Genomic DNA, 101,239 nt, shown 5'->3' on the forward strand with positions numbered 1-101,239 from the left:
GGGAAGGGGCAATACTGGACCTGGTATTAGGGAATGAACCCGGCCAGGTGGTCGAAGTTTCAGTCGGGGAGCATTTCGGGAAAAGTGACCATAATTCAGTAAGTTTCAAGGTACTGGTGGATAAGGAAAACAGGAGTCCTCGGGTTAAGGTGCTTAATTGGGGGAAGGCTAATTATAACAATATTAGGCAGGAACTGAGGAATCTAGACTGGAGGCAGATGTTTGAGGGCAAATCAACAACTGACATGTGGGGGGCTTTCAAACGTCAGTTGATAAGAATTCAGTTCCTGCTAGGATGAAGGATAAGTATGGCAAGTTTCAGGAACCTTGGATAACAGAGGATATTGTGAGATTAGTCAAAAAGAAAAGGGAAGCATTCATAAGGGCTAGAAGGCTGGGAACAGATGAAGCCCGTGGAGAATATAAAGAAAGTAGGAAGAAACTTAAGCAAGGAGTCAGGAGGGCCAAAAGGGGTCATGAAAAGTCACTGGCAACCAGGATTAAGGAAAATCCCAAGGCCTTTTATACATATCTAAAAAGCAAGAGGGTACCCAGGGATAGGGTAGACCCACTCAGGGACAGAGGTGGGAATCTGTGTGTGGAGCCGGAAGAAATGGGAGAGATGCTAAATGAATACTTCTCATCAGTATTCACCAAAGAGAAGGACTCAGCGGTCGATTTGTCTAGGGAAGAGTGTGTAGATAGCCTGGATCATGTTGAGGTCAGAAAAGAGGAGGTGTTGGGCGTCTTGAAGAATATTAAGGTGGATAAGTCCCCAGGGCCAGATGGGATCTACCCCAGAGTACTGAGGGAGGCAAGGGAGGAGATTGCTGGGGCCTTGACAGAAATCTTTGTATCCTCACTGGCTACGGGTGAGGTCCCAGAGGACTGGAGAATGGCCAATGTTGCTCCATTGTTTGAGAAGGGTAGCAGGAATAATCCAGGAAATTACAGGCCGGTGAGCCTTACGTCAGTGGGAGGGAAATTATTGGAGAAGATTCTTCGTGACAGGATTTACTACCATTTGGAAGCAAATGGGCGTGTTAGTGAGAGGCAGCATGGTTTTGTGAAGGGGAGGTCGTGTCTCACTAAGCTGATCGAGTTTTTCGAGGAAGAGACAAAGATGATCGACGATGGAAGGGCAGTGGATGTTATCTACATGGATTTCAGTAAGGCCTTTGACAAGGTCCCTCATGGTAGACTGGTACAGAAGGTAAAGTCGCACGGGATCAGAGGTGAGCTGACAAGATGGATACAGAATTGGCTTGGTCATAGAAGACAGAGGGTAGCAGTGGAAGGGTGCTTTTCTGAATGGAGAGCTGTGACCAGTGGAGTTCCGCAGGGATCAGTGCTGAGACCTTTGCTGTTTGTAGTATACATAAATGATTTGGAGGAAAATGTAACTGGGCTAATTGGTAAGTTTGCAGACGACACCAAGGTTGGAGGAGTTGCAGATAGTGAAGAGGATTGTCAAAGGATACAACGGGATATAGATCAGTTGGAGACTTGGGCGGAGAAATGGCAGATGGAGTTTAATCCGGACAAATGCGAGGTAATGCATTTTGGAAGGTCTAATACAGGCAGGAATTACACAGTAAATGGCAGAACCCTTAAGTGCATCGACGGGCAGAGGGATCTGGGTGTACAGGTCCACAGGTCACTGAAAGTGGCAACGCAGGTGGATGAGGTAGTCAGGAAGGCATATGGCATGCTTGCCTTCATCGGCAGGGGTATTGAGTATAAAAGTTGGGAAGTCATGCTGCAGCTGTATAGAACCTTGGTTAGGCCACACTTGGAATACTGCGTGCAATTCTGGTCGCCACATTTACCAGAAGGATATGGAGGCGTTGGAGAGGGCGCAGAGGAGGTTCACCAGGATGCTGCCTGGTCTGGAAGTTATTAGCTATGAGGAGAGGTTGGAGAAACTCGGATTGTTCCCACTAGAGCGACGGAGATTGAGGGGCGACTTGATAGAAGTTGACAAAATTATGAGTGGCTTGGACCGAGTAGATAGTCAGAAGCTTTTTCCCAGGGTGGAAGAGTTAATTTACTAGGGGACATAGATTTAAGGTGAGAGGAGAAAACTATAGAGGAGATGTGCGGGGCAAGTTTTTTACGCAGAGGGTAGTAAGTGTCTGGAATTCGCTACCAGAGGAGGTGGTGGAAGCAGGTACGATAGTGGTGTTTAAGAGGCAGCTTGACAAATACGTGAATAGGATGGGAATAGAGGGATACGGACCCCGGAAGTGCAAAATGTTTTAGTTGACGGGCAATGTGATCGGCGCAGGCTTGGAGGGGCCGAAGGGCCTGTTCCTGTGCTGTACTTTTCTTTGTTCTGAGAGTGCGGTAGGGTTAGAGCGAGCTAGCAGGTCCGGGGGGTGGTGGAGGGGTCTCTGCACCTCGAGTTCCTCTTCGCTGGTTAAGGAAGCACGCGGTGAGCTCTCGCTGGACTCCGAGACTTCCCAATCTCAACGGGGGGGTGGGGTAGGGAGGGAGGGAGGGAGACCGCTGGAGTTAAAGCAATGCAGCTGGCAGGAGCACCGTCCGTTGACAGTGGTGGAGAAAGGGGGAGGCCATTCGACCCATCACACCCATCCTGGCTCTTTGGAATTATACGTCTGATGGCGACCACGAAACCATTGTCCATTGTTGTAAAAACCCATCTGGTTCACTCATTCCCCCACCCCCCCCCAATCCCTTTAGGGGAGGGAAATCTGCTGTCCTTACCTGGCCTGGGCCTACACGTGACTCCAGACCCACAGCAACGTGGTTGACTCTTGAATGCCCCTCTGAACAAGGGCAATTAGGGATGGGTACTAAATGCAGGGCCCAGCCAGCGATGCCCATGTGAACAAATAAAGAAATTAGTCCCCCCCACTCCTTTCTCCACCTCCACCCCAATTCGTTTCTCCCCACGTCCCCGCATATTTTTCTCCTTCAAATGTTAATCCCAGTTCCCCATTTCGAGTGTCCTGATTGAATCCGTTTCCACCGGCCTTTCAGGCAGCATCTTCCGGATCGTAGAAATCATGTCCTCATGTTCAAGTCCCTCATGATCCTCATCCACTCCCTATCTCTGTAACCTCCTCCAGCCCCTACAACCCTTCCTCTCTCTGTAACCTCCTCCAGCCCCTACAACCCTCCCTCTCTCTGTAACCTTCTCCAGCCCCTACCACCCCCCCTATCTCTCTAACCTCCTTCAGCCCCTGCAACCCTCCCTATCTCTGTAACCTCCTCCAATCCCTACAACCCTCCCTATCTCTGTAACCTCCTCCAACCCCTACCACCCCCCCTATCTCTGTAACCTCCTCCAGCCCCTACCACCCCCCCATCTCTGTAACCTCCTCCAGCCCCTACAACCCTCCTTATCTCTGTAACCTCCTCCAGCCCCTACAACCCTCCCTATCTCTGTAACCTCCCGCAACCCTCCGAGTTCTCTCCGTTCCTCCAATTCTGGCCTCTTGACCATCCCCCCAATTCCCATCGCTCCACTATTGCTGGACATGTCTTCAGCTGCCTGGCGTCCTGAGCTGTGGAATTCCCTCCCTCAACCTCTGCTTCTCTCTCTCTCTCTCCCTCCTCCTTTAAGATGCTAAATCTTACCTGATCACAGTTTTAATTGTAAGGTTCCCTTATGTGACGCCAGATGAAAATTCTGCCTGATCATTGCTGGTGTCCAGATCCTTGGAATGCTTGGCTTGGTTAGATGTTAAATGGAGTACTAATTGTGTTTATTTTTAAAATTTACAACAATATCGTTTTGTCAGGATGAAGGGGAAAGTTTCGAGCGGAGTTGGGCAAGGGCGGATGTAATTGTGCCTTTTTACGTTCTGCAGTGAGAGAGTTTTACCGTGAGAACAGGCTAAAAGTAGCTCTAATCAAATTTCTTTTAAGTATATAGAATTATAAAGATTCTCGTAGGATTGCCCCCAGAGCCAAGTACTTCTGAGCAGTACTCCTCGCTAGGGCCGCTGTTGCTCAGTTTGATGGACTCTTTTCTCCTTTCTCCCTGTTTTCTCTACCCTCTCCCACCACCGCCCCCAGGAAAAGAGATTGAGGCGTGAGGAAAACTTAAGGCGGAAACTGGAGAACGAGAGGAAGTCGGAGGTCGTCCAAGTGGTGAGTTCGATTGGACGATTGTCTGTTTTGTTGTTAGCTCTTGTAGAGCAGGCTAAGAAGAACTTCAATCGAATTTCTCTCAAGTATAAAATTGCAAAGATTGTTATCCCTCGGGTCTGTGGACCTACTGTACATGAACGACTTTCTGGTCCCTCCCCTCCTGCAGATCAAAAACCCTCTGAAGATCAAGCGGTTGAAAAAGAAGCAACTGCGTAAGATCGAGAAGCGGGACACACTGAAGATCCTGCAGAAGAGCCAGCCCCAGAGGCAACGGGAGGGAGCGAAGGGAGCGGACAAGTGAAGAAAGAGAGAGAGAGAGAATGAAAGAAACGGGGAAAGCGTCGGTGACATGGAGACGGGGTGTGCGGGAGTCGGTGTGAGGGGAGGGAGAGTGTCAGGGCAGCATACAGGCAGTGAGAAATATGAACAAGGAGGTGTTTGCACCTAAATATCTTGGGTCATGTTATCCGATGTCTAAGCTGAGATGTGGAACTTTTTGAAGTAACTGGGCCTGTGATACTGTCTACGTTTTCTCGTGTGTGTATTCGCGCAAAGACCACTCTGTGTATGTGTTCCGATGTTCTGATACACGCTCGTACATCAACACTGATTAATTTTCTGTGCACAGAGGAAATATTAAAGTTTGTTTTTATTTTGTGATAAGCTCAGATATTTTGTGTCACTTTTTCAGTATCTGCCCTCACTCTTCCTTCCATTCCAACAAAATTGAAGGGTTCTGTGGTCACTGGACAGTGATCGGGAGCAGGAACCCTGGCTGATTTCCCCCCCCCCCTCTCTCTCTCTAACCCAGGGGTCACTGGACAGTGATCAGGAGCAGGAACCCTGGCTGATTTCCCACCCCCCTCTCTCTAACCCAGGGTTCACTGGACAGTGATCAGGAGCAGGAACCCTGGCTGATTTCTCCTCCCTCTGTCTCTAACCCAGGGATCACTGGACAGTGATCAGGAGCAGGAACCCTGGCTGATTTCCCCTCTCTCTCTCTAACCCAGGGTTCACTGGACAGTGATCAGGAGCAGGAACCCTGGCTGATTTCCCCCCCCTCTCTCTCTCTCTAACCCAGGGATCACTGGACAGTGATCGGGAGCAGGAACCCTGGCTGATTTCCCCCCTTTCTCTCTAACCCAGGGATCACTGGACAGTGATCAGGAGCAGGAACCCTGGCTGATTTCCTCTCTCTCTCTCTAACCCAGGGATCACTGGACAGTGATCAGGAGCAGGAACCCTGGCTGATTTCCTCTCTCTCTCTCTAACCCAGGGTTCACTGGACAGTGATCAGGAGCAGGAACCCTGGCTGATTTCTCCTCCCTCTGTCTCTAACCCAGGGATCACTGGACAGTGATCAGGAGCAGGAACCCTGGCTGATTTCTCCTCTCTCTCTCTCTCTCTCTCTAACCCAGGGGTCACTGGACAGTGATCAGGAGCAGGAACCCTGGCTGATTTCCCCTCTCTCTCTCTAATCCAGGGTTCACTGGACAGTGATCAGGAGCAGGAACCCTGGCTGATTTCCCCTCTTGCTGTCTAACCCAGGGATCACTGGACAGTGATCAGGAGCAGGAACCCTGGCTGATTTCCCCTCTCTCTCTCTAACCCAGGGTTCACTGGACAGTGATCAGGAGCAGGAACCCTGGCTGATTTCCCCCCCCTCTCTCTCTCTCTAACCCAGGGATCACTGGACAGTGATCAGGAGCAGGAACCCTGGCTGATTTCCCCTCTCTCTCTCTAACCCAGGGATCACTGGACAGTGATCAGGAGCAGGAACCCTGGCTGATTTCTCCTCCCTCTGTCTCTAACCCAGGGATCACTGGACAGTGATCAGGAGCAGGAACCCTGGCTGATTTCCCCTCTCTCTCTAACCCAGGGATCACTGGACAGTGATCAGGAGCAGGAACCCTGGCTGATTTCCCCTCTCTCTCTCTAACCCAGGGATCACTGGACAGTGATCAGGAGCAGGAACCCTGGCTGATTTCCCCTCTCTCTCTCTAACCCAGGGATCACTGGACAGTGATCAGGAGCAGGAACCCTGGCTGATTTCCCTGCCCTCTCTCTAACCCAGGGATCACTGGACAGTGATCAGGAGCAGGAACCCTGGCTGATTTCCCCCCTCCCTCTCTCTAACCCACGGATCACTGGGCAGTGATCAGGTGCAGGAAAACAAAAACAAAAACACCTGGAAAAACTCAGCAAGTCTGACAGCATCTGCGGAGAGGAACACAGTTAACGTTTCGAGTCCGTATGACTCTTCAACAGAACTAAGTAAAAATAGAACAGAGGTGAAATATAAGCTGGTTTAAGGTGGGGTGGGACAAGTAGAGCTGAATAGAGGGCCAGTGATAGGTGGAGATAACCAAAAGATGTCCTAGACAAAAGGACAAAGAAGTGTTGAAGCTGGTGATATTATCTAAGGAATGTGATAATAAGGGTACAGATAGCCCTAGTGGGGGTGGGGTGGGGTGGGGTGAAGGAATCGAAAAAGGCAAAAATAAAACCATGGATGGAAATACATTTAAAAATTATGGAAATAGGTGGGAAAAGGAAAATCTATATAAAATATTGGAAAAAGGGGGGATCGGAAAGGGGGTGGGGATTGAGGAGAGAGTTCATGATCTAAAGTTGTTGAACTCAATATTCAGTCCGGAAGGCTGTAAAGTGCCTAGTCGGAAGATGAGGTGCTGTTCCTCCAGTTTGCGTTGAGCTCCACTGGAACAATGCAGCAGGCCAAGGACGGACATGTGGGCATGACAGCAGGGTGGAGTGTTGGAATGGCAAGCGACAGGGAGGTCTGGGTGATGCTTGCGGACAGGCCGAAGGTGTTCCGCAAAGCGGTCACCCAGTCTGCGTTTGGTCTCTCCAATGTAGAGGAAACCGCATTGGGAGCAGCGAATGCAGTAGACTAAATTGAGGGAAGTGCAAGTGAAGTGCTGCTTCACTTGAAAGGAGTGTTTGGGCCCTTGGACGGTGAGGAGAGAGGAAGTGAAGGGGCAGGTGTTGCACCTTCTGCGGTTGCATGGGAAGGTGCCATAGGTGGGGGTTGAGGTGTAGGGGGTGATGGAGGAGTGGACCAGGGTGTCCCGGAGGGAACGATCCCTGTGGAATGCCGCCAGAGGGGGTGAAGGGAAGATGTGTTTGGTGGTGGCATCATGCTGGAGTTGGCGGAAATGGCGGAGGATGATCCTTTGAACGCGGAGGCTGGTGGGGTGATAAGTGAGGACAAGGGGGACCCAATCATGTTTCTGGGAGGGAGAGGAAGGTGTGAGGGCGGAGGAGCGGGAGATGGGCCGGACACGGTTGAGGGCCCTGTCAACCACCGTGGGTGGAAAACCTCGGTTAAGGAAGAAGGAAGACATGTCAGAGGAACTGTTTTTGAAAGTGGCATCATCAGAACATTTTTAAATGTATTTCCATCCATTGTTTTATCTTTGCCTTTTAGCTTATTTCGATCCCTTCCCCCCCACCCCACCACCAGTAGGGCTATCTGTCCCTTGCTTGTCCTGCTTTCTACCCGTAATGTCACCTATTAGTACATTACTTAGATAATATCACCAGCTTCAACACCTCTTTGTCCTTTTGTCTGTGACATCTTTTGGTTATCTCCACCTATCACTGGCCCTCTATCCAGCTCTACCTGTCCCACCCCTCCTTAAACCAGCTTATATTTCACCTCTCTTCGATTTTTCCTCAGTTCTGTTGAAGGGTCATTCGGACTCGAAACGTTAACTGTGTTCCTCTCCGCAGATGCTGTCAGACCTGCTGAGTTTTTCCAGGATTTTTGTTTTTGTTTTGGATTTCCAGCATCCGCAGTTTTTTTGCTTTTAGCAGGAGCAGGAACCCTGGCTTATTTCCCCCCCTCTCTCTCTCTAACCCAGGGATCACCGGACAGTGATCAGGAGCAGGAACCCTGGCTGATTTCCCCTCTCTGTCTCTAACCCAGGGATCACTGGACAGTGATCGGGAGCAGGAACCCTGGCTGATTTCCCCCCCCTCTCTCTCTCTCTCTCTAACCCAGGGATCACCGGACAGTGACCAGGAGCACTGTGACTTTGCACTTGACCTATATCCCCCCCCCTCCCTTTGTGAGATTGTGTGACATCACACTGTCACCTGATCCTCTGTCTCCCGAACTTGCTCAGTTTGATTTCGACGCCGTGATTTTGGACCCTTTCAAAGCGTTTATTTATTGAACAGCACGGGTTTGAGTGGCGTAACCGACTGAGGGATGGAGAATTTACCGTGTGGTTATGAAGAGAGTAGAAGTGAGTGATTGCCGCCTCTCACCTTTGAGTTGAACCGTCTTTTTAAATTGGCATGCGGCTCCGCAGACCCTTTGGGAAGGCTTAACAGTGAGCGCAGACCCCTGTTAAATCGCTGGGCAGTGCCTGCCTGGCGTGTAGAAGGGATTGTGCCGTGACAGAGCAGAGGGAGCCCCTGCTGCCTGCCTGTCGATCGATCCCCTCTGTCGCCTGACCCCCTCGCTCGCTGTCCGCAGCTCTGAAAGCTGACTTTCCCACGAGCGCCAGCCCAATCTGCTTTTCAAATCATTCACACTCTCCACTCCCAACCCCCTTCCCGTAAGCAGTGGGCTCCAGGTCGTTACGGCTCACTACCTATTCTTCCTCACACTCCCCAACCTCTCCCCATTCAGCCCCCCCTCCTCGAGCCTGTTACACAGGAACAGGAGGAGGCCCCCATTCAGCCCCCCCTCCTCAAGCCTGTTACACAGGAACAGGAGGAGGCCATTCAGCCCCTCACGCCTGTTCTCCCCCCTTCAATGAGATCAGAGCTGAACTGCGTCGTGATTCCAGACACCCGACTGAGCCCCCATGTCCATTCACACCTTCCGACAGGAAAAATCTCTCAATCTCCAACTGAAAATTAACTTTGAGGGGTAACTGACAGTGCGGCGCTCCCTCAGTACTGACCCTCCGACAGTGCGGCACTCCCTCAGTACTGACCCTCCGACAGTGCGGCACTCCCTCAGTACTGACCCTCCGACAGTGCGGCGCTCCCTCAGTACTGACCCTCTGACAGTGCAGCACTCCCTCAGTACTGACCCTCCGACAGTGCAGCTCTCCCTCAGTACTGACCCTCCGACAGCGCAGCGCTCCCTCAGTACTGACCCTCCGACAGCGCGGCGCTCCCTCAGTACTGACCCTCAGACAGTGCGGCGCTCACTCAGTACTGACCCTCCGACTGTGCGGCGCTCCCTCAGCACTGACACTCCGACAGTGCACCTCTCCCTCAGCAATGACCCTCCGACAGTGCGGCACTCCCTCAGTACTGACCCTTCGACAGTGCGGCACTCCCTCAGTACTGACCCTCCGACAGTGCAGCTCTCCCTCAGTACTGACCCTCCGACAGCGCGGCGCTCCCTCAGTACTGACCCTCCGACAGCGCGGCGCTCCCTCAGTACTGACCCTCCGACAGCTCGGCGCTCACTCAGTACTGACCCTCCGACTGTGCGGCGCTCCCTCAGCACTGACACTCCGACAGTGCACCTCTCCCTCAGCACTGACACTCCGACAGTGCACCTCTCCCTCAGCAATGACCCTCCGACAGTGCAGCACTCCCTCAGTACTGACCCTCCGACAGTGCGGCACTCCCTCAGTTCTGACCCTCCGACAGTGCTGCACTCCCTCAGTACTGACCCTCCGACAGTGCAGCTCTCCCTCAGCACTGACCCTCCGACAGTGCGACACTCCCTCAGTACTGACCCTCCGACAGTGCGGCACTCCCTCGGTACTGACCTTCCGACAATGCGGCAGTCCCTCAGTACTGACCCTCCGACAGTGCAGCACTCCCTCAGTACTGACCCTCCAACAGTGCGGCGCTCCCTCAGTACTGACCCTCCGACAGTGCAGCACTCCCTCAGTACTGACCCTCCGATAGTGCGGCACTCCCTCAGTTCTGACCCTCAGACAGTGCAGCACTCCCTCAGTACTGACCCTCCGACTGTGCGGCGCTCCCTCAGTACTGACCCTCCGACAGTGCACATCTCCCTCAGCAATGACCCCCCGACAGTGCGGCACACCCTCAGTTCTGAGTTCTGACCCTCCGACAGTGCGGCACTTCCTCAGTACTGACCCTCCAACAGTGCAGCTCACCCTCAGTACTGACCCTCCCACAGTGCAGCGCTCCCTCAGCACTGACCCTCCGACAGTGCAGCACTCCCTCAGTACTGATCCTCCGACAGCGCGGCTCTCCCTCAGTACTGACCCTCCAACAGTGCGGCGTTCCCTCAGTACTGACCCTCCGACAGTACGGCGTTCCCTCAGTACTGACCCTCCGACAGTGCAGCACTCCCTCAGTACTGACCCTCCGACAGTACGGCACTCCCTCAGTACTGACCCTCCGACAGTGCAGCACTCCCTCAGTACTGACCCTCCGACAGTGCGGCTCTCCCTCAGTACTGACCCTCCGACAGTGCGGCTCTCCCTCAGTACTGACCCTCCGACAGTGCGGCGCTCCCTCAGTACTGACCCTCCGACAGTGCGGCACTCCCTCAGTACTGACCCTCCGACAGTGCGGCTCTCCCTCAGTACTGACCCTCCGACAGTGCGGCTCTCCCTCAGGACTGACCCTCCGACAGTGCGGCGCTCCCTCAGTACTGACCCTCCGACAGTGCAGCGCTCCCTCAGTACCGACCCTCCGACAGTGCGGCACTCCCTCAGTACTGACCCTCCGACAGTGCGGCGCTCCCTCAGTACTGACCCTCCGACAGTGCTGCACTCCCTCAGTACTGACCCTCCGACAGTGCGGCACTCCCTCAGTACTGACCCTCCGACAGTGCTGCACTCCCTCAGTACTGACCCTCCGACAGTGCGGCGCTCCCTCAGTACTGACCCTCCGACAGTGCGGCACTCCCTCAGTACTGACCCTCCGACAGTGCGGCACTCCCTCAGTACTGACCCTCCGACAGTGCGGTGCTCCCTCAGTACTGACCCTCCGACAGTGCAGCACTCCCTCAGTACTGACCCTCCGACAGTGCTGCGCTCCCTCGGCGCTGACCCTCCGACAGTGCAGCACTCCCTCGGCGCTGACCCTCCGACAGTGCGGCACTCCCTCAGTACTGACCCTCCGACAGTGCGGCACTCCCTCAGTACTGACCCTCCGACAGTGCGGCTCTCCCTCAGTACTGACCCTCCGACAGTGCGGCGCTCCCTCGGCGCTGACCCTCCGCCAGGCCCGGCCTAACGGAGACTTGGCCTATTCTCTTCGCAGGTCCGAGTGAGACGGGGCCAGAGACTCCGGAGGAGCCGGTCAGCAGCAGCAGCGGCGGGAGGAGGAGGAGGAGGGGGAGGGGGAGGAGGAGGAGGCGCCGCTGCCTGTGCAGCACCCCCTTCGAGCGGAACGGGGAGCCCGAGGTGGCTGGAAGGGGCCTGATCCCGACCCAGCAGGGAGGGGAGGAGGCGATGGCGGAGGAGGAGGAGGAGGAGGCCGGCCCTGCTCCCGGGGAAGCCTGGGTCTCGCGGCCGGTGGACGGGACCCTGTGGAAGGAGAGGGAGGAAGCCAAAGCTCAGGCCCGCGTGGGGCGGCAGATGGCAGCCCTGGTGAATGGCCTCGGGCGCAACGTGCTGGCCGAGCGAGAAGAGGGGTCAGTCCGGACCCTCTGCTCCCGGCCCCCGAGGAAGAGGACGGCCAAGACCAGACATTAGAGCCCGGAGGCTAACCCACCCCCACCCCGCCAAACCCTCCTAGCCCTGCAACAGGCCCGACTTGATTCCTGAAACCTTTCTCTCGCTGACCTTACTCTGCCTGCAAGATCCTGACTGGTTTGAACAAGGGCAAGAAGGAAATGTGTCCCCCCCCCAACCAACCAACCCCCCGAGAGCTCTGGGGGTGGGGGGAGGGGATCACAGCTTTGAAGGTTCAGGGGAAGGGATGTGAGGAGGAACTTGGCTTACTTGGAGCGAGTGTTCCCGGGGGGGCGGTGAGTGATGAAATCGGACCGGCGCACGAGAGAGGTAAAGATGAGGGGGGTCCCGCGGATATCGAGGAGGTCGGGGGAGTTGGGGGTTAGTGTGGGGTGGGGGCAAGCAGAGCTGACGAGGTGTTGCTCCTTGGGCAGAAAGTCTGGGCTGGAGGGGGTTAGTCTGGACCCCACCCCCCTCCGTGGTGCTGTGGACAGTGCGTGACCACCGCTGGGCTCAGGCAGGGGAAGAAGCGGGCGATTCTCCATCTGTCTGTCCGAGGACCAATGGAGGAGGGATCAGGAGGGGAGGCGAGGGTGGAAGGGGGGAAGGGAGGGCACGGAGAGAGGAGGGGCAGCAAAACTGTGAAGGCGTCAGAGAGAGAGAGAGAGAGGGTGCGGGAAAGATTGACGAGAATGGTTCCAGGGCTGAGGAAGTTCAGTGACGTGGAGAGATTGGAGAAGCCGAGACTGTTCTCCTTGGAGAAGAGAAGGTTGAGAGGAGATTGGATCGAGGTGTTCAAAATCATGAGGGGTCTGGACAGAGTCGATCGGGAGAAACTGTTCCCGTTGGTGGTGGGATCGGGAACCGGGGGACATAGATTTAAGGTGATTGGTGAAAGGAGCAACGGCGACATGAGGAGAAACTTTTTCACACAGCGAGTGGTTAGGGTCTGGAACGCACTGTCTGAGAGTGTGGGGGAGACAGGGTCAATCGAGTGGTTAGGATCTGGAACGCACTGTCTGAGAGTGTGGTAGGGACAGGGACAATCGGGCGGTTAGGATCTGGAATACACTGTGAGTGTGGTGGAGATAGGGTCAATCGAGTGGTTAGGGTCTGGAAAGCACTGTCTGAGAGTGTGGTGGAGACAGGGTCAATCGAGTGTTTAGGATCTGGAACGCACTGTCTGAGAGTGTGGTGGAGACAGGGTCAATCGAGTGGTTAGGGTCTGGAACGCACTGTCTGAGAGTGTGGTGGAGACAGGGTCAATCGAGTGTTTAGGATCTGGAACGCACTGTCTGAGAGTGTGGTGGAGACAGGGTCAATCGAGTGGTTAGGATCTGGAACGCGCTATCTGAGAGTGTGGTGGAGACAGGGTCAATCGAGTGGTTAGGATCTGGAACGCGCTGTCTGAGAGTGTGGTGGAGACAGGATCAATCGAGTGGTTAGGATCTGGAACGCACTGTCTGAGAGTGTGGGGGAGACAGGGTCAATCGAGTGGTTAGGATCTGGAACGCACTGTCTGAGAGTGTGGGGGAGACAGGGTCAATCGAGTGGTTAGGGTCTGGAACGCACTGTCTGAGAGTGTGGTGGAGACAGGGTCAATCGAGTGTTTAGGATCTGGAACGCACTGTCTGAGAGTGTGGGGTAGACAGGATCAATCGAGTGGTTGGGATCTGGAACGCACTGTCTGAGAGTGTGGGGGAGACAGGGTCAATCGAGTGGTTAGGATCTGGAACGCGCTGTCTGAGAGTGTGGTGGAGACAGGGTCAATCGAGTGGTTAGGATCTGGAACGCACTGTCTGAGACTGTGGGGGAGACAGGGTCAATCGAGTGGTTAGGATCTGGAACGCACTGTCGGAGAGTGTGGTGGAGACAGGGTCAATCAAGTGGTTAGGATCTGGAATGCACTGTCTGAGAGTGTGGTGGGGACAGGCACAATCGGGTGGTTAGGATCTGGAATACACTGAGTGTGGTGGAGATAGGGTCAATCGAGTGGTTAGGGTCTGGAACGCACTGTCTGAGAGTGTGGTGGAGACAGGGTCAATCGAGTGTTTAGGATCTGGAACGCACTGTCTGAGAGTGTGGGGGAGACAGGGTCAATCGAGTGGTTAGGGTCTGGAACGCACGGTCTGAGAGTGTGGTGGAGACATGGTCAATCGAGTGTTTAGGATCTGGAACGCACTGTCTGAGAGTGTGGTGGAGACAGGGTCAATCGAGTGGTTAGGGTCTGGAACGCACTGTCTGAGAGTGTGGTGGAGACAGGGTCAATCGAGTGTTTAGAATTTGGAACGCACTGTCTGAGAGTGTGGGGGAGACAGGGTCAATCGAGTGGTTAGGATCTGGAACGCACTGTCTGAGTGTGGGGGAGACAGGGTCAATCGAGCGGTTAGGGTCTGGAACGCACTGTCTGAGAGTGTGGTGGAGACAGGGTCAATCGAGTGTTTAGGATCTGGAACGCACTGTCTGAGAGTGTGGGGGAGACAGGGTCAATCGAGTGGTTAGGGTCTGGAAAGCACTGTCTGAGAGTGTGGTGGAGACAGGGTCAATTGAGTGTTTAGGATCTGGAACGCACTGTCTGAGAGTGTGGTGGAGACAGGGTCAATCGAGTGGTTAGGGTCTGGAACGCACTGTCTGAGAGTGTGGTGGAGACGGTCAATCGAGTGTTTAGGATCTGGAACGCACTGTCTGAGAGTGTGGGGGAGACAGGGTCAATCGAGTGGTTAGGATCTGGAATGCACTGTCTGCGAGTGTGGGGGAGACAGGGTCAATCGAGTGGTTAGGATCTGGAACGCGCTGTCTGAGAGTGTGGTGGAGACAGGGTCAATCGAGTGGTTAGGATCTGGAACGCGCTGTCTGAGAGTGTGGTGGAGACAGGGTCAATCGAGTGGTTAGGATCTGGAACGCACTGTCTGAGAGTGTGGGGGAGACAGGGTCAATCGAGTGGTTAGGATCTGGAACGCACTGTCTGAGAGTGTGGGGGAGACAGGGTCAATCGAGTGGTTAGGGTCTGGAACGCACTGTCTGAGAGTGTGGTGGAGACAGGGTCAATCGAGTGTTTAGGATCTGGAACGCACTGTCTGAGAGTGTGGGGGAGACAGGGTCAATCGAGTTGTTAGGATCTGGAATGTACTGTCTGAGAGTGTGGTGGAGACAGGGTCAATCGAGTGGTTAGGATCTGGAATGTAATGTCTGAGAGTGTGGGGGAGACAGGGTCAATCGAGTGGTTAGGATCTGTAACGCACTGTCTGAGAGTGTGGGGGAGACAGGGTCAATCGAGTGGTTAGGATCTGGAACGCGCTGTCTGAGAGTGTGGGGGAGACAGGGTCAATCGAGTGGTTAGGATCTGGAACGCACTGTCTGACAGTGTGGGGGAGACAGGGTCAATCGAGTGGTTAGGATCTGGAATGCACTGTCTGAGAGTGTGGTGGGGACAGGGTCAATCGAGTGGTTAGGATCTGGAACGCGCTGTCTGAGTGTGGTGGAGACAGGGTCAATCGAGTGGTTAGGATCTGGAACGTACTGTCTGAGAGTGTGGGGGAGACAGGGTCAATCGAGTGGTTAGGATCTGGAACGTACTGTCTGAGAGTGTGGGGGAGACAGGGTCAATCGAGTGGTTAGGATCTGGAACGCACTGTCTGAGATCGTGGGGGAGACAGGGTCAATCGAGTGGTTAGGATCTGGAACGCACTGTCTGAGAGTGTGGTGGAGACAGGGTCAATCGTGTGGTTAGGTTCTGGAACGCACTGTCTGAGAGTGTGGGGGAGACAGGGTCAATCGAGTGGTTAGGATCTGGAACGCACTGTCTGAGAGTGTGGGGTAGACAGGATCAATCGAGTGGTTAGGATCTGGAACGCACTGTCTGAGAGTGTGGGGGAGACAGGGTCAATCGAGTGGTTAGGATCTGGAACGCACTGTCTGAGAGTGTGGTGGAGACAGGGTCAATCGAGTGGTTAGGATCTGGAACGCACTGTCTGAGAGTGTGGGGTAGACAGGATCAATCGAGTGGTTAGGATCTGGAACGCACTGTCTGAGAGTGTGGGGGAGACAGGGTCAATCGAGTGGTTAGGATCTGGAATGCACTGTCTGAGAGTGTGGTGGAGACAGGGTGAATCGAGTGGTTAGGATCTGGAACGCACTGTCTGAGAGTGTGGGGGAGACAGGGTCAATCAAGTGGTTAGGATCTGGAACGCACTGTCTGAGATCGTGGGGGAGACAGGGTCAATCGAGTGGTTAGGATCTGGAACGCACTGTCTGAGAATGTGGTGGAGACAGGGTCAATCGAGTGGTTAGGATCTGGAACGCACTGTCTGAGATCGTGGGGGAGACAGGGTCAATCGTGTGGTTAGGTTCTGGAACGCACTGTCTGAGAGTGTGGGGGAGACAGGGTCAATCGAGTGGTTAGGATCTGGAACGCACTGTCTGAGATCGTGGGGGAGACAGGGTCAATCGTGTGGTTAGGTTCTGGAACGCACTGTCTGAGAATGTGGGGGAGACTGGGTCAATCGAGTGTTTAGGATCTGGAACGCACTGTCTGAGAGTGTGGGGTAGACAGGATCAATCGAGTGGTTAGGATCTGGAATGCACTGTCTGAGAGTGTGGGGGAGACAGGGTCAGTCGAGTGGTTAGGATCTGGAACGCGCTGTCTGAGAGTGTGGTGGAGACAGGGTCAATCGAGTGGTTAGGATCTGGAACGCACTGTCTGAGAGTGTGGGGGAGACAGGGTCAATCAAGTGGTTAGGATCTGGAACGCACTGTCGGAGAGTGTGGTGGAGACAGGGTCAATCAAGTGGTTAGGATCTGGAATGCACTGTCTGAGAGTGTGGGGGAGACAGGGACAATCGGGTGGTTAGGATCTGGAATACACTGTGAGTGTGGTGGAGATAGGGTCAATCGAGTGGTTAGGGTCTGGAATGCACTGTCTGAGAGTGTGGGGGAGACAGGGTCAATCGAGTGGTTAGGGTCTGGAACGCACTGTCTGAGAGTGTGGTGGAGACATGGTCAATCGAGTGTTTAGGATCTGGAACGCACTGTCTGAGAGTGTGGTGGAGACAGGGTCAATTAAGTGGTTAGGGTCTGGAACGCACTGTCTGAGAGTGTGGTGGAGACAGGGTCAATCGAGTGTTTAGAATCTGGAACGCACTGTCTGAGAGTGTGGGGGAGACAGGGTCAATCGAGTGGTTAGGATCTGGAACGCGCTGTCTGAGAGTGTGGGGGAGACAGGGTCAATCGAGTGGTTAGGATCTGGAACGCACTGTCTGCGAGTGTGGGGGAGACAGGGTCAATCGAGTGGTTAGGATCTGGAACGCGTTGTCTGAGAGTGTGGTGGAGACAGGGTCAATCGAGTGGTTAGGATCTGGAACGCACTGTCTGAGAGTGTGGGGGAGACAGGGTCAATCGAGTGGTTAGGATCTGGAACGCACTGTCTGAGAGTGTGGGGGAGACAGGGTCAATCGAGTGGTTAGGGTCTGGAACGCATTGTCTGAGAGTGTGGTGGAGACAGGGTCAATCGAGTGTTTAGGATCTGGAACGCACTGTCTGAGAGTGTGGGGGAGACAGGGTCAATCGAGTTGTTAGGATCTGGAATGTACTGTCTGAGAGTGTGGTGGAGACAGGGTCAATCGAGTGGTTAGGATCTGGAATGCACTGTCTGAGAGTGTGGGGGAGACAGGGTCAATCGAGTGGTTAGGATCTGTAATGCACTGTCTGAGAGTGTGGGGGAGACAGGGTCAATCGAGTGGTTTGGATCTGGAACACGCTGTCTGAGTGTGGTGGAGACAGGGTCAATCGAGTGGTTAGGATCTGGAACGCACTGTCTGAGATCGTGGGGGAGACAGGGTCAATCGTGTGGTTAGGTTCTGGAACGCACTGTCTGAGTGTGGTGGAGAAAGGGTCAATCGAGTGGTTAGGATCTGGAACGCACTGTCTGAGAGTGTGGTGGAGACAGGGTCAATCGAGTGTTTAGGATCTGGAACGCACTGTCTGAGAGTGTGGGGTAGACAGGATCAATCGAGTGGTTAGGATCTGGAACGCACTGTCTGAGAGTGTGGGGGAGACAGGGTCAATCGAGTGGTTAGGATCTGGAACGCACTGTCTGAGAGTGTGGTGGAGACAGCGTCAATCGAGTGGTTAGGATCTGGAACGCACTGTCTGAGAGTGTGGGGGAGACAGGGTCAAACGAGTGGTTGGGATCTGGAACGCACTGTCTGAGAGTGTGGGGGAGACAGGGTCAATCGAGTGGTTAGGGTCTGGAACGCACTGTCTGAGAGTGTGGTGGAGACAGGGTCAATCGAGTGTTTAGGATCTGGAACGCACTGTCTGACAGTGTGGGGGAGACAGGGTCAATCGAGTGGTTAGGATCTGGAACGCACTGTCTGAGAGTGTGGTGGAGACAGGGTCAATCAAGTGTTTAGGATCTGGAACGCACTGTCTGACAGTGTGGGGGAGACAGGGTCAATCGAGTGGTTAGGATCTGGAACGCACTGTCTGAGAGTGTGGGGGAGACAGGGTCAATCGAGTGGTTAGGATCTGGAACGCACTGTCTGAGAGTGTGGGGGAGACAGGGTCAATCGAGTGGTTAGGATCTGGAATGCACTGTCTGAGAGTGTGGTGGGGACAGGGTCAATCGAGTGGTTAGGATCTGGAACGCGCTGTCTGAGTGTGGTGGAGACAGGGTCAATCGAGTGGTTAGGATCTGGAACGTACTGTCTGAGAGTGTGGGGGAGACAGGGTCAATCGAGTGGTTAGGATCTGGAACGTACTGTCTGAGAGTGTGGGGGAGACAGGGTCAATCGAGTGGTTAGGATCTGGAACGCACTGTCTGAGATCGTGGGGGAGACAGGGTCAATCGAGTGGTTAGGATCTGGAACGCACTGTCTGAGAGTGTGGTGGAGACAGGGTCAATCGTGTGGTTAGGTTCTGGAACGCACTGTCTGAGAGTGTGGGGGAGACAGGGTCAATCGAGTGGTTAGGATCTGGAACGCACTGTCTGAGAGTGTGGGGTAGACAGGATCAATCGAGTGGTTAGGATCTGGAACGCACTGTCTGAGAGTGTGGGGGAGACAGGGTCAATCGAGTGGTTAGGATCTGGAACGCACTGTCTGAGAGTGTGGTGGAGACAGGGTCAATCGAGTGGTTAGGATCTGGAACGCACTGTCTGAGAGTGTGGGGTAGACAGGATCAATCGAGTGGTTAGGATCTGGAACGCACTGTCTGAGAGTGTGGGGGAGACAGGGTCAATCGAGTGGTTAGGATCTGGAATGCACTGTCTGAGAGTGTGGTGGAGACAGGGTGAATCGAGTGGTTAGGATCTGGAACGCACTGTCTGAGAGTGTGGGGGAGACAGGGTCAATCAAGTGGTTAGGATCTGGAACGCACTGTCTGAGATCGTGGGGGAGACAGGGTCAATCGAGTGGTTAGGATCTGGAACGCACTGTCTGAGAATGTGGTGGAGACAGGGTCAATCGAGTGGTTAGGATCTGGAACGCACTGTCTGAGATCGTGGGGGAGACAGGGTCAATCGTGTGGTTAGGTTCTGGAACGCACTGTCTGAGAGTGTGGGGGAGACAGGGTCAATCGAGTGGTTAGGATCTGGAACGCACTGTCTGAGATCGTGGGGGAGACAGGGTCAATCGTGTGGTTAGGTTCTGGAACGCACTGTCTGAGAATGTGGGGGAGACTGGGTCAATCGAGTGTTTAGGATCTGGAACGCACTGTCTGAGAGTGTGGGGTAGACAGGATCAATCGAGTGGTTAGGATCTGGAATGCACTGTCTGAGAGTGTGGGGGAGACAGGGTCAGTCGAGTGGTTAGGATCTGGAACGCGCTGTCTGAGAGTGTGGTGGAGACAGGGTCAATCGAGTGGTTAGGATCTGGAACGCACTGTCTGAGAGTGTGGGGGAGACAGGGTCAATCAAGTGGTTAGGATCTGGAACGCACTGTCGGAGAGTGTGGTGGAGACAGGGTCAATCAAGTGGTTAGGATCTGGAATGCACTGTCTGAGAGTGTGGGGGAGACAGGGACAATCGGGTGGTTAGGATCTGGAATACACTGTGAGTGTGGTGGAGATAGGGTCAATCGAGTGGTTAGGGTCTGGAATGCACTGTCTGAGAGTGTGGGGGAGACAGGGTCAATCGAGTGGTTAGGGTCTGGAACGCACTGTCTGAGAGTGTGGTGGAGACATGGTCAATCGAGTGTTTAGGATCTGGAACGCACTGTCTGAGAGTGTGGTGGAGACAGGGTCAATTAAGTGGTTAGGGTCTGGAACGCACTGTCTGAGAGTGTGGTGGAGACAGGGTCAATCGAGTGTTTAGAATCTGGAACGCACTGTCTGAGAGTGTGGGGGAGACAGGGTCAATCGAGTGGTTAGGATCTGGAACGCGCTGTCTGAGAGTGTGGGGGAGACAGGGTCAATCGAGTGGTTAGGATCTGGAACGCACTGTCTGCGAGTGTGGGGGAGACAGGGTCAATCGAGTGGTTAGGATCTGGAACGCGTTGTCTGAGAGTGTGGTGGAGACAGGGTCAATCGAGTGGTTAGGATCTGGAACGCACTGTCTGAGAGTGTGGGGGAGACAGGGTCAATCGAGTGGTTAGGATCTGGAACGCACTGTCTGAGAGTGTGGGGGAGACAGGGTCAATCGAGTGGTTAGGGTCTGGAACGCATTGTCTGAGAGTGTGGTGGAGACAGGGTCAATCGAGTGTTTAGGATCTGGAACGCACTGTCTGAGAGTGTGGGGGAGACAGGGTCAATCGAGTTGTTAGGATCTGGAATGTACTGTCTGAGAGTGTGGTGGAGACAGGGTCAATCGAGTGGTTAGGATCTGGAATGCACTGTCTGAGAGTGTGGGGGAGACAGGGTCAATCGAGTGGTTAGGATCTGTAATGCACTGTCTGAGAGTGTGGGGGAGACAGGGTCAATCGAGTGGTTTGGATCTGGAACACGCTGTCTGAGTGTGGTGGAGACAGGGTCAATCGAGTGGTTAGGATCTGGAACGCACTGTCTGAGATCGTGGGGGAGACAGGGTCAATCGTGTGGTTAGGTTCTGGAACGCACTGTCTGAGTGTGGTGGAGAAAGGGTCAATCGAGTGGTTAGGATCTGGAACGCACTGTCTGAGAGTGTGGTGGAGACAGGGTCAATCGAGTGTTTAGGATCTGGAACGCACTGTCTGAGAGTGTGGGGTAGACAGGATCAATCGAGTGGTTAGGATCTGGAACGCACTGTCTGAGAGTGTGGGGGAGACAGGGTCAATCGAGTGGTTAGGATCTGGAACGCACTGTCTGAGAGTGTGGTGGAGACAGCGTCAATCGAGTGGTTAGGATCTGGAACGCACTGTCTGAGAGTGTGGGGGAGACAGGGTCAAACGAGTGGTTGGGATCTGGAACGCACTGTCTGAGAGTGTGGGGGAGACAGGGTCAATCGAGTGGTTAGGGTCTGGAACGCACTGTCTGAGAGTGTGGTGGAGACAGGGTCAATCGAGTGTTTAGGATCTGGAACGCACTGTCTGACAGTGTGGGGGAGACAGGGTCAATCGAGTGGTTAGGATCTGGAACGCACTGTCTGAGAGTGTGGTGGAGACAGGGTCAATCAAGTGTTTAGGATCTGGAACGCACTGTCTGACAGTGTGGGGGAGACAGGGTCAATCGAGTGGTTAGGGTCTGGAACGCACTGTCTGAGAGTGTGGGGGAGACAGGGTCAATCGAGTGGTTAGGATCTGGAACGCACTGTCTGAGAGTGTGGGGGAGACGGGGTCAATCGAGTGGTTAGGATCTGGAATGCACTGTCTGAGAGTGTGGGGGAGACAGGGTCAATCGAGTGGTTAGGATCTGGAACGCACTGTCCGAGAGTGTGGGGGAGACAGGGTCAATTGAGTGGTTAGGATCTGGAATGCACTGTCGGAGAGTGGTGGAGACAGGGTCAATCAAGTGGTTAGGATCTGGAACACACTGTCTGAGAGTGTGGGGGAGACAGGGTCAATCGAGTGGTTAGGATCTGGAATGCACTGTCTGAGAGTGTGGTGGGGACAGGGACAATCGGGTGGTTAGGATCTGGAATACACTGTGAGTGTGGTGGAGATAGGGTCAATCGAGTGGTTAGGATCTGGAACGCACTGAGAGTGTGGTGGAGACAGGGTCAATCGAGTGGTTAGGATCTGGAACACACTGTCTGAGAGTGTGGTGGAGACAGGGTCAATCGAGTGGTTAGGATCTGGAACACACTGTCTGAGAGTGTGGGGGAGACAGGATCAATCGAGTGGTTGGGATCTGGAACGCACTGTCTGAGATTGTGGTGGAGACAGGGTCAATCGAGTGGTTAGGATCTGGAACGCGCTGTCTGAGAGTGTGGTGGAGACAGGGTCAATCGACTGGTTAGGATCTGGAACGCACTGTCTGACAGTGTGGGGGAGACAGGGTCAATCGAGTGGTTAGGATCTGGAACGCACTATCTGAGATCGTGGGGGAGACAGGGTCAATCGTGTGGTTAGGTTCTGGAACGCACAGTCTGAGTGTGGTGGAGACAGGGTCAATCGAGTGGTTAGGATATGGAACGCACTGTCTGAGAGTGTGGTGGGGACAGGGTCAATCGAGGCTTTGGGAAGGGAATTGGATCCTGATCTGAAAAAGGAGAATGTGCGGGGTTACAGGGAGAAGACTGGGAGGGGGTGTGGGGGCGGATGAATTTATCTTGTAGAGAACCAGCAGAGATGAGCCAAATGGCCTCCTTGTGCTGTATCCATAACAGCACCCCCATCACTCTCAAAGAGACGAATCAAAGAGGGGATGGGTAAGGCTGCAGAGGGTGACGGGATGGTGAGAGGTCGGTGACGGGAGGGGAGAGGGGGAGTGGGTGATGATATAGAGAGGTGTGGGTGAGGCATGGGAGAGAGTGTGACCAGGTCAGAATTTAACGATTGGGTCTTCATATGAAACTCATGGGACACTGTACACAGTTCCTGTCTCTGTATCCTTCGGTTAGACCACACTCGGAGCACTGTACACAGTTCCGGTCCCCGTATCCCTCAGTTAGACCACACTCGGAGCACTATGCATAATTCTGGTCTCCGTATCCCTCGGTTAGACCACCATTGGAGCACTGTGCACAGTTCCGGTCTCCGTATCCCTTGGTTAGACCACACTCGGAGCACTGTGCACAGATCCTGTCTCCATATCCCTCGGTTAGACCACACTCGGAGCACTGTGCACCGTTCCGGTCTCCATATCCCTCGGTTAGACCACACTCGGAGCACTGTGCACAGTTCCGGTCTCCATATCCCTCGGTTAGACCACACTCGGAGCACTGTGTACAGTTCCGGTCTCCATATCCCTCGATAAGACCACACTCAGAGCACTGTGCACAGTTCCGGTCTCCATATCCCTTGGTTAGACCACACTTGGAGCACTGTGCACAGTTCCGGTCTCCGTATCCCTCGGTTAGACCACACTCGGAGCACTGTGCACAGTTCCGGTCTCCATATCCCTCGGTTAGACCACACTCGGAGCACCGTGCACAGTTCCGGTCTCCATATCCCTCGGTTAGACCACACTCGGAGCACCGTGCACAGTTCCGGTCTCCGTATCCCTCGGTTAGACCGCACTGGGAGCACTGGGCACATTTTATAAAAAAGATATACAGTCTTTAGAGCAGGTGCTAAAAGCATCAACAAGGATGGTCCCAGACCTGAGAGGTGAAAGGTATCAGGAAGGATTGAACAGCCCTGGGGCTCTGTGCTCTGGAAAAGAGAAGGCTGAGGGGGTGACCTGATCGAGGTCTGTAAGACTCTGAGAGGGTTTGGATGGGGTCGATGTAGAGACGATGTTTCCGGGTGTGTGTGGGGGTGGGTGGGGAGGGGGGTGGAGAGACCAGAACGAGGGGGCCGTCAGTGTAAGACAGTCACTCATAAATCTAATGGGGAATTCAGGAGAAAGTTCCTTTACCCAGAGAGAGAGAGAGGGGGTGGCGGAGCGGGGGGAGAATGTGGAACTCGCCCCCACAGGGAGTGGACGAGGGGAATTGTTTGGGGGTGGGGGGAGGAAGCTGGATAAACACACGAGGGGGACGGGGGAGAAGGATATGAGGGAGGGAGGGAGGGGGAGGCGGTGAGACCACACGCAGACTGACTCATCACAACCCAAGACTTTATTCAACTGCGGCTCGGAAACACAAACACTTGCCGTGTGAGAGAGAGGGAGAGAGAGAGATTGAGAGAGGGAGAGAGGGAGAGAGAGAGAGAGAGAGAGTGGGGGGCGAGTGGGGTGGGATTGCGGGTGGGGTGTGAGATCAGACTGTCCCTCACGAGTGCCGACGGCGGACGAAACCCGTTGGGCCCGGGGTCTCCTCTCAGCCACCATCACAGCATCACCTTCAGGTCAGCCCTGCTCGCCTGCTCGGACAGCAGCGCTTGTTTGCTCTCCGCGCTCAGCGGGTTTCTCCCTAGCCTGAAGGGAGACAGAGAGGAAGAGGACGAGTCAGCTCTGACCGCAGTCACAGTGGCGCCACGTCATTCTCGTCCCCCCATCCCTCCCTCCTTGCCAAGAATAGAGAGGCACGTTGGTCCCCCACACCCCCACCACAACCCCCCCACCACCACCCTGGGCTTTCCTGCTTGCACACTCACCAGGGCGAAGGCAAAGAATGCCAAACTATCACAACAATTCACACCGCAGGAGAAGAGAGTGCCGACCGCTTGGCTCTGGTTTGGCTGTGAAGCGTTGCCGCGCCTGAAGGACAACGCGCGCTGTCTCCGAGTGGGCACGGACCAGCCCCATTACCAGCTCGCCCGGGTTTTCGGCAAGCGGCCGCCGTTCGCGGCAGCGATCGGCGCACGCTCGGGGTTGCTCGGCAAGTGCTGTCCGATCGCACCCAGCGGGCAGACGTTTGGGTTTTTTTTTGCCAGCGCCGCCTGCTTTGAGCAGCGGTCTGTAACTCAGCCGATTAGGAACAGCCAGATGGGAATGTGCTGCTTGATTCGAGCGGCCGGTCGCTGGGGCGTAGGGGTCCACACACCCGGCACCGGAATTCACACGCACGCGCGAAGCCGCTCGATTGGGTGGGAGACGGGACATCTTTCGGGCCGATCGACTGCAAATGGAAGGCCTCGGCAACATGCCACCCGGCAGTGACATTCCCGAGCTAGCGTACTAAGGGGTTATTAGAACCCCATTTCCTCTGTAACAGCTCCCCAGTTGCTCTTTGCAAACTTTCACTGTCTCAGGAAAAAAGAACCTCCATTTTGGACGGCACCTGGAATAAAATTTCCACCCGGAGGTTTGCCAGCGGAATTCAACCACAACAGGTCTCGAGCGATGGGGAGGTGGTGGGGAGATACTTGACCAGGTGGCCTAAAGTTCGGTCGAAGAGCATGATTTTAGGTGCATCTTAAATGAGAGAGAGAGAGAGAGAGAGAGAGCGCGGGGGCGGGGGGATTGGAGAGGTATACTGAGGGAATTCCAGGCAGCTGAAGGCTCGGACGCCGATGGTGGAGCGATGGGGAATCGGGGGGATGGTCAAGAGGCTGGAATTGGAGGAGCGCAGAGATCTCGGAGGGTCGTAGGCGTGTTACAGAGATAGGGTGGGTTGTAGGGGGCTGGAGGAGGTTACAGAGATAGGGAGGGTTGTAGGGGCTGGAGGAGGTTACAGAGATAGGGAGGGTTGTAGGGGCTGGAGGAGGTTACAGAGATAGGGAGGGTTGTAGGGGGCTGGAGGAGGTTACAGAGATAGGGAGGGTTGTAGGGGCTGGAGGAGGTTACAGAGATAGGGAGGGTTGTAGGGGGCTGGAGGAGGTTACAGAGATAGGGAGGGGTGTAGGGGCTGGAGGAGGTTACAGAGATAGGGAGGGTTGTAGGGGCTGAGGGGCTGGAGGAGTTTACAGAGATAGGGAGGGTTGTAGGGGCTGGAGGAGGTTACAGAGATAGGGAGGGTTGTAGGGGTTGGAGGAGGTTACAGAGATAGGGAGGGTTGTAGGGGCTGGAGGAGGTTACAGAGGTAGGGAGGGTTGTTGGGGCTGGAGGAGGTTACAGAGACAGGGAGTGTTGTAGGGGCTGGAGGAGGTTACAGAGATAGGAAGGGTTGTAGGGGCTGGAGGAGGTTACAGAGATAGGGAGGGTTGTAGAGACTGGAGGAGGTTGCAGAGATAGGGAGGGTTGTAGGGGCTGGAGGAGGTTACAGAGATAGGGAGGGTTGTAGGGGCTGGAGGAGGTTACAGAGATAGGGAGGGTTGTGGGGGCTGGAGGAGGTTACAGAGATAGGGAGGGTTGTGGGGGCTGGAGGAGGTTACAGAGATAGGGAGGGTTGTAGGGGCTGGAGGAGGTTACAGAGATAGGGAGGGTTGTAGGGGCTGGAGGAGGTTACAGAGATAGGGAGGGTTGTGGGGGCTGGAGGAGGTTACAGAGATAAGGAGAGTTGTAGGGGCTGAGGGGCTGGAGGAGTTTACAGAGATAGGGAGGGTTGTAGGGGGCTGGAGGAGGTTACAGAGATAGGGAGGGGTGTAGGGGCTGGAGGAGGTTACAGAGATAGGGAGGGTTGTAGGGGCTGAGGGGCTGGAGGAGTTTACAGAGATAGGGAGGGTTGTAGGGGCTGGAGGAGGTTACAGAGATAGGGAGGGTTGTAGGGGTTGGAGGAGGTTACAGAGATAGGGAGGGTTGTAGGGGCTGGAGGAGGTTACAGAGGTAGGGAGGGTTGTTGGGGCTGGAGGAGGTTACAGAGACAGGGAGTGTTGTAGGGGCTGGAGGAGGTTACAGAGATAGGAAGGGTTGTAGGGGCTGGAGGAGGTTACAGAGATAGGGAGGGTTGTAGGGGCTGGAGGAGGTTACAGAGATAGGGAGGGTTGTGGGGGCTGGAGGAGGTTACAGAGATAGGGAGGGTTGTGGGGGCTGGAGGAGGTTACAGAGATAGGGAGGGTTGTAGGGGCTGGAGGAGGTTACAGAGATAGGGAGGGTTGTAGGGGCTGGAGGAGGTTACAGAGATAGGGAGGGTTGTGGGGGCTGGAGGAGGTTACAGAGATAAGGAGAGTTGTAGGGGCTGAGGGGCTGGAGGAGTTTACAGAGATAGGGAGGGGCCATGACCATGGAATGGTTTGAAAACAATGACAAAAGTAAGTGGCAAGTAACATTCACGCCACACGAGTGCCAGGGAATGACCATCTCCAACAAGAGAGAATCCAACCCCTGACATTCAATGGCATTACGATCACTGAATTCCCCACTATCAACATCCTGGGGGTTACCATTGACCAGAAACTGAACTGGACCAGCCATATAAATACTGTGGCTACAAGAGCAGGTCAGAGGCTGGGAATCCTGCGATGAGTAACTCACCTCCTGACTCCCCAAAGCCTGTCCACCATCTACAAAGCACAAGTCAGGAGTGTGATGGGATACTCCCCACTTGCCTGGATGAGTGCAGCTCCCACAACACTCAAGAAGCTCGATTCTGTCCAGGACAAAGCAGCCCCGCTTGATTGGCACCCCATCCACAAACATTCACTCCCTCCACCACCGACGCACAGTAGCAGCCGTGTTTGTACCATCTACAAGATGCACTGCAGCAACTCACCAAGGCTCCTTCGACAGCACCTTCCAAACCCACAACCACTACCATCTAGAAGGACAAGGGCAGCAGACACATGGGAAACACCCACCACCTGGAAGTTCCCCTCCAAGTCACTCACCATCCCGACTTGGGAATATATCGGCCGTTCCTTCACTGTCGCTGGGTCAAAATCCTGGAACTCCCTCCCTAACAGCACCGTGGGTGTACCTACACCACACGGGGACTGCAGCGGCTCAAGAAGGCAGCTCACCACCACCTTCTCAAGATGCAATTAGGGATGGGGAATAAATGCTGGGCCCGGCCAGCGAAGCCCACATCCCATGAAGGGCTGGGAGTTACAATTCCATGACGAGTGCCAGAGGCAATAGGAAGGTTAACCATGATATTGGTGACTCTGTGTAAATTCCCACTAGAATAACTTACCAGAGTTTGCGCAGCCGAAGGCAGGTCTGAATGAGGGTGACAAAGCTGGGCACAGATCCCTCTGTGAAATGATTCCCCGTTAGGTAGAGGAACTGGATGGTGCGATTGACACAGAGCGCAGAGATCAGTTCCTCAGCCGCAACGTCAGTGAGGCCATTAAAACCCAGCCTGAGACGGAGAGAGAGAGAGAGAGAGTGAATCAGGTAGGGTTGAATAAGAGGAGTGAATCAGGGAGGGGTGAAGGAGAGAGAGGGAGTGAACCAGGGAGGGGTAGAGAAGAAGTGAATCAGGGCGGGGTAAAGGAGAGGGTGTAAATCGGGGGGAATGAAGGAGAGAGGGAGTGAATCAGGGAGGGGTGGAGGAGAGAGGGTGTGGATCAGGGCGGGGTGATAGAGAGAAGGAATGAATCAGGGAAGGGTGAAGGAGAAAAGAGTGAAACAGGGCGGGAGTGAAGGAGAGACTGAATCAAGGCGGGAATGAAGGAGGGAGGAAGTGAATCAGGGAGGGGTGAAGGAGAAAGGGAGTGAATCAGGGAGGGGTAGAGAAGAAGTGAATCAGGGCGGGGTAAAGGAGAGGGTGTAAATCGGGGGGAATGAAGGAGAGAGGGAGTGAACCAGGGAGGGGTAATGGAGAGGGAGTGAATAAAGCAGGGTGGAGAGAGAGTGAATCAGCAAGTTCAAGGAGAGAGGGAGTGAATAAATCATGGTGGAGAGAGTGAATCAGGGAGGGGTGAAGGAGAGTGGGAGTGAATCAGGGAGGGGTGAAGGAGAGAGGGAGTGAATCAGGGCGGAGTGAAGGAGAGAGAGAGTGAATCAAGGCGGGGTGATGGAGAGAAGGAGTGAATCAGGGCGGGGTGAAGGAGAGAGAGAGTGAATCAGGGAGGGGTGAAGGAGAGAAGGAGTGAATCTCGGCGGGAGTGAAGGAGAGAGGGAGTGAATCAGGGAGAGGTGAAGGAGAGAGGGTGTGAATCAGGGCGGGGTGATGGAGAGAAGGAGTGAATCAGGGCGGGGTGAAGGAGAGAGAGAGTGAATCAGGGAGGGGTGAAGGAGAGAAGGAGTGAATCAGGGCGGGGTGAAGGAGAGAGGGAGTGAACCAGGGAGAGGTGAAGGAGAGAGGGTGTGAATCAGGGCGGGGTGATGGAGAGAGGGAGTGAATCAGGGAGGGGTGAAGGAGAGAGGGAGTGAATCAGGGAGGGGTGAAGGAGAGAGGGTGTGAATCAGGGAGGGGTGATGGAGAGAGGGAGTGAATCAGGGAGGGGTGAAGGAGAGAGGGAGTGAATCAGGGCGGGGTGAAGGAGAGATGGAGTGAACCAGGGAGGGGTGAAGGAGAGAGGGAGTGAACCAGGGTGGGAGTGAAGGAGAGAGGGAGTGAATCAGGGCGGGGTGAAGGATAGAGGGTGTTAATCAGGGCAGGGTGATGGAGAGAGGGAGTGAATCAAAGCAGGGTGGAGAGAGAGTGAATCAGGGCAGGGTGAAGGAGAGAGGGAGTGAATCAAATCAGGGTGGAGAGAGTGAATCAGGGCGGGGTGAAGGAGAGAAGGAGTGAATCAGGGCGGGGTGAAGGAGAGAAGGAGTGAATCAGGGCGGGGTGAAGGAGAGAGGGAGTGAACCAGGGTGGGAGTGAAGGAGAGAGGGGGTGAATCAGGGCGGGGTGAAGGAGAGGAGTGAATCAGGGCAGGGTGATGGAGAGAGGGAGTGAATCAGGGCGGGAGTGAAGGACCGAGGGTGTGAATCAGGGCGGGAGTGAAGGAGAGAGGGAGTGAATCAGGGCGGAGTGAAGGAGAGAGGGAGATAATCAAAGCAGGGTGGAGAGAGAGTGAATCAGAGTAGGGTGAAGGAAAGAGGGAGTGAATCATGGCAGGAGTGAAGGAGAGGAGGAGTGAAACAGGGCGGGAGTGAAGGAGAGTGTGAATCAAGGCGGGAATGAAGGAGGGAGGGAGTGAATCAGAGAGGGGGGAGGGAGTGAATCAGAGAGGGGTGAAGGAGAGAGAGGGTGTGAATCAGGGCGGGGTGAAGGAGAGAGGGAGTAAATCAGGGGTGGATGAAGGAGAGAGGGAGTGAATCAAAGCAGGGTGAAGGAGAGAGGGAGTGAATAAAGGTAGGGTGGAGAGAGAGTGATTCAGAGCAGGGTGAAGGAGAGAGGGAGTGAATCGGAGGGGTGAAGGAGAGAGGGAACAAATCAGGGTGGGAGTGAAGGAGAGGGGACGAATCAGGGTGGGAGTGAAGGAGACAGGGAACGAATCAGGGTGTGAGTGAAGGAGAGAGGTGACGAATCAGGGAGGGGTGAAGGAGAGAGAGAGTGAATCAGGGTGGGAGTGAAGGAGAGGGGGAACGAATCAGGGTGGGAGTGAAGGAGAGAGGGAATGAATCAAGACAGGAGTGAAGGAGAGAGGGAGTGAATCAGGGTGGGAGTGAAGGAGAGAGGGAACGAATCAGGGTGGGAGTGAAGGAGAGAGGGAGTGAATCAAGACAGGAGTGAAGGAGAGCAGGAGTGAATTGAAGGGGTGAAGGAGAATGAGTAAATCAGGGTGGGGAAAGGAGAGAGGGAGTGAATCAGGGCGGGAGTGAAGGAGAGAGGGAGTGAATCAGGGTGGGAGTGAAGGAGAGAGGGAGTGAATCAGGGCGGAAGTGTAGGAGAGAGGGAGTGAATCAGGGTGGGAGTGAAGGAGAGATGGAGTGAATCAAGGCGGAAGTGAAGGAGTGAGGGAGTGGATCAGGGCAGGAGTGAAGGTGAGAGGGTGCGAATTGAAAGGGTGATGGAGAGAGGGAGTGAATCAGAGGGATGAAGGAGAGGGAGTGAATCAGGGAGGGGTGAAGGAGAGAAGAGTGAAACAGGGCGGGAGTGAAGGAGAGAGGGAGTGAATCAGGGAGGTGTGAAGGAGAGAGGGAGTGAATCAGGGAGGGGTGAAGGAGAGAGGGAGTGAATCAGGGAGGGGTAGAGAAGAAGTGAATCAGGGCGGGGTAAAGGAGAGGGTGTAATTCGGGGGGAATGAAGGAGGGAGGGAGTGAATCAAAGCAGGGTGGAGAGAAAGTCAATCAGGGCGGGGTGAAGGAGAGAGGGAGAGAATCAGGGCAGGAGTGAAGGGGAAAGGGAGTGAATCAGGGCAGGGTGAAGGAGAGAGGGGGTGAAGCAGGGCAAGGTGAAGGAGAGAGGGAGTGAATCAGGGTGGGGTGAAGGGGAAAGGGAGTGAATCAGGGCAGGGTGAAGGAGAGAGGGAGTGAATCAAGGCGGGAATGAAGGAGGGAGGGAATGAATCAGGGAGGGGTGAAGGAGAGAGAGGGTGTGAATCAGGGCGGGGTGATGGAGAGAGGGAGTGAATCACGGTGGGATGAAGGAGAGGGAGTGAATCAGAGTGGGAGCGAAGGAGAGAGGGAGTGAATCAGGGACGGGTGAAGGAGAGAGGGAGTAAATCAGGGCTGGATGAAGGAGAGAGGGAGTGAATCAGGGCGGGAGTGAAGGTGAGAGGGAATGAGTCAAAGCAGGGTGAAGGAGAGAGGGAGTGAATAAAGGCAGGGTGGAGAGAGAGTGATTCAGAGCAGGGTGAAGGAAAGAGGGAGTGAATCAGGGGGGGAATGAAGGAGAGAGGGAGATAATCAAAACAGGGTGGAGAGAAAGTGAATCAGGGTAGGGTGAAGGAGAGAGGGAGTGAATCAGGGGGGGAATGAAGGAGAGAGGGAGATAATCAAAACAGGGTGGAGAGAAAGTGAATCAGGGCAGGAGTGAAGGAGAGAGGGAGTGAATCAGGGTGGGAGTGAAGGAGAGAGGGAGTGAATCAGGGAGGGGTGAAGGAGAGAGGGAGTGAATCAGGGCGGGAGTGAAGGAGAGAGGGAGTGAATCAGGGAGGGGTGAAGGAGAGAGGGAGTGAATCAGGGCGGGCGTGAAGGAGAGAGGGAGTAAATTAGCGCTGGACGAGGGAGAGAGGGAGCGAATCAGGGAGGGGTGAAGGAGAGAGGGAGTGAATCAGGGCGTGAATGAAGGAGAGGAGTGAATCAGGGCGGGTTGATGGAGAGAGGGAGTGAATCAGGGAGGGGTGAAGGAGAGAAAGTGAATCAGGGTAGGGTGAAGGAGAGAGGGAGTGAATCAGGGCAGGAGTGAAGGAGAGAGGGAATGAATCAGTGAGGGGTGAAATAGAGAGAGGGAGTGAATCAGGGCGGGAGTGAAGGAGAGAGGGAGTGAATCAGGGCGGGAGTGAAGGAGAGAGGGAGTGAATCAAAGCAGGGTGAAGGAAAGCGGGAGTGAATCAGAGGGGGAATGAAGGAGAGAGGGAGATAATGAAAACAGGGTGGAGAGAAAGTGAATCAGGGTAGGGTGAAGGAGAGAGGGAGTGAATCAGGGCAGGAGTGAAGGAGAGAGGGAGTGAATCAGGGAGGGGTGGAGAGGAAGTGAATCAGTGCGGAAGTGAAGGAGAGAGGGAGTGAATCAGGGAGGGGTGAAGAAGAGAGGGAGTGAATCAGGGTGGGAGTGAAGGAGAGAGGGAGTGAATCAGGGCGGGAGTGAAGGAGAGAGGGAGTGAATCAGGGCGGGAGTGAAGGAGAGAGGGTGTGAATCAGGGTGGGTTGATGGAGAGAGGGAGTGAATCAGGGAGGGGTGAAGGAGAGAAGGATCGAATCAGGGTGGGAGTGAAGGAGAGGGAGTGAATCAAGACAGGAGTGAAGGAGAGAGGGAGTGAATCAGGGAGGGGTGAAGGAGAGAGGGAACGAATCAGGGTGGGAGTGAAGGAGAGAGGGAGTGAATCAAGACAGGAGTGAAGGAGAGCAGGAGTGAATTGAAGGGATGAAGGAGAATGAGTAAATCAGGGTGGGGAAAGGAGAGAGGGAGTGAATCATAGCGGGAGTGAAGGAGAGAGGGAGTGAATCAGGGTGGGAGTGAAGGAGAGAGGGAGTGAATCAGGGCGGAAGTGTAGGAGAGAAGGAGTGAATCAGGGTGGGAGTGAAGGAGAGAGGGAGTGAATCAAGACAGGAGTGAAGGAGAGAGGGAGTGAATCAGCGTGGGAGTGTAGGAGAGATGGAGTGAATCAAGGCGGAAGTGAAGGAGAGAGGGAGTGAATCAGGGCAGGAGTGAAGGTGAGAGGGTGCGAATTGAAAGGGTGATGGAGAGAGGGAGTGAATCAGAGGGATGAAGGAGAGGAAGTGAATCAGGACGGGAGTGAAGGAGAGAGGGAGTGAATCAGGGTGGGAGTGAAGGAGAGAGGAAGTGAATCAGGGCGGGAGTGAAGGAAAGAGGGAACGAATCAGGGTGGGAGTAAATGAGAGAGGGAACGAATCAGGGTGGGAGTGAAGGAGAGCAGGAGTGAATTGAAGGGGTGAAGGAGAAAATCAGGAAGGGGTGAAGGAGAGAGGGAGTGAATCAAGGAGGGGTGATGGAGAGAGGGAGTGAATCAGGGCAGGGTGATGGAGAGAGGGAGTGAATTAGGGCGGGAGTGAAGGAGAGAGGGTGTGAATCAGGGCGGGGTGAAAGAGAGGGAGTGAATCAGGGCAGGGTGAAGGAGAGAGGGAGTGAATCAGGGCGGAGTGAAGGAGAGAGGGAGTGAATCAGGGCAGGAGTGAAGGAGAGAAGGAACGAAACAGGGCGGGAGTGAAGGAGTGAGGGAGTGAATCAGGGAGGGGTGAAGGAGAGAGGGAGTGAATCAGGGAGGGGTGAAGGAGAGAGGGGGTGAATCAGGGCGGGCGTGAAGGAGAGAGGGAGTGAATCAAAACTGGGTGGAGAGAGAGTGAATCAGTAAATTCAAGGAGAGAGGGAGTCAATAAATCAGGGTGGAGAGAGTGAATCAGGGTGGGGTGAAAGAGAGTGGGAGTGAATCAGGGAGAGGTGAAGGAGAGAGGGAGTGAATCAGGGAGGGGTGAAGGAGAGAAGGAGTGAATCAGGGCGGGGTGATGGAGAGAGGGAGTGAATCAGGGAGGGGTGAAGGAGAGAGGGAGTGAACCAGGGAGGGGTGAAGGAGAGAGGGTGTGAATCAGGGCAGGGTGATGGAGAAAGGGAGTGAATCAAATCAGGGTGGATAGAGAGTGAATCAGCAAGTTCAAGGAGAGACGGAGTGAATAAATCAGGGTGGAGAGAGTAAATCAGGGCGGGGTGAAGGAGAGAAGGAGTGAATCAGGGTGGGGTGAAGGAGAGAAGGAGTGAATCAGGGCCGAGTGAAGGAGAGAAGGAGTGAATCAGGGCGGGAGTGAAGGAGAGAGGGAGTGAATCAGGGAGGGGTGAAATAGAGAGAGGGAGTGAATCAGGGCGGGAGTGAAGGAGAGAGGGAGTGAATCAAAGCAGGGTGAAGGAGAGAGGGAGTGAATAAAGGCAGGGTGGAAAGAGAGTGATTCAGAGCAGGGTGAAGGAAAGAGGGAGTGAATCAGAGGGGAAATGAAGGAGAGAGGGAGATAATCAAAACAGGGTGGAGAGAGAGCGAATCAGGGTAGGGTGAAGGAGAGAGGGAGTGAATCAGGGCAGGAGTGAAGGAGAGAGGGAGTGAATCAGGGAGTGGTGAAATAGAGAGAGGGAGTGAATAAGGGCGGGAGTGAAGGAGAGAGGGGACGAATCAGGGTGGTGTGAAGGAGAGAGAGAGTGAATCAGGGCGGGGTGATGGTGAGGGAGTGAATCAGGGAGGGGTGAAGGAGAGAAGAGTGAAACAGAGCGGGAGTGAAGGAGAGAGGGAGTGAATCAGGGAGGTGTGAAGGAGAGAGGGAGTGAATCAGGGAGGGGTGAAGGAGAGAGGGAGTGAATCAGGGAGGGGTAGAGAAGAAGTGAATCAGGGCGGGGTAAAGGAGAGGGTGTAATTCGGGGGGAATGAAGGAGAGAGGGAGTGAATCAAAGCAGGGTGGAGAGAAAGTCAATCAGGGCAGGGTGAAGGAGAGAGGGAGAGAATCAGGGCAGGAGTGAAGGGGATAGGGAGTGAATCAGGGCAGGGTGAAGGAGAGAGGGGGTGAATCAGGGCAAGGTGAAGGAGAGAGGGAGTGAATCAGGGTGGGGTGAAGGGGAAGGGGCGTGAATCAGGGCAGGGTGAAGGAGAGAAGGAATGAAACAGGGCGGGAGTGAAGGAGGGAGGGAGTGAATCAAAGCAGGGTGAAGGAGAGAGGGAGTGAATAAAGGCAGGGTGGAGAGAGAGTGATTCAGAGCAGGGTGAAGGAAAGAGGGAGTGAATCAGGGGGGGAATGAAGGAGAGAGGGAGATAATCAAAACAGGGTGGAGAGAAAGTGAATCAGGGTAGGGTGAAGGAGAGAGGGAGTGAATCAGGGGGGGAATGAAGGAGAGAGGGAGATAATCAAAACAGGGTGGAGAGAAAGTGAATCAGGGCAGGAGCGAAGGAGAGAGGAAGTGAATCAGGGTAGGGTGAGGGAGAGAGGGAGTGAATCAGGGCAGGAGTGAAGGAGAGAGGGAGTGAATCAGGGAGGGGTGAAGGAGAGAGGGAGTGAATAAGGGAGGGGTGGAGAGGAAGTGAATCAGTGGGGAAGTGAAGGAGAGAGGGAGTGAATCAGGGCGGGCGTGAAGGAGAGAGGGAGTAAATCAGCGCTGGACGAAGGAGAGAGGGAGCGAATCAGGGAGGGGTGAAGGAGAGAGGGAGTGAATCAGGGCATGAATGAAGGAGAGGAGTGAATCAGGGCGGGTTGATGGAGAGAGGGAGTGAATCAGGGAGGGGTGAAGGAGAGAAAGTGAATCAGGGTAGGGTGAAGGAGAAAGGGAGTGAATCAGGGCAGGAGTGAAGGAGAGAGGGAATGAATCAGGGAGGGGTGAAATAGAGAGAGGGAGTGAATCAGGGCGGGAGTGAAGGAGAGAGGGAGTGAATCAGGGAGGGAGTGAAGGAGAGAGGGAGTGAATCAAAGCAGGGTGAAGGAGAGAGGGAGTGAATAAAGGCAGGGTGGAAAGAGAGTGATTCAGAGCAGGGTGAAGGAAAGAGGGAGTGAATCAGAGGGGGAATGAAGGAGAGAGGGAGATAATCAAAACAGGGTGGAGAGAGAGCGAATCAGGGTAGGGTGAAGGAGAGAGGGAGTGAATCAGGGCAGGAGTAAAGGAGAGAGGGAGTGAATCAGGGAGGAGTGAAATAGAGAGAGGGAGTGAATCAGGGCGGGAGTGAAGGAGAGAGGGGACGAATCAGGGTGGTGTGAAGGAGAGAGGGAGTGAATCAGGGCAGGAGTGAAGGAGAGAGGGAGTGAATCAGGGAGGGGTGGAGAGGAAGTGAATCAGTGCGGAAGTGAAGGAGATAGGGAGTGAATCAGGGCGGGAGTGAAGGAGAGAGGGAGTGAATCAGGGAGGGGTGAGGAAGAGAGGGAGTGAATCAGGATGGGAGTGAAGGAGAGAGGGAGTGAATCAGGGCGGGAGTGAAGGAGAGAGGGAGTGAATCAGGGCGGGAGTGAAGGAGAGAGGGAGTGAATCAGGGCGGGAGTGAAGGAGAGAGGGTGTGAATCAGGGTGGGTTGATGGAGAGAAAGAGTGAATCAGGGAGGGGTGAAGGAGAGAAGGATCGAATCAGGGCGGGGTGAAGGAGAGAAGGAGTGAATCTCGGTGGGAGTGAAGGAGAGAGGGAGTGAATCAGGGAGGGGTGAAGGAGAGAGGGAGTGAATCAGGGCAGGGTGAAGGAGAGAGGGAATAAACCAGGGAGGGGTGAAGGAGAGAGTGAGTGAATCAGGGTGGGAGTGAAGGAGAGGGGGAACGAATCAGGGTGGGAGTGAAGGAGAGAGGGAGTGAATCAAGACAGGAGTGAAGGAGAGAGGGAGTGAATCAGGGAGGGGTGAAGGAGAGAGGGAACGAATCTGGGTGGGAGTGAAGGAGAGAGGGAGTGAATCAAGACAGGAGTGAAGGAGAGCAGGAGTGAATTGAAGGGGTGAAGGAGAATGAGTAAATCAGGGTGGGGAAAGGAGAGAGGGAGTGAATCAGGGCGGGAGTGAAGGAGAGAGGGAGTGAATCAGGGAGGGGTGAAGGAGAGGAAATGAATCAGGGCGGGAGTGAAGGAGAGAGGGAGTGAATCAGGGCGGGAGTGAAGGAGAGAGGGAGTGAATCAGGGAAGGGTGAAGGAGAGGAAATGAATCAGGGCGGGAGTGAAGGAGAGAGGGAGTGAATCAGGGCGGAAGTGTAGGAGAGAGGGAGTGAATCAGGGTGGGAGTGAAGGAGAGAGGGAGTGAATCAAGACAGGAGTGAAGGAGAGAGGGAGTGAATCAGGGTGGGAGTGAAGGAGAGATGGAGTGAATCAAGGCGGAAGTGAAGGAGAGAGGGCGTGAATGAGGGCAGGAGTGAAGGTGAGAGGGTGCGAATTGAAAGGGTGATGGAGAGAGGGAGTGAATCAGAGGGATGAAGGAGAGGAAGTGAATCAGGACGGGAGTGAAGGAGAGAGGGAGTGAATCAGGGTGGGAGTAAAGGAGAGTGGAAGTGAATCAGGGCGGGAGTGAAGGAGAGAGGAAGTGAATCAGGGCGGGAGTGAAGGAGAGAGGGAACGAATCAGGGTGGGAGTAAAGGAGAGAGGGAACGAATCAGGGTGGGAGTGAAGGAGAGAGGGAGTAAATCAGGGCGGGAGTGAAGGTGAGAGGGTGTGAATCAGGGCGGGGTGAAGGTGAGAGGGAGTGAATCCGGGCAGGGTGATGGAGAGAGGGAGTGAATCAGGGCAGGGTGATGGAGAGAGGGAGTGAATCAGGGCGGGAGTGAAGGAGAGAGGGTGTGAATCAGGGCGGGGTGAAGGAGAGGGAGTGAATCAGGGCAGGGTGAAGGAGAGAGGGAGTGAATCAGGGCGGAGTGAAGGAGAGAGGGAGTGAATCAGGGCGGGAGTGAAGGAGAGAGGGTGTGAATCAGGGCAGAGTGAAGGATGGAGTGAATCAGGGCAGGAGTGAAGGAGAGAAGGAATGAAACAGGGCGGGAGTGAAGGAGGGAGGGAGTGAATCAGGGAGGGGTGAAGGGGGAGGGCGTGAATCAGGGCGGGAGTGAAGGAGAGAGGGAGTGAATCAGGGAGAGGTGGCGAGGAAGTGAATCAGGGAGGAAGTGAAGGAGAGAGGGAGTGAATCAGGGAGGGGTGAAGGAGAGGGAGTGAATCAGAGCAGGGTGAAGGAGAGAGGGAGTGAATCAGGGCGGGCGTGAAGGAGAGAGGGAATGAATCAAAACTGGGTGGAGAGAGAGTGAATCAGCAAATTCAAGGAGAGAAGGAGTGAATAAATCAGGGTGGAGAGAGTGAATCAGGGCGGGGTGAAGGAGAGTGGGAGTGAATCAGGGAGAGGTGAAGGAGAGAGGGAGTGAATCAGGGAGGGGTGAAGGAGAGAGGGAGTGAATCAGGGAGGGGTGAAGGAAGGAGGGAGTGAACCAGGCAGGGGTGAAGGAGAGAGGGTGTGAATCAGGGCAGGGTGATGGAGAGAGGGAGTGAATCAAATCAGGGTGGATAGAGAGTGAATCAGCAAGTTCAAGGAGAGACGGAGTGAATAAATCAGGGTGGAGAGAGTAAATCAGGGCGGCGTGAAGGAGAGAAGGAGTGAATCAGGGCGGGGTGAAGGAAAGAAGGAGTGAATCAGGGCCGGGTGAAGGAGAGAGGGAGTGAACCAGGGTGGGAGTGAAGGAGAGCAGGAGTGAATTGAAGGGGTGAAGGAGAAAGAGTAAATCAGGGAGGGGTGAAGGAGAGGGAGTGAATCAAGGAGGGGTGATGGAGAGAGGGAGTGAATCAGGGCAGGGTGATGCAGAGAGGGAGTGAATCAGGGCGGGAGTGAAGGAGAGGGTGTGAATCAGGGCGGGGTGAAGGAGAAAGAGTAAATCAGGGTGGGGAAAGGAGAGGGAGTGAATCAGGGAGGGGTGAAGGAGAGAGGGAGTGAATCAGGGCGTGAATGAAGGAGAGGAGTGAATCAGGGCGGGTTGATGGAGAGAGGGAGTGAATCAGGGAGGGGTGAAGGAGAGAGGGAGTGAATCAAAGCAGGGTAAAGGAGAGAGGGAGTGAATCAGGGCAGGAGTGAAGGAGAGAGGGAGTGAATCAGGGAGGGGTGAAATAGAGAGAGGGAGTGAATCAGGGCGGGAGTGAAGGAGAGAGGGAGTGAATCAGGGCGGGAGTGAAGGAGAGGGTGTGAATCAGGGCGGGGTGAAGGAGAAAGAGTAAATCAGGGTGGGGAAAGGAGAGGGAGTGAATCAGGGAGGGGTGAAGGAGAGAGGAAGTGAATCAGGGCGTGAATGAAGGAGAGGAGTGAATCAGGGCGGGTTGATGGAGAGAGGGAGTGAATCAGGGAGGGGTGAAGGAGAGAGGGAGTGAATCAAAGCAGGATAAAGGAGAGAGGGAGTGAATCAGGGCAGGAGTGAAGGAGAGAGGGAGTGAATCAGGGAGGGGTGAAATAGAGAGAGGGAGTGAATCAGGGCAGGAGTGAAGGAGAGAGGGAGTGAATCAGGGAGGGGTGAAATAGAGAGAGGGAGTGAATCAGGGCAGGGTGATGGAGAGAGGGAGTGAATCAAATCAGGGTGGATAGAGAGTGAATCAGCAAGTTCAAGGAGAGACGGAGTGAATAAATCAGGGTGGAGAGAGTAAATCAGGGCGGCGTGAAGGAGAGAAGGAGTGAATCAGGGCGGGGTGAAGGAAAGAAGGAGTGAATCAGGGCCGGGTGAAGGAGAGAGGGAGTGAACCAGGGTGGGAGTGAAGGAGAGCAGGAGTGAATTGAAGGGGTGAAGGAGAAAGAGTAAATCAGGGTGGGGAAAGGAGAGGGAGTGAATCAGGGAGGGGTGAAGGAGAGAGGGAGTGAATCAGGGCGTGAATGAAGGAGAGGAGTGAATCAGGGCGGGTTGATGGAGAGAGGGAGTGAATCAGGGAGGGGTGAAGGAGAGAGGGAGTGAATCAAAGCAGGGTAAAGGAGAGAGGGAGTGAATCAGGGCAGGAGTGAAGGAGAGAGGGAGTGAATCAGGGAGGGGTGAAATAGAGAGAGGGAGTGAATCAGGGCGGGAGTGAAGGAGAGAGGGAGTGAATCAGGGCGGGAGTGAAGGAGAGGGTGTGAATCAGGGCGGGGTGAAGGAGAAAGAGTAAATCAGGGTGGGGAAAGGAGAGGGAGTGAATCAGGGAGGGGTGAAGGAGAGAGGAAGTGAATCAGGGCGTGAATGAAGGAGAGGAGTGAATCAGGGCGGGTTGATGGAGAGAGGGAGTGAATCAGGGAGGGGTGAAGGAGAGAGGGAGTGAATCAAAGCAGGGTAAAGGAGAGAGGGAGTGAATCAGGGCAGGAGTGAAGGAGAGAGGGAGTGAATCAGGGAGGGGTGAAATAGAGAGAGGGAGTGAATCAGGGCGGGAGTGAAGGAGAGAGGGAGTGAATCAGGGCGGGAGTGAAGCAGAGAGGGAGTGAATCAGGGCGGGAGTGAAGGAGAGAGGGAGTGAATCAAAGCAGGGTAAAGGAGAGAGGGAGTGAATCAGGGCAGGAGTGAAGGAGAGAGGGAGTGAATCAGGGAGGGGTGAAATAGAGAGAGGGAGTGAATCAGGGCGGGAGTGAAGGAGAGAGGGAGTGAATCAGGGCGGGAGTGAAGGAGAGAGGGAGTGAATCAGGGCGGGAGTGAAGGAGAGAGGGAGTGAATCAGGGCGGGAGTGAAGGAGAGAGGGAGTGAATCAAAGCAGAGTGAAGGAGAGAGGGAGTGAATAAAGGCAGGGTGGAAAGATAGTGATTCAGAGCAGGGTGAAGGAAAGAGGGAGTGAATCAGAGGGGAAATGAAGGAGAGAGGGAGATAATCAAAACATTGTGGAGAGAGAGCGAATCAGGGTAGGGTGAAGGAGAGAGGGAGTGAATCAGGGCAGGAGTGAAGGAGAGAGGGAGTGAATCAGGGAGGGGTGAAATAGAGAGAGGGAGTGAATCAGGGCGGGAGTGAAGGAGAGAGGGGACGAATCAGGGTGGTGTGAAGGAGAGAGAGAGTGAATCAGGGCGGGGTGATGGTGAGGGAGTGAATCAGGGAGGGGTGAAGGAGAGAAGAGTGAAACAGGGCGGGAGTGAAGGAGAGAGGGAGTGAATCAGGGAGGTGTGAAGGAGAGAGGGAGTGAATCAGGGAGGGGTGAAGGAGAGAGGGAGTGAATCAGGGAGGGGTAGAGAAGAAGTGAATCAGGGCGGGGTAAAGGAGAGGGTGTAATTCGGGGGGAATGAAGGAGAGAGGGAGTGAATCAAAGCAGGGTGGAGAGAAAGTCAATCAGGGCGGGGTGAAGGAGAGAGGGAGTGAATCAGGGTGGGGTGAAGGGGAAAGGGAGTGAATCAGGGCGGGAGTGAAGGAGAGAGGGAACGAATCAGGGTGGGAGTAAAGGAGAGAGGGAGTAAATCAGGGCGGGAGTGAAGGAGAGAGGGAACGAATCAGGGTGGGAGTGAAGGAGAGAGGGTGTGAATCAGGGCGGGAGTGAAGGAGAGAGGGTGTGAATCAGGGCGGGGTGAAGGTGAGAGGGTGTGAATCAGGGCGGGGTGAAGGTGAGAGGGAGTGAATCAGGGCGGGAGTGAAGGAGAGAGGGAACGAATCAGGGTGGGAGTAAAGGCGAGAGGGAACGAATCAGGGTGGGAGTGAAGGAGAGAGGGAGTAAATCAGGGCGGGAGTGAAGGAGAGAGGCTGTGAATCAGGGCAGGGTGAAGGTGAGAGGGAGTGAATCAGGGCAGGGTGAAGGAGAGAGGGAGTTAATCAGGGCAGGGTGATGGAGAGAGGGAGTGAATCAGGGCGGGAGTGAAGGAGAGAGGGTGTGAATTAGGGTGGGGTGAAGGAGAGGGAGTGAATCAGGGCAGGGTGAAGGAGTGAGGGAGTGAATCAGGGCGGAGTGAAGGAGAGAGGGAGTGAATCAGGGCAGGAGTGAAGGAGAGAAGGAATGAAACAGGGCGGGCGTGAAGGAGGGAGGGAGTGAATCAGGGAGGGGTGAAGGGGGAGGGCGTGAATCAGGGCGGGAGTGAAGGAGAGAGGGAGTGAATCAGGGACGGGTGGCGAGGAAGTGAATCAGGGAGGAAGTGAAGGAGAGAGGGAGTGAATCAGGGAGGGGTGAAGGAGAGGGAGTGAATCAGAGCAGGGTGAAGGAGAGAGGGAGTGAATCAGGGCGGGCGTGAAGGAGAGAGGGAGTGAATCAAAACTGGGTGGAGAGAGAGTGAATCAGCAAATTCAAGGAGAGAGTGAGTGAATAAATCAGGGTGGAGAGAGTGAATCAGGGCAGGGTGAAGGAGAGTGGGAGTGAATCAGGGAGAGGTGAAGGAGAGAGGGAGTGAATCAGGGAGGGGTGAAGGAGAGAAGGAGTGAATCAGGGCGGGGTGAAGGAGAGGGAGTGAACCAGGGAGAGGTGAAGGAGAGAGGGTGTGAATCAGGGCGGGGTGAAGGAAAGAGGGAGTGAATCAGGGAGAGGTGAAGGAGAGAGGGTGTGAATCAGGGCGGGGTGAAGGAGAGAGGGAGTGAACCAGGGAGGGGTGAAGGAGAGAGGGTGTGAATCAGGGCAGGGTGATGGAGAAAGGGAGTGAATCAAATCAGGGTGGATAGAGAGTGAATCAGCAAGTTCAAGGAGAGACGGAGTGAATAAATCAGGGTGGAGAGAGTAAATCAGGGCGGGGTGAAGGAGAGAAGGAGTGAATCAGGGCCGGGTGAAGGAGAGAGGGAGTGAACCAGGGTGGGAGTGAAGGAGAGCAGGAGTGCATTGAAGGGGTGAAATAGAAAGAGTAAATCAGGGAGGGGTGAAGGAGAGGGAGTGAATCAAGGAAGGGTGATGGAGAGAGGGAGTGAATCAGGGCGGGGTGAAGGAGAGAAGGAGTGAATCAGGGCCGGGTGAAGGAGAAAAGGAGTGAATCAGGGTGGGGTGAAGGAGAGAGGGAGTGAACCAGGGTGGGAGTGAAGGAGAGCAGGAGTGAATTGAAGGGGTGAAGGAGAAAGAGTAAATCAGGGTGGGGAAAGGAGAGGGAGTGAATCAGGGAGGGGTGAAGGAGAGAGGGAGTGAATCAGGGCGTGAATGAAGGAGAGGAGTGAACCAGGGCAGGTTGATGGAGAGAGGGAGTGAATCAGGGAGGGGTGAAGGAGAGAGGGAGTGAATCAAAGCAGGGTGAAGGAGAGAGGGAGTGAATAAAGGCAGGGTGGAAAGAGAGTGATTCAGAGCAGGGTGAAGGAAAGAGGGAGTGAATCAGAGGGGGAATGAAGGAGAGGGAGATAATCAAAACAGGGTGGAGAGAGAGCGAATCAGGGTAGGGTGAAGGAGAGAGGGAGTGAATCAGGGCAGGAGTGAAGGAGAGAGGGAGTGAATCAGGGAGGGGTGAAATAGAGAGAGGGAGTGAATCAGGGCGGGAGTGAAGGAGAGAGGGAGTGAATCAGGGCGGGAGTGAAGGAGAGGAGTGAATCAGGGCGGGTTGATGGAGAGAGGGAGTGAATCAGGGAGGGGTGAAGGAGAGAGGGAGTGAATCAAAGCAGGGTAAAGGAGAGAGGGAGTGAATCAGGGCAGGAGTGAAGGAGAGAGGGAGTGAATCAGGGAGGGGTGAAATAGAGAGAGGGAGTGAATCAGGGCGGGAGTGAAGGAGAGAGGGAGTGAATCAGGGCGGGAGTGAAGCAGAGAGGGAGTGAATCAGGGCGGGAGTGAAGGAGAGAGGGAGTGAATCAAAGCAGGGTAAAGGAGAGAGGGAGTGAATCAGGGCGGGAGTGAAGGAGAGAGGGAGTGAATCAAAGCAGAGTGAAGGAGAGAGGGAGTGAATAAAGGCAGGGTGGAAAGATAGTGATTCAGAGCAGGGTGAAGGAAAGAGGGAGTGAATCAGAGGGGAAATGAAGGAGAGAGGGAGATAATCAAAACATTGTGGAGAGAGAGCGAATCAGGGTAGGGTGAAGGAGAGAGGGAGTGAATCAGGGCAGGAGTGAAGGAGAGAGGGAGTGAATCAGGGAGGGGTGAAATAGAGAGAGGGAGTGAATCAGGGCGGGAGTGAAGGAGAGAGGGGACGAATCAGGGTGGTGTGAAGGAGAGAGAGAGTGAATCAGGGCAGGGTGATGGTGAGGGAGTGAATCAGGGAGGGGTGAAGGAGAGAAGAGTGAAACAGGGCGGGAGTGAAGGAGAGAGGGAGTGAATCAGGGAGGTGTGAAGGAGAGAGGGAGTGAATCAGGGAGGGGTGAAGGAGAGAGGGAGTGAATCAGGGAGGGGTAGAGAAGAAGTGAATCAGGGCGGGGTAAAGGAGAGGGTGTAATTCGGGGGGAATGAAGGAGAGAGGGAGTGAATCAAAGCAGGGTGGAGAGAAAGTCAATCAGGGCGGGGTGAAGTAGAGAGGGAGAGAATCAGGGCAAGGTGAAGGAGAGAGGGAGTGAATCAGGGTGGGGTGAAGGGGAAAGGGAGTGAATCAGGGCGGGAGTGAAGGAGAGAGGGAACGAATCAGGGTGGGAGTAAAGGAGAGAGGGAGTAAATCAGGGCGGGAGTGAAGGAGAGAGGGAACGAATCAGGGTGGGAGTGAAGGAGAGAGGGTGTGAATCAGGGCGGGAGTGAAGGAGAGAGGGTGTGAATCAGGGCGGGGTGAAGGTGAGAGGGTGTGAATCAGGGCGGGGTGAAGGTGAGAGGGAGTGAATCAGGGCGGGAGTGAAGGAGAGAGGGAACGAATCAGGGTGGGAGTAAAGGCGAGAGGGAACGAATCAGGGTGGGAGTGAAGGAGAGAGGGAGTAAATCAGGGCGGGAGTGAAGGAGAGAGGCTGTGAATCAGGGCAGGGTGAAGGTGAGAGGGAGTGAATCAGGGCAGGGTGAAGGAGAGAGGGAGTTAATCAGGGCAGGGTGATGGAGAGAGGGAGTGAATCAGGGCGGGAGTGAAGGAGAGAGGGTGTGAATTAGGGTGGGGTGAAGGAGAGGGAGTGAATCAGGGCAGGGTGAAGGAGTGAGGGAGTGAATCAGGGCGGAGTGAAGGAGAGAGGGAGTGAATCAGGGCAGGAGTGAAGGAGAGAAGGAATGAAACAGGGCGGGCGTGAAGGAGGGAGGGAGTGAATCAGGGAGGGGTGAAGGGGGAGGGCGTGAATCAGGGCGGGAGTGAAGGAGAGAGGGAGTGAATCAGGGACGGGTGGCGAGGAAGTGAATCAGGGAGGAAGTGAAGGAGAGAGGGAGTGAATCAGGGAGGGGTGAAGGAGAGGGAGTGAATCAGAGCAGGGTGAAGGAGAGAGGGAGTGAATCAGGGCGGGCGTGAAGGAGAGAGGGAGTGAATCAAAACTGGGTGGAGAGAGAGTGAATCAGCAAATTCAAGGAGAGAGTGAGTGAATAAATCAGGGTGGAGAGAGTGAATCAGGGCAGGGTGAAGGAGAGTGGGAGTGAATCAGGGAGAGGTGAAGGAGAGAGGGAGTGAATCAGGGAGGGGTGAAGGAGAGAAGGAGTGAATCAGGGCGGGGTGAAGGAGAGGGAGTGAACCAGGGAGAGGTGAAGGAGAGAGGGTGTGAATCAGGGCGGGGTGAAGGAGAGAGGGAGTGAATCAGGGAGAGGTGAAGGAGAGAGGGTGTGAATCAGGGCGGGGTGAAGGAGAGAGGGAGTGAACCAGGGAGGGGTGAAGGAGAGAGGGTGTGAATCAGGGCAGGGTGATGGAGAAAGGGAGTGAATCAAATCAGGGTGGATAGAGAGTGAATCAGCAAGTTCAAGGAGAGACGGAGTGAATAAATCAGGGTGGAGAGAGTAAATCAGGGCGGGGTGAAGGAGAGAAGGAGTGAATCAGGGCCGGGTGAAGGAGAGAGGGAGTGAACCAGGGTGGGAGTGAAGGAGAGCAGGAGTGCATTGAAGGGGTGAAATAGAAAGAGTAAATCAGGGAGGGGTGAAGGAGAGGGAGTGAATCAAGGAAGGGTGATGGAGAGAGGGAGTGAATCAGGGCGGGGTGAAGGAGAGAAGGAGTGAATCAGGGCCGGGTGAAGGAGAAAAGGAGTGAATCAGGGTGGGGTGAAGGAGAGAAGGAGTGAATCAGGGTGGGGTGAAGGAGAGAGGGAGTGAACCAGGGTGGGAGTGAAGGAGAGCAGGAGTGAATTGAAGGGGTGAAGGAGAAAGAGTAAATCAGGGTGGGGAAAGGAGAGGGAGTGAATCAGGGAGGGGTGAAGGAGAGAGGGAGTGAATCAGGGCGTGAATGAAGGAGAGGAGTGAACCAGGGCAGGTTGATGGAGAGAGGGAGTGAATCAGGGAGGGGTGAAGGAGAGAGGGAGTGAATCAAAGCAGGGTGAAGGAGAGAGGGAGTGAATAAAGGCAGGGTGGAGAGAGAGTGATTCAGAGCAGGGTGAAGGAAAGAGGGAGTGAATCAGAGGGGGAATGAAGGAGAGAGGGAGATAATCAAAACAGGGTGGAGAGAAAGTGAATCAGGGTAGGGTGAAGGAGAGAGGGAGTGAATTAGGGCAGGAGTGAAGGAGAGAGGGAGTGAATCAGGGAGGAGTGAAATAGAGAGAGGGAGTGAATCAGGGCGGGAGTGAAGGAGAGAGGGAGTGAATCAGGGCGGGAGTGAAGGAGAGAGGGAGTGAATCAAAGCAGGGTGAAGGAGAGAGGGAGTGAATAAAGGCAGGGTGGAAAGAGAGTGATTCAGAGCAGGGTGAAGGAAAGAGGGAGTGAATCAGAGGGGGAATGAAGGAGAGGGAGATAATCAAAACAGGGTGGAGAGAGAGCGAATCAGGGTAGGGTGAAGGAGAGAGGGAGTGAATCAGGGCAGGAGTGAAGGAGAGAGGGAGTGAATCAGGGAGGGGTGAAATAGAGAGAGGGAGTGAATCAGGGCGGGAGTGAAGGAGAGAGGGAGTGAATCAGGGCGGGAGTGAAGGAGAGAGGGAGTGAATCAGGGAGGGGTGAAATAGAGAGAGGGAGGGAATCAGGGCGGGAGTGAAGGAGAGAGGGGACGAATCAGGGTGGTGTGAAGGAGAGAGAGAGTGAATCAGGGCGGGGTGATGGTGAGGGAGTAAATCAGGGAGGGGTGAAGGAGAGAAGAGTGAAACAGGGCGGGAGTGAAGGAGAGAGGGAGTGAATCAGGGAGGTGTGAAGGAGAGAGGGAGTGAATCAGGGAGGGGTGAAGGAGAGAGGGAGTGAATCAGGGAGGGGTAGAGAAGAAGTGAATCAGGGCGGGGTAAAGGAGAGGGTGTAATTCGGGGGGAATGAAGGAGAGAGGGAGTGAATCAAAGCAGGGTGGAGAGAAAGTCAATCAGGGCGGGGTGAAGGAGAGAGGGAAAGAATCAGGGCAGGAGTGAAGGGGAAAGGGAGTGAATCAGGGCAGGGTGAAGGAGAGAGGGGTGAATCAGGGCAAGGTGAAGGAGAGAGGGAGTGAATCAGGGTGGGGAAAGGAGAGGGAGTGAATCAGGGAGGGGTGAAGGAGAGAGGGAGTGAATCAGGGCGTGAATGAAGGAGAGGAGTGAACCAGGGCAGGTTGATGGAGAGAGGGAGTGAATCAGGGAGGGGTGAAGGAGAGAGGGAGTGAATCAAAGCAGGGTGAAGGAGAGAGGGAGTGAATAAAGGCAGGGTGGAGAGAGAGTGATTCAGAGCAGGGTGAAGGAAAGAGGGAGTGAATCAGAGGGGGAATGAAGGAGAGAGGGAGATAATCAAAACAGGGTGGAGAGAAAGTGAATCAGGGTAGGGTGAAGGAGAGAGGGAGTGAATTAGGGCAGGAGTGAAGGAGAGAGGGAGTGAATCAGGGAGGAGTGAAATAGAGAGAGGGAGTGAATCAGGGCGGGAGTGAAGGAGAGAGGGAGTGAATCAGGGCGGGAGTGAAGGAGAGAGGGAGTGAATCAAAGCAGGGTGAAGGAGAGAGGGAGTGAATAAAGGCAGGGTGGAAAGAGAGTGATTCAGAGCAGGGTGAAGGAAAGAGGGAGTGAATCAGAGGGGGAATGAAGGAGAGGGAGATAATCAAAACAGGGTGGAGAGAGAGCGAATCAGGGTAGGGTGAAGGAGAGAGGGAGTGAATCAGGGCAGGAGTGAAGGAGAGAGGGAGTGAATCAGGGAGGGGTGAAATAGAGAGAGGGAGTGAATCAGGGCGGGAGTGAAGGAGAGAGGGAGTGAATCAGGGCGGGAGTGAAGGAGAGAGGGAGTGAATCAGGGAGGGGTGAAATAGAGAGAGGGAGGGAATCAGGGCGGGAGTGAAGGAGAGAGGGGACGAATCAGGGTGGTGTGAAGGAGAGAGAGAGTGAATCAGGGCGGGGTGATGGTGAGGGAGTAAATCAGGGAGGGGTGAAGGAGAGAAGAGTGAAACAGGGCGGGAGTGAAGGAGAGAGGGAGTGAATCAGGGAGGTGTGAAGGAGAGAGGGAGTGAATCAGGGAGGGGTGAAGGAGAGAGGGAGTGAATCAGGGAGGGGTAGAGAAGAAGTGAATCAGGGCGGGGTAAAGGAGAGGGTGTAATTCGGGGGGAATGAAGGAGAGAGGGAGTGAATCAAAGCAGGGTGGAGAGAAAGTCAATCAGGGCGGGGTGAAGGAGAGAGGGAAAGAATCAGGGCAGGAGTGAAGGGGAAAGGGAGTGAATCAGGGCAGGGTGAAGGAGAGAGGGGTGAATCAGGGCAAGGTGAAGGAGAGAGGGAGTGAATCAGGGTGGGGTGACGGGGAAAGGGAGTGAATCAGGGCAGGGTGAAGGAGAGAGGGAGTGAGTAAAAGCAGGGTGGGGAGAGAGTAATTCAGAGCAGGGTGCAGGAAAGAGGGAGTGAATCAGGGCAGGAGTGAAGGAGAGAGGGAGTGAATCAAGGCGGGAATGAAGGAGGGAGGGAATGAATCAGGGAGGGGTGAAGGAGAGAGAGGGTGTGAATCAGGGCGGGGTGATGGAGAGAGGGAGTGAATCACGGTGGGGTGAAGGAGAGGGAGTGAATCAGAGTGGGAGCGAAGGAGAGAGGGAGTGAATCAGGGACGGGTGAAGGAGAGAGGGAGTAAATCAGGGCTGGATGAAGGAGAGAGGGAGTGAATCAGGGCGGGAGTGAAGGTGAGAGGGAGATAATCAAAACAGGGTGGAGAGAAAGTGAATCAGGGTAGGGTGAAGGAGAGAGGGAGTGAATCAGGGGGGGAATGAAGGAGAGAGGGAGATAATCAAAACAGGGTGGAGAGAAAGTGAATCAGGGTAGGGTGAAGGAGAGAGGGAGTGAATCAGGGGGGGAATGAAGGAGAGAGGGAGATAATCAAAACAGGGTGGAGAGAAAGTGAATCAGGGCAGGAGTGAAGGAGAGAGGAAGTGAATCAGGGTAGGGTGAAGGAGAGAGGGAGTGAATCAAGGCAGGAGTGAAGGAGAGAGGGAGTGAATCAGGGAGGGGTGAAGGAGAGAGGGAGTGAATCAGGGAGGGGTGAAGGAGAGAGGGAGTGAATAAGGGAGGGGTGGAGAGGAAGTGAATCAGTGCGGAAGTGAAGGAGAGCGGGAGTGAATCAGGGTGGGAGTGAAGGAGAGAGGGAGTGAATCAGGGAGGGGTGAAGGAGAGAGGGAGTGAATCAGGGAGGGGTGAAGGAGAGAGGGAGTGAATCAGGGCGGGAGTGAAGGAGAGAGGGAGTGAATCAGGGCGGGCGTGAAGGAGAGAGGGAGTAAATCAGCACTGGACGAAGGAGAGAGGGAGCGAATCAGGGAGGGGTGAAGGAGAGTGGGAGTGAATCAGGGCGTGAATGAAGGAGAGGAGTGAATCAGGGCGGGTTGATGGAGAGAGGGAGTGAATCAGGGAGGGGTGAAGGAGAGAAAGTGAATCAGGGTAGGGTGAAGGAGAGAGGGAGTGAATCAGGGCAGGAGTGAAGGAGAGAGGGAATGAATCAGTGAGGGGTGAAATAGAGAGAGGGAGTGAATCAGGGCGGGAGTGAAGGAGAGAGGGAGTGAATCAGGGCGGGAGTGAAGGAGAGAGGGAGTGAATCAAAGCAGGGTGAAGGAGAGAGGGAGTGAATAAAGGCAGGGTAAAAAGAGAGTGATTCAGAGCAGGGTGAAGGAAAGAGGGAGTGAATCAGAGGGGGAATGAAGGAGAGAGGGAGATAATCAAAACAGGGTGGAGAGAAAGTGAATCAGGGTAGGGTGAAGGAGAGAGGGAGTGAATCAGGGCAGGAGTGAAGGAGAGAGGGAGTGAATCAGGGAGGGGTGGAGAGGAAGTGAATCAGTGCGGAAGTGAAGGAGAGAGGGAGTGAATCAGGGCGGGAGTGAAGGAGAGAGGGAGTGAATCAGGGAGGGGTGAAGAAGAGAGGGAGTGAATCAGGACGGGAGTGAAGGAGAGAGGGAGTGAATCAGGGCGGGAGTGAAGGAGAGAGGGAGTGAATCAGGGCAGGAGTGAAGGAGAGAGGGAGTGAATCAGGGCGGGAGTGAAGGAGAGAGGGTGTGAATCAGGGTGGGTTGATGGAGAGAGGGAGTGAATCAGGGAGGGGTGAAGGAGAGAAGGATCGAATCAGGGCAGGGTGAAGGAGAGAAGGAGTGAATCTCGGCGGGAGAGAAGGAGAGAGGCAGTGAATCAGGGAGGGGTGAAGGAGAGAGGGAGTGAATCAGGGCAGGAGTGAAGGAGAGAGGGAGATAATCAAAACAGGGTGGAGAGAAAGTGAATGAGGGTAGGGTGAAGGAGAGAGGGAATGAATCAGGGCAGGAGTGAAGGAGAGAGGGAGTGAATCAGGGCGGGGTGAAGGAGAGAGGGAGTGAATCAGGGAGGGGTGGAGAGGAAGTGAATCAGTGCGGAAGTGAAGGAGAGAGTGAGTGAATCAGGGCGGGGTGAAATAGAGAGAGGGAGTGAATCAGGGCGGGAGTGAAGGAGAGAGGGAGTGAATCAGGGCGGGAGTGAAGGAGAGAGGGAGTAAATCAGGGAGGGGTGAAGGAGAGAAGGATTGAATCAGGGTGGGGTGAAGGAGAGAAGGAGTGAATCTCGGCGGGAGTGAAGGAGAGAGGGAGTGAATCAGGGAGGGGTGAAGGAGAGAGAGAGTGAATCAGGGCAGGGTGATGGAGAGAGGGAGTGAATCGGGGGGGGTGATGGAGAGAGAGAGAGTGAATCAGGGACGGGTAAAGGAGAGGGTGTAAATCAGGGGGGGAATGAAGGAGAGAGGGAGTGAATCAGGGTGGGGTGATGGAGAGAGAGCGTGAATCAGGGAGGGGTGAAGGAGATGAAGTGAATCGGTGGGAGTGAAGGAGAGAGAGAGTGAATCAGTGCGGGGTGTAGGAGAGAGGGAGCGAATCAGGGCGGGAATGAAGGAGAGAGGGACTGAATCGGAGGAGTGAAGGAGAGAGAGGACAAATCAGGGTGGGAGTGACGGAGAGAGGGGACGAATCAGGGTGGGAGTGAAGGAGAGAGGGGACGAATCAGGGTGGGAGTGAAGGAGAGCAGGAGTGAATCAAGACAGGAGTAAAGGAGAGAAAGAGTGAATCAGGGCGGAAGTGAAGGAGAGAAGGAGTGAATCAAGACAGGAGTGAAGGAGAGAGGGAGTGAATCGGCGGAAGTGAAGGAGAGAAGGAATGAATCAAGACAGGAGTGAAGGAGAGAGGGAGTGAATCAGGGTGGGAGTGAAGGAGAGAGGGAATAAATCAGGGCGGGAGTGAAGGAGAGAAGGAATGAATCAAGGCGGGAGTGAAGGAGAGAGGGAGAGAATCAGGGCAGGGTGAAGGAGAGGGAGTGAATCAAGGCGGGAATGAAGGAGGGAGGGAGTGAATCAGGGAGGGGTAAAGGAGAGAGGGAGTGAATCAGGTTGGGATGAAGGAGAGAGGGAGTGAATCAGGTTGGGGTGAAGGAGAGGGAGTGAATCAGGGCGGGGTAAAGGAGAGGGTGTAATTCGGGGGGAATAAAGGAGGGAGAGAATCAGGGCAGGGTGAAGGAGAGAGGGAGTGAATCAAGGCGGGAGTGAAGGAGAGAGGGTGTGTATCAGGGCGGAGTGATGGAGAGAGGGAGTGAATCAGGGCGGGGTGTAGGAGAGGGAGCGAATCAGGGCAGGGTGAAGGAGAGAGGGAGTGAATCAGAGCGGGAATGAAGGAGAGAGGGAGTGAATCAAAACAGGGTGGAGAGAGAGTGAATCAGGGTAGGGTGAAGGAGAGAGGGAGTGAATCAGGGCGGGGTGAAGGAGAGGGAGTGAATCAGGGCGGGAGTGAAGGAGAGAGGGAGTGAATCAGGGCGGGAGTGAAGGAGAGAGGGAGTGGATCAGGGCAGGATGAAGGAGAGAGCGTGTGAATCAGAGGGGTTAAGGAGAGAGGGACAGAATCAGGGCGGGGTGAAGGAAAGAGGGTGTGAATCAGGGAGGAGTGAAGGAGAGAGAGAGTGAATCAATATGGGAGTGAAGGAGAGGGGGAGTGAATCAGGGAGGGGTGAAGGAGTGAGGGTGTGAATCAGGGCGGGGTGAAGGAGAGAGAGTGAATCAGGGAGGGGTGAAGGAGAGAGAGTGAATCAGGGCGGGGTGAAGGAGAGAGGGAGCGAATCAGGGCAGGGTGGAGAGAGAGCAAATCAGAGCAGGGTGAAGGAGAGAGGGAGTGAATCAAGACAGGAGTGAAGGAGAGAGGGAGTGAATCAAGGCGGGAATGAAGGAGGGAGGGAATGAATTAGGGAGGGGTGAAGGAGAGGAAGTGAATCAGAGTGGGAGTGAAGGAGAGAGGGAGTGAATCAGGGAGGGGTGAAGGAGAGAGGGAGTGACTCAAAGCAGGGTGAAGGAGAGAGGGAGTGAATCAGGGCTGGGTGAAGGAGAGAGGGAGTGAATAAAGGCAGGGTGGAGAGAGTGTGATTCAAAGCAGGGTGTAGGTAAGAGCGAGTGAATCAGGACTGGGTGAAGGATAGAGGGAGTGAATCAGGGCGGGGTGAAGGAGAGAGGGAGTGAATCAGTGCAGGATGAAGTAGAGAAGGAGTGAATCAGGGCGGGGTGAAGGAGAGAGCGAATGAATCAGGGCGGGGTGAAGGAGAGAGGGCGAGAATCAGGGTGGGGTGAAGGAAAGAGGGAGTGAATAAGGGTGGGGTGAAGGAGAGAGGGTGTGAATCAGGGAGGAGTGAAGGAGGGAGAGAGTGAATCAATATGGGAGTGAAGGAGAGGGGGAGTGAATCATGGAGGGGTGATGGAGAGAGGGAGTGAATAAGGGTGGGGTGATGGAGAGAGGGTGTGAATCAGGGCGGGGTGAAGGAGAGAGAGTGAATCAGGGCGGGAGTGAAGGAGAGAAGGATTGAATCAGGGTGGGGTGAAGGAGAGAAGGAGTGAATCTCGGCGGGAGTGAAGGAGAGAGGGAGTGAATCAGGGCAGGGTGATGGAGAGAGAGTGAATCAGGGCGGGAGTGAAGGAGAGAGAGTGAATCAGGGTGGGGTGAAGGAGAGAAGGATTGAATCAGGGTGGGGTGAAGGAGAGAAGGAGTGAATCTCGGCGGGAGTGAAGGAGAGAGGGAGTGAATCAGGGCGGGGTGAAGGAGAGAGAGTGAATCAGGGCGGGAGTGAAGGAGAGGGAGTGAATCAGGGTGGGGTGAAGGAGAGAAGGAGTGAATCTCGGCGGGAGTGAAGGAGAGAGGGAGTGAATCAGGGCAGGGTGATGTAGAGAGGGAGTGAATCAGGGAGGGGTAAAGGACAGAGAGAGTGAATCAGGGCAGGGTGATGGAGAGAGGGAGTGAATCAGGGAGGGGTGAAGGAGAGAGAGAGTGAATCAGGGCAGGGTGATGGAGAGAGGGAGTGAATCAGGGAGGGGTGATGGAGAGAGAGAGAGTGAATCAGGGATGGGTAAAGGAGAGGGTGTAAATCAGGGGGGGAATGAAGGAGAGAGGGAGTGAATCAGGGCGGGGTGATGGAGAGAGGGAGTGAATCAGGGCAGGGTGAAGGAGAGAGGGAGTGAATAAATCAGGGTGGAGAGAGTGAATCAGGGCAGGGTGATGGAGAGAGGGCGTGAATCAGGGAGGGGTGAAGGAGATGAAGTGAATCGGTGGGAGTGAAGGAGAGAGAGAGTGAATCAGTGTGGGGTGTAGGAGAGAGGGAGCGAATCAGGGCGGGAATGAAGGAGAGAGGGACTGAATCGGAGGAGTGAAGGAGAGAGAGGACAAATCAGGGTGGGAGTGACGGAGAGAGGGGACGAATCAGGGTGGGAGTGAAGGAGAGAGGGGACGAATCAGGGTGGGAGTGAAGGAGAGCAGGAGTGAATCAAGACAGGAGTAAAGGAGAGAGGGAGTGAATCAGGGCGGAAGTGAAGGAGAGAAGGAGTGAATCAAGACAGGAGTGAAGGAGAGAGGGAGTGAATCGGCGGAAGTGAAGGAGAGAAGGAATGAATCAAGACAGGAGTGAAGGAGAGAGGGAGTGAATCAGGGTGGGAGTGAAGGAGAGAAGGAATGAATCAAGGCGGGAGTGAAGGAGAGAGGGAGAGAATCAGGGCAGGGTGAAGGAGAGGGAGTGAATCAAGGCAGGAATGAAGGAGGGAGGGAGTGAATCAGGGAGGGGTAAAGGAGAGAGGGAGTGAATCAGGTTGGGATGAAGGAGAGAGGGAGTGAATCAGGTTGGGGTGAAGGAGAGGGAGTGAATCAGGGCGGGGTAAAGGAGAGGGTGTAATTCGGGGGGAATAAAGGAGGGAGAGAATCAGGGCAGGGTGAAGAAGAGAGGGAGTGAATCAAGGCGGAGTGATGGAGAGAGGGAGTGAATCAGGGCGGGGTGTAGGAGAGGGAGCGAATCAGGGCAGGGTGAAGGAGAGAGGGAGTGAATCAGAGCGGGAATGAAGGAGAGAGGGAGTGAATCAAAACAGGGTGGAGAGAGAGTGAATCAGGGTAGGGTGAAGGAGAGAGGGAGTGAATCAAGACAGGAGTGAAGGAGAGAGGGAGTGAATCAAGGCGGGAATGAAGGAGGGAGGGAATGAATTAGGGAGGGGTGAAGGAGAGGAAGTGAATCAGAGTGGGAGTGAAGGAGAGAGGGAGTGAATCAGGGAGGGGTGAAGGAGAGAGGGAGTGACTCAAAGCAGGGTGAAGGAGAGAGGGAGTGAATCAGGGCTGGGTGAAGGAGAGAGGGAGTGAATAAAGGCAGGGTGGAGAGAGTGTGATTCAAAGCAGGGTGTAGGTAAGAGCGAGTGAATCAGGACTGGGTGAAGGATAGAGGGAGTGAATCAGGGCGGGGTGAAGGAGAGAGGGAGTGAATCAGTGCAGGATGAAGTAGAGAAGGAGTGAATCAGGGCGGGGTGAAGGAGAGAGCGAATGAATCAGGGCGGGGTGAAGGAGAGAGGGCGAGAATCAGGGTGGGGTGAAGGAAAGAGGGAGTGAATAAGGGTGGGGTGAAGGAGAGAGGGTGTGAATCAGGGAGGAGTGAAGGAGGGAGAGAGTGAATCAATATGGGAGTGAAGGAGAGGGGGAGTGAATCATGGAGGGGTGATGGAGAGAGGGAGTGAATAAGGGTGGGGTGATGGAGAGAGGGTGTGGATCAGGGCGGGGTGAAGGAGAGAGAGTGAATCAGGGCGGGAGTGAAGGAGAGAAGGATTGAATCAGGGTGGGGTGAAGGAGAGAAGGAGTGAATCTCGGCGGGAGTGAAGGAGAGAGGGAGTGAATCAGGGCAGGGTGATGGAGAGAGAGTGAATCAGGGCGGGAGTGAAGGAGAGAGAGTGAATCAGGGTGGGGTGAAGGAGAGAAGGATTGAATCAGGGTGGGGTGAAGGAGAGAAGGAGTGAATCTCGGCGGGAGTGAAGGAGAGAGGGAGTGAATCAGGGCGGGGTGAAGGAGAGAGAGTGAATCAGGGCGGGAGTGAAGGAGAGGGAGTGAATCAGGGTGGGGTGAAGGAGAGAAGGAGTGAATCTCGGCGGGAGTGAAGGAGAGAGGGAGTGAATCAGGGCAGGGTGATGTAGAGAGGGAGTGAATCAGGGAGGGGTAAAGGACAGAGAGAGTGAATCAGGGCAGGGTGATGGAGAGAGGGAGTGAATCAGGGAGGGGTGAAGGAGAGAGAGAGTGAATCAGGGCAGGGTGATGGAGAGAGGGAGTGAATCAGGGAGGGGTGATGGAGAGAGAGAGAGTGAATCAGGGATGGGTAAAGGAGAGGGTGTAAATCAGGGGGGGAATGAAGGAGAGAGGGAGTGAATCAGGGCGGGGTGATGGAGAGAGGGAGTGAATCAGGGCAGGGTGAAGGAGAGAGGGAGTGAATAAATCAGGGTGGAGAGAGTGAATCAGGGCAGGGTGATGGAGAGAGGGCGTGAATCAGGGAGGGGTGAAGGAGATGAAGTGAATCGGTGGGAGTGAAGGAGAGAGAGAGTGAATCAGTGTGGGGTGTAGGAGAGAGGGAGCGAATCAGGGCGGGAATGAAGGAGAGAGGGACTGAATCGGAGGAGTGAAGGAGAGAGAGGACAAATCAGGGTGGGAGTGACGGAGAGAGGGGACGAATCAGGGTGGGAGTGAAGGAGAGAGGGGACGAATCAGGGTGGGAGTGAAGGAGAGCAGGAGTGAATCAAGACAGGAGTAAAGGAGAGAGGGAGTGAATCAGGGCGGAAGTGAAGGAGAGAAGGAGTGAATCAAGACAGGAGTGAAGGAGAGAGGGAGTGAATCGGCGGAAGTGAAGGAGAGAAGGAATGAATCAAGACAGGAGTGAAGGAGAGAGGGAGTGAATCAGGGTGGGAGTGAAGGAGAGAAGGAATGAATCAAGGCGGGAGTGAAGGAGAGAGGGAGAGAATCAGGGCAGGGTGAAGGAGAGGGAGTGAATCAAGGCAGGAATGAAGGAGGGAGGGAGTGAATCAGGGAGGGGTAAAGGAGAGAGGGAGTGAATCAGGTTGGGATGAAGGAGAGAGGGAGTGAATCAGGTTGGGGTGAAGGAGAGGGAGTGAATCAGGGCGGGGCAAAGGAGAGGGTGTAATTCGGGGGGAATAAAGGAGGGAGAGAATCAGGGCAGGGTGAAGGAGAGAGGGAGTGAATCAAGGCGGAGTGATGGAGAGAGGGAGTGAATCAGGGCGGGGTGTAGGAGAGGGAGCGAATCAGGGCAGGGTGAAGGAGAGAGGGAGTGAATCAGAGCGGGAATGAAGGAGAGAGGGTGTGAATCAAAACAGGGTGGAGAGAGAGTGAATCAGGGTAGGGTGAAGGAGAGAGGGAGTGAATCAGGGCGGGGTGAAGGAGAGGGAGTGAATCAGGGTGGGAGTGAAGGAGAGAGGGAGTGAATCAGGGCGGGAGTGAAGGAGAGAGGGAGTGGATCAGGGCAGGATGAAGGAGAGAGCGTGTGAATCAGAGGGGTTAAGGAGAGAGGGAGGGAATCAGGGCGGGGTGAAGGAAAGAGGGTGTGAATCAGGGAGGAGTGAAGGAGAGAGACAGTGAATCAATATGGGAGTGAAGGAGAGGGGGAGTGAATCAGGGAGGGGTGAAGGAGTGAGGGTGTGAATCAGGGCGGGGTGAAGGAAAGAGGGTGTGAATCAGGGAGGAGTGAAGGAGAGAGAGAGTGAATCAATATGGGAGTGAAGGAGAGGGGGAGTGAATCAGGGAGGGGTGAAGGAGTGAGGGTGTGAATCAGGGCGGGGTGAAGGAGAGAGAGTGAATCAGGGAGGGGTGAAGGAGAGAGGGAGCGAATCAGGGCAGGGTGGAGAGAGAGCAAATCAGAGCAGGGTGAAGGAGAGAGGGAGCGAATCAGGGCGGGGTGATGGAGAGAGGGAGTGAATCAAGGCGGGAATGAAGGAGGGAGGGAATGAATCAGGGAGGGGTGAAGGAGAGGAAGTGAATCAGAGTGGGAGTGAAGGAGAGAGGGAGTGAATCAGGGAGGGGTGAAGGAGAGAGCGAGTGAATCAGGGCGTGGTGAAGGAGAGAGGGAGTGAACCAGGGCGGGGTGAGGGAGAGAGGGAATGAATCAGGGCGGGAGTGAAGGAGAGAGGGAGTGAATCAGGGAGGGGTGAAGGAGAGAGCCAGTAAATCAGGACAGGATGAAGGAGAGAGGGAGTGAATCAAGACAGGAGTGAAGGAGAGAGGGTGTGAATCAGGGGTGGGGAGTGAAGGAGAGAGTGAGTGAATCAAGGCAGGGTGAAGGAGAGAGGGGTGTGAATCGGAGGAGTGAAGGAGAGAGAGAGAGTGAATCAATATGGGAGTGAAGGAGAGGGGGAGTGAATGAGGGAGGGGTGATGGAGAGAGGGTGTGAATCAGGGCGGGGTGAAGGAGAGAGAGAGTGAATCAGGGCGGGTTGAAGGAGAGAGGGTGAATCAGGGAGGGGTGAAGGAGAGAGCGAGTGAGTAAAAGCAGGGTGGAGAGAATGATTCAGAGCAGGGTGCAGGAAAGAGGGAGTGAATCAGAGCGGGAATGAAGGAAAGAGGGAATGAATCAAAACAGGGTGGAGAGAGAGCGAATCAGAGCAGGGTGAAGGAGAGAGGGAGTGAATCAGGGCAGGAGTGAAGGCGAGAAGGAGTGAAATGGGGCGGGAGTGAAGGAGAGAGGGAGTGAATCAAGGCGGGAATGAAGGAGGGAGGGAATGAATCAGGGAGGGGTGAAGGAGTGAGGGAGTGAATCAGGGAGGGGTGAAGGAGAGAGGGAGTGAGTCAGGGAGGGGTGAAGGAGAGAGAGGGTGTGAATCAGAGCTGGGTGATGGAGAGAGTGAGTGAATCACGGTGCGGTGAAGAAGAGGGAGTGAATCAGAGTGGGAGTGAAGGAGAGAGGGAGTGAATCAGGGAGGGGTGAAGGAGAGAGGAGTAAATCAGGGCCGGATGAAGGTTAGAGGAAGTGAATCAAAGCAGGGTGAAGGAGAGAGGGAGTGAATAAAGGCAGGGTGGAGAGAGAGTGATTCAGAGCAGGGTGAAGGAAAGAGGAGGTGAATCAGAGCGGGAGTGAAGGAGAGAGGAAGATAATCAAAACAGGGTGGAGAGAGAGTGAATCAGGGTAGGGCGAAGGAGAGAGTGTGTGAATCAGTGCGGGGCGAAGGAGAGAATGTGTGAATCAGTGCGGGGCGAAGGAGAGAGTGTGTGAATCAGTGCGGGGCGAAGGAGAGAATGTGTGAATCAGGGCGGGTTGAAGGAGAGAGGGAGTAAAGCAAAGCTGGGTGGAGAGAGAGCGAATCAGCAGGGTGAAGGAGAGAGGGACTGAATCAGGGCGGGAGTGAAGGAGAGAAGAAGTGAATCAAAATAGGGTGGAGAGAGAGTGAATCAGAGCAGGGTGAAGGAGGGAGTGAATCAGGGCAGGAGTGAAGGAGAGAAGGAGTGAAACAGGACGGGAGTGAAGGAGAGAGGGAGTGAATCAGGGTGGGGTAAAGGAGAGAGGGAGTGAATCAGGGAGTGGTGGAGGAGAGAAGAGTGAAACAGAGTGGGAGTGAAGGAGGGAGTGAATCAAGGCGGGAATGAAGGAATGAGGGAGTGAATCAGGGAGGGGTGAAGGAGAGGGAGTGAATCAGGGCGGGGTGAAGGAGAGAGTGAGTGAATCAGGGCGGGGTGATGGAGAGAGGGAGTGAATCAGGGCGGGGAGAAGGAGAGAATCAGGGTGGGGTGAAGGAGAGAGTGAGTGAAGCAAAGCAGGGTGGAGAGAAAGTGAATCAGGGCAGGGTGAAGGAGAGAGGGAGTGAATCAGGGCAAGGTGAACGAGAGAGGGAGTGAATCAGGGCAAGGTGAAGGAGAAATGGAGTGAAGCAAAGCAGGGTGGAGAGAGAGTGAATCAGTAGGGTGAAGGAGAGAGGGAGTGAATCAGGGCGGGCGTGAAGGAGAGAAGGAGTGAAATGGGGCGGGAGTGAAGGAGAGAGTGAATCAAGGTGGGAATGAAGGAGGGAGTGAGTGAATCAGGGAGGGGTGAAGGAGAGAGGGAGTCAATCAGGGAGGGGTGAAGGAGAGAGGCAGTGAATCAGGGCGGGGTGAGGGAGAGAGGGAATGAATCAGGGTGGGGTGAAGGAGAGGGAGTGAATCAGAGTGGGAGTGAAGGAGAGAGGGAGTGAATCAGGGAGGGGTGAAGGAGAGAGCGAGTGAATCAGGGTGGGGTGAAGGAGAGAGGGAGTGAACCAGGGCGGGGTGAGGGAGAGAGGGAATGAATCAGGGCGGGAGTGAAGGAGAGAGGGAGTGAATCAGGGAGGGGTGAAGGAGAGAGCCAGTAAATCAGGACAGGATAAAGGAGAGAGGGAGTGAATCAAGACAGGAGTGAAGGAGAGAGGGAGTGAATCAGGGTGGGAGTGAAGGAGAGAGTGAGTGAATCAAGGCGGGGTGAAGGAGAGAGGTTGTGAATCGGAGGAGTGAAGGAGAGAGAGAGAGTGAATCAATATGGGAGTGAAGGAGAGGGGGAGTGAATGAGGGAGGGGTGATGGAGAGAGGGTGTGAATCAGGGCGGGGTGAAGGAGAGAGAGAGTGAATCAGGGCGGGTTGAAGGAGAGAGGGTGAATCAGGGAGGGGTGAAGGAGAGAGAGAGTGAGTAAAAGCAGGGTGGAGAGAGTGATTCAGAGCAGGGTGCAGGAAAGAGGGAGTGAATCAGAGCGGGAATGAAGGAGAGAGGGAATGAATCAAAACAGGGTGGAGAGAGAGCGAATCAGAGCAGGGTGAAGGAGAGAGGGAGTGAATCAGGGCAGGAGTGAAGGCGAGAAGGAGTGAAATGGGGCGGGAGTGAAGGAGAGAGGGAGTGAATCAAGGCGGGAATGAAGAGTGGAGGGAATGAATCAGGGAGGGGTGAAGGAGTGAATCAGGGAGGGGTGAAGGAGAGAGGGAGTGAATCAGGGAGGGGTGAAGGAGAGAGAGGGTGTGAATCAGAGCTGGGTGATGGAGAGAGGGAGTGAATCAGGGAGGGGTGAAGGAGAGAGGAGTAAATCAGGGCCGGATGAAGGTTAGAGGAAGTGAATCAAAGCAGGGTGAAGGAGAGAGGGAGTGAATAAAGGCAGGGTGGAGAGAGAGTGATTCAGAGCAGGGTGAAGGAAAGAGGAGGTGAATCAGAGCGGGAGTGAAGGAGAGAGGGAGATAATCAAAACAGGGTGGAGAGAGAGTGAATCAGGGTAGGGCGAAGGAGAGAGTGTGTGAATCAGTGCGGGGCGAAGGAGAGAATGTGTGAATCAGTGCGGGGCGAAGGAGAGAGTGTGTGAATCAGTGCGGGGCGAAGGAGAGAATGTGTGAATCAGGGCGGGTTGAAGGAGAGAGGGAGTAAAGCAAAGCTGGGTGGAGAGAGAGCGAATCAGCAGGGTGAAGGAGAGAGGGACTGAATCAGGGCGGGAGTGAAGGAGAGAAGAAGTGAATCAAAATAGGGTGGAGAGAGAGTGAATCAGAGCAGGGTGAAGGAGGGAGTGAATCAGGGCAGGAGTGAAGGAGAGAAGGAGTGAAACAGGACGGGAGTGAAGGAGAGAGGGAGTGAATCAGGGTGGGGTAAAGGAGAGAGGGAGTGAATCAGGGAGTGGTGGAGGAGAGAAGAGTGAAACAGAGTGGGAGTGAAGGAGGGAGTGAATCAAGGCGGGAATGAAGGAATGAGGGAGTGAATCAGGGAGGGGTGAAGGAGAGGGAGTGAATCAGGGCGGGGTGAAGGAGAGAGTGAGTGAATCAGGGCGGGGTGATGGAGAGAGGGAGTGAATCAGGGCGGGGAGAAGGAGAGAATCAGGGTGGGGTGAAGGAGAGAGTGAGTGAAGCAAAGCAGGGTGGAGAGAAAGTGAATCAGGGCAGGGTGAAGGAGAGAGGGAGTGAATCAGGGCAAGGTGAACGAGAGAGGGAGTGAATCAGGGCAAGGTGAAGGAGAAATGGAGTGAAGCAAAGCAGGGTGGAGAGAGAGTGAATCAGTAGGGTGAAGGAGAGAGGGAGTGAATCAGAGCGGGCGTGAAGGAGAGAAGGAGTGAAATGGGGCGGGAGTGAAGGAGAGAGTGAATCAAGGTGGGAATGAAGGAGGGAGTGAGTGAATCAGGGAGGGGTGAAGGAGAGAGGGAGTCAATCAGGGAGGGGTGAAGGAGAGAGGCAGTGAATCAGGGCGGGGTGAGGGAGAGAGGGAATGAATCAGGGTGGGGTGAAGGAGAGGGAGTGAATCAGAGTGGGAGTGAAGGAGAGAGGGAGTGAATCAGGGAGGGGTGAAGGAGAGAGGGAGTGAATCAGGGCGGGGTGAAGGAGAGAGGGAGTGAACCAGGGCGGGGTGAGGGAGAGAGGGAATGAATCAGGGCGGGAGTGAAGGAGAGAGGGAGTGAATCAGGGAGGGGTGAAGGAGAGAGCCAGTAAATCAGGACAGGATGAAGGAGAGAGGGAGTGAATCAAGACAGGAGTGAAGGAGAGAGGGAGTGAATCAGGGTGGGGTGAAGGAGAGAGGGTGTGAATCGGAGGAGTGAAGGAGAGAGAGAGAGTGAATCAATATGGGAGTGAAGGAGAGGGGGAGTGAATGAGGGAGGGGTGATGGAGAGAGGGTGTGAATCAGGGCGGGGTGAAGGAGAGAGAGAGTGAATCAGGGCGGGTTGAAGGAGAGAGGGTGAATCAGGGAGGGGTGAAGGAGAGAGAGAGTGAGTAAAAGCAGGGTGGAGAGAGTGATTCAGAGCAGGGTGCAGGAAAGAGGGAGTGAATCAGAGCGGGAATGAAGGAGAGAGGGAATGAATCAAAACAGGGTGGAGAAAGAGCGAATCAGAGCAGGGTGAAGGAGAGAGGGAGTAAAGCAAAGCTGGGTGGAGAGAGAGCGAATCAGCAGGGTGAAGGAGAGAGGGACTGAATCAGGGCGGGAGTGAAGGAGAGAAGAAGTGAAATGGGGCGGGAGTGAAGGAGAGAGTGAATCAAGGTGGGAATGAAGGAGGGAGTGAGTGAATCAGGGAGGGGTGAAGGAGAGAGGGAGTGAATCAGGGAGGGGTGAAGGAGAGAGGGAGTGAATCAGGGAGGGGTGAAGGAGAGAGCGAGTGAATCAGGGCGGGGTGAAGGAGAGAGGGAGTGAACCAGGGCGGGGTGAGGGAGAGAGGGAATGAATCAGGGTGGGGTGAAGGAGAGGGAGTGAATCAGAGTGGGAGTGAAGGAGAGAGGGAGTGAATCAGGGAGGGGTGAAGGAGAGAGGGAGTGAATCAGGGCGGGAGTGAAGGAGAGAGGGAGTGAATCAGGGAGGGGTGAAGGAGAGAGCCAGTAAATCAGGACAGGATGAAGGAGAGAGGGAGTGAATCAAGACAGGAGTGAAGGAGAGAGGGAGTGAATCAGGGTGGGAGTGAAGGAGAGAGGGAGTGAATCAAGGCGGGGTGAAGGAAAGGGTGTGAATCAGGGCGGAGCGAAGGAGAGAGGGAGCGAATCAGGGTGGGAGTGAAGGAGAGAGGGAGCGAATCAGGGTGGGAGTGAAGGAGAGAGGGGACGAATCAGGGTGGGAGTGAAGGAGAGCAGGAGTGAATTGAAGGGTTGAAGGAGAGGGTATGAATCGGGGTGGGAGTGTAGGAGAGAGAGAGTGAATCAGGGCAGGAGTGAAGGAGAGGGAGTGAATCAGGGCAGGGTGATGGAGAGAGGGAGTGAATCAGGGAGGGGTGAAGGAGAGGGACTGAATCAGGGCGGGGTGATGGAGAGAGGGAGTGAATCAGGGCGGAGTGATGGAGAGAGGGACTGAATCAGGGCAGGGTGAAGGAGAGAGAGAGTTAATCAGGGCGGAGTGAAGGAGAGAGAGAGTGAATCAGGGCTGGGTGAAGGAGAGAGGGAGTGAATCAGGGCGGGGTGATGGAGAGAGGGAGTGAATCAGGGCGGAGTGATGGAGAGAGGGAGCGAATCAGTGCAGGGTGAAGGAGAGGGAGTGAATCAGGGTGGGGTGAAGGAGAGGGAGTGAATCAGGGTGGGGTGATGGAGAGAGGGAGTGAATCAGGGCAGGGTGAAGGAGAGAGGGAGTGAATCAGGGCTGGGTGAAGGAGAGAGGGAGTGAATCAGGACGGAGTGATGGAGAGAGGGAGTGAATCAGTGCAGGGTGAAGGAGAGGGAGTGAATCAGGGTGGGCTGAAGTAGAGAGGGAGTGAATCAGGGCGAGGGTGAAGGAGAGGGTGTGAATCATGGTGGGGTGAAGGAGAGAGGGAGTGAATCAGGGCTGGGTGAAGGAGAGAGGGAGTGAATCAGGACGGAGTGATGGAGAGAGGGAGTGAATCAGTGCAGGGTGAAGGAGAGGGAGTGATTCAGGGTGGGGTGAAGGAGAGAGGGAGTGAATCAGGGCGAGAGTGAAGGAGAGAGGGTGTGAATCAGGGCAGGGTGAAGGAGAGAGGGAGTGAATCAGGGCGAGAGTGAAGGAGAGAGGGAGTGAATCAGGGCAGGGTGAAGGAGAGAGGGAGTGAATCAGGGCAGGGTGAAGGAGAGAGGGAGTGAATCAGGGCGAGAGTGAAGGAGAGGGTGTGAATCATGGTGGGGTGAAGGAGAGAGGGTGTGAATCGGGGCGGGAGTGAAAGAGAGAGAGTGAATCAGGGAGGGGTGAAGGAGAGAGGGAGTGAATTACGGAGGGGTAAAGGAGAGAGGGAGTGAATCAGAGTGATTCAGGGCGGGGTGAAGGAGAGAGGGAGTGAATTACGGAGCGGTAAAGGAGAGAGGGAGTGAATCAGAGTGAATCAGGGCGGGGTGAAGGAGAGAGGGAGTGAATTACGGAGGGGTAAAGGAGAGAGGGAGTGAATCAGAGTGATTCAGGGCGGGGTGAAGGAAAGGAAATGAATCATGGAGTGAGTGAAGGAGAGAAGGAGTGAATCACGGTGGGGTGAAGGAGAAAGTGAGTAATTCAGGGAGGGGTGATGTAGAGCGGGAATAAATCAGGTTGGGATGAAGGAGAGAGGGAGTGAATCAGGGAGTGGTGAAGGAGAGGAAATGAATCGGGGCGGGAGTGAAGGAGAGAGAGTGAATCAGGGAGAGGTGAAGGAGAGAGAGTGAATCAGGATGGGGTGAAGGAGAGAGGGAATGAATCAGGGCGGGGTGAAGGAGAGAGGGAGAGAATCGAGGGGTGTGAAGCAGAGAGGGAGTGAATTACGGAGGGATAAAGGAGAGACGGAGTGAATCAGAGTGAATCAGGGCCGGGTGAATGAGAGAGGGAGTGAATCAGGGAGGGGTGAAGGAGTGGGAGTGAATCAGGGCGGGATGAAGGAGAGAGGGACTGAATCAGGGAGGGGTGATGGAGAGGTAGTGACTCGGGGAGGGGTGAAGGAGAGAGAGAGTGAATCAGGGTGGGGTGAAGGAGAGAGAGTGAATCAGGGTGGGGTGAAGGAGAGAGGGAGTGAATCAGGGTGCGGTGAAGGAGAGAGAGAGTGAATCAGGGAGGGGTGAAGGAGAGAGAGAGTGAATCAGGGAGGGGTGAAGGAGAGCGAGAGTGAATCAGGGCGGGGTGAAGGAGAGTGGGAATGAATCAGAGCGGGGTAAAGGAGAGAGTGAGTGAATCAGGGTGCAGTGAAGGAGAGAGAGTGAATCAGGGAGGGGTAAAGGAGAGAGAGAGTGAATCAGGGAGGGGTAAAGGAGAGAGAGAGTGAATCAGGGTGCGGTGAAGGAGTGAGAGTGAATCAGGGAGGGAGTGAAGGAGAAAGCGAGTAATTCAGGGAGGGGTGATGTAGAGCGGGAATAAATCAGGGCGGGGTGAAGGAGAGAGGGAGTGAATCAGGGAGGGGCGAAGGAGAGAGGGAGTGAATCAGGTTGGGGTAAAGGAGAGAGGGAGTGAATCAGGTTGGGGTAAAGGAGAGAGGGAGTGAATCAGGGAGGGGCGAAGGAGAGAGGGAGTGAATCAGGTTGGGGTAAAGGAGAGAGGGAGTGAATCAGGGAGGGGCGAAGGAGAGAGGGAGTGAATCAGGTTGGGGTAAAGGAGAGAGGGAGTGAATCAGGTTGGGGTAAAGGAGAGAGGGAGTGAATCAGGGAGGGGCGAAGGAGAGAGGGAGTGAATCAGGTTGGGGTAAAGGAGAGAGGGAGTGATCAGGGAGGGGCGAAGGAGAGAGGGAGTGAATCAGGGAGGGGCGAAGGAGAGAGGGAGTGAATCAGGTTGGGGTAAAGGAGAGAGGGAGTGAATCAGGGAGGGGTAAAGGAGAGAGGGAGTGAATCAGGGAGGGGCGAAGGAGAGAGGGAGTGAATCAGGTTGGGGTAAAGGAGAGAGGGAGTGAATCAGGTTGGGGTGAAGGAGAGAGGGAGTGAATCAGATTGGGATGAAGGAGAGAGGGAGTGAATCAGGGAGAGGCGAAGGAGTGAGGGAGTGAATTAGGGCGGGATGAAGGAGAGAGTGAATCAGGACGAGGGAAAGGAGAGAGGGAGTGAATCAGGGCGGGGTGAAGGAGAGAGGGAGTGAATCAGGGAGGGGTGAAGGAGAGAGGGAGTGAATCAGGGAGAGGTGAATGTGAGAGGGAGTGAATCAGGGCGTGGCGATGGAGGGAGGGCCTGAATCAGGGCAGGATGAAGGAGAGAGGGTGTGAATCGGAGGGGTTAAGGAGAGAGGGAGAGAATCAGGGCGGGGTGAAGGAAAGAGGGAGTGAATAAGGGCGGGGTGAAGGAGAGAGGGTGTGAATCAGGGAGGAGTGAAGGAGAGAGAGAGTGAATCAATATGGGAGTCAAGGAGAGGGGGAGTGAATCATGGAGGGGTGATGGAGAGAGGGAGTGAATCAGGGAGGGGTGATGGAGAGAGGGAGTGAATCAGGGAGGGGTGATGGAGAAAGGGAGTGAATCAGGGAGGGGTGAAGGAGAGAGAGTGAATCAGGGAGGAGTGAAGGAGAGAGAGAGTGAATCAATATGGGAGTGAAGGAGAGGGGGAGTGAATCATGGAGGGGTGAAGGAGAGAGAGTGAATCAGGGTGGGGTGAAGGAGATGGAGGGAATCAGGGCGGGGTGAAGGAGAGAGCGAGTGATTCGGGGGGGTGATGTCGAGCGGGAGTAAATCAGGCCAGAGTGAAAGAGTGAGGGAGTGAATCAGGGCGGGGTGAAGGAGAAATGGAATGAATCAGGGACAGGGTGAAGGAGAGAGGGTGTAAATCAAGGCGGGGTGAAGGAGAGGTGGAGTGAATCAAGGCGGAAGTGAAGGAGAGAGGGAGTGAATCAGAGTGGGAGTGAAGGAGAGGTGGAGTGAATCAAGGCGGAAGTGAAGGAGAGAGGGAGTGAATCAGAGTGGGAGTGAAGGAGAGGAGTGAATCAGGGCGGGAGTGAAGGAGAGATGGAGTGAATCAAGGCGGGAGTGAAGGAGAGAGGGAACGAATCAGGGTGGGAGTGAAGGAGAGATGGAGTGAATCAAGGCGGAAGTGAAGGAGAGAGGGAGTGAATCAGGGTGGGAGTGAAGGAGAGATGGAGTGAATCAAGGCGGAAGTGAAGGAGAGAGGGAGTAAATCAGGGCAGGAGTGAAGGTGAGAGGGTGTGAATTGAAAGGGTGATGGAGAGAGGGAGTGAATTGGAGGGATGAAGGAGAGGAAGTGAATCAGGGCGGGAGTGAAGGAGAGAGGGAGTGAATCAGGGCAGGGTGAAGGAGAGAGAGAGTGAATCAGGGCGGAGTGAAGGAGAGAGAGAGTGAATCAGGGCTGGGTGAAGGAGAGAGTGAGTGAATCAGGGCGGGGTGATGGAGAGAGGGAGTGAATCAGGGCGGTGTGATGGAGAGAGGGAGTGAATCAGGGCTGGGTGAAGGAGAGGGTGTGAATCAGGGCGGGGTGATGGAGAGAGGGAGTGAATCAGGGCGGGGTGATGGAGAGAGGCAGTGAATCAGGGCGGGGTGATGGAGAGAGGGAGTGAATCAGGGCAGGGTGAAGGAGAAGGTCTGAATCAGGGCGGGGTGATGGAGAGAGGGAGTGAATCAGGGCAGGGTGAAGGAGAGGGAATGAATCAGGGCGGGGTGATGGAGAGAGGGAGTGAATCAGGGCAGGGTGAAGGAGAGGGTCTGAATCAGGGCGGGGTGATGGAGAGAGGGAGTGAATCAGGGCAGGGTGAAGGAGAGGGAATGAATCAGGGTGGGGTGAAGGAGAGAGGGAGTGAATCAGGGCAGGGTGAAGGAGAGGGAGTGAATCAGGGCGGGGTGATGGAGAGAGGGAGTGAATCAGGGCAAGGTGAAGGAGAGAGAGAGTGAATCAGGGCGGGGTGATGGAGAGAGGGAGTGAATCAGGGCGAAGTGATGGAGAGAGGGAGTGAATCGGGGTGGGGTGAAGGGGAGAGGGGGTGAATCAAAGCAGGTTGGAGAGGGATGAATCAGAGTAGGGTGAAGGAGAGGGAGTGAATCAGGACGAGAGTGAAGGAGAGAGGGTGTGAATCAGGGCGGGAGTGACTCAGGGCGGGAGTGAAAGAGAAAGAGTGAATCAGGGAGGGGTGAAGGAGAGAGGGAGTGAATTACGGAGGGGTAAAGGAGAGAGGGAGTGAATCAGAGTGAATCCGGGCGGGGTGAAGGAAAGGAAATGAATCATGGAGGGAGTGAAGGAGAGAAGGAGTGAATCACGGTGGTGTGAAGGAGAAAGCGAGTAATTCAGGGAGGGGTGATGTAGAGCGGGAATAAATCAGGGCGGGGTGAAGGAGAGGGAGTGAATCACGGCGGGGTGAAGGAGAGGGAGTGAATCAGGTTGGGGTGAAGGAGAGAGGGAGTGAATCAGGTCGGGATGAAGGAGAGAGGGAGTGAATCAGGTTGGGGTGAAGGAGAGAGGGAGTGAATCAGGGAGGGATGAAGGAGAGAGGGAGTGAATCAGGGCGGGGTGAAGGAGAGGGAGTGAATCAGGTTGGGGTGAAGGAGAGAGGGAGTGAATCAGGTTGGGATGAAGGAGAGAGGGAGTGAATCAGGGAGGGGTGAAGGAGAGAAGGAACGAATCAGGGTGGGAGTGAAGGAGAGATGGAGTGAATCAAGGCAGAAGTGAAGGAGAGAGGGCGTGAATCAGGTTGGGGTGAAGGAGAGAGGGAACGAATCAGGGTGGGAGTGAAGGAGAGATGGAGTGAATCAAGGCAGAAGTGAAGGAGAGGGGGAGTGAATCAGGTAGGGGTGCAGGAGAGAGGGAACGAATCAGGGTGGGAGTGAAGGAGAGATGGAGTGAATCAAGGCGGAAGTGAAGGAGAGAGGGAGTGAATCAGGTAGGGGTGAAGGAGAGAGGGAACGAATCAGGGTGGGAGTGAAGGAGAGATGGAGTGAATCAAGGCGGAAGTGAAGGAGAGAGGGAGTGAATCAGGGTGGGAGTGAAGGAGAGATGGAGTGAATCAAGGCGGAAGTGAAGGAGAGAGGGAGTAAATTAGGGCAGGAGTGAAGGTGAGAGGGTGTGAATTGAAAGGGTGATGGAGAGAGGGAGTGAATCGGAGGGATGAAGGAGAGGAAGTGAATCAGGGAGGGGTGAAGGAGAGAGGGAACGAATCAGGGTGGGAGTGAAGGAGAGAGGGAACGAATCAGGGTGGGATTGAAGGAGAGAGGGAACGAATCGGGGTGGGATTGAAGGAGAGCAGGAGTGAATTGGAGGGATGAAGGCGAGGAAGTGAATCAGGGCGGGAGTGAAGGAGAGAGGGAGTGAATCAGGGAGGGGTGAAGGAGAGAGGGAACGAATCAGGGTGGGAGTGAAGGAGAGAGGGAACGAATCAGGGTGGGATTGAAGGAGAGCAGGAGTGAATTGAAAGGGTGAAGGAGAGGGTGTGAATCAGGGCGGGGTGATGGAGAGAGGGGGTGAATCAGGGCAGGGTGAAGGAGAGGGAGTGAATCAGTGCGGTGTGAAGGAGAGATGGAGTGAATCAGGGCAGGGTGAAGGAGAGGGAGTGAATCAGGGCGGGGTGATGGAGAGAGGGAGTGAATCAGGGCAGGGTGAAGGAGAGAGAGAGTGAATCAGGGCGGAGTGAAGGAGAGAGAGTGAATCAGGGCAGGGTGATGGAGAGAGGGAGTGAATGAGGGCGGAGTGATGGAGAGAGGGAGTGAATCAGTGCAGGGTGAAGGGGATGGAGTGAATCAGGGTGGGGTGGAGAGAGGGGGTGAATCATGGCGGGAGTGACTCAGGGCGGGAGTGAAAGAGAGAGAGTGAATCAGGGAGGGGTGAAGGAGAGAGGGAGTGAATTACAGAGGGGTAAAGGAGAGAGGGAGTGAATCAGGGAGGAGTGAAGGAGAGACGGAACGAATCAGGGTGGGGTGAAGGAGAGAGGGAACGAATCAAGGTGGGAGTGAAGGAGAGAAGGAGTGTATCAGGGTGGGAGTGAAGGAGAGATGGAGTGAATCAAGGCGGGAGTGAAGGAGAGAGGGAGTGAATCAGGGAGGGGTGAAGGAGAGAGGGAACGAATCAGGGTGGGAGTGAAGGAGAGATGGAGTGAATCAAGGCGGAAGTGAAGGAGAGAGGGAGTGAATCAGGGTGGGAGTGAAGGAGAGATGGAGTGAATCAAGGCGGAAGTGAAGGAGAGAGGGAGTAAATCAGGGCAGGAGTGAAGGTGAGAGGCTGTGAATTGAAAGGGTGATGGAGAGAGGGAGTGAATTGGAGGGATGAAGGAGAGGAAGTGAATCAGGGCAGGAGTGAAGGAGAGAGGGAGTGAATCAGGGAGGGGTGAAGGAGAGAGGGAACGAATCAGGGTGGGATTGAAGGAGAGCAGGAGTGAATTGAAAGGGTGAAGGAGAGGGAACGAATCGGGGTGGGATTGAAGGAGAGCAGGAGTGAATTGAAAGGGTGAAGGAGAGGGAGTGAATCAGGGCGGGGTGATGGAGAGAGGGAGTGAATCAGGGCAGGGTGAAGGAGAGAGAGAGTGAATCAGGGTGGAGTGAAGGAGAGAGAGAGTGAATCAGGGCTGCGTGAAGGAGAGAGAGAGTGAATCAGGGCGGGGTGATGGAGAGAGGGAGTGAATTAGGGTGAGGTGAAGGAGGGAGGGAGTGAATCAAAGCAGGTTGGAGAGAGAGTGGATCAGAGTAGGGTGAAGGAGAGGGAGTGAATCAGGACGAGAGTGAAGGAGTGAGGGTGTGAATCAGGGCGAGGTGATGGAGAGAGGGAGTGAATCAGGGCAGGGTGAAGGAGAGGGAGTGAATCAGGGCGGGGTGATGGAGAGAGGGAGTGAATCAGGTCAGGGTGAAGGAGAGGGAGTGAATCAGGGCGGGGTGATGGAGAGAGGGAGTGAATTAGGGAAGAGTGAAGGAGAGAGAGAGTGAATCAGGGCTGGGTGAAGGAGAGAGAGAGTGAATCAGGGCGGGGTGATGGAGAGAGGGAGTGAATCAGGGCGGAGTGATGGAGAGAGGGAGTGAATCAGTGCAGGGTGAAGGAGAGGGAGTGAATCGGGGTGGGGTGAAGGAGAGAGTGAGTGAATCAAAGCAGTTTGGAGAGAGAGTGAATCAGAGTAGGGTGAAGGAGAGGGAGTGAATCAGGACGAGAGTGAAGGAGAGAGGGTGTGAATCATGGTGGGAGTGACTCAGGGCGGGAGTGAAAGAGAGAGGGTATGAATCAGGGCGGGAGTGACTCAGGGCGGGAGTGAAAGAGAGAGAGTGAATCAGGGAGGGGTGAAGGAGAGAGGGAGTGAATTAGGGAGGGGTAAAGGAGAGAGGGAGTGAATCAGAGTGAATCAGGGCGGGGTGAAAGAAAGGAAATGAATCATGGAGGGAGTGAAGGAGAGAAGGAGTGAATCACGGTGGGGTGAAGGAGAAAGCGAGTAATTCAGGGAGGGGTGATGTAGAGCGGGAATAAATTAGGGCGGGGTGAAGGAGAGAGGGAGTGAATCAGGTTGGGATGAAGGAGAGGGAGTGAATCCGGTTGGGGTGAAGGAGAAAGGGAGTGAATCAGGTTGGGATGAAGGAGAGAGGGAGTGAATCAGGGAGGGGTGAAGGAGAGAGGGAACGAATCAGGGTGGGGTGAAGGAGAGAGGGAACGAATCAAGGCGGGAGTGAAGGAGAGAAGGAATGAATCAGGGTGGGAGTGAAGGAGAGATGGAGTGAATCAAGGCGGGAGTGAAGGAGAGAGGGAGTGAATCAGGGAGGGGTGAAGGAGAGAGGGAACGAATCAGGGTGGGAGTGAAGGAGAGATGGAGTGAATCAGGGTGGGAGTGAAGGAGAGAGGGAGTGAATTGGAGGGATGAAGGAGAGGAAGTGAATCAGGGCGGGAGTGAAGGAGATAGGGAGTGAATCAGGGAGGGGTGAAGGAGAGAGGGAACGAATCAGGGTGGGATTGAAGGAGAGCAGGAGTGAATTGAAAGGGTGAAGGAGAGGGGGTGTGAATCAGGGCGGGGTGATGGAGAGAGGTAGTGAATCAGGGCGGGGTGAAGGAGAGGGAGTGAATCAGGGCGGGGTGATGGAGAGAGGGAGTGAATCAGGGTGGAGTGAAGGAGAGAGAGAGTGAATCAGGGCTGGGTGAAGGAGAGAGAGAGTGAATCAGGGCGGGGTGACGAAGAGAGGGAGTGAATCAGGGCGGAGTGATGGAGAGAGGGAGTGAATCAGTGCAGGGTGAAGGAGAGGGAGTGAATTAGGGTGGGGTGAATGAGAGAGGGAGTGAATCAAAGCAGGTTGGAGAGAGAGTGAATCAGAGTAGGGTGAAGGAGAGGGAGTGAATCAGGACGAGAGTGAAGGAGAGAGGGTGTGAATCATGGTGGGGTGAAGGAGAGAGGGTGTGAATCATGGCGGGAGTGACTGAGGGCAGTAGTGAAAGAGAGAGAGTGAATCAGGGACGGGTGAAGGAGAGAGGGAGTGAATTACGGAGGGGTAAAGGAGAGAGGGAGTGAATCAGAGTGAATCAGGGAGAGGTGAAGGTGAACGGGAGTGAATCAGGGAGGGGTGAAGGAGAGGAAATGAATCAGGCCGGGAGTGAAGGATAGAGGCAGTGAATTACGGAGCGGTAAAGGAGAGAGGGAGTGAATCAGAGTGAATCAGGGCGGGGTGAAGGAAAGGAAATGAATCATGGAGGGAGTGAAGGAGAGAAGGAGTGAATCACGGTGGGGTGAAGGAGAAAGCGAGTAATTCAGGGAGGGGTGATGTAGAGCGGGAATAAATCAGGGCGGGGTGAAGGAGAGAGGGAGTGAATCAGGGAGAGGTGAAGGAGAGGAAATGAATCGGGGCGGGAGTGAAGGAGAGAGAGTGAATCAGGGAGAGGTGAAGGAGAGTGGAGTGAATCAGGGTGGGGTGAAGGGGAGAGGGAATGAATCAGGGCGGGGTGAAGGAGAGAGAGAGAGAATCGAGGCGTGTGAAGCAGAGAGGGAGTGAATTACAGAGGGATAAAGGAGAGACGGAGTGAATCAGGGCTGGGTGAATGAGAGAGGGAGTGAATCAGGGAGGGGTGAAGGAGAGCGGGACTGAATCAGGGAGGGGTGATGGAGAGGCAGTGACTCGGGGAGGGGTGAACGACAGAGGGATTGAGTCAGGACGGGGGTGATGGAGAGGGAGTGAACCAGGGAGGGGTGAAGGAGAGAGGGAGTGAATCAGGTTGGGATGAAGGAGAGGGAGTGAATCAGGTTGGGATGAAGGAGAGAGGATGTGAATCGGAGGGGTTAAGGAGAGAGGGAGAGAATCAGGGCGGGGTGAAGGAGAGAGGGAGCGAATCAGTGCTGGGTGAAGGAGAGAGGGAGTGAATCAGGGACGGGTGAAGCAAAGAGGAAGAGAATCAGGGTGGGGTGAAGGAAAGAGGGAGTGAATAAGGGTGGGGTGAAGGAGAGAGGGTGTGAATCAGGGAGGAGTGAAGGAGAGAGAGAGTGAATCAATATGGGAGTGAAAGAGAGGGGGAGTGAATCATGGAGGGGTGAAGGAGAGAGAGTGAATCAGGGTGGGGTGAAGGAGATGGAGGGAATCAGGGCGGGGTGAAGGAGAGAGGGAGCGAATCAGTGCTGGGTGAAGGAGAGAGTGAGTGAATCAGGGACGGGTGAAGCAGAGAGGAAGAGAATCAGGGTGGGGTGAATGTGAGAGGGAGTGAATCAGGGCGTGGCGATGGAGGGAGGGCCTGAATCAGGGCAGGATGAAGGAGAGAGGGTGTGAATCGGAGGGGTTAAGGAGAGAGGGAGAGAATCAGGGTGGGGTGAAGGAAAGAGGGAGTGAATAAGGGTGGGGTGAAGGAGAGAGAATCAATATGGGAGTGAAGGAGAGGGCGAGTGAATCATGGAGGGGTGATGGAGAGAGGGAGCGAATTAGGGCGGTAGTGAAGGAGAGAGTGAGTGATTCAGGTGGGGGTGAAGGAGAGAGAGTGAATCAGGGCGGGTGTGAAGGAGAAAGTGAGCTAATCATGGAGGGGGTGAAGGAGAGAGGGAATGAATCAGGGCGGGGCGATGGAGAGAGGGCATGAATCAGGGAGGGGTGAAGGAGAAAGGGAGTGAATCAGGGCGGGGCGATGGAGAGAGGGCGTGAATCAGGGAGGGGTGAAGGAGAGAGGGAGTGAATCAGGGTGGGGTGAAGGAGAGAGGGAGTGAATCAGGGCGGGGCGATGGAGAGAGGGCGTGAATCAGGGAGGGGTGAAGGAGAGAGGGAGCGAATCAGGGTGGGAGTGAATCAGGGCAGGAGTGAAATAGAGAGAGTGAATCAGGGAGGGGTGAAGGAGAGCGGGAGTGAATCAGGGAGAGGTGAAGCAGAGGAAATGAATCGGGGCGGGAGTGAAGGAGAGAGGGAGAGAATCGGGGGGTGTGAAGCAGAGAGGGAGTGAATTACGGAGGGATAAAGGAGAGAGGGAGTGTATCAGAGTAAATCAGGGCCGGGTGAAGGAAAGGAAATGAATCATAGAGGGAGTGAAGGAGAGTGTGGGTGAATAAGGGCGGGGTGAAGGAGAGAGGGAGTGAATCAGGTTGGGATGAAGGAGAGAGGGAGTGAATCAGGTTGGGGTGAAGGAAAGAGGGAGTGTATCAGGGAGGGGTGAAGGAGAGAGGGTGCGAATCAGGGAGGGGCGAAGGAGAGAGGGAGCGAATTAGGGCGGGATGAAGGAGAGAGTGAATCAGGGCGAGGGAAAGGAGAGAGGGAGTGAATTTGTGTAGGGTGATGGAGCGAGTGAATTGGCGTGGTAAAGGAGAGAGGGAGTGAATCAGGGAGGGGTGAAGGAGAGAGGGAGTGAATCAGGGAGGGGTGAAGGAGAGAGGGAGTGAATCAGGGAGGGGTGAAGGAGAGAGGGAATAAATCAGGACTGGGTGAAGGAGAGAGAGAGTGAATCAGGGCTGGGTGAAGGAATGAGAGAGTGAATCAGGGCGGGGTGGAGAGAGTGAGTGAGTGAGTCAGGGCAGAGTGAAGGAGAGAGGGAGTGAATCAGGGTTGGGTGAAGGAGAGACGGGGAAGGGCGTGAGCCTGGGTGAATCATGTCACTCACCCCAATCTGCGGAGCCTGCAGGTCCTGATTCCCTCAGCGAGTTTCATGAGCCCTTGGTCACCCAGCTGGTTCTTGTCCAGGATAAGCCACTGCAACTCGGGGTGAACCCGGAGCAAGTTACTCAGTCCCTGCGCAGACGCCTCTGTCAGGCAGTTACTATCCAGCCTGTGTGCGAAGCCAGGAGGGACATTTCAGAGACAGGGAGAGAGATTCACACCCAGCAAACACCCTTCCCGCATCGACATGTCCCACCCCCTCTGTACCTTCACCATCTCAGCTCCTCCACTGCTGAAACCATCAGCCATGTGTCATTACTCCATCTTGGATTACACTCCCCTGATGCCCTCTCTCCTCTCCGCACTCCCCTCCTGTCCTCTCCGCACTCCCCTCCTGTCCTTTCCACACTCCCCTCCTGTCCTCTCCACACTCCCCTCCTGTCCTTTCCACACTCCCCTCCTGTCCTCTCCACACTCCCCTCCTGTCCTCTCCGCATTCCCCTCCTGTCCTCTCTCCTCTCCGCACTCCCCTCCTGTCCTGTCCGCACTCCCCTCCTGTCCTCTCCGCACTCCCCTCCTGTCCTCTCCACACTCCCCTCCTGTCCTCTCTCCTCTCCACACTCCCCTCCTGTCCCTCTCCTCTCCACACTCCCCTCCTGTCCTCTCTCCTCTCCACACTCCCCTCCTGTCCTCTCTCCTCTCCACACTCCCCTCCTGTCCTCTCTCCTCTCCACACTCCCCTCCTGTCCTCTCTCCTCTCCACACTCCCCTCCTGTCCTCTCCTCTCCACACTCCCCTCCTGTCCTCTCCTCTCCACACTCCCCTCCTGTCCTCTCCTCACTCTCCTCCTCTCCTCTCCACACTCCCCTCCTGTCCTCTCCTCACTCCCCTCCTCTCCTCTCCACACTCCCCTCCTGTCCTCTCTCCTCTCCACACTCCCCTCCTGTCCTCTCCTCTCCACACTCCCCTCCTGTCCTCTCCACACTCCCCTCCTGTCCTCTCCTCACTCCCCTCCTCTCCTCTCCACACTCCCCTCCTGTCCTCTCCTCACTCCCCTCCTCTCCTCTCCACACTCCCCTCCTGTCCTCTCCACACTCCCCTCCTGTCCTCTCCACACTCCCCTCCTGTCCTCTCCACACTCCCCTCCTGTCCTCTCTCCTCTCCACACTCCCCTCCTGTCCTCTCTCCTCTCCACACTCCCCTCCTGTCCTCTCCTCTCCACACTCCCCTCCTGTCCTCTCCACACTCCCCTCCTGTCCTCACTCCTCTCCACACTCCCCTCCTGTCCTCTCTCCTCTCCACACTCCCCTTCTGTCCTCTCTCCTCCCCACACTCCCCTCCTGTCCTCTCTCCCCTCCACACTCCCCTCCTGTCCTCTCTCTTCTCCACAGTCCCCTCCTGTCCTCTCCACACTCTCCTCCTGTCCTCTCCACACTCCCCTCCTGTCCTCTCTCCTCTCCACACTCCCCTCCTGTCCTCTCTCCTCTCCACACTCCCCTCCTGTCCTCTCCCCTCTCCACACTCCCCTCCTGTCCTCTCCACACTCCCCTCCTGTCCTCTCCACACTCCCCTCCTGTCCTCTCCTCTCCACACTCCCCTCCTGTCCTCTCCACACTCCCCTCCTGTCCTCTCCTCTCCACACTCCCCTCCTGTCCTCTCTCCTCTCCACACTCCCCTCCTGTCCTCTCCCCTCTCCACACACCCCTCCTGTCCTCTCCACACTCCCCTCCTGTCCTCTCCACACTCCCCTCCTGTCCTCTCCTCTCCACACTCCCTTCCTGTCCTCTCTCTTCTCCACACTCCCCTCCTGTCCTCTCTCCTCTCCACACTCCCCTCCTGTCCTCTCTCCTCTCCACACTCCCCTCCTGTCCTCTCCTCTCCACACTCCCCTCCTGTCCTCTCCTCTCCACACTCCCCTCCTGTCCTCTCTCCTCTCTACACTCCCCTCCTGTCCTCTCTCCTCTCCACACTCCCCTCCTGTCCTCTCTCCTCTCCACACTCCCCTCCTGTCCTCTCCACACTCCCCTCCTGTCCTCTCTCCTCTCCACACTCCCCTCCTCTCCACACTCCCCTCCTGTCCTCTCCTCTCCACACTCCCCTCCTGTCCTCTCCTCTTCACACTCCCCTCCTGTCCTCTCTCCTCTCCACACTCCCCTGATGTCCTCTCTCCTCTCCACACTCCCCTCCTGTCCTCTCCTCTCCACACTCCCCTTCTGTCCTCTCCTCTCCACACTCCCCTCCTGTCCTCTCTCCTCTCCACACTCCCCTGATGTCCTCTCTCCTCTCCACACTCCCCTGATGTCCTCTCTCCTCTCCACACTCCCCTCCTGTCCTCTCCTCTCCACACTCCCCTTCTGTCCTCTCCTCTCCACACTCCCCTCCTGACCTCTCTCCTCTCCACACTCCCCTGATGTCCTCTCTCCTCTCCACACTCCCCTCCTGTCCTCTCCTCTCCACACTCCCCTTCTGTCCTCTCCTCTCCACACTCCCCTCCTGTCCTCTCTCCTCTCCACACTCCCCTCCTGTCCTCTGTCCTCTCCACACTCCCCTCCTGTCCTCTCTCCTCTCCACACTCCCCTCCTGTCCTCTCTCCTCTCCACACTCCCCTCCTGTCCTCTCTCCTCTCCACACTCCCCTCCTGTCCTCTCTCCTCTCCACACTCCCCTCCTGTCCTCTCCACACTCCCCTCCTCTCCTCTCCACACTCCCCTCCTGTCCTCTCTCCTCTCCACACTCCCCTCCTGTCCTCTTGCCTCTCCACACTCTCCTGATGCCCTCTCACCTCTCCACACTCCCCTGGTGCCCTCTCTCCTCTCTACACTCTCCTTCTGTCCTTTCTCCTCTCCACACTCCCCTCCTGACCTCTCTCCTCTCCACACTCCCCTGATGTCCTCTCTCCTCTCCACACTCCCCTCATGTCCTCTCACCTCTCCCTCTGCAACAATTAGCTCATCAGAATTCTGCTTCTCCACTCTCCTAACTCACCCTGCATCCCGTTCACCCATCACCCACCCTCTCCCAATCTGCAAATGCATCGATTTTAATATACCCCTCCTCCTCTTGATCAAATCTTTCCACAGACTCATCCCCTCCCTATCTCTGTAACCTCCTCCAGTCCCTACAACCCTCCCTATCTTTATAACCTCCTCCAGCCCCTGCAACCCTCCCTATCTGTTTCCTCCTCCAGCCCCTACAACCCTCCCTATATCTGTAACCTCCTCCAGCCCCTACAACCCTCCCTATCTCTGTAACCTCCTCCAGCCCCTGCAACTCTCCCTATCTCTGTAACCTCCTCCAGCCCCTGCAACTCTCCCTATCTCTGTAACCTCCTCCAGCCCCTACCACCCTCCCTATCTCTGTAACCTCCTCCATCCCCTACAACCCTCCCTATCTCTGTAATCTCCACCAGTGCCTACAACCCTATCTCTGTAACCTCCTCCAGCCCCTACCACCCTCCCTATCTCTGTAACCTCCTCCAGCCCCTACAACCCTCCCTATCTCTGTAACCTCCTCCAGCCCCTACAACCCTTGCTATCTCTGTCACCTCCTCCAGCCCCTACAACCCTCCCTATCTCTGTCACCTCCTCCAGCCCCTAAACCCCTCCCTATCTCTGTAACTTCCTCCAGCCATTACAATACTCCCTATCTCTGTAATCTCCTGCGGCCACTATATCTGCTGATGTCGGGGGGGGTGGTGCCTAGGGTGTGGTTTGGCTCGGCAGGACTGAGAGAGTAGAATAGTTGGAAAAGTGGCGTTCTGTTACTCATACGACCACTCGGCCCCTCGAGCTCTGCTCCCCCATTCAATAAGATCGTGGCTGATCTGATTGTAACCTCAACCCCACATTCCCGCCTGACCCCCCCATAACCTTTCACCCCCTTGTTAATCAAGAATCTATCCCGCTCCACCTTAAAAATATTCAAAGGCTCTGCTTCCACCTCCTGTTGAGGAAGAGAGTTGCAAAGACTCAAGACCCTCTGAGAGAAAACGTTTCTCCTCATCTCTGTCTTAAATGGGCGACCCCCTTATTTTCAAAGTGACCCCCTCGTTCTAGATTCTCCCACAAGAGGAAACATCCTCTCCACATCCACCCCTGTCAAGACCCCTCAGGATCTTAAAGGTTTCAATCAAGTTGCCTCTTACTCTTCTAAACTCCAGCGGATACAAGCCTAACCTGTCCGACCTTTCCTCATAAGACAACCCGCCCCATTCCTGGGATTAGTCTGGTAAACCTTCTCTGAACTGCTTCCAACGCATTTACATCCTTACTTAAGTAAGGAGACCAGTGCTGTACACAATACTCCAGATGTGGTCTCACCAGTCCCCTGTACAACTGAAGAATAACCTCCCTACTTTTGTATTCAATTCCCCCCTCACAATAAATGATAAGATTCTATTAGCTTTCCTCATTACCCGCTGTACCTGCACACTAACCGTGCGATTCATGCACTAGGACACCCAGATCCCTCTGAATCTCAGAGCTCTGTGATCTCTCACCATTTAGATAATAAGCTGCTTAATTATTCTTTATGCCAAATGAGTTAGTTCACATTTGTCCCACATTATACTCCATTTGCCAGATCTTTGCCCACTCACTTTCTATGACACTTTGTAACCTCCTTACGTCCTCTTCACAATTTACTTTCCTGCCTATCTTTGTGTCATCAGCAAATTTAGCCACCATTCCTTCGGCCCCTTCATCCAAGTCATTTATATAAACTGCAAACAGTTGAGGCCCCAGCACTGATCCCTGTGACACACCACTCGTCACATCCTGTCAACCAGAAAAAAACCCACCGATACCAGCTCCCTGCTTCTTGTTCACCAGCCAATCTTCTATCCACGCCAATATGTTACCCCCTACACCGTGAGCTTTTACTTTCTGCAAGAGCCTTTCATGTGGCACTTTATCAAATGCCTTCTGGAAATGTAAGTACAGCACATCCACTGCTTCCCCTTTATCCTCAAAGAACTCCAATAAATTGTTTAAACGCAATTTCGCTTTCACAGGGCCGTGGTGACTCTGCCTGATTACCATGAACTTTTCTCAGGGCCCGGCTATAAATATCTTTAATAATAGCTTCTAACATTTTCCCCATGACAGATGTCAGGCTAACTGGCCTGTAGTTTCCTGCTTTCTGTCTCCCTCCCTTTTTGAATAAAAGACTTACATTTGCTGATTTCCAATCTAACGGAGCCTTCCCTGAACCTAGGGAATTTTGGAAAATTAAAACCCGTGTGTCAGCTCCATCACTAACCACTCCTTTCAACACCTTAGGGTGAAGTCCATCCGGACCCGGGGATTTGTTAGCCCTCACCCCCAACAATTTGCTCAGTACCACTTCCCTGGTGATTGTAATTTTCCTGAGTTCCTCCCTCCCTCCCTCCCCTTCCATTTACTCACTGGATAATCTCGACGTTACAGTCCGGATGCTGCAGCCCTTCAGCAAGCTGCTGCACACCGACGTCCCCAAGATCGTTCTTGTTTAAGCTCAGGCCGTTGATCGAGGGGTTTGAGACGAGGGCGGAGATGAGGTCCGCAGCACAAGCCCAGGTCAGGCCATTCCTGGCGAGCCTAGAGAGCAGGGGGAGAGAGAGAGAGAGAGAGGGTGCGAGAGAGAGAGAGTGAAGAGGAAGCAGCATCAATAGAACACTATCGAAGGAGGCCATTCAGCCCCCTCCTCGAGCCTGTTACACAGGAACAGGAGGAGGCCCCATTCAGCCCCCTCCTCGGGCCTGTTACACAGGAACAGGAGGAGGCCCCTTTCAGCCCCCTTCTCAGCCTTTACACAGGAATAGGAGGCCATTCAGCCCCTCTTCGAGCCTGTAACACAGGAACAGGAGGAGGCCATTCAGCCCCCTCCTCGAGCCTGTTACAGGCGGAAGCCATTCTGCCCCTTCTCAGCCTGTTACACAGGAACAGGAGGCCATTCACCTCCTCAAGCCTGTTGCACAGGAACAGGAGGGAGCCATTCATCCCCTCTCAAGCTTATTATACAGAAGCTGGGGGAGGCCCTTCAGCCCCTCGAGCCTGCTCAACGATCGTAGCTGATCTTCCACCTCAACTTCACTCTCCCACCTCTCCCCATGTACCGTAATTCCCTCAGTTCCCAAAATTCTATCAATCTAATTTTTGAATATATTCAGTGACCCGGCCCCCACTGCTCTCTGTGGGGGGAGAGAATTCCACAGACTCACGACCCTCCGAGAGAGGAAATTCCTCCTCGTCTCCGTCTTCAATGGGAGACCCCTCATTCTGAAGCTGTGCCCCCTCCACCCCCCTCGTTCTAGATTCCCCCCCACGAGAGGGAACATCCTCTCAGCATCCACCCTGTCAAGCCCCCTCCCTCCCTCCAGAATCTGATATGTTTCAATAAGACCACCCCTCGTTCTTCTAAACCCCAATGGGTACAGGGCCCAACCTGCTCAACCTCTCCTCATCAGACAAACCCCCTTCGTCCCAGGAATCAGCCCAGTGAACCTTCTCTGAACGGCCTCCAATGCGAGTCTATCCCTCCTCAAGTGAGGAGACCGAAACGGCCCACAGGACTCCAGGAGCGGCCTCACCAACGCCCTGTACAGTCCCTCCACATGAATGAAATCCCTCATCTTGGGTCTCTCTAATACTTCTCCTCTCCAAGGCCTCGACATCTTTCTTAAGGTGCCAGAATTGGATACAATACTCCAGCAGAGGCCCGAATGGGCTTCATGGCGAGGGGGGGTGGAGTATAAAAGTCGGGAAGTCTTGCTCCAACTGTACAGGGCGTTGGTGAGACTGCACCTGGAGCCCCTGTGGACAGTTTCGGTCTCCTCACCTCAGGATCGATAGACTCGCATTGGAAGCCGTTCAGAGAAGGTTCACTGGGCTGATTCCTGGGGTGAAGGGGGTTTGTCTGATGAGGAAAGGTTGAGCAGGTTGGGCCCTGTACCCATTGGAGTTTAGAAGAATGAGGGGTGGTCTTATTGAAACATATCAGATTCTGGAGGGAGACAGGGTGGATGCTAAGAGGATGTTTCCCCCTCGTGGTCGGGGGGGGGAATCGAGAATGAGGTGGGGGGGGGGGCACAGTTTCAAAATGAGGGGTCTCCCACTGAAGACGGAGACGAGGAGGAATTTCCTCTCTCGGAGGGTCGTGAGTCTGTGGAATTCTCTCCCCCCCACCAGAGAGCAGTGGGGGCCGGGTCACTGAATATATTCAAGGCTGAGTTAGACAGGTTTCTGATTGACAAGGTCGGGCGGGGGGGGGGGGAGGGGGGTAGAGGGTTATGAGGTAGGGGTAGGGGGTCACGGGGAAGAAAGTAGAGTTCAGGCCACAATCAGATTAGACATGGTTTACTGAATGGGAGAGCAGGCCCGAGGGGCTGAGCGGCCCACTCTCCTGCTCCTATTTCCTACGTTCTTAAAGGTTTCAGCAATCAGACGCTAATTAGCTGGCTTGAGAGCTCAGGATTCAGGGATGGAGGAAACAGGGGGGCATTTGTACTCACTCGAGCTCAATGACTTTGCAGTCAGGATCCCTCAGAACCATACACAGGATCCTCACCCCTTCATCACGCAGATTGTTCCCAACCAGACTGGTACGGAGAGAGAGAGAGAGAGAAATGCCAGGATTATTGAAGGAAAAAGGGAGTTAGGCCCATTCAGCCCCCTCCTCGAGCCTGTTACACAGGGAACAGGAAGAGGCCCCCATTCAGCCCCCTCCTCGAGCCTGTTACACAGGAATGGGAGGAGGCCCCCATTCAGCCCCCTCCTCGAGCCTGTTACACAGGAACAGGAGGAGGCCATTCAGCCCCCCTCCTCGAGCCTGTTACACAGGAACAGGAGGAGGCCCCATTCAGCCCCCTCCTCGAGCCTGTTACACAGGAACAGGAGGAGGCCCCCATTCAGCCCCCTCCTCGAGCCTGTTACACAGGAACAGGAGGAGGCCCCCATTCAGCCCCCTCCTCGAGCCTGTTACACAGGAACAGGAGGAGGCCCTATTCAGCCCCCCTCCTCGAGTCTGTTACACAGGAACAGGAGGAGGACCCATTCAGCCCCCCCTCCTCGAGCCTGTTACACAGGAACAGGAGGAGGCCATTCAGCCCATTGAATCTGTGCTGGCTCCCCTTAGAGCAATCCAGTCTATCCCAGTCCCCCTTGCTCCACCCCCCGCCGAATCCCTGCGAGTTTATTTCCCTCCAGTGCCCACCCAATTTCCGTTCCAAATCATTCAGTCTCCGCTTCCAGCGCCCTCAAGGGCAGCGAGGTCCAGGTCATTACCACTCGCTGTGTAAAAAACATTCTCCCTCACATTCACCCCACATCTCTCTCTCGCCCAAAACTTTAAATTTCTCTCCCCTAGCCCCTGTTTCAACCAATGGGAACCACGTTTCTTTGTTTACCGTATCCAAACCTGTCATCATCTTGTACACCTCGATCAAATCTCCCCTCAATCCCCTCTGCTCCAAGGAGAGCAGCCCCAGTTTCTCCAACTTAACCTACATTTTATTCATTCCCGGGATGTGGGCTTCGCTGGCCGGGCCCAGCATTTATTGCCCCATCCCTAATTGCCCCCTTGAGAAGGTGGTGGGTGAGCTGCCTTCTTGAGCCGCTGCAGTCCCCGTGTGGTGTAGGTACACCCGCAGCGCTGTTAGGGAGGGAGTTCCACGATTTGGACCCAGCGACAGTGAAGGAACGGCCGATATATTCCCAAGTCGGGATGGTGAGTGGCTCGGAGGGGAACTTCCAGGTGGTGGTGTTCCCCATGTGTCTGCTGACCTTGTCCTTCTAGACGGTAGTGGTCGTGGGTTTGGAAGGTGCTGTCGAAGGAGCCTTGGTGAGTTGCTGCAGTGCATCTTGTAGATGGTACACACACTGCTGCTACTGTGCGTCGGTGGTGGAGGGAGTGAATGTTTGCGGATGGGGTGCCGATCAAGCGGGGCTGCTTTGTCCTGGACGGTGTTGAGCTTCTTGAGTGTTGTGGGAGCTGCACTCATCCAGGCAAGTGGGGAATATCCCATCACACTCCTGACTTGTGTCTTGTAGATGGTGGACAGGCTTTGGGGAGTCAGGAGGTGAGTGACTCATCGCAGGATTCCCAGCCTCTGACCTGCTCTTGTAGCAACAGTATTTATATGGCTGGTCCAGTTCAGCTTCTGGTCAATGGTAACCCCCAGGATGTTGATAGTGGGGGGATTCAGTGATGGTAATGCCATTGAATGTCAAGGGGCGATGGTTGGATTCTCTCTTGTTGGAGATGGTCATTCCCTGGCACTCGTGTGGCGCAAATGTTATGTTGTAGCAGCTTGTAGATAAAACCACCCATCCCTGGGACCCTAATGGTAAATCTCAGCGCTGCACCCTCTCGAGGACCCTCGCATTCTGGCTGGATGTCTGATGGCCTGTATTCCACTGCTTCTCCCGCCGCTTTGGGTGACGCACTTGATCTCTCAGTGACCCTGTCCAGCTTTTACCTTCCGTCCGCATTGGCAAAACGGGCGGAGGAGGCGGGTCCAAAGGAGGTTTTGGGGTTCGCGGGTTCAACGAACTCAGTCCAGGGCAGGGTTTCGGAGGGAGGTCACGGTTCCCCCGATGCTCCCGACCTGCCTTCCTCCCTCCCACCACACCACACCGCCCCCTCACCCCCCCCACCCCCACCCCGCCCAACCCCAGCTCCGAAGATGGCAATGTGCCGGCCGGTGGCGTTACCTGAGGCGTTTGCAGTTGAGGAAGGCGGGCAGCAGGTGTGTGATGCCCTCCGCCTGGACGTAGCAGTTGTCGAAGCTTAGGATGCTGACCGAGTTGCAGTGCTGGAAGACGTAGGAGAGGGCGGCGTAGTCGGGCAGGTCGAGGCGGGACCCCGGCTGGGCCTGGCCGCCGCCCAGCACCACCCGGGAGACCGAGCGGGCCAGGAGGCGGGCCAGCCGCCGGTTGCGGCCCTCGTGGAGGTAGTGGGCCAGGGGCAGGAGGCGCTGGCGGCTCAGCTCCTTCCGCTTGGCCTCGGCCTGGACCTGGACCTCCAGCCAGCGGATGGCCTGGCAGACGGAGCGGTGGGGCAGCGGGGGCAGGAGCTCCTCCAGCTGGCGGGTGGAGACCCGGGCCGAGAGGCCCAGCAGGAAGCGCAGGAAGCCCCCGTAGCGCCCGTCGCCATCGGCCTCCTGGGTGGAGCGCAGGAGCTGCAGCAGGTCCGGGTGCTCGGGGGCCAGGTACTGGGCCAGGGCCGCCAGGAACTCCTGCAGCGCCGGCTGGCGGAAGGCGTAGGAGGCCCCGGCGGCGGCGGTGGCGGCGCCCGGCGCCCTCCTGCGGGCGAGGGCCGGCTCCAGCTGCGAGGGCTGCAGCCCGTGGCGCCGGAGGTCCTCCTCCCCGAAGAGGCCGCTGCGCCGGGACAGGCCCTCCAGCGCCATCCGGCCTGCCCGGACGACCAGCCCCAGGGGGTCGCCGCCCGCCTGCTGCCTCAGGGCCCCGTGGAGGTAGCCGGCCAGGAGCTGGGTGGCGGTGCGGGGGAGGGGGAGGGGGCCCGGGCGAGCGCCCCCGGCCCCCCAGCTGGCCGCCAGCCAGCAGTAGGCCGGGTGGGAGCACAGCCCCCACAGGTAGTCGCTGCCCTCGGCCGGCACCCGCTCCCCCTCCCCCTCCCCGGCCTGGCCGGCCTGGAGCCTCAGGGCGTAGGCCCGGCGGGCCCCCGGGCCCAGGCCCGAGACCTCGGCCCACAGCCTGGGGCCCGCCGCCCGCAGGGGCTCCAGGGCCCCCGGCCCGCCCGCCACCAGCACGCAGCAGCCCGGCAGCATCGCCCCCCGCGCCAGGGCCCAGAGGGCCCGGGGGAGCGGGGCCTCCTCCCGGGGGTCCCGGGGGTCGGGGGAGCCGCTCTCCCCGGGGGGCCAGCCCTCCAGCCCCTCCAGCCCGTCGAAGAGCAGCAGCAGGCCCTCGGGCCCGCGCCACAGGTGGGCCAGCTCGGGGGCCAGGTGGGGGTAGGCGGAGAGGGCCAGGGCGTGGAGGCTGGACGGCTGCCCCTCCCCGGCCCCCTCCCCGGACCCCGACAGCTCGAAGTGGAGCAGGAACTGGAACTGGGGGTAGACGGCGCCGGGACCGGTGCCGGCCTCCGAGGAGGCCCACTGGCCCGCCAGCCGGCGCAGGGCCTGGCTCTTGCCGGCGCCCACCGCGCCCCCCAGCACGGTCAGTCCCCCCCGCTGGGCCTGGCCGAAGCCCAGGCCGAAGAGCTCGCGGCCGGCCGCCACCGGCTCCATCGCCTGCTTGCTGAAGCGCCCCCGCCTCCTCCTCTCCTGCTCCTCCTCCTCCTCCTCCTCCTTGTCCCGCGCGGCGCCGCCGCCCTCCTCCTCCTCCTGCCGCTCCCTCCGCGCCGGCCTCAGCGCGGTGCACCTCGCCAGCTGCTCGTGGGCAGCCAGCAAGTCCTCCCGCGCCGTGGAAATGGCCACCAGGTCCGGGTAGTCCCCCGGGATCGGCTCCCCCGCCCGCTCCATCTCCTCTCGCAACTTCTCCTTGTGTCTCCGCTGCGCCGTCTGGATCACTGCCTCGCACCGAGGGGATAAAAAACACACACTATTAAAATACACACACACACACACACACACACACACACACACACACAGACACATACAGACACACTCACACAGACACACACACAGAGTCTCACACACACACACTGACACACACACACGCACAGTCACACACACACAGTCACACACACACACAGTCACACACGCACAGTCACACACACACACAGTCACACACACACACAGTCACACACACATACACACACAGTCACTCACACACACACACACACACACAGAGTCTCACACACACACACTGACACACACAGTCACACACACGCACAGTCACACACACACACAGTCACACACACACACATACACACACACACACCCACTCACACACACAGGCACTCACACACATTCACAGACACACTCACTCACGCATACACACACATACAGACACACACACACTCACACATACTCACAGACACACTCACTCACGCACACGCAGACTCACTCACACACAAACCACACACACACACTCACTCACAGACACTCACACGCACACTCACACACTCATACACACAGTCACACACACAGACTCACACACAGACACTGACACACAGACACACACACAGACACACACACAGTCACACACACACAGATACACACACTCACACTCACTCACACAAACAGACACACTCACTCACGCATACACACACACATACACACACATACAGACACACACACACACTCACACATACTCACAGACACACTCACTCACGCACATGCAGACTCACTCACACACACAAACACACACACTCACAGACACTCACACGCACACACACAGACTCACACACACAGACACACTCACACACAGACACACACACAGACACTCACACACACAGACACTCACACACTCACATCGACACTCACACACAAACACACACTCACTCACATAGACACTCACACTCACACACACAGACATATAGACACACACACATACAGACACAGAGAAAGTGAGACAGAGAGAGAAAGCGAGAGAGAGAGACCAAGAGAGAGTGACAGAGAGCAAGAGAGGGAGAGAGAGAGAGACAGAGGCAGAGACAAAGCGACAGAGAGAGCGAGAGAGAGACAAAGAGAGAGGGGGAGACAGAGAGAGCAAAAGAGAGAGAGAGAGAGAGACAGAGACGGAAAGAGTGAGAGAGTGTGAGAGAGAGCGAGAGAGGGAGTGTGAGAGAGAAAGACAGAGACAGTCCGAGAGAGAGAGACAGCGAGAGAGAGAGAGAGAGAGAGAGAGAGTCCAAGAGAGAGAGATAGAGAGAGAGAAGAAACAGAAAAAGAGGGAGAGGCAAGAGTTAGAGAGTGGGAGACAGAGAGGTGGACAGAGAAAAACAGAGATAGAGGCAGACAGAGCAAGTGAAGGAGAGGGAGAGAGAGAGAGAAAGAGAGGGACAGAGAGAAGGAGAGCGATAGAGAGAGAGAAAAACACAGACAGAGAAAGACAGAGAAAGAGAGAGACTGAAAGAGAGAGACAGTGAAAGACAGACAGTGGGAGAGAGGGGAGAGACAGAGGGCGAGACGGAGAGAAAGAGAGAGACAGAGAGAGACAAACCGACAGAGACAGAGGCAGTGGGAAAGGCAGAGAGAGAGAAAAGGGAGAGAGAGAGACAGTGAGACACAGAGTTGAAGAGAGAGATAGACAGAGAAAGACAGAGAGAGACACAGAGAGATAGACAGAGAGAGAGAGATAGTCAGAGAGGGATAGACAGAGAGAGGGAGAGAGACAGAGAGAGAGGGAGAGATACAGTGAGAGAGAGAGCGAGACAGAGAGAGGGGGGGGAGAGAGAGAGAGGGGTGGAGAGACAGAGAGAGGGAGAGGGAGACAGAGAGAGGGGTAGAGACATAGGGAGTGTGAGAAAGAGATGGAAAGATAGATAGATAGGTTCTTGATTGGTAAGGGGATCAAAGGTTACGGGGCGAAGGCAGGAGAATGGGGTTGAGAAACTTATCAGCCATGATTGAATGGCGGAGCAGACTTGATGGGCCGAATGGCCTAACTTCTGCTCCTATGTCTTATGGTCTTATGGAAAGGAGGATTAATGAGAGAGTGAGAAAACAAGAAAGCAGGAAAAAGAGAGCAAGAGGGAGAAAGGGCACGAGCAAGAAGGAAAAAAGACAGGAATAACGGTAACTGAGCATTTACCTGTCTGATAATCAGGTAATTCAGGTTCCAGGTGATTCCAGGTAGCAAGCAGCGGTAGATCGGGACCTGTGGACAGACAGGAAGCAAGCTGCTGTTAATCTGTTCTGGCTGTTCCCTCCTCCAATTGGTCAACATGAGCCTTTACCCTGTTCCTGAATCTCCTTGAGGAGTGACCGCAGTTCCGTCCTCGAGCTTTTCACCTTGCGTAAGGCAGCCCACATGGCCCTCCCTCCTCGAGCACCATTCTCCATCACTATATCCAGCAGATAGCTTGCTGCTTCACTCCGCTGTCCCTTCTCCACCAGCTCCTGCACTTTCTGTGGGGTAAGAAAGTGGCAAATTTCACATCGCTAGACCCAGGACAGGGGAGGTATCGGCAGAGTCCCATGACCTCGCTAAACTGACCCACGTGACCTCGCTGAACTGACCTGTGAACTCACTAAACTGACCCGTGACCTTACTAACCTGACCCCCCCCCCCACCGTGACCTCACTAAACTGACCCATGCGACCGTGCTCAACTGACCCCTGTGACTTCACTAACCTGACCCCTATGACCTCGCTAAACTGAACCTCTGTGACCTCGTTAAACTGACCCCGGTAACCTCACTAAACTGACCCCTGTGACTTCGCTAAACTGACCCACGAGACCTCGCTGAACTGACCTGTGACCTCACTAAACTGACCCGTCACCTTGCCAAACTGACCCGTGACCTCGCTAAATTGAGCCCTGTGACCTCGCTAACCTGAACCCTGTGACTTCACTAACCTGACCCCTGTGGCCTCGCTGAGCTGACCCGTGACCTTGCTAAGCTGACCCTATGATGTCGCTGAACTGACCCGTGACCTCGCTAAACTGACCTGCGACCTCACTACTGAACCCTGTGAGCTCACTAACCTGACCCCTGTGGCCTCGCTGAGCTGACCCGTGACCTTGCTAAGCTGACCCTATGATGTCGCTAAACTGACCTGCGACCTCACTACTGAACCCTGTGAGCTCACTAACCTGACCCCTGTGACTTCACCAAGATGACCCCTGTGACCTTGCTATCCTGAACTGTAACCTCATTAAACTGACCTGTGACATCATAGCCTGAACCCTGTGACCTCACTAAACTGACCCCTGTGACCTCAATAAACTGACCCATAACCTCATAACCTGAACCCTCTGACCTCACTAAACTGACCCCTTTGACTTCAATAAACTGACCCCTGTGATCTCGCTAACCTGAACCATGACCTCACTAAATTGACCCTGTAACCTCATTAAACTGACATGTGACCTCGCTAACCTGACTCCTATGACATCACTAAACTGACCCCTGTGGCCTCACTAACCTGACCCCTGTGACCTCACTACTGACTCCTGTGACCTCACTAATCCGAACCCCATGACCTCACTAACCTCGCCCACGAGCTCGCTAACCTGACCCCTGAACCTGGCCAACCCTAGCCCCTGCAGCCATTCCTTAGACGTGACCCCCCCCCGCCCACCGCCGCCCGCTCACTGTCCCAGGCCAGCCTGAACACGTACTGGCCTCACATCCAGCGCAGCTCCTGGGCTGTCCATGGGACCAGGGACTCAGCCACCCACCTCATGTTCCTCTTTAAATATGGTTTTTCCAGCCAGAGAGGAGCTGAGCTCCTCCACAAACTCCTCGATCGCTCGCTGCAACCTCAGCTTGTAGAATCGAGTCACCCGGTACAGCTGGGTGTCATTGTAGCTCGCCAGAGTTTCCCGGATCGCTGCGCTGAAATCTGGGAATACAAACACAACCATCCATCCCAAGGTTAACTCATTCCAGGAAGGAGTATCAGTAGAGATAGAAGGACGGAGAGAGGGAGAGAGACATGGAGAGAGCAACATAGAGAGACAGGCAGAGGACAGAGAGAGAGAGAGAGAGAGAGAGACAGAGAGAGAGGGGGCGACAGAGAGAGAGAGAGAAAAAGAGAGAGAGACAGAGAGAGGGAGATAAAGAGAAAGAGACAGAGGCAGAGAGAGGGAGAGTGAGAGACAGAGAGAGTGTGAGAGACAGAGAGAGAGAGGGAGAGAGAGAGGGGGACAGAGAAAGAGGGAGACAGAGAGAGGGAGACAGAGAGAGAGAGACAGAGAAAGAGAGAGAGACAGAGAGAGAGAGACAGAGAGAGAGAGACAGAGAGAGAGAGACAGAGAGAGGACGGAGAGAGACTGAGAGAGAGAGAGAAAGAGAGATAGCGAGAGACACATAGAGACAGAGAGAGAGTGAGAGAAAAAGAGAGAGATAGAGAGAAAGGGACAGAGAGTGTGTGATAGAGAGACACAGAGAGAGGGAGAGAGAGTTGGAGAGTGAGAGAGAGACAGAGAGAGACACAGAGAGAGAGGGAGAGATACAGAGAGAGAGACAGAGAGAGAGACAGAGAGAGACAGAGAGAGAGAGAGAAAGAGACAGAAAGAGAGAGACAGAGAGAGAGAGACAGAGAGAGACAGAAAGAGACAGAGGCAGAGAGAGAGATAGAGAGGGAGAGTGAGAGACAGAGAGAGAGAGAGACAGAGAAAGAGAGAGAGAGAGACAGGGAGAGAGAAGGACGGAGAGGTTTAGGGAGGGAATTCCACAGCTCAGGGCCCCAGGCAGCTGAAGGCTTGGCCACCGATGGTGGAGCGATGGGGATCGGGGGGAAGGTCAAGAGGCCGGAATTGGAGGAGCGCAGAGATCTCGGAGGGTTGTAGGAGGGTTGCAGAGATAGGGAGGGTTGTAGGGGCTGGAGGAGGTTACAGAGATAGGGAGGGTTGTAGGGGCTGGAGGAGGTTACAGAGATAGGGAGGGTTGTAGGGGCTGGAGGAGGTTACAGAGATAGGGAGGGTTGTAGGGGCTGGAGGAGGTTACAGGGATCGGGATGAGGACATGGAGGGATTTGAAAATCAGGATAAGATTTTTTAAATAGAGGCGTTGCCGGGCCGGGAGCCAGTGTGGGTCAGTGAGCACAGGGGGTGATGGGGGAACGGGACTCGGTGAGAGTTTGGACACGGGGGCAGCAGAGTTTTGGAGGAGCTGAAGATTCCGGAGGGTAAACCATAGACCATAAGACATAGGAGCAGAAATTAGGCCATTCGGCCTATCGAGTCTGCTCCGCCATTCAATCATGGCTGATAAGTTTCTCAACCCCATTCTCCCGTCTTCTCCCCGTAACCTTTGATCCCCTTACCAATCAAGAACCTATCTATCTCGGTCTTAAATACACTCAATGACCTGGCCTCCACAGCCTTCTGTGGCAATGAATTCCATAGATTCACCACTCTCTGGCTAAAGAAGTTTCTCCTCATCTCTGTTCTAAAAGGTCTTCCCTTGACTCTGAGACTGTGCCCTCGGGTCCTAGTCTCTCCTACTAATGGAAACATCTTTCCCACGTCCACTCTATCCAGGCCTTTCAGTATTCTGTAAGTTTCAATCAGATCCCCCCTCATCCTTCTGAACTCCATCGAGTATAGACGCAGAGTCCTCAAACGTTCCTCATATGTTAAGCCTTTCATTCCTGGGATCGTTCTCGTGAACCTCCTCTGGGACCCTCTCCAGGGCCAGCACATCCTTCCTGAGATATGGGGCCCAAAATTGCTCACAATATTCTAAATGTGGTCTGACCAGAGCGTTATAAAGCCTCAGCAGCACATCCCTGCTTTTATATTCTAGTCCTCTCGAAATAAATGCCAACATTGCATTTGTCTTCCTAACTACCGACTCAACCTGCAAGTTAACCTTAAGAGAATCCTGGACTAGGACTCCCAAGTCCCTTTGCACTCCAGATTTCTGAATTCTCTCCCCATTTAGAAAATAGTCTATGCCTCTATTCTTCCTACCAAAGTGCATGACCTCACACTTCCCCATGTTGTATTCCATCTGCCACTTCTTTGCCCATTCTCCTAACCTGTCCAAATCCTTCTGCAGCCTCCTCACCTCCTCAATACTACCTGTCCCTCCACCTATCTTTGTATCATCTGCAAACTTAGCCAGGATGCCCTCAGTTCCTTCATCTAGATCATTAATGTATAAAGTGATAAGTTGTGGTCCCAACACTGAGCCCTGAGGAACTCCACTAGTCACCGGCCGCCATCCTGAGAAGGACCCCCTTATCCCCACTCTCTGCCTCCTGCCAGACAGCCAATCTTCTATCCATGCTAGCACCTTGCCTCTAACACCATGGGCTCTTATCTTACTCAGCAGCCTCCTGTGCGGCACCTTAGTGTGGGAGAGCAGCCAGGAGTGTGTGGGAATAGTCAAGTCTGGAGGGAAAGAAGGCATGGGTGAGGGCTGCCGCAGCGGATGAGCTGAGAGGGGCTGACGCGGGCCATGTTACAGAAATAGGCGGGTCCTCGTGATGAGGTGAACTGGGACTATATTCACCGTTCCTTCACAGACGCTGGGTCAGAATCCTGGAACCCCCTCCCTCGCAGCGCCGTGGGTATACACCACAAACGCCTCCTTAAAAAATTGATTCGTTCTTGGGACCCGGGCATCGCTGGTAACTGCCCTTGAGAAGGTGGTGGTGGTGAGCCATCTTCTTTAACCGTTGCAGTCCATCTGCTGTTCGGGAGAGAGATTGGCCCACAGGAGCAGGCGAAGGCCGTTCAAACAGAGCGTGGCTGATCCTCGAGCATTTTTCCCACCCTCCCCGCGTCCCTCGATGTCATTGGTCTCCAGGAATCGATGGATTTCTGTCTGGGAACCATGTTCAATCATGGAGAGCCTCCACAGCTCCCTGGGGCGGAGAATTCCAAACCTTCACCACCCTCGGTCTTAAGCGGCCTGCCTCTTATTCTGAGACTGTGTTCCTCCCGCCCCCTAGTTCTGGGCTCATCAGCCAGGGGGGGAAACCTCCTGACCACTGTCTGCCCCGTCAGGATGTTTCTAAGTGAGAACGAGATCACTCCTGAATCTTCCAAACCCTGGGGAATACTGGCCCGGTTTCCTCAATCCCCCCCGTGTAAGACAGTCCCCGGCCATCGCAGCAATCGGCCTGGTGAACCTCCGCTGCGCTCCCTCCGCGGCGAGTATATCCTTCCTCAGGTAAGGGGGCCAAAACCGTACACATGCGAACATACGAATTGGGGGCAGGAGTCGGCCGCTCGGCCCCTCGAGCTCTGCTCCCCCATTCAATAAGATCGTGGCTGATCTGATTGTAACCTCAACCCCACATTCTGGCCTACTCCCGATAACCTTTCACCCCCTTGTTAATCAAGAATCTATCTCCCTCGGCCTTAAAAATATTCACAGACTCTGCTTCCACCTCCTGTTGAGGAAGAGAGTTCCAAAGACTCACCCCACCCCCTCTGAGAGAAAACGTTTCTCCTCATCTCTGTCTTAAATGGGCGACCCCCTTATTATTAAACAGTGACCCCCCTCGTTCTAGATTCTCCCACAAGAGGAAACATCCTCTCCACATCCACCCCTGTCAAGACCCCTCAGGATCTTAAAGGTTTCAATCAAGTCGCCCTCTCACTCTTCTAAACTCCAGCGGATACAAGCCTAACCTGTCCAGCCTTCCCTCATAAGACAACCCGCCCCATTCCCGGGATTAGTCTGGTAAACCTTCCCTGAACTGCTTCCAACATCCTTCCTTAAATAAGGAGACCAGTGCTGTACACAATACTCCAGATGTGGTCTCACCAGCGCCCTGAGGAACTGAAGCATAACCTGATCTTAGATCCAAGCAAAATACTGCAGGTGCTAGAAATATGAAATAAAAACAGAAAATGCTGGAAAAGCTCAGTCGGTCTGGAAGCATCTGTGGAGAGAAAAACTCAGTTAACATTTCAAGTGCGTATGAAGAAGGGTCACACGGACTCGAAACGTTTACCGTGTTTCTCTCTCCACAGATGCTGCCAGACCTGCTGAGCTTTTCCAGCATTTTCTGTTTTTAATTATTGTTGAAACATAACCTCCCTACTTTTGTATTCGATTCCCCCTCACAATAAATGATAACATGCGATTAGCTTTCCTCATTACCTGCTGTACCTGCACACTAACCTCTTGTGGTTCATGCACTAGGACACCCAGATCCCTCTGAATCTCAGAGCTCTGCGATCTCTCACCATGTAGAGAATAAGCTTCTTTTTTTTACTCTTCCTGCCAAAATGGACAATTTCACATTTGCCTCCTTACATTATACTCCATTTGCCAGATCTTTTCCCACACACTTGTAACCTCCTCCAGCCCCTATAACCCTCCCTATCTCTGTAACCTCCTCCACCCCTCCCTACCTCTGTAACCTCCTCCAGTCCCTACAACCCTCTCTATCTCTGTAACCTCCTCCAGCCCCTACACCCCTCCCTATCTCTGTCACCTCCTCCGGCCCCTACACCCCTCCCTACCTCTGTAACCTCCTCCAGTCCCTACAACCCTCCCTATCTCTGTAACCTTCTCCAGCCCCTACAACCCTCCCTATCTCTGTAACCTCCTCCAGCCCCTACACCCCTCCCTATCTCTGTCACCTCCTCCGGCCCCTACGACCCTCCCTATCTCTGTAACCTCCTCCAGCCCTTACAACCCTCCCTATCTCTGTAACCTCCTCCAGCCCCTACAACCCTCCCTATCTCTGTAACCTCCTCCAGCCCCTACAGCCCTCCCAGCCTCTATGTCCCTTTGTAGCCTCATGTCCCCTTCACAACTTACTTTCCAACCAATCTTTGTGTCATCAACAAATTTAGCAACTATACCTTTGGCCCCTTTGGCACACCAGACTCCAGGTGCGGTCTCAACAAGGGTTCTATACAATTGCAGCAAGACATCTTTACTCCTGTCCTTAAATCCCCTCACGATGATGGCCAATATACCATTTGCCTTCCTTATTTGCGTACTGTGCCTGCATGCTAGCTTTTAGTGACTCATGAACAAGGACACCCAGGTCCCTCTGGACACCCGCGCTTCCCAATCTCTCACCATTTAAGAAATGCTCTGCCTCTTTGTTTTTGTAACCAGAGTGGATAACTTCACATTATATTCCATCCGCCATGTTCTAGCCCATTTGCTTAGCCTGTCCAAGTCCGTGTGAAGCCTCCTTGCGTCCTCCTCCTCCTCACAACTCACACTCCCACCTAGTTTCGAGTCGTCAGAAAATTTGCAAATAATGAACAGTGAAGGAACGGCCGATACATTTCCAGGTCGGGATGGAGAGTGGCTTGGAGAGGGATTTGCAGGCGGTGGTGTTCCCCATGTGTCGTGCTGCCCTTGTCCTTCTAAGATGGTACAGGTCGTGGGTTTGGGCGGCGCTGTCGAAGGAGCCTTGGCGAGTTGCTGCAGCGCATCTTGTAGATGGTACACACACTGCTGCTACTGTGCGTCGGTGGTGGAGGGAGCGAACGTTTAAGATGGTGGACGGGGTGCTGATCGAGGGAGCCTGTCGGCCCACGTACCTGGTCTCCGCGTTTCACTGGCCCCTTCCTGTCCTGTGCCCCGCCTTCTGGACTGACGGCCCTCGTCCGTGCCTCCCGGGGGAGCCCGCCCCCTCTTGTGTGAACTCCTTTTGCTCGGAGCGCTTCCCATCTTAGGTTACCTGTTAAAAATCCCAACGTTAATTGGGCCTGAAGCCGGCTACGCATTAACATTCGGATGATGTCCACACTGTGGCATTTATACATTATATATACAATCTCCATACACCTTGTTAATGTGCTACATATTATATGTAGGTCTCATAAGGACTGTATATGTTATATGCAATCCGTATGCGTTTAATTTACATTGTATGTCGGACCTAATTATTATTTATAGGTCACCTCTCCTTGGGGTGGTATTGTCACTTGGCCTAGTGGTGCTGTCACTGAACTGGTAATCTAGCGACCCAGGGTAATACCCCGGGGACCTGGGTTCGAATCCCGTCACGGCCAACGGTGAAATCTGAATCCAATAACAATCTGGAATTAAAAGTCTGATGGTCGATCGTTGTGATAGCCCATCTGGTTCACTCCAGTCCTTTTGGGGAGGGAAATCTACTGTCCTTACCCAGTCTGGGCCTACATGGGACTCCAGACCCACAGAATATGTGCTTGACTCTTAAATACTGAACGAGGACAATTAGGGATGGGCAATAAATGCTGGCCTAGCCAGCGACACCCACATCCCACGAACAAATAAAAAAATAAAGAACGTTATACCTAACCTCCATAAACTTTGTTCATGTTCTTTACATCATATGCAGGTCATATATGTGACGTGCGGACCATATGTATTATATACAATCTTCATACAGCTTGTACTTGCTCTACGAACCTGTGGATGTGCTGTACTTGGATCTCCAGAAGGCATTTGGCAAGGTGTCAGGTCAAATGTTACCACGCAAAATAAGAGTAGCGTGGATAGAAGATTGGCTGGCTAACAGGAAGCAGGGAGCTGGCATCAATGGGTCTTTTTCTGGTTGACAGGATGTGACGAGTGGTGTGCCACAGGGATCAGTGCTGGGGCCTCAACTTGTTTACAATTTATATCAATGACTTGGATGAAGGGACCGAAGGAATGGTGGCTAAATTTGCATGGGTGAGACCACCTCTGGAGTACTGTGTACAGTTTTGGTCCCCTTATTTAAGGAAGGATATAAATGTGTCCGATGCAGTTCTGAGAAGGTTCATTGGGCCTGATTCCTGAGGTGAAGGGGGTTTGCCTTATGAGGAAAGGTTGAGCAGGTTGGGCCCTGTACCCATTGGAGTTTAGAAGAATGAGGGGTGATCTTTATTGAGACATGTCAGATTCTGAGGGGACTCGACAGGGCGGACGCTGAGAGGATGAGGGAGAGACTAAGACTAGGGGGCACAGTTTAAAAATCAGGGGTTCCCCCGTTGATGACGGAGAGCGAGAAGGAACTTTTTCTCTCAGAGGGTCGTGAATCTTTGGGTCTGTCCTCCCCGGAGAGTGGTGGAGGCAGGGTCGGTGAATATTTTTAAGGCAGAGGTAGATAGATTCTTGACTAACGAGGGAGTCAAAGGTTATTGGTGGGGGCGGAGAGGGGGGGCGGGGGTAGGCAGGAATATGGAGTGGAGGCTACAATCAGATCAGCCACGATCTTACTGAATGGTGGAGCAGGCTCGAATGGCCCACTCCTGTTCCTAATTCATATGTATTTACATATGAATCATTCACATTATGTACAATCTGCATATAGATGTCCATTTTTACATTACACGCAGAAACTATATGTTATACGCGAGTTGCAATATATGTAGGTGATACACATTATATACAATCGCCATAAACATGTTAATTTTCTATGGTTTCACTTTATCTACCCTATTAGTTACACCTTCAAAAATCTCGGAATAATAAATGTGTCAAACAGGATTTCCCTTTAGTAAGTCCCTGTTGCCTTGCTCTGATTGTTCTATACTTTTCTCAGTGCATTGTGAAGACCTCCTTAATAATAGACTGCAGCACTTCCCCTATGACTGATGTCAGGCTGCCGCTCCATGTGTTTTCCCTCCCTCCTTTCTTGAATGGCAGTGTTCACACTTGCTAACTTCCAATCCAATGGGAATGTTCTAGAATCTGGCGAATTTTGGAAAACTGTAGCCAGTGCCTTAACTCTCTCTCTGCAGCTCTCTCTTTCAGAACCCTAGGGTGCAGGCCATCAGGTCCCGGGGATTTATCAGATTTTAGTCCCTTGAGTATTCTTTCCCTGAGGATATTAAGTACTCTAATTTCCTCAGTCTTGTTAGCCCCTAGGTTACTGTGTATTTCCGACATGTAACTTGCGTCTTCTACTGGGAAGGCAAACATTAAGTATTTGTTTCATATTTCTGCCATCTCCTCATTCCCCGTGATCATTTCTCTCCTGTCTCTGCTTCTAAGGGGACGACGTTTACTTTAGCTACTCTCCTCCTTTTTATACACTTGTAAAACACTCTTACAATCTGTTTTTATACTCCTGGCTATATATCATATGAGTGCCACAAATTATATGCAGCTCCTGTGCATTTTATATATATATATATGCACATTATATGTTGCTGTAGATTGTATGTAGGTCGTGCTTATTAGATATGATTTCTAGATATTATAGTGATCCAATATTATAGATAATTGCTATACATTATCTGCACCTCCAATATATTAAGAATGATTATGCCACAATGTAAAGTGGTCCTATATATCGTATACACTATACGCTGGACCTATTTTTGTACTTGATTGCTATACATATATGTAGCTCGTGTAAATTATATATGATTAACTATATAGTGGTCCTATATGATTTATATATATATATATAATATGCCAGTCCAATATCTATTTAATTGATTCCTATACATTTTATAGTTATAATAAAATTTCAGGTCCTATATGTTATATATGATCTCTATATATTATCTAAGTGTGCTACACTTAATATGCAGGATATTTATATACGTTAGACACAGGTGCTATACTTAATATGCAATTCCTATATATTATTTATGATTTCTATACATTATATATAGTTTCTATATATTGTACATGATTTCAATACATCAGGAGCAGACTCTATACATTCCACAGGCTTTGCATGAGGTTTCTATGGAGCTATATGACTGTCTATATACTCTGTATACATTGTCTATAGGGTTTCTATACATTTTCTCCATTCCCTCAGCCCCACACGATGCTCCACACGACGCCGCCTCCCTCCCCGGACTGCGTCTGCGCCGCACTGGCCGCGCCCACATTGCTGCTACCACGCATGCGCCGCACTGGCCGCGCCCACACTGCTGCTACTACGCAGGCGCCACTCTGGCCCCACCCACTTCCACGCCCCCAACCACGCCCCCGGTCCCCCTCCCAATCCCCAACGGACTGCGCACGCATGGCTCACACGCTCCAGGGCTGCGGCTGCGCAAATCTGGCCGCGCCCACTCTGCCCCCTCCCAACCCTGCCCCCACCACCCCAAAACTGCGCAGTCGCCTTTCTGGCCTCGCCCATTCTAAACTCACCACCTCCCCCTCCCCCAACCCCGACCCAGCGATTACGCACAACGCCTTCGCCCCGCCCACTCCCCCGCCAATGCGCGTGCGCTCGACCGGGCTTTTTCGTTATCATTCCCCCCAAACACCGACAACCCGCCTGCGCGCACTGCGCCTGCGCAATACGCACCTGCCAGCCGAGCTCAGAGCGCCTGCGCGAATTCCAACTGCCACCAGCGCGATCCGGTTTCCCGGGGGGGGGGGCGGGGGGGGATCCGGATGGGGGCGGGAATCTGGATCAGCGGGAATACGGATCGGGGGGGAATCCGGATCTGGAAGTGCAGGTCGTGGGAGTCCGGATCAGGGGGATCAGGATCCAGTGGAAATCCGGATCAGGGGAATCGGGATCCAGTGGAAATCAGGATCCAGGGAATCCGGATCTGGGAAATCTGTATCCAGGGGAATCAGGATCCAGTGGAAATCCGGATCCAGTGGAAATCCGGATCCAGTGGAAATCCGGATCCGGGGAATCTGTATCCAGGGGAATCAGGATCCAGTGGAGATCCGGGGAATCCGTATCCGGTGGAAATCCGGATCAGAGGAATCCAGATCCGGGGAATCCATATCCAGGGGAATCCTTATCCAGGAGAAACCCGATCCAGTGGAAATCCGTATTAGTGGAATCAGGATCCAGTGAAAAGCCGAATCAGGGGAATCAGGATCCAGGGGATCCGGTTCCAGTGGAAATCCGGATTCGTGGAATCATGATCCAGTGGAAATCCGGATCAGTGGAAATCCGGATCCGGGGAATCAGGGTCTAGGGGAGTCCGGATGCAGTGGATATCCTGATCAGGGGAGTCAGGACCCGGGGAACCCAGATCCAGGGGAATGCGGATCGAGGAAATGTTGATCAGTGCAGAATCTGGATCAGAGAAGAATTTGGATCAGCAGGAATCTGGATTGGGGAGTCTTGATCAGGGGAATCTGGATCAAAGGGAATGTAGATCAGAGGGAAACCTGGATCATAGGGAATCCGGATCAGGGGGTTGTGGATCATGGGCAATCTGTATCAGAAAAAATGGAGATCAGAGGGAATGTGGATCAGGGGGAATGTGGTTCAGTGGGGAATTTGGATCAGGGGGAATCTGGATTGGGGAATCCAAATTAGAGGGGGATCGGGGGGATGTAGATCAGATGAATCTGGATCAGAGGGGAACCTGGATTTTAGGGAGCCTGGATCATGGGGAATCTGGATTAGAGGGAATGCAGATCAGAGGAATCTGGATCAGAGGAGAACCTGTATCAGAGGGAATGTGGTTCAGAGGGGAATTTGGATCAGGGAAATCTGGATCAGAAGGGATGTAGATCAGAGGGGAACCTGGATCATAGGGAGTCAGGGGATCTGGATCATGGGCAATCTGGATAAGTGGGAATGTGGATCAGGGGAATGTAGTTCAGAGGGGAATTTGGATCGGGGGAATCTGGATCAGAGGGGAATCTGGACCTGGGGGAACCTGGATCCATGGGAATCTGGATCGAGGGAATTAGATAAGAGGAATCTGGATCAGAGGGAATCTGGATTGGGGGTATATTGGTCAGGGGGAATCTTGATCGGAGGGAATGTGGATTGGGGGTATCTGGTCTGGGGGAATCTGGATCAGGGGTAATCTGGATAAAGGGGGTGGAATCTGGATCAGGAGTAATCTGGATAAAGGTGGGGGAATCTGGATCTAGGGAACCTGGAACAGTGGGGGAGCCTGGATCATGGGAGACTTTGGAATGATGAAACCCGGATTGGGGGAATCCGGATCAAGAATGAAACTGGATTATGAGGGGAATCTGGATCCGTATGCACTGAAGCATGCTTGACCTAGACTGGTAGTGTCTGAGAGTCATAACCTCACAGAAGGAGACCACTCAGCCCATCTCTGTAAATAAATCCAGTCCCCCTTGCTCCATCCCCGTATCCCTGCGAGTTTATTTCCCTCGAGCGCCCACCCCATTTCCGTTTGAAATCATTGCTCGTCTCCGTTTCCACCCCCCCCACCTTCGTGGGCAGCGAGGTCCAGGCCATTAAAACGTTCTGCGTAAAAACGTTCTCCCTCACATTCCAACCCCCCCCACTCCCTCCCCGCACCCCAGCTCCCCCCTCACCCCGCCCGCCCACCTCCCCCCCCCTGCAGCTCTTACCCAAAAACCTAACCCTGTGGCTTCTCCCCTTGTGCCACAGG

At 54.6% G+C, this 101,239-nt stretch overlaps 1 protein-coding gene and 1 long non-coding RNA gene across 2 annotated transcripts; one reads left to right on the top strand and one right to left on the bottom strand.

Annotated features, from left to right (window-relative positions):
* The first annotated feature begins 3,634 nt into the window (after positions 1 to 3,634).
* On the top strand, positions 3,635 to 4,782 carry LOC144675818 (uncharacterized). The gene is made up of 2 exons (XR_013575171.1): positions 3,635 to 4,119; positions 4,286 to 4,782. It is a non-coding gene; the product is annotated as an uncharacterized LOC144675818 (long non-coding RNA).
* A 19,095-nt stretch (positions 4,783 to 23,877) lies between these two features.
* LOC144675817 (ribonuclease inhibitor-like) lies at positions 23,878 to 82,694 on the bottom strand. The gene is made up of 5 exons (XM_078536389.1): positions 81,910 to 82,694; positions 79,826 to 79,996; positions 74,426 to 74,590; positions 27,733 to 27,900; positions 23,878 to 24,197 (listed from the first exon to the last, which is right to left on the bottom strand). Exons 1-5 carry the CDS (start codon positions 81,948 to 81,950, stop codon positions 24,110 to 24,112), a joined length of 633 nt encoding a protein of 210 aa, XP_078392515.1. The 5' UTR covers positions 81,951 to 82,694; the 3' UTR covers positions 23,878 to 24,109.
* Positions 82,695 to 101,239: the final 18,545 nt, after the last annotated feature.

The sequence above is a fragment of the Cetorhinus maximus genome, unplaced genomic scaffold (genome assembly GCF_964194155.1).
Source record: "Cetorhinus maximus unplaced genomic scaffold, sCetMax3.hap1.1 HAP1_SCAFFOLD_1168, whole genome shotgun sequence".
Classification (NCBI taxonomy): domain Eukaryota; kingdom Metazoa; phylum Chordata; class Chondrichthyes; order Lamniformes; family Cetorhinidae; genus Cetorhinus; species Cetorhinus maximus.

Coding starts and splice junctions, on each gene's coding strand:
- LOC144675817 (XM_078536389.1), bottom strand. CDS start 81,950: ATGGTTCTGAGGGATCCTGACTGCAAAGTCATTGAGCTCGA. Junction 74,591..79,825: donor TGTAACGTCGAGATTATCCA/GTGAGTAAATGG, acceptor CTTCGCACACAG/GCTGGATAGTAACTGCCTGA. Junction 24,198..27,732: donor CTTCGGCTGCGCAAACTCTG/GTAAGTTATTCT, acceptor GTCTCCCTTCAG/GCTAGGGAGAAACCCGCTGA.